This window comes from Liolophura sinensis, chromosome 11 (genome assembly GCF_032854445.1).
Source record: "Liolophura sinensis isolate JHLJ2023 chromosome 11, CUHK_Ljap_v2, whole genome shotgun sequence".
Taxonomy (NCBI): domain Eukaryota; kingdom Metazoa; phylum Mollusca; class Polyplacophora; order Chitonida; family Chitonidae; genus Liolophura; species Liolophura sinensis.
Window position 1 is genome coordinate 3886339 of NC_088305.1, and position 116468 is coordinate 4002806.

Genomic DNA, 116468 nt, shown 5'->3' on the forward strand with positions numbered 1-116468 from the left:
CTTACGTCCCACAAGTTGTATAATAGTTTACCAGGGATATACCTGGTATATTCATTGTCTGCCCGGCATCATTGAAAACTGATGACCGCTTCTCTCTTGTGTGTTACCGGCTTTATTTCTTATTTGTATAATTTCTTACATACCTTTGTCTTTGGGAGTTAGTGTTAAACGTTGTTTTGGAAATGCATCTTGCGATTATCGACTTGGAACGCCCTTTACGGACTACGAATGATATATAAATGTCGGACTTCGACGCTTATATTCAGCTATACATTATGTTATCAATGACCGGAAGTTACCAGGGCTCTACCGCTGTTACCTCTGGTCCTAAAGTTCTGTCCTTTCCGACTGTTTTCACCTCTCTAAATCTCCGCCTGTGTCCATATATTTTATAATTATACAGGCCGTGAGTAAACTGGAGCGATCGTGGTAAACCATCCACATTTGGCCAGTTACTGACGAAGTTTCCGACGAGGGACATACAGATATACGCGCAGTGTTAGAATGTACGAATGGCCATATATAGAGAGCTCTGAGCGCCTTCACCTGGTAATTGTCTCAGAGTCGCCACAAAGAGAGGCTGCGAGGAAATCTACAAATTCCCTGTCCAAAACCGGGGCTGAACCCGAGTCTCATGGGTGTCAGAGCGATTGAAAAACATGTGGGTTATTATTATGTTCCATTGAAAAAATTAATCTGTTCATAGCTTTGCTGTGAATTACCTCCCTTGTTATACGACAGCGACTGTGGCGTAACGCTAGATTAGTTTTTGAGGCGTGAAACTATGAGAGGTGGAACCTCACCTATTAAAACATGTAGCATATAGGCTATGTCAAAAGAGTGACAAATATTTTCTAGAGAACAGAGTTAAAAAAAAACCCATGATATTAGCCATGAGAATTTGATGTTTTTCTGCTTAAGAGTTCGTCGAAGCTGTCTGCCGTCAGCTTCTAAATTTAGCTTGGCACTGTTTACATATGCTGAGTTCAGGGCCTGCTGTCTGCCTCTGCCTTAGAATGTTCCAGAACACGTTCAGTTCGGGGCCTGTTTGTTTACAGCAAGTGTTCAAGAATTTTCTTATTCTAGAAAATCCCACCAGTCTATATAAGACCTATGAAAGCAGGTCGAAGGAGGAGAAAGGAGAATTATTGAGAGTTTTTGGATGCTTTCGCTGTGTGTTACTTTAGTAGGCCTTTTGTGCTGAATTTTGGTGTCTTTATAGCCTCTGGCTTAGTTATATCATATCTCCACCGAGCACTTGTTCAGTCTGAACTTGTATATTTAATTTGTGCTCTTGTGTACACTGTGCTTATTAGTACACGGACCCTGTCTGTGGAATTTTGTGTATATTTCGTCATACACTCAGTTATACTGTGGATTTCCCTCTTATGAATATTGCCTCTGTGCATTTATGCCTGTGTGGTTTTCAGCATTGTGGAATATATGCGTCCGTTTGGACTTGACGCCGTTGTACATGTAAGTACTTTAGTATTTGCATAGATACTGCTATCCTTTCTTGTTTAACTTAAGTACTTTCGTATTTGTAAAAGTCTTGTTATCTGTTCTTGTTAAACCTAATAAATTGTTGTAAAATAAAATCTGCTGGTTTTGGTTACTTTTTTGTGCGGCTAAACTGTCGTGTATTTCGAACAAGCCATCTCTTTATAATACAGACAGTTTGGGTCGTAACATTAACTACGGCCAGGATTTTAAAATTACCTCTGAATCGATTTTAAAATGCATAACGTTTATTCTGGATTTCCAAACAGGTTTACAAAATTAAAATCTGTCTTAAAGCTAGCTCTTCAACTACCTTATGCCGCCATGACTCCGAGACTTGGGATCTGCCATTTACTGAAGTCCGACCTACAGTTTACACCTCAAAACGCACCCTCTAAACGAGAGAGTGACCTCAAGGCAGGTAATTTGCTGCAACCCTAATTTGTTTTCTAACTGATGCTAGAATGTATTATCTTATTAGAACAAAAGAATGTGTCAAATTCAACATAATATTCTGTTAGTCTAATTTTATCGTTATGTTGAATTAACAGAATATGTGTTGTATTTAACTGAATAATCTGCTGCAATAACAGAACACATTTTAACATCACTCAGACAACAGACAATTTGTTAAATTTAACCGATTAATTTTTTGAGTGTACATACGGTTTCTGGGTTCATTAAATCAAGCCAGGCACATGCAGTAGAGTCCATATACATATATAAAAACAAGACACAGTATGAGTGCACTCAAAGGATTAATCTGTTAATTTCAACAGAAAGCCAGTTGTCTGAGTCATGCTAGAATGGATTCTTGCATGGCAACAGATTATTCTGTTAAGTATAACTCACATATTCTATTAATTTAACATTAACATTCTATTATACTAAGCAACCTGTGCATGCTCGTGGGTTTCCCCTGGGCTCTGCCCGGTTTCCTCTCACCATAATGCTGGCCGAGGTCGTATAAGTGAAATATTCTTGAGTACGGCGTAAAACACCAATCAAATAAATAATAAATCTATTAGACTAACACGATATTATGTTCAGTATGACACAATATTATAACATAATACATTCTAGCATCACTCAGACAACAGCCTTTCTGTTAAACTTAACAGATTACTTTTTTCAGTGTGCGTAGACTATAGCATACTCCAGACAGTAACGTTTGATCGAGCTTTTCATGAAATGAGCTTTCTGCATGTCTCACCAAAATGCAACCATATTTCATTCAAAGCTATTATAAAATGGCATTTCCATCTGTTGGACGGTTGAAGAGGGGGCCAAACTACAGTTGGCCTACTGGTGTCTGGCGACGGCATGCTCCAGGTTCCGAATCTGTGAACGTCAGTTGCTTCCACATGCACTTAGTCTAAGCCTACACACAATAACTTACATATTGCAATTGTCCTTAAAGACTATAGCTTGCCTTTCAAAAGCCGGGAAACACGAGGCGTGGGTTCAAAACCAGCACAGGAATTTGTAAATTTCTTCGTTTTCACTGTTTGTAGGCCTATATATGGCTTTGGCGACTACAAGCTGTCGACAACGCTCGTGTGACTGTTTATGCAGTCTTACGATTCCGCCAATATGGTGCATGTAGGCCTATCTGTAGGAAAGTAGTGTCCGTGACTTGCCAAATTGGTCAAAGTTTAAAAAATAGGACAAAACAGGGAGTCACAGGTCTGACTCTAGGCTAACATTCTGACTTAAAGCCGCGGCCAAGACATTGGGCGCTATATCCATGCATGGGCCTATGTCTGGATTTGAACTCACGACTTTAATGGAAAAGGGCCAATTTAATGGGAACCAGTCAAACGCCCGGGAGCAGGAACTTGACGTCATTTTATTGACGTCAAATGTTCCTTTTCCAGCTCATAATGATGACGTCACGTATAAGACAGCATGACGTTAAAATAGAAACTGATACATTGAAACGGTGTAGACGTTACGCTACAATGGGAGACTCGGGGATGAACTACACAGAAGGTCCAAATGACAGCAGAACGCATCCTTTTCCTCTGTGATGTTGGAGCGCGTGTGTACTCCATATATGTTTTATGAGCACGAGTACAACGATAATTGTAACGTAATAAAGGAAAGAACTAAAGAGTTCACAGCTTTGGACCCTCTTTATACAGGCGGGAAGGGGTTTTAGAAATTCCCCATTCATTCTTGACTTAAGAATGGGTCGAGGTACTGCTTCACACTAGTGCTGACTCACGGGATTAAAAAATATGCCGCCCTCACATTCCAAGCGAACACATATCCCAGTGACGCTTTGATTTTAGGTTTACGCACGTCACATTAGCAATATTACGGTTGTATCAGACGAGAACACGCTACATATATACCTCCACGCCTTTGCACAGTTACAATAAGAGGTAATTCTAAAATGACTTACACCAACACTGGTATTAAAAATATGAACAGTTTTAATAACAGTAACACATACATTAACGTGTTTATTCGCTGAGTATGATATTATTTGGTGACACAAAAGATATACATTTGATACAGGGTTTCAAAAGAAAAAAACAACAAAAAAACAATTAAATCATTTAGTTTAAAAATGTACATGAAACATAACATGACTGTGAAACAATAGGCATACATTTATATTTATCTGAAATATGAACAATTTTAAAAGTACAAAAACATGTTTGTTAAAGTTAAACTGTTACTACGCCTGAAAACAAACGTTTGTGAAACCAAATGTTGTTGAACGTCGAGGACGTGACCAGTTTATATTTGACAGCATTTAAATTAGTACAAAACAGTGGGAAAGAACCCATGCATACTCAAATCTGTTGTGAATACAGTATTCCTAACAATACAAAAGAAAAAATACTCGGAACATGAGGTACTAGCTCTAAAGCCTTCTCGACACTCAGAGGGGAGATTCAATTTGAAGGGGGATAACTCCCACTGCTTTGACACTCTGACCATACCTAGGTGTACACATGAACATTAGACCGCGTCTTCATCAGTAAGGTCTTTCCATGTACCTGTACATGTGAGGTGCTTGCTGTGACTCCATGCTTTAATCCCTGGGGGTATGCCCGCTCACTTCCATTACTGTCACCAAAGCCAATTATTCCGCAAATCACACCTTTTTCGTGGCATAGAGTATAATAGTAAAAATATTATGGATAAAAAATTATAACATTTTCTACTGTACTTTTTACAAGAAAGGTGCTCTGGTTGATACTAGCTTTCTTCTGTTTCTTCTGCATACAGACGTACATCAATATCTACAAAGTACAAGTATCATGCAGTATAGCTTGTACACCAATGCTTCTGTTTATTTTGTTACGTGTATATCTCACCAATTGATTGGTTGCCAACTAGATCTGAACTCCCACCTGGATGTAACGTGCCCCATTATACACAAAATGAAACCTCCACAAATTTTATTGAGGTTTAAGGGTGTTCATAAGCAGCTACATAATGTGCAATCTTGTCAGATCTAGTTGCCACTTTTTACATGGATTTGCAGGTTAACTTTACATCTGAAGTAAAACATAGTCCCAGAAATTGACAAGGACAATACACTGCTCTTCAATTTATTGAACATAATGTATCTGTGTTTGGTAACCATTTTTCTGAATGATGATGCATGTATGTATGGACTTCATGATTTAATCCATATGTAAACATACTGAGAATTAGTTTGAATGCGAATTTCAAAATGTGCCCCTGCATAATTCATGTGCATGTCATAGAGAACATCGCCATGGTATTTGTGTGTTTCCACATACATCCTGACATGTCGTGAACACCTTAACAACTTGTTCATTCAGGTTTGTACATTCATATTTTCGAGTCATATCAACATGAACTAGAATATCTCCTGCTTTTTTTCCCAAATAGTGTATCATTTAAGTGGTAAAATAGAACAGGGAATGGCAACTAGATCTGCTATGTTATAATGAGGAAAATGGGCTCAGAAGGTGGGAGAGAGTGAAAGGCTTTCCAGCTCAGTAACAGCTCTAGCTGCCATATTAATTCTAATATTCATAACTCTATGTGTAAGGGAAAAAATCCCAACAACAACCAAATGTACAAGGGTTAATTCATTCTACCGGTTCCTCATATACAGAACAAAGGATAAATTGGAATTCAATAAAAAATAAACAATAACACCTGAATTTATGTACAGAAATCTTCCATGCACCTGAAAACTATTACAGATACTGGTAAACAGGTAATTAATTTGAAACCTCACAATGTAAGAAGTCAAACATAAACATTTTTGTCTTGAGGAAATGTGGTTCGGGTCACACGATCACTGTATAACAGCAAGGGTCACACATGTAACTGCTCATCTTCACTACCAGGGTCAGGGTCCACAATGCGGCCTTTGACTCCAGTCAACAGCTTTCAAGTTCAGTACGCCTATGACGCTTATACATGCACACTGCAATTTATGTCCGAAAACTTCCGAATGGGATACATCAACGGTCTAAAAAATTTGCGGTCAAATTGAATAAAGTTGCCTTATTTTCCAAACTTGTTTTGTGGAATTTCCCTCTGGCAAACCGTCCAGCCATAAAAATACTTGTAACAACTCAACACAGGCCAAATCGAATAATGGGCCATACACTCGAATAGGCCAGAAGAAATGGAAAGAAATGTAAAATTTGAGCTGTCATATGTTGAAGTCACAGTTGCTCACCCTAAATTTGAATTAAGGCTTTACAACATAATTGGCCAGAATATTGAGAACGAAGCAAAATGTTCAGTTTAACACATACATGCAACAACCCAACACTGGCCAAATTGAAACTGGCCATGAACTAGTAAAAGCCATAATTAACAATCACACCAAAAAATGTCAGAGGTCAGGCCATTCTCTTTAAATGCAAAGGACTCCTGTTACATACATGTAATTACAAAAAACAAAAACACTGGCCAAAACTGACAAAAAGGGGATTAGCCACATGCATGTAACTACAGTTGGCCACAACGATATTTGGCCAAAACAAGGAAATGGGCTGCCGTGGTCATAAACTGTGGTAAAGGCCAAAAATTTGGACAGAACTGCAACCGCAGATGCAGGAAAGGATATCACTTTTGCCATGCAGAATGGCCGTGTGTTGTTCAATAGATGTGCATGGTGCACGTTATGCTAAATATACAGATAACAAAACCGTTTGGGAGGATGTTGTTCAGAAAGCTGGTTAAATGCAGCCACCGTGGGGTCTAGTATAAAATGTCCATGAGCTTTGTATAGACTGGTGTCATCACAATTCAGGTCACCTTCCATATACTGAAGGATTTCATCATTTAAACGGGAATATCACAAGTTTTAGCACTTACACAAATTCTGTTAACACATGTACCTTGTCATGCATGTTAAACAGGCTGTGATACAGGCCAGCAGACACAACCGTACAGGAATGCACCTGCTCACTAAAACATCAAAGACAAATTTGAAGCATTCATGGACAAAATCTGTGCCCAGTTTCACAAACATGCTGTAAAAGAACGATAATCACACTTGTAAGACAACGCTATGGTAATAATGACATACAAAATATCGTAAGATAAATATACGATCAAAAAAATGTCGTACGCTGCTTTGTGAAACTGGGCCCTGGAGTTCTTGCAGACAAAAAAATTCACTTCATCCAAAAGTTTCTTGCAATTTCAGTCCATGCTTTCTTGTGCACGTAGTTTTACCCCGACCTTGAGTGAGCGAGACAGCGCTTAGGGTTTAAAATCAGACAATTTCTCACTCTGACCTTAAACACGACCTTGAATTTTCTTTGATGAATTAGTACCAGGCTGGGTATCTTAAAAAAAATATTTACACGCACAATGTACGAAAACATTTATATACAAATATAACTTTATCTGTGTATCTGAACATTTATATGTGCATTGCTCTGTGTGCTACCATCTTGTTTCTTCTAATCACTAAGCTCACCCACTGCAATGATATATGTATATCCAGTGCACAGCAAACACATCGTACACCAACATCCTTTTTGATTGGTTGATCTCAGATTATATCACAGATTAATACTCCCTTAATGGGGTCACTCAGGAACCAAACAAACCACAAGTACACTATATATTACCTGTGCAAATCTTCACACTAAAAATCAAAAATAAACTTGAACATGTTCTGACCTTGCCTGGACTATAAAGAGGTACAATTTATTGTGTAGCTGAATACCTTTGAATGGTAAAATGCAAGCAGCATGTCTGTCACTGTGCAAGCTACAATAAATTGCACCGTAAAAACTCTTCTAACAAGCCCATCTCCATTACCCCTCACAAACCATGACCACAAGGTCCGTCCAGGAATTGGTCCAAAACCCAAGTCTTAGAAACCTGTCTTATGATAAGCATGAACTTGGTCTTAACTTATGACCATATTCTTCATCTTAGGTTTCATCGTAAGCTCTAATTCTCATTCCTGTCTGGCCAGTTTACACATATACTCTTAGCTTTAGTGAAAACACAGATTTCAGATCTTAAGTCTGAAATATGAGCATGCAACTCATAGTTCAGGTGTCAGTGCTATCATTTTGAAAACAATTCAGGTTTGGAAGCAAGATGTTGCAACAGAAAAAATATTGCTACATCAAACAGCGCTTGAATTATAAAGAATCTGTGCTGTGTGTCAGACAGCTTCATAATCCTGGTATCAGTTGTTCAAAACTGTACTCGAGGTCAGCCAGGCTTAAGTCTTAAAAGAAAAGACAATTTACACCAAATGTATATAAACATCCATAAAAAATCCCACAAAAAGAATGCCTTTTTATTTTTGTGATGTTGGATAACTGAGATATCGCAGAAGTAAGAAAACTCATGCACATTGAGAAAATCAAAATTTCAACCACCCAGATGAGATTTATTTCTTTAACCTGAGAATGCACCTGTGCGCCCTGACCTCACATGGACAATGTTTTGCCTTTCAGCCACATGTGCTTTGGGAACAGGTGACACTACATTCTCTCAACGCTAGTCTCAACCTAACACTCAGAAAAGGGCATTTTAGTCTGGACTAGACTTAATACTGGGCTTTAGTTCTAATACACCTTTGAAACAAGTGCGCCCTGAGGCCTGATTTTGTCGGCCTAGTAATGTTACCATAAAGTAGCAACTATGGACACTGTCGACCTCAGTCTTCTTTTCTCTTAGGGGCACAGTTTATTACATAAGATCAGAAAAACTGCTCATTTTTATTTTCACCCACTTACATGTATTTGCCATCCAAACTTTTGACAAATCACACTGAAGCCTAACAGTGTAATTTGCCCTTGTTTACTGAAAGTTATGCTGACCTTTTTTTTCAGCACTAACTCTCTAATAAGACTCCAATATTATCCTCTGAAAGAAAGAAACCCCAAAAGTCCCCTTTCCTAAATGGCATTTATAGCTGAGTGTTCTACAGCTTCTGGTTTATATGTAACGTACATCATGAATTTTAGACCAAACTAACACACCCCACACCTAATACAACCTTCTATTTACTTACTGATCTGATTAGTGATTTGCACTGTACTCGAGAATATTTCATTTATGCGATGACAACCAGTATTATGGTGGGAGGAAACTGGGCAGAGCATGAGAAAAACACTACTACCAGACTAATTCACGCTTCCCCACGGCCCATTTCTACGCCAGGGGCAATTGTCATTCACTGAATGAAATACACACACGCTCACAGCCCTCGACAACATGTACACATGGAAGATCAGCTTAACGGGAGCTGTCTTACACTCCCGTGGCATTATTCCTGAACTTATTTCTGAGATTAAACGTGTCATCAAAAGTACAAAACTCCAAAGTACTGAAACACAAATTTTGAAGATAATTTACTCTACCAACAACCCAGTAAAAAAAATGTCTGGAGGTTAAGACTTTATAAAGTCTACAATAACTTCTTGAAACTTTGAAACTGTCGGCCATACGAGTTGGTTGCCACAACGGGGCATTGCGTGGGAGCATTGCAACTCGAGGCTTTCACACCTGCGCTAGCACTGCCTGGCAAACTGACGCAGGCCTATTTTGAGCATATAACATTCATACAGCTTAAGCTCTAACCATTGCAATGTGATTTTCCTGAGAGTTAAGAATCACAACTGTACAAAATCCCCTGGCCCCAAGATCAAGAAGCTTTCTTATAGATTAAAGTCTGGCATAGCATTAACTTGTGGTATTATTTCTGAACTTAGACTGGACAGTAAAATGCTAATTTTTGATTTTATTGTGCAGGACAAAGACAGCTCTCACTACTGAGGTAAATCACAATTTTAACACATTAAACTGTTTGATGTAAGTTTGACTTAAGTTTATCTTAAAGACAGCTTTGTGGCCCTGGGGCCTGGACTCATTCCCCCACCCCTATAAAAATCAGCCCTAATTACGACCCCCTCCACCCCTTCCTTATATATTCACAGTTTCTGGTGTGGAGTTCTTCCCTAGCACATAAATCAAAAACCATACTACAGCTATCTGATGTCATGCTGTCCACATTCCCAACTCCATTTTCCCCCTTTTGTGTCCTTTTGGTTAAGATACAGAATCTGTTATTTGCTTGCGATGTACATTAAGTCTGGCATAGCCCCTTTGACAACACTCAGATGTTTGGTTCCTCTGCCACAAAAAATATCTCTCAAAACTAGACCACGGGCCTTGCTGTAACAAGGGTACCTGTTGTGAAATTCACAATGCACGGTCCGGGGTCCATTCTGATGATGGCGGGAATGACTAATAATTCATGGCCCATTCACCTTCCACACATTCTACCGGGTCTGTCATTAAAACACTGAGCCCTCGGGGTCTGAACTTTGTCAGTAAAACTCGGAATCAGAGCTTTGGTAAGACTGGTCCTTCCCACTGCCTGTAGACACCTGGTCATCTTTGTCCAGGGTGCGGCTGCTACCTGCTCAAAGTAAACACATCAACAGGTGAGATGGTGGTAACCCTGCGTCCTTTACCATAGCCTTCTTACTAGATATAATCAAAGTTCACAAAATAACATGACATACTTGTCAAGAGTCAGGGTAATGAATGACGGGACAACGCAACAGTACCCAGACTTAACAAAGAGGTCTATAACTGGACAATGACATTTTCCCACATCACTACAATACCTCACCTTACCTCATAACTCTGATCTCAGTACCTAGGCTTAACAAAGACGTCTAAGTGGTAAATGACATTTTCCCACATCACTACAATACCTCACCTTATCTCATAACTCTGATCTCAGTACCTAGGCTTAACAAAGAGGTCTAACTGGACAATGACATTTTCCCACATCACTACAATACCTCACCTTACCTCATAACTCTGATCTCAGTACCTAGGCTTAACAAAGAGGTCTAACTGGACAATGACATTTTCCCACATCACTACAATACCTCACCTTACCTCATAACTCTGATCTCAGTACCCAGGCTTAACAAAGAGGTCTAAGTGGTAAATGACATTTTCCCACATCACTACAATACCTCACCTTACCTCATAACTCTGATCTCAGTACCTAGGCTTAACAAAGAGGTCTAAGTGGTAAATGACATTTTCCCACATCACTACAATACCTCACCTTACCTCACAACTCTGATCTCAGTACCTAGGCTTAACAAAGAGATCTATAACTGGACAATGACATTTTCCCACATCACTACAATACCTCACCTTATCTCATAACTCTGATCTCAGTACCTAGGTTTAACAAAGACGTCTAACCGGACAATGACATTTTCCCACATCACTACAATACCTCACCTTATCTCATAACTCTGATCTCAGTACCTAGGCTTAACAAAGAGGTCTAAGTGGTAAATGACATTTTCCCACATCACTACAATACCTCACCTTACCTCATAACTCTGATCTCAGTACCTAGGCTTAACAAAGAGATCTATAACTGGACAATGACATTTTCCCACATCACTACAATACCTCACCTTACCTCATAACTCTGATCTCAGTACCTAGGTTTAACAAAGACGTCTAACCGGACAATGACATTTTCCCACATCACTACAATACCTCACCTTACCTCATAACTCTGATCTCAGTACCTAGGCTTAACAAAGAGGTCTAAGTGGTAAATGACATTTTCCCACATCACTACAATACCTCACCTTACCTCATAACTCTGATCTCAGTACCTAGGCTTAACAAAGAGGTCTAACTGGACAATGACATTTTCCCACATCACTACAATACCTCACCTTATCTCATAACTCTGATCTCAGTACCTAGGTTTAACAAAGACGTCTAACCGGACAATGACATTTTCCCACATCACTACAATACCTCACCTTACCTCATAACTCTGATCTCAGTACCTAGGCTTAACAAAGAGGTCTAACTGGACAATGACGTTTTCCCACATCACTACAATACCTCACCTTATCTCATAACTCTGATCTCAGTACCTAGGCTTAACAAAGAGGTCTAACTGGACAATGACGTTTTCCCACATCACTACAATACCTCACCTTATCTCATAACTCTGATCTCAGTACCTAGGCTTAACAAAGAGGTCTAACTGGACAATGATGTTTTCCCACATCACTACAATACCTCACCTTACCTTATAACTCTGATCTCAGTACCTAGGCTTAACAAAGAGGTCTAACTGGACAATGATGTTTTCCCACATCACTACAATACCTCACCTTACCTTATAACTCTGATCTCAGTACCTAGGCTTAACAAAGAGGTCTAACTGGACAATGACGTTTTCCCACATCACTACAATACCTCACCTTATCTCATAACTCTGATCTCAGTACCTAGGCTTAACAAAGAGGTCTAACTGGACAATGACGTTTTCCCACATCACTACAATACCTCACCTTATCTCATAACTCTGATCTCAGTACCTAGGCTTAACAAAGAGGTCTAACTGGACAATGACGTTTTCCCACATCACTACAATACCTCACCTTATCTCATAACTCTGATCTCAGTACCTAGGCTTAACAAAGAGGTCTAACTGGACAATGACGTTTTCCCACATCACTACAATACCTCACCTTATCTCATAACTCTGATCTCAGTACCTAGGCTTAACAAAGAGGTCTAACTGGACAATGACATTTTCCCACATCACTACAATACCTCACCTTACCTCATAACTCTGATCTCAGTACCTAGGCTTAACAAAGAGGTCTAACTGGACAATGACATTTTCCCACATCACTACAATACCTCACCTTATCTCATAACTCTGATCTCAGTACCTAGGCTTAACAAAGACGTCTAACCGGACAATGACGTTTTCCCACATCACTACAATACCTCACCTTATCTCATAACTCTGATCTCAGTACCTAGGCTTAACAAAGACGTCTAACCGGACAATGACATTTTCTCACATCACTACAATACCTCACCTTATCTCATAACTCTGATCTCAGTACCTAGGCTTAACAAAGACGTCTAACCGGACAATGACGTTTTCCCACATCACTACAATACTTCACCTTATCTCATAACTCTGATCTCAGTACCTAGGCTTAACAAAGACATCTAACCGGACAATGACATTTTCCCACATCACTACAATACCTCACCTTACCTCATAATTCTGATCTCAGTACCTAGGCTTAACAAAGAGATCTATAACTGGACAATGACATTTAATGATAATGCAAGGTCTGAAAAGCTTATGAACTGTGCATATTCACTCTATTATTAAAATTTATGTTATTTAATTTGTTGGAGTTTTACACCCTACCCAAGAAATATTTTGCTTATATGACGGTGGCCAGCATTAATGCAGGAGGAAATGGGGTAGAGCCTGGGGAAAACCCATGACCATCTGCAGGTTGCTGATAGACCTTCCCACCTTTACCTCACCTTTCCCTCAGCAATGCACCTTCCAAGCAAATCACGTCCATTTTATTTGTGAGTGAACAATTATTGTACTTGGTCATGAGAAAAAGACAATAGTTTAATGATTTAAAACATGACTAAAGTTACTCATTCCATCTGATTCTTACAGCTCTATTCATCTTTTTCAAAAGATACTTCACAGGTTTTTTGTGGAAGATAAGTTGATATTCTACTGGAACAATGAGGGCTTCAGCATCAAAAGTAATATTTTATGACCTTTTTTTTCCAAAAAGATACAATACTGACCAAATCCTAGGTTTGTGCTTTCTGAGCGGTTCCCTCGCAGGATGGAACTGTTTGGGGTCTGAAAAGGTAACATCTGTGACAAGATGAGGGCCAGGCAGTCCGCCACACGGTTGTTAGGGGCGCACGATAAGGCAGGGGTGTGGCCTGAAACAGAAAACAGTTATTAGGGGTGCATGCTAAGGAAGGGTGTGGCCTGAAACAGAACACACAAGGCAGGGGTTTTTACACAGTGCTTAAGAATTTTCACTTATAATACAGCTGCCAGGAAATTTGTGTGCAGAGAGTAAACCACCAACCTGACACCACATTCAGCCTGACTTAACCAACCACCAACCTGACACCATGCAGAGTCTGACTTAACCAACCACCAACCTGACACCATGTACAGCCTGACTTAACCAACCACCAACCTCACACCACATACAGTCTGACTTAACCCACCACCATCCTGACACCACATTCAGCCTGACTTAACCACCACCAACCTGACACCATGTACAGCCTGACTTAACCAACCACCAACCTGACACCACATTCAGCCTGACTTAACCAACCACCAACCTGACACCACATTCAGCCTGACTTAACCAACCACCAACCTGACACCATGTAGAGTCTGACTTAACCAACCACCAACCTGACACCATGTATAGCCTGACTTAACCAACCACCAACCTGACACCACATACAGCCTGACTGAACCAACCACCAACCTGACACCACATACAGCCTGACTTAACCAACCACCAACCTGACACCATGTACAGCCTGACTTATCCAACCACCAACCTTTACCATGTACAGCCTGACTTATCCAACCATCAACCTGACACCACATACAGCCTGACTTAACCAACCATCAACCTGACACCACATACAGCCTGACTGAACCAACCACCAACCTTTACCATGTACAGCCTGACTTATCCAACCACCAACCTTTACCATGTACAGCCTGATTTAATCAGCCACCAACCTGACACCACATACAGCCTGACTTAACCAACCACCAACCTGACACAATGTACATCCTGACAACCAACCACCAACCTGACGCCACTTACATCCTAACTTAACCATCAACCTGACACCACGTACAGCCTAGCTTAACCAACCACCAACCTTTACCATGTACAGTCTGAATTAACCAACCACCAACCTTTACCATGTACAGCCTGACTTATCCAACCACCAACCTTTACCATGTACAGCCTGACTTATCCAACCATCAACCTGACACCATGTACAGCCTGACAACCAACCACCAACCTGACACCACGTACAGCCTAGCTTAACCAACAACCAACCTTACACCAAGTACAGCCTCACTTAATGCCACAGCTGAACACAGTGTGCAAAAGATTTTCCAGCAAAATGTTTTAAAAAAGTAGGCTGTGATCTGCCTATCTGATATTTATAATCAGTTCTCCTGGTCACCACTCACCATTTTCATCTAGGGCGAAAACACTGGCGCCTTTGGAGATGAGGTCCTGTACAATGGGCACCATTCCATTCTTAGCCGCAATGTGCAGAGGCCTGGAGAAAGAGAGAATTGATCACACGGTATAAACCCAAGTTGTCATTACTCACGTATGTCCATGATAACAGCTACAAACGAGGTCAAGTTTTCTTGTTTTAACAACTTGATGCAGCATAAATCGCTATACCTTCTGATCTAGTTCAAGAATTCGATAAAGATTTCTTTCTTTGATTAGTGTTTAACGCCATACTCACGAATACTTCACTTTAATATATGAAAGCATGGTGGAAAAAAAAACAAACGGGCAGAGCCCAGGAGAAAACCCGCAGGTTGCTGTCACAAATTCCCACATAGGGGTATTTCAAATACGAAGTTTGTTGATTTATTTATTTGATTATTATTTTACGCCGAACTCAATTCACTTATATATTTCACTTATGCCATGGCAGCCAGCATTATGGTGGGGGAAAACTGGACAGAGCCAGGGGGGAAAACCCACGACCATCCGCAGGTTGCCGGGAGACCTTCTCAAGTACGCGAAGTTAGCTGATACGCAGACACAATAATTATACCTGAATAAATTAGAGATTCAGATTTACATGCTTTTTCAAAATAATCTTAATCATATAATGAGAGTCAAAAGTTTGAAACCAATATGTCAACCAAAGTTTCCCTTATCTACATGTACTATAGTGAACTAATTAAAAAAAAAAAACATTTCACATCTAGTACATTTTTCATGAAACAGCATTTATACATGTGGACAGCAAATTAGAATTGGGGACTAACGTCTTCAGGTCGTTGCTGGCAAGATTCACAATGTTGGAGTCCTCTATTCTGTCTAGTAACAACAAAGACATATTTTCGTGTTCCTGAAACACCCAAAATAAACAAACATCAAGGTTATTAACGAAACCAAACACTCCAACATTACATTTTCTTAGCCAAGTCTGTTTTATAACTATAATATCTTGCCAAAATCTGAATGAAAAGTCTTATCAATCAGAGGGTCCTGCTATGTTCGGTAAATTGCTTGAAGTCAGTACAGCCAGCGAGGCCAAATGCTCACACCCATGCAGGACGAGGATGAGTGGAAACCGCTAAAACACTATGCTTACATTCCACAAACATCGCCCTGACCCAGCGCCAATCTAAAAGAAACATCGACCCTTTAAAACACGAACAGAGCTCATATCAGGTTTTTTTGTTTGTATTTTCCCACTGTCACGTTGTTTAATACCGATGGTACAGGAGAGCTCCTACATTTTGTGAGGTCATCCTAGACAGCTATAACATGGCAAAATGGCATCACTAAATGAGTGGCTAAGTGCTCTTGATTCTTTGTTACTTATTTTGTTGATAAGCAGTGTAGAATTTTTTAAATACTTTTGGAATATTTCTGGAGCTTATTAATTAATTCAGATTTAGTTGCTGACTTTATGATCACTGAAACATGAACAAAGGTCACCACTAATGGTCACAACATTTTACACACCGAGAGAAGCAATTTTCTGTACATTTTATTGGGCAAATGTAAAATAAATTTAGATTAGAAATACCTAATGAATTTATTTTCACAAACAAAACTTCCACAATATATATATATATGTACAATAACAAGAGAATACTGTCAACAAATTTTGCAAAATTTGAAAGCTTTACAGTTCACCTTTGAGGATTAAAACTTCAAAAAATTATTATTTTACGGATTTTTACCACACACTGAATTCCCCGTCACAAAATATGGAACTTGTTGTTTGCAATATCATAGAAAAGACATGTACACAAACATTCTATAAAATTTATTTATGGACAACCAACGAAACCAAAGACACCGGGCTAACACACTGGGCTAACTCACATGTAAGCAGGCGTGGTGTAAGGCAGTGTACTTTTCTTGGTCCACATGAGTGATGTCAGAGCCATGTTCCAACAGCAGCTCTGAAATGCAACGTGGAAAAAACATTTCACACAATCACTGATAACCAATATACTCCTCACACTCAACACTCTGAAACAAAAAGTCTAAAACATCACCCATAAAGTTTGAAATATATCTGTGTTGTATGGTTCATCAGTCAGTATAAATAAGAGCAAAAATACTTTTCTTACATAGTCTTCTTACATAGAAAAAATTCTTGTGTTACTCCCATTTTAAGAAAGCACGTTTTCTCTCATTTGAAAACAATGAGGAAAGATTTGCAAGAAAAAAACTGTGAAGTTTTAACATTACAATATTAAATAATACAATAGTTTGTCACAACCCCCATTCTGTGACAAAGCTGATGACATAAAAATGGTTGAAAGTACTTTTAGATCATGGAATGTATAGGAGGCAAAAATGTGTTTTCTCAGACATGGTAAGAAAAAACAATCATTCAATTTTGTTTTGGCTTTTTTTTTTACTCTGTGACATAGGGGAGAAAGTTATATGTTACCTCAGCCTGTTCATGACTTAGTTAAGGGAAGACAACTCTATCTTATCTCCTGCCACTACATGACCTTGCATAGTAGCCATGATGTAGGGGAGACCACTATATCTTACCTCCTGTTGGCTCATGACTGCGCACTGCCACCCTAGTGAAGGGAAGACAACTCTATATTACTTCCTGCCAGGACATGGCCATGCACTGCAGCCATGATGAATGGGATGCAACTCTTATCTTACCTCCTGACAGCTAATGACCTTGCATGCCTGCCATGATGAAAAGGGGACAACTCTATCTTACCTCCTGCCAGGACATGGCCGTGCATGGCTGCCATGATGAGAGGAGTTTTGCCCGTGCTGTCTGTGGAGTGGACATCTGCACCGTGGGTCAGTAAAATTTGCATAGATTCACAATGGTCGCTGTAGGCTGCGGCATGTAACGGCGTCCTGAGGATGGGTAATAAAAACACATATAAAAATTACCTTGTTATCCTGTCACACTTTTGCAATGTTTTCATGAATGAATGTGAATTTAGAATAACCAATACATCTCGCAAGAAGTCTTACATCGATTCTTGTTAACAGAATGGCCAAGGTTACAACTGGACACAGAATGTTACGAATGATACGATGTGCATCTATGGTGAGGAAATACTCCCTCCACGATAAACCACACACACACATCAGTACAGGACAGAGAGAATAAAGGCTACCCACCTCTGCTTACAGAACAGATATACTCTAGCAATACATTCTCACCATTTAAACTTAAATACCAAAATAATACAACAGTTCCTAAATCCTTTACTAACACCTGTTAGAGACACTCACCTGTCTTGTATGTCTCTGACATGGACACATTTCTTCCTGAGGTTGTCCACCCGCAATATTTGTTAGAGACACTCACCTGTCTTGTATGTCTCTGACATGGACACATTTCTTCCTGAGGTTGTCCACCCGCAATATCTGTTAGAGATACTCACCTGTCTTGTGTGTCTCTGACATGGACACATTTCTCTGAGAGGGTAACCACCAGTAACACCTGTATGAGACACTCACCTGTCTTGTGTGTCTCTGACATGGATACATTTCTCTGAGAGGGTAACCACCAGTAACACCTGTATGAGACACTCACCTGTCTTGTGTGTCTCTGACATGGACACATTTCTCTGAGAGGGTAACCACCAGTAACACCTGTATGAGACACTCACCTGTCTTGTATGTCTCTGACATGGACACATTTCTTCCTGAGGTTGTCCACCCGCAATATCTGTTAGAGACACTCACCTGTCTTGTATGTCTCTGACATGGACACATTTCTTCCTGAGGTTGTCCACCTGCAATATCTGTTAGAGACACTGACCTGTCTTGTATGTCTCTGACATGGACACATTTCTTCCTGAGGTTGTCCACCCGCAATATCTGTTAGAGACACTCACCTGTCTTGTATGTCTCTGACATGGACACATTTCTTCCTGAGGTTGTCCACCCGCAATATCTGTTAGAGATACTCACCTGTCTTGTATGTCTCTGACATGGACACATTTCTTCCTGAGGTTGTCCACCCGCAATATCTGTTAGAGATACTCACCTGTCTTGTATGTCTCTGACATGGACACATTTCTTCTTGAGGTTGTCCACCCGCAATATCTGTTAGAGACACTCACCTGTCTTGTATGTCTCTGACATGGACACATTTCTTCCTGAGGTTGTCCACCCGCAATATCTGTTAGAGACACTCACCTGTCTTGTATGTCTCTGACATGGACACATTTCTTCCTGAGGTTGTCCACCCGCAATATCTGTTAGAGATACTCACCTGTCTTGTATGTCTCTGACATGGACACATTTCTTCCTGAGGTTGTCCACCCGCAATATCTGTTAGAGACACTCACCTGTCTTGTGCATCTCTGACATGGACACATTTCTTCCTGAGGTTGTCCACCCGCAATATCTGTTAGAGATACTCACCTGTCTTGTATGTCTCTGACATGGACACATTTCTTCCTGAGGTTGTCCACCCGCAATATCTGTTAGAGATACTCACCTGTCTTGTATGTCTCTGACATGGACACATTTCTTCCTGAGGTTGTCCACCTGCAATATCTGTTAGAGATACTCACCTGTCTTGTATGTCTCTGACATGGACACATTTCTCCGAGAGTACAGCCACCAGTAACACCTGTTTGAGACACTCACCTGTCTTGTGCGTCTCTGACATGGACACATTTCTTCCTGAGGTTGTCCACCCGCAATATCTGTTAGAGATACTCACCTGTCTTGTATGTCTCTGACATGGACACATTTCTTCCTGAGGTTGTCCACCCGCAATATCTGTTAGAGATACTCACCTGTCTTGTATGTCTCTGACATACACATGGACATGGACACATTTCTTCCTGAGGTTGTCCACCCGCAATATCTGTTAGAGATACTCACCTGTCTTGTATGTCTCTGATATGGACACATTTCTTCCTGAGGTTGTCCACCCGCAATATCTGTTAGAGACACTCACCTGTCTTGTATGTCTCTGACATGGACACATTTCTTCTTGAGGTTGTCCACCCGCAATATCTGTTAGAGACACTCACCTGTCTTGTATGTCTCTGACATGGACACATTTCTTCCTGAGGTTGTCCACCCGCAATATCTGTTAGAGACACTCACCTGTCTTGTATGTCTCTGACATGGACACATTTCTTCCTGAGGTTGTCCACCTGCAATGCCTGTTTGAGACACTCACCTGTCTTGTATGTCTCTGACATGGACACATTTCTTCCTGAGGTTGTCCACCCGCAATGCCTGTTTGAGACACTCACCTGTTTCATTTGTCTCTGACATGGACACATTTCTCAGAGAGGGTAACCACCAGTAACGCCTGTTTGAGACACTCACCTCTATCGTTTGCCTGTGACATAGACACATTTCTCCCAAAGGTTGTCCACCAGTAACGCCTGTTTGAAACACTCACCTGTCTTGTGTGTCTCTGACATGGACACATTTCTCTGAGAGGGTAACCACCAGTAACACCTGTATGAGACACTCACCTGTCTTGTAGTATGTCTCTGACATGGACACATTTCTCCCCAAGGTTGTCCACCAGCAATACCTGTTTGAGACACCCACCTGTCTCGTTTGTCTCTGACATGGACACATTTCTCCCCGAGGTTGTAAACCTGCAATGCCTGTTTGAGACACTCACCTGTCTCGTTTGTCTATGACATGGACACATTTCTCCCCGAGGTTGTAAACCTGCAATGCCTGCTTGAGACACTCACCTGTCTCGTTTGTCTCTGACATGGACACATTTCTCCCCGAGGTTGTCCACCTGCAATGCCTGTTTGAGACACTCACCTGTCTCGTTTGTCCCTGACATGGACACATTTTTCCCCGAGGTTGTCCACCAGTAACTCCGTACACGTATCATTTCCATTTATCCTGAAAATACACCCGTTGTAATGTTATGTTTAACCACCAGCCTGCAGTATCCAGTATTAAGCAAGTGTGACATAAAACTTATGGATAATCTCTTATTCATTTCAGACTGTTACCTGAAGGTAATCTGGTTGTCTGATGTTACATTGCAGGTGTAACTGTCATTACTTGACGGTAATGAGTAATTCTCCTGCAAAATGATTTGTATAAGAGCAGATCACTGCAACAACGACAACACGAAAGTGGCACAAAATACTCATAAATAACTGTCGTCTACAGCTTACTCGCCCCTCTGCTGTTAAGTGCTTAATCACTGACACATCACTGTGTGAATATTCAGAGCATCTCCCATATCGGCTGATCGAGCCTGAGACAAGCAATCACCACTATCGAACATTATACCGAGAGACTCTTTTGAACATTGAACCGTTAGTCTTCCCATATGTCTTATGCAGGTGTAACATTTTATTGTTAACAAAAATGAAATGCAAGAAGAGTTTCATGGGGTTATTTTTGACTAAGGTATGTGTTGTTGACGATTGATTACAACAACAACAGTCAAATTTCAGTGACCAATTGTCACAGAATTCTGGTATAAAAATGTACTCACTGTTGGCTAGGACTCATAGTTTATGAAACAGGTATATATTGCTGGAGTTTCTATAGTCTTACCTCAGTTAGAAGCCATTTAGCCTTAGCCATTCATGGCTTGTAAAGTCTGTCATGATGTTTAGCATTTCGGATTGGAGGCTTTGGAATCTAGGATTTTGATGATTACGAAAACGGCTCATGTGTTACATTGGTATCGTTAGAAAGAACGGATTTTATAGTATCTGTGTGCAAATTAATATTTAATATAGCACTATTTGATAGAAATGATGGGGTTTCTCTTTATGTTGGCATTGGGAAAATTACCCTATTTTAGCTACATTTGCTTCATCATCATAGTAAATTATAGGCGGGGTGTAGTAAGAGGCAAACGCTGCTCAATGCACGTCAGCCAATCAAAATGTAGGATTTTTGGTGCTTAGCACCAACTACTCTGTCTACACGCTATAAAAGGGCATCGATCATGGCGTCTGACAGATGGTCCTAGAGGACAACGACAGCCAAGATCGAAGACAAAGCCAAGAGCAAAGACAAGCTACAGAAGATTAGTTAGAAAATACCACAGATGAAAATTTACAGTTACTGAAATATACAGATGCAAGACAGCTATACGGTCTCAAAACACAGGCTATACATCGATGAGCATCCCATAGGGAATCAGCATAAAAATTTGCCAGGGATCGCCAATCTTCCCAAGAGGGGCTAATCTTGACTGACAGCGGGCGGAGCTTGTGTATTCGATCCTGCGAAGATTTGCTCGATCTGGCTGAAGATCAGTAATCTTCAGTATATTACGCAGGAAGGATTTAGTGTTATATTGAAGGAACTGTGACTATAAGAGGTAAACAATTACTTCTCTTGCATTAAAATGTACCTAAGGATTATGGTTAGGTAGAAATTCCAGCACACATACCTGTTGTAATATTTTTAAATTGCTAAAGACTGTTCACTCTCTATAGCTGTTTAAACAAGACGCCCAGAGTTATTCCCCCTGAAACTCTCTCGCACATATTGCTGATTCTGAAGGAATATTTGATGATTTGACTGTATGTATGTGAATAAATAGATTTCATTGTTTAGTGTTCGAACTGAAAAACAAATCTTCAGATGTTCTATTATGCTGTTCTTGTTGATTCACTGAAATAAGTCGTAAGAGTTTTCTTCCAAGAGTTATACTGGAACAATACAGACTGGGAATATACCTGCTGTTATAAACAGAATAACAGCATTGAATTAATGATTGGAGTATTGAGAGTAAATCCAAATTTTTGTGGTGGTGTCTCTACATACCCGAAATAAATATCGGTCTCACAAGTTACCAACACATAAAACATACACTTCAGAGTTGACAGCAATTAACTGGTGATAAACAGAGAGCAGAGAAAAGCATATAATCTTAATCTCTAAATGTCACAAGACTGGGTTTTTAAAAAAAAAAAAAAATGGGCTACACAAGAGTTAAAATTCTTGTCAAACGTTGCTGTAAATTCAACTATTATTACATGTAATTTGCACAATGTTCAGCATTTTTCTTTTCACAACTGCGTCCACCACCTTCTATCCGATTAGCATACTTTGGAATACTTTAACATTTTCTGATCTGCTCTGGAAAGAAGTCTTTTTCTCAATTATAAATAAACTTAAGAAAATGTTCAAGAAAACATGTCACTGTGTCTTAAGGTGCTAAGGAGGTTTCAGACTTACACAGCACAGTGCAGTGGACTGAACAAATTTCCAGAGATATGTTTGTGTTCTTCATGCTGTAACAGGATCTCTATGCAACTGTCATGCCCTGGAGAGAGAGAAAAAGAAAAAAGCCACTGAGTGTTAAACAGCTAACATTTTCCTCATTCTACTGACTTTTAGCAAGACTGAAAATTAGGCTTCTGTTGCCATACAACTGATTGACAGGTGCATAACAACCAATTTTTGACATATGTGACAGCTGTCAGATTTTGAGGGGGTGGGCTGGGACTGAAGTTCCCAGTGTTAACTATCAATCTTAGCCTAGAAGCAGATGAACTCTTGGAAATTTGTGATGAACAAGTTGATTTATATATTTATTTGATTGGTGTTTTACGCCGTACTCAAGAATATTTCACTTATACGACGGCGGCCAGCATTATGGTGGGAGGTAATGGGCAACCCACGACAATCCGCAGGTTGATGGCAGACCTTCCCATGCACGGCCGGATAAACGAACTGAGACAATGAATAGTATTTCATCTGTTCACACACTGAAATATGTGGAATTACATTTGGTAGATAGGATACATTAAAGCTCCTCTGTAAGAGGCATATGAATGCAAAACATCAACCCAAGTACTGAGGTCATGAATTTGTTGATTTAAACAAATTAGCATGAACACGTACACTATGTGTCATAGTGTTTTATACGCATGTAAATCTTCACGTCAATACATGCTTTTGAGGTACTTTTTGAGATATCACCCCTACCATTAACTTTAATATTTTGATTCTGTATTTTGTAATTTACAGCATTTAATATGTGCATTGCAAATCAACAATGAAACATTCCTCTCATGTCGTTGGGCTCTACATGTGTGCCAAACCTGAGTTCAGTCCATGCAGTATTAAGTTTTTAAGATACTACTCCTAACAGTTTGTTTAGTATATGTGGGTGTTTTACCGTTGTAAGCTGCCCAGTGAAGGGGAGTGTAGCCCTTGGCATCCTCCAGTGTCTCCAGCAATCCTCCCTGTAAACACAACATCCACTGCTCACATTAAGGTATCCATACCATCACATTAAGGTATCCATTCTATTCACATTAATGTATCCAGACTAATCACATAATTGTATCCAGACTAATCACATTATTGTATTCATACTAATCACATTATTGTATCCATACTAATCACATTATTGTATCCATACTAATCGCATTATTGTATTCATACTAATCACATTATTGTATTCATACTAATCACATTATTGTATTCATACTAATCGCATTATTGTATTCATACTAATCGCATTATTGTATTCATACTAATCACATTATTGTATTCATACTAATCGCATTAATGTATCCAGACTAATCACATTATTGTATTCATACTAATCACATTATTGTATTCATACTAATCGCATTAATGTATCCAGACTAATCACATTATTGTATTCATACTAATCACATTATTGTATCCATACTAATCGCATTATTGTATTCATACTAATCACATTATTGTATTCACACTAATCACATTATTGTATTCATACTAATCGCATTATTGTATTCATACTAATCACATTATTGTATTCATACTAATCGCATTAATGTATCCAGACTAATCACATTATTGTATCCATACTAATCGCATTATTGTATCCAGACTAATCGCATTATTGTATTCATACTAATCACATTATTGTATTCATACTAATCGCATTAATGTATCCAGACTAATCACATTATTGTATCCAGACTAATCGCAATATTGTATTCATACTAATCACATTATTGTATTCATACTAATCACATTATTGTATTCATACTAATCGCATTATTGTATTCATACTAATCACATTATTGTATTCATACTAATCACATTATTGTATTCATACTAATCGCATTAATGTATCCAGACTAATCACATTATTGTATCCATACTAATCGCATTATTGTATCCAGACTAATCGCATTATTGTATTCATACTAATCACATTATTGTATTCATACTAATCGCATTAATGTATCCAGACTAATCACATTATTGTATCCAGACTAATCGCAATATTGTATTCATACTAATCACATTATTGTATCCAGACTAATCGCATTATTGTATTCATACTAATCACATTATTGTATTCATACTAATCACATTATTGTATCCATACTAATCACATTATTGTATTCATACTAATCGCATTATTGTATTCATACTAATCACATTATTGTATTCATACTAATCACATTATTGTATTCATACTAATCGCATTATTGTATTCATACTAATCGCATTATTGTATTCATACTAATCACATTATTGTATTCATACTAATCGCATTAATGTATCCAGACTAATCACATTATTGTATTCATACTAATCGCATTATTGTATTCATACTAATCGCATTAATGTATCCAGACTAATCACATTATTGTATCCAGACTAATCACATTATTGTATTCATACTAATCGCATTATTGTATTCATACTAATCACATTATTGTATTCACATTATTGTATTCATACTAATCACATTATTGTATTCATACTAATCACATTATTGTATTCATACTAATCACATTATTGTATCCAGACTAATCGCAATATTGTATCCATACTAATCACATTATTGTATTCATACTAATCACATTATTGTATTCATACTAATCACATTATTGTATCCAGACTAATCGCAATATTGTATCCAGACTAATCGCAATAACCCCAATGTGTTTCCCTTTATTTGTATACATACAATATAGCACACTGTGAACGATTCCTGTGATGGAAAAAGTGGGGTCATACATGTACCTGTAGGAAGCACATTTTCATGTTCCCTTACCACACATTTCCATGTTTCCTTACCGCACATTTCCATGTTCCCTTACCACACATTTCCATGTTCCCTTACCACACATTTCCATGTTCCCATATTCCCTTACCACACATTTCCATGTTCCCTTACCACACATTTCCATTTTCCCTTGCCGCACATTTCCATGTTTCCTTACCACACATTTCCACGTTCCCTTACCACACATTTCCATGTTCCCTTACCACACATTTCCATGTTCCCTTGCTGCACATTTCCATGTTCCCTTACCACACATTTCCACGTTCCCTTACCACACATTTCCATGTTCCCTTACCACACATTTCCATGTTCCCTTGCCGCACATTTCCATGTTCCCTTACCACACATTTCCACATTCCCTTACCACACATTTCCATGTTCCCTTACCACACATGGAAATGTTTCCTTACCACACATTTCCATGTTCCCTTACCACACATTTCCATGTTCCCTTACTACACATTTCCATGTGTGGTTGAATACTCACAAATATAAGCAGTGACATAATTCCCACATGACCTGACATGGCCGCCATGTGTAAGGGTGATCTCCCTTTGTTGTCCCAGACAGAGATGGAGGCCCCCTGGTGGAGAAGAGCATCAGAGCACTCCTCATAACCATTGGCTGCCTGAAAAGTGAGTCAAGTAGTGTAAGAAATAGATCAATTACATTATGTATCAATTTTTCCAGATTTAAAAATCATAGACAAAAAAGAAAGACACACGTTTACAATATGCTTCATTCATTCATTCTATGAGTCACTGAGTGACAGCTTGGGGTTTAACATTGTACTTAACAATTTTTTAGTCATACGACAACAAGGGAGTCCTTAGAGTGCATGTAATGTGCCTCTTTGTTGCAGGACGGATTTCCACCTACTCTTTTATCTAGTGCTGCTTCAATGAGACGACTTATCAAAGGCAAGTAATCCGCCCCACACGAGCCACTCTACTGATACGGGTCAACCAGTCACTGCACTATCCCTTTAATGCTGAATGCCTAGCGAAGAAGCTAAAACTTCCTCGCAAGGCCTTAGATGTGACCCAACCCAGAAATGACCCTGTATCTACTGCCCCTGATGCATCACTTTGAAGTATCATACCACCCATGCCACTGAAGTATCAGACCAAAGACACCAGACAAGACACCCACCCAGTCACATCCTAATAACACCTGGCCAACAAGTCCTGTTTCTGTGCTCTAATCTGTAAGTGCTAAGTTCCAAGCCAGGCAGTAACAAATATCATTTTCGTGATCCCAGGTCTCCTGACTTCAAGACAGACGTTTTAGCCACAGAAACAGTTAGGGCACCTATAAATCTAGTCTTCTGAAAAGTTGTGAGTGCATTTGTCAAAATGGCGGAGTGTCCTTTACCAAAGCGACAAACAAGTCCACAAAACATTACATCCATGTGTCGCTTATTGTGCTAATGCACGTTCCACCCCTAAACGCCTCTTACCCCACGATGTAACGCTGTCCTGCCCAAATGATCTGCAGCGTTCACGTCTGCGCCGCTCCGCAACAAGTACATCACAGTTTCCATGTGTCCATTCCCCACAGCCAGCATTAAGGGCGTCCTGAGAACAAACAGAGGGGGTTGGTGTTTTAAAGAACAGATTTCAAAGTCTTTGAAACACATGTAGTTCTATTTTCTTGGGGATTTAGAGACCCTTTCAACATTGTTATTCAATTGGGGTAAATGATATAAAAATTCGCCCATGACATTTTGCCTGACTTGGCTAAATCTTAGTCGCTTAACATATACCCTGAATGACCACAAATTTCGTCCATGACTTACTCGACAATCTTTCCTGATTCTGAGAGTTTATTCAGTTTAGACAGCTGGGTTAAGGTTTGCTTCGATCGAAAATAGTATTTTGTGAAATTTATTTGGCGAAATTTTCGGTCATATAAGGTATATCACAGTTGTGTCTCCTTGTACAAGTTACAGTGCTCATATATTTGTAATGCTGCCTCACTGCAATGGCAGGTTGAAGACTCCAGAAATGCTATACACACACAAAAAGGGGCATAACTCTGCTGTTTTACAACGTACGTAGATTTCATTGGATCACACCGCTGTTTGATGCCACACTAGAGAATATTTCATGTATCGGAATAAAATGGTACTAATATTTATGAATGGTGACTGAATGCAAGAAAAGTCCAGTTTAAGAACTTTTATCATTAAATTACATTTAAAGTACTGCTCTGTGCAATGATCAACAAATTCTGTCAATGTTTCAGTGAAGCTCAACACGGCCATCATGTTAGGCTCCTTCAAGCAGAAGACAGACGTCACTTGTTTACAAAGCTCCCAGTACAGTTTTTACAGTCTTTCTGTATGACCTGACATGGGTTTGGTCCCAGTTCTCCCAACATTGGAGAGAGGTATAGATCTCAATCTCTGTTAAGTGTTACACAGGGTAGTCATCACCCTTCTGGATATCTGTTTCAGCTACTTACGTGATTGATGTCACTTATAGGATGGGAGTAAATGGGAAACCCACAACTTTCCCCAGGTTGCTCTCAGACCTTCCCATGTATGACCGGAGGAAACTGTGAGGCTCCTGGGTCATCGCTAGCACAGTAACTATTAGGCCACAGGTCCCTTTCCTCACACCAGTGATACAGTACACCACTCACCTGTCCAATCCATCCCGGCTGTCAAGCAAATTGCTCTCGTCTGCTTTACTTGCCAACAGCTTTAAACAGTCTGTGTGACCATTACTGGCTGCAATATGGAAATATTCTTTTACTCGCTTGTTTATTTACTTAAGTTTTAAATAAAAAGACCGACAAAAATCAGGATTTAAGTTTCTGCTGATTGAATTTATGAATTTTTCATGATTTCTGTAAATTTACTAAATATTAAAAAGTTAACTAAAAAAATATTTCAAAGGTCGCCTAGTTTACACACTTTACCCGATTCTGACAGTTCTATCAATCTTTATGGAAAGGTGTTTCCATGTTTACTTATAAGGTAGGGTTATATTTGAGGTTTGCCTGCAAGTTAAAATGGTATCCTACTGGAAAAATGTTCAGTGCCAAAAATAATATTTGAGATTTTCTTTTTGTGCCTCAGAATTTTTTGGGCAAAAACCTAGATTTCACACATTAGTAAAGTGAACTCATTAAGAACAAGGCATTCAGAGAATCCCACCAGCTCGCCTGCCATGGCAGTCAACTAGACAATGGAATCAGAGTAAAGATAAAAGTTGTAAAGTGTTGTTGTGGTAAAAGCGTCATTGTGGGGAGTTCTTGTACAAAACTGAGGCAGAGGTCTTTGATATGCAAACTGTGAACTGCATGCAGCCATCCGTGGACAATTCCAACACGGCGAAAGGCTGAGCAAATGTTGAGATATGGTAGTAAAAAAACTTCAATGTGGGGTGTTCGAGTACCAACTCGCTGGAGTGGTCTTTTATTTGCAAATCACTTCCCATGACTGGCTATCCGTGTAGCAAGGGTGGCCACTGCAGCCCTCTGATTGGCTGAGCAAACACTCAGCTGACAACAGCCAATGTCTGCGTGGATGGTTTTAACATTCCGTCACAGTATAGGAAGGCACATGCATCGGCCAGTGTCCTAGGCTCCTAGTACTAATACAGATGTGGAAAGCTTTCTACAGGCACTGTGTATACCAGATAAATTGGTATACACCAAGTAGCTAGAGAGACAAAAAGCTTTTCTAGATAAGTGGTTGGATAAGAAACAGTAGCCCTACAAGAAAGCCTTGTAGAGATCCATGTTTACAGGAGAACAAAATGAAGTCAATCTGAATGTATGTCCACAAAACCGGAAAATGCTAAAATCACCAGTGGAACCCAATACCCTTATTGTTCTTCTACATCTATGTGCCTAAAAATTGCTGCCCAACATGAAACTTTTCTTGATTCCAAAAATGGTATATCTGGCAAGTCCATAAATCTCGCAATAAACTCACAGAAGCTCCGTATACTGTTGCCCTGCATGAAGGCTTAATTCGTGTGAACGTGTTTACTACAGAAAACAAACTCAAGTTTACATGACTGGTAAATTTTTGAATTGAAAGTCTATCAATTAAAAAACATTCACAAAGCCTATCAAACTAAAACCAATAAAACAGTTCAACCCTCCATCAGTAGGCCCTTTGTAGATGTATACAGGGGAAAAGGAACATAAAAAGACACACAAACAAAAAACTTTTTATCACTGTATGTTGAAGATCCACGTATGATTGGCATTATACAAGAGTTAAAAATAAGCTTAACCTGCCATCTGAGAATGTGCATTTACACACCACACCATAAACTAGGGAGCAAAAAAAAAAAAGCTTAACCTTCAATCCATGTGTGACAGCCCAATATACAAGAGCTAAAACCCAAAAAACAAAGCTTAACCTGCCATACGAGAATGGGCATTTACACACCACACCTTAGAGGTAAACAAAAATGCTTAACCTTCAATCAATAAATGACAGCCCATTACACATGTAAAGGAAGTAAGAAAAAAAGCTTAACTGGGCATCAACACAAACACCGACACTTTTAACCCCTCTCACAATATCGCTAAAAAACAAGACAGCCACCAAACAAGCAAGGGCTGCTGCGCTAACGACAATTAAGTTAATTCTGTCTTTTTTAACTACCCTAATTCTTCAACCTTTTCAACAAGCAATGTTTTGAAACATCTGAGAGAAGTGTGAGTTGTAGAGAAACAATCTCAACAGTTCTTTGAAGCTTGCATCTTTAGTAAATCATTTGTGTGCCATATTCATAATAATTGTATTATTGGTTGACGATTTACACTATTTGATTCATAAGTATCAGAAGTACATAAACAGAGACAAGTTTGCCACTGCATTACATGGTCGTTTGCATGTCTGTACTCCCCCCACAGGCCTGATAGGTCACAGGGGCAATCTTACCTAAAAACACAATCGAGGGTACATAGGAATTATGGGAAATAATCGGTAGTCTGTACATCACTATCGGCAAACACTGTTAATGTCGACAGCATTCATTGTAAAACACTCGTCTACAAATAGAAATGCCAGATCGATTATTGCTGTGACTGTACGCAGGTCTGTATGTGACTGGTCTAGCCTCCGTAAGACAAATGAGAATACCTGCAGCATGGATAGGAGTCCGCCGGTTGACAGAGTCATGGACTAGGATGGAAGCTCCCTGATTCAACAACAACTCCACACACTCCGTCTGACCCTTGAAACAAGCCAGGTCCAACATCGTCCTCCCTGAAACAGCAAACAATGTATCGCTCAAATTATGCGTCACTGACCAGGCATGGACTGGATCAATTCAACAACGCTTCACTGAAATGTTTTATTTATTTAGTGGCGTTTTACGCCATACTAAGGAATATTTCACATATGACAGCCGCGAGCATTATGGAAGGAGGAAACCCAAACGGTGCCAGAATGAAACCCATGACCATCTGCAGGTTTACTGGATAGGAAGCCAGCAAGAGCCATCACTCAAACAATGCACCAGGCCACCCCCGCATCGCTCAAACAAAGTAGTTCGCTATGTGAGTCAAGATGGTTAAATCAAAAGCTTGACTATAATAATAATAATAATAAAAATAATAATAATAGCAGTATCTTTATTGATTGAAGGTAGCTCGGTCAATTTACAATGAAACTGTTCTTCCCCAAGCTATCACAGAGAAAACAATATATAGGAAACATGTACTTCAGAGTCCAATCAAAAAATACATCAATACGTATAAAATGAGATAAAGAATCATGTAGTTTGAAAAGAGAAACTACATACATTCATACATACAAAAAACAACAACAAAAGCAACAACAAAACCAATAGCACAGTCCCCACAACTGTCCCAACCAGCAGAAGAAGCAGGGTAGTGGGGGACAGCCCATTAGGGACCCCTTCCTACCCCTCTGCTGACGAACTCCCAACACACATGTACAGAGAACAAACCAAGTGAGTGGGAGATGGCCCCTTTCTCATCCCATGTTTCATTTGAACAATGCACATATGTGCAAGAGTATTGCAGGGACCTAGCCCTGTGAAAAAGTTTGCTACAATAATACATCTAAGTATAGAGAAAAACAAAAAATGTATATATATATATACTTTATGACTTCATCTGAGTTGTGGTCAGTTTATTTAACTTTTTCAAGATCTTAAAGCACATAAATTCCACAATGTGGAGATTATGTGCTTAGATTGCTATGATGTGCTTAGATTGCTATGTGCTAAGATTCACCACGCCTAATTCAACAACTTGACTTCATCTGGGTTGTAATCAGTTTGTTTAACTTTTCCAAGATCTTAAAGCACATAATCTCCACAATGTGCCCAAACAAACAAAAGTTCAGCCTTCCAGTTGCTCAAGCAATGCCTCACTCAAACAGTCATTCACTATGAGATTCACCATGCCTAATTCAACAACTTGACTTCATCTGGGTTGCAGTCACATGTGCAATTTTTTTTCTTAAGATGTAAATGAAATATCTGAATCTCTATAACCTATAACGCGTGCCTAAACAAACCAAATTTTATATTTCCAGTTGTAAATCTCTAACTTCCTTTGCACAAAAAAGAAATATGTGATTGACTCCTCTTAACATAAGAAATTACCTTTGGCTACATGTAAATGTATATCTTGTGGGGGTTTGCAACAGTATTCAGGATCAGATTTTCATACACGTACATGGATCTGTTTATTTGATTGGTGTTCTATGCCAAACTCAAGAACATTTCATTTAAACGGCCAGTATTATGATGGGACAAAACACGGCCAGATCTCACCAAAATCCACAGGTTGCTGGCAGATCTTCCCACTTATGATTATTATTTCATTATTTTATTTTGCCATCCACTTCAGGCAATGGTAAAGTAAAATGCTGAAATATTAAGTTAAAATGAAGCTTTCATTTATTTTTTTAGTAATATTACTTGTGTATTATGAGAAAGTTATCAGAGGATATACTGGGTTTTGAGCTCAGTCACTGCACTGTTGAGAGACCCCTTGGTCGTAGTGTCGACCATCCGCAGGCTGCTGACAGACCTTCCCACGTACGACCAAAGAGGAAGCCAGTCTGAGCTGGACTTAAACTCACAGCGACTGCATCAGTGGGAGGCTCCTGGGTCATTGTGCTGTGCTGTCCCCAATACATGTATTTGAAGTAAGTGACGCAGCGGTAGCTGGAATATTAGATATGCAGTTTGTGAAACCTTGCCCATGGCCACGTTAATGATATGAGTTCACATGAGCCAAGGCTTAGTGAGCGAATACTCCATACACTGTAAACTTACTCACCGTTCATATCTCTTATGTCCAGGTTCATGATACAGCTAGTGAGTGAATACTCCATACACTGTAAACTTACTCACCGTTCATATCTCTTATGTCCAGGTTCATGATACAGCTAGTGAGCGAATACTCCATACACTGTAAACTTACTCACCGTTCATATCTCTTATGTCCAGGTTCATGATACAGCTAGTGAGTGAATACTCCATACACTGTAAACTTACTCACCGTTCATATCTCTTGTGTCCAGGTTCATGATACAGCTAGTGAGCGAATACTCCATACACTGTAAAACTTACTCACCGTTCATATCTCTTATGTCCAGGTTCATGATACAGCTAGTGAGCGAATACTCCATACACTGTAAACTTACTTACAGTTCATATCTCTTGTGTCCAGGTTTATGATACAGCTAGTGAGCGAATACTTCATACACTGTAAACTCACTCACCGTTCATATGTCCAGGTTCATGATACAGCTAGTGAGCGAATACTTCATACACTGTAAACTCACTCACCCTTCATCTCTCTTATGTCCAGGTTTATGATACAGCTAGTGAGCGAATACTCCATACACTGTAAACTTACTCACCGTTCATATCTTTTATATCCAGGTTCATGATACAGCTAGTGAGCGAATACTCCATGCACTGTAAACTTACTCACCATTCATATCTCTTATGTCCAGGTTCATGATACAGCTAGAGAGCGATACTTCATACACTGTAAACTTACTCACCGTTCATATCTCTTATGTCCAGGTTCATGATACAGCTAGTGAGCGAATACTTCATACACTGTAAACTTACTCACCGTTCATATCTCTTGTGTCCAGGTTCATGATACAACTAGTGAGCGAATACTTCATACACTGTAAACTTACTCACCGTTCATATCTCTTATGTCCAGGTTCATGATACAGCTAGTGAGCGAATACTTCATACACTGTAAACTTACTCACCGTTCATATCTCTTGTGTCCAGGTTCATGATACAGCTAGTGAGCGAATACTTCATACACTGTAAACTTACTCACCGTTCATATCTCTTGTGTCCAGGTTCATGATACAGCTAGTGAGCGAATACTTCATACACTGTAAACTTACTCACCGTTCATATGTCCAGGTTCATGATACAGCTAGTGAGCGAATACTTCATACACTGTAAACTTACTCACCGTTCATATCTCTTATGTCCAGGTTCATGATACAGCTAGTGAGCGAATACTCCATACACTGTAAACTCACTCACCGTTCGTATGTCCAGGTTCATGATACAGCTAGTGAGCGAATACTTCATACACTGTAAACTTACTCACCGTTCATATCTCTTATGTCCAGGTTCATGATACAGCTAGTGAGCGAATACTCCATACACTGTAAACTTACTCACCGTTCATATCTCTTATGTCCAGGTTCATGATACAGCTAGTGAGCGAATACTCCATACACTGTAAACTTACTCACCGTTCATATCTCTTGTGTCCAGGTTCATGATACAGCTAGTGAGCGAATACTTCATACACTGTAAACTTACTCACCGTTCATATCTCTTATGTCCAGGTTCATGATACAGCTAGTGAGAATCTGCAGAGCTTCTGTATTCCCATTGTACGCCTGTGGGAGAGAACAATCTGGCTTCATCAGTACAGCGATGGACAGCTGTACGAACATGGCATGTTTAGTGCCACAAATAAATCATTTCTGGTGTCATTTTCATAACAAATGTATGCATTAATTTAACTGAAAAAAGTGTTTTAAGATTTACACTTATAATACAAACTGTCAACAGGTTTACAGCCTAAAACGCTGCAGATTAACTTCTGGATTCCAAAATGAAGATATAATGGAAATTACAGCTTCCTATACATTTGTGTAGACGTGCGCATTTGTTAAACCTTTATACCCATCATTAGAAAGAAAGAAAGAAATACATATCACGGCATCAGGCAATCAAAGGGAGGTAACTCACGGCTAGATGTAGCGGCGAGTAGGCTGCTCCAACAGGTAACAAGTCGGTCGGGGCTGCATCCATTAACTGAAACATAACAAGCATACATCACAAGTTAATATTAAATAGCAGTACATATACACATGTGCGTCATGTCTAACATACACCAGAAACCATACGCGGACAGGGAACCTGTAACTTTCCCTGCTCTGACTTTGTCCGGCTTTGCTCAACCAAGTATGTGTGGTTGTTGGCACAGTTAAGTCAAAAAATGCCCTAAGTTGTGACCAAAAGTATATACCAGATGAAAAATCATTAAATACTATCCTGGAAAATAGTTATTTTTTAGAATTACTCTAAGTGAGTAAAATGGTGTTAAAAGATCACCTTTTACAGTGGTCTGTTCTGACCCAGAGGGTACTCTGTCACATCAATACTTTTTGCCTGAAATAATTTGTTTCACGATCAAATCAGCAAATGCATTCATAGATCTGTATGTATATGCAATTTAAATAATGAAATGTGGCAGTCTAATGAGTATGAAGTAGCAAAAACCTTACGTGATGTCACTGGTCCCATTGTGGTCAGAATAGCCCACCACAGAACAATAGTATTACAGAATCTGAAGACTGCCAATATTTCATGACAACCTACAATATGCCTTGTGTATACATGTAAACTGTGGGAACAATTTGAAGAATGTGGTCACCAGATCCACCCTCACCATTTCTAAGGCAAGTTTACAGGTATGGCCGTTGAGGGCTGCATAATGGATGGCGTTGTATCCCTCATTGTCGCGAACGCCAGGGCGAGCATCATGTTTTAAAAACAGTTCCACAACCCTGTGAACAGAAAAGCAGAAAGTTTCGACAGACTGCATAGAATAGAGTTATCAAAAACCCAAAACAGTCCTTGAATATGATCATAAAATTTTAACGCTTTGTAAACGGTCTCAAAATGTGTCATGGATGCCCAGCTGCATTTTTAACCACCTGACATGCCTTTTGAGATACCAGCTGTAACACTTTACGTTCACCTTAACTTTTATTGTTACGTACATCAGAGACTAAAACATGAATTCTGTAACTTACGGGAAGTAACTTTGACACAGGCCATCAATGACAAGCCTAGAAATAGGTTCCTGACATCCCTGACAACCTCTCCCCTCCTTTTGGAGAAAGTGGAGAGATCCATTTTGTCCATGTTACATAACACTGGAGTGGAACCAAGTTTCTTACAGCAGGTTTGTTCCAATATTGTTTAACACAGATGACACAGGGTGGATCACGGGACTGACGGCACTTCCCCAACCACAGTACTAATGTATATTCATATCAAAAGAGAGAGCTGTAAAAAGAACTGACTTAGCTTCCCCATCCGCTGCGGCTGCATAGTGCAATGGTGTACAGCCTCTTTCATCTGTGATGTTCAGGTCGCTCCCGGCAACCATCAGGATCTGAGCACAGTGTTTGTGGCAGTTAGCTGCAGCGTAATGAAGCGGGATCCTGAAACAGGTAATAGACAACAGGTAGATAACAGCGGTTAAAGGAGAAGAGACCTTAAAAACCTGACACTATAGACTGAAAAGAGCACATTTTTTTGTATCTGGTGGTGCCTGTTGCATAATTTTGCGATTTTCCATCGCCATACTAGTAAAGCCTGAAAACGGCAAAGCTGGCATAAATCGCTGAGTCCATCACATCCTCCACCTTCAACACCCTGTAATTTATGCTTGGGGTTTGTTGTCTCTCAGCCAATGACAGTCGTTAAAACTGCCGGCTTGTTCATGTAAACTCGGAACCATACGTCCAACATTCCGGTGTCCCGATCGACAAGCGGAAAAAAACTGTACTGTTCACAACCTTCTGGGAAGGAGAATTCTACCTGAAATGTACGAACTGCACTTCGGTGGTTTCCTACAGCAATTCTGCTCCTAACACAGAAGAGTTCAGGACTAGTTCTTAGGCAAACTGGAGTCGCCCACAGCAGATTTTGGCACTGACTTTATATTTTTATCAACTTGAGGTATATTTTAGAATTTTTTCTCATGGCATGCACCGACGAGGAAATACATACTCTTTTCAATGGAAAATTTAAATTTTCTTCTCCTTTAACTTCTAAAGATAGGGCTTCATCAGGTCTCAGTGCTCAGTCACAATTAGCAAGTTAGGCCAAAGGCAGAGACTGTAAGCACTGCCAAAAACAACTAAGCATAAACTGATATTGCCATTATAAATACATGCAACAAGTAAGTCTCCCACCCCACTTCCCACCCAATGCAAAACAGCTAATGTTATGATCCTTCCAGGGCATGTGCTGCTCCCTCCATTCACCTTACATCACTTCCACCACCAGACTGGTTTGGCTTAGCCTCACCACTAGTGTCCTTTTGCAGGAACTGTTTAATCTGCATTCGTTAATAAAATTGTTTCAAGGGTTGATTAGAATCATATTGTGCATACTTCTGATAGGGAGAATGAAGGTGTATTGTTAGAAACAAAGATTAAGACAAAGTTTTTCTGTTTGATGACATCACTTCCTGCCTCTTCATTGTGACCCCAATGACCTCGGCATTGTTCCAGATTTCTCTACAAATTTTTGCCAGTGGTGGCAACGATATAAAGTGAACATTAGTGAGCTAATGTAGGCATATATGCATCAACAGAGTATCCCACCTAATGTTCCAAAAGTGTATATATTTTTTTTATTCTTGTGAAACCACAAAAATGAACAAAGTTCTGTAGTGGATTACCTCCCCTCCTTGTCCTGAAGTCCAAAGTCAGCTCCTATTGCCAACAACAACTCCACACACTCTACATTTCTGAAACCACATAGGAGAGCATGAAAACCAACCGAATATTCAAGTACACTTTTAGTCGGTTGTGGATATTATTGTGATATTGTGAAATGGGATATTCCAGACAGCTTTTCTCCTCAAATTCAAAGTTTTATTAATTGGATTCTCCGTCTTGATTTGAATGTTTGTTAATACCAGGCTCACTAATTTTAGGCATAAACCACGGACCTTTGGCAAGTCATCTAGCTTTCTCAAGGCAATGATTATCAGAATCAGGGCCCAGTTCCACAAAGATGTCGTACATGTATGATAATTACACATATAGGACAATGGTACGGTAATAATGACACAAAAAATATCATTCCCCAAATGTACGATAAAAAAACTGGGCCCTGGTTAGGATGTCCATATATAATCACAAATAGCTTTCCATTGTACTCCCACATTGCAAGATTGCCCTAAAGTTGTTATCTCCCTTTAATCACCACTTACCCTCCACAGGCAGCTGCATGCAGGCAGCTTCGACCGCTGTCATCAGTTGTGTTCACGCTGAAGTGGGTCATCGACACCAGCAGCCGTTTCACGCAGTCGGCGTAGCCGTTCAGCGCTGCCATGTGCACCGGCATCATGCCATTACAACCTCGTCTGGCAACATCAACATGAGACACTGTGAAACTCTCAGCAGATAAGAAATGGCAGAGTGATCATTTAGATAAAATATATACTGGCAGCACTCCAAACCACATATCTTTTGGATGATTGGCCGATTAACAAAGTAAATGTAGCCTACAGGGTAATTGTACACTTGTAGAAGTCTAATTACACGAACTTTTTGTAAGACCACCTGAATGGTCTTACATCTTGCCAACATCAAGATCTGGAAAACTGTGGCTGTATTTGATTGGCTTAACCCTGTACTCAAGGATATTTCACTTATATAATGGAGGGAGGAAACCCATGACTATCGGCAGGTTGCTGTCAGACCTTCATATGTCGAAAAACTGTGGAGGCAGCTACAAATATTAACCATATGTTGAAGATAAAAAATATCAAAATGGCAAAGTCTAATTCATTCAAAGTGTAACTTTCAACTAAACCCTAATGGTCACATTTTATGATTTTGTTAAATTCTGCGAGCTGCAATGACACTAGGACTGTCCTTGATATGTAAAATCATCTTGTGGGACTAGCTGTAGGACAAGGAACGTATATCTACAGAGGAAGGTCTCATACATTGTGTTCATCAAATGGTCTTAGGCATACAGGATGCAGGAAAAGATACAATAAAGTGAAGGGCATGGTTATAAGGAACACACACACACAAAAAAAAATGTGAAAACACATGAGAAGAAAATTTGACATTTTTTAATAAGCCCTGTATTATGTGCATATTTTCCTTCAACAGTCGCAAATATTCAGGCTCTTCCCCCCCAACAAAGTTTGCAACTGAGAGCTATCACCATCACCACTGCTGGCTACATAATTTGTGCACTGATTGATGGGGCCGTGTGAAAACTGTCAATTAAAGCCATCTTTACGCCCGAAGAAAAAAAGCTGATTGGTACTTTCATATGCTGGAACACATCATACACTATGTATTAAGAAATAAGAAAACAATTGTTTCATGTGTCATGTAATCATCCACAGTCCATACCTGTTGGGATTGGCTCCGTTCTCCAGCAAGGTGGTGATGAGCAACTCATGGCCGTACCTGGCCGCCACATGGAGCGGGGTGTTCCCCATCTTGTCACACGCCTCCACCTCTGCATCTGTCATGTGCAAAAACAAAGTCGCTTAAGTACATTACGACTGATGGATGTTAGCTGAGTTACTTCTACCAGTATTAAAGTTGGATTTCGTTTTGTTGACCATTAGACACCTATACAAGACACAAACTAATCAGCTCTTATCTTAAAACTCACTCAGTGCCCTCTTCTCATGTCTCGGAATTAGTTTTTATATAACTATGAATGTTCAACATACAAAACAACAAATACTGCAACGCTAATGTGACGTTCCAACCACAAGCCTCCACAAAATAATTCCATGTATCAGTTTATCCTTATTAAAACTGTAGGTCTGAACAAGGTCGGTGAAGAAAACATTTGCCATTGTACTGCTGTTTCCTTTTTTAAATATATTTACACCCGAAATCAATGCACTTGATGCAGTTTTAATCTGAAGAGTTATTTCAAGGGAGAGAACTCTAGTAAAATTTCCTTCTAGTGTACCTCACTAACTATAATTTACAGCTTGCTAAACATACACCTGTACAAGAACTTTCATTAAAGCTACTTTAAAATCTATAAAATTTTGTATAAATACATATTTTTTTCTACTGTCACACTCCAGTTTGAAACATGCGGTTAGATATACATGCCCTTGAGAGGACACCTTCCCCCATGCAACTCTCTACTGTGTAAATACTGTAATGAACACGGGTAGCAAAAACCACACAGCAAAATTATAGCAGAGCACAATTCTGGGAGATGTTCTGTGGCAGATTGGGCCGCAAACTAGCGCGCATGCATCCCACACATTCTGGTAGAACAGTGCAATAACATCTTCAGGCTAAACTGCCACATATCCATATCATATCAAGAAGGGCTGTAGCTTTGGATGACTCCCGGGGCAAGGCCTTACTTCGTCACATTTTCTTACATATGATATCTTCTGTTTCTGTTTAATTTGCCACATTTTGTCCCAAGCGATATCTTACACTTTTCAAATGCTGTGTTTGTTTAACTTGTTCTCTTTCGTCATATACAGATATATATATACAGGCCTTGAAAGCCACATGGCATTTTACACTAAACATGTTTAACCAGCTGCCATTCTATGTATTCACATATATAGTTTTAACATAACATCAGGACAAGTTATAATATAATACAATAACTGAACACATAGGAAAGATTTTCTCCAAACAAGGACAACGCTAGCATCACTAAGTGTCAGACGCTGAAAAGTCTTACTAGTATATGGCTCCAGCTGCCCATTTCTGCTCTTACAAATCCTGAAGTTCGGGAAAATCTTACAAAGTTTGCTCACCGCATTTCCATGCAAAACATAAATACTGGACTTCATTACAGCTAAAATCACCTTATTTTGAGATCAGATCCTGCAAACATACAGAAACTGAATGTTTGGGTATTAAAACTGATCAAGGAATGCATCCTCAGCTCTGAAATACTTTACTGTAATTCTTCAAACTTTTCGCATGTTTGCAAGGTTTTTATTCAAGCATATGCGGGAGACGAGATGTTCTTTCATATGTGAAAAGGTTGAGGAATTGAGCTAATATCTCTGTATGCAGGATATATACATGTGTGGTTTGAATCAGAGCTATCAGATCCACCTGCATAAAATCTACACACATCTACTCCACATTTTAACCAACACAACATTATCTTATTGTATTTAATCATTTAAATACATATAAATTCTATCTTCATAATATAATTTTTATAATAAAAAAAATATGGCCCATTGATATACTTGGTACTGTATCTTTTAGCAATATAAGAAACAAAAAGTTTCCAAACTGACATAATGTTATGCAAACTGGAAGAAAAGTTTCATTTTTATACACACTCTGCCTTTACCAAATTTCTTAAGGTACTTTGGTGCCAGTCATTTAAAGTTAATACTTAAAGTGTTTTGAACCATAAAACAGCAGAGGGAAATTCTTAAAAGTCTATTTCTTCCTTCAAATAAGAAAATGAAAACTTCAAACACATTAAACTAAAATTTAGGTTGTATGTAAAATTTACTTGCAATCCAACATGATCGTAGTCAAACTGTCGGTAACAGTCAAAATGTACACAAATTTTGTTGCTAGGTAAAACAGTGATGTTATCAAAGTCTCAGTGCCATGCCACAAAGTGTTCCTTCTAATTTACAATTTTACCCAGCATATCTCAAACTTTCAAGGCGGCATAGAGGTTTTGCATACAAACATTTTACTGATACACATCAGAATGATGTCTTCTGAGAGCCGTTAAGTCAGTGAATGAGAGACAATGAAAACTAATATTTTTATTGGTGAACCATCATATTTTTGTTCAAGTTATTTGTTACTGACATTTAATATAACTTAGTTTGATCACTGAATTTTTTGGGAGCCTGCACTATTTCTGGAACTAAGATGGCTATCATATGGCCCTGGTAGTTGATGTCAAATTTAATACTCGAGTATACTGCCCTTGTGTTACGAAAAAAGAACATGTTGCTTATTAATTGTTGAAAAATAGGCTTCCTCTAACAAGCAATAATGCCAAAACAAGATTCTGAAATGATCTCTGTACACGAGTTGTACATATATGTAGTCGATTCCTCATTTTAAACCTATCATATGGCCTCAATTTTTCATCTTCCCGAGAGCAGCTTGAGTCAACTGTTTCCTGGTTTGAGTATTTGGGCCTAATGCATTTAAATTACCAGTCGCATTAGAGAGCTCTTGTCCATCAACCTCTGACACAAGGCTGCTCCCACAGCTTTCCAAGACACAGAATTTGATAGCATTTTATCTCACATCTCATATTCATTTCCCTTCATCATAAACAACCTACATGTAATTATATGTATGAGTATTTTCGATTCATGTTCACAGCTGCTACTTTTGTTTTCTTTACATCTAAAACATAAAAAGGAAGGATTGTGATTAAGAAAAAACAATATCAGATTTATGTCCCCTACAACTAAGATACCGCAAGGGGGCCATTTTTTTTCTTAAGTTTTCAAACGCAATTACGGGATAAACCTTCGCTAAAAATCAGTATTCTTGTTCCAAAATACAAAAAAAAAAATTTTCTTTCCAATACACAATTTTGTTGTTTATGCACACAGAACTATGGATTTGTTAAAAAAAACACAAAAACTAAAAAATTGATATTCTGAGAATTGGCAGAAAAATCAGATGCCTGATTTAAGATGTTCATGTAACTGAGGCGGAGTTTTGCCCTAGTCTGGTATAAGGTAACATGTAAAACTGAACAGCTCACCATGCTCTGTTAGAGTCTGTGCTCGGGTAAATCTACCATGCAAAGCAGTCATGTGTAGAGGGGTACGCCCATCCTCACACTGAAAAACAAAACCAAGAAAGTAGGACCAAACAAGAAATCACCAAACCTTCCCTGCTGATATTTGGAGATGGCCCCTCACTCTCTCCGCATGCAATGCCCTGTAGAGATGGGTTAAAGGTTTAAATGATTAGATGCATGAAAACGCACTCTGCTTCCTCTACTGCAGACTTCATATACTTGTATAAGTAATGGTGAGGATGATAATATAGGTTAGAGACTTGTTCTGGGCTTCAGAGTCGTTGGCAAACAGTGTCCTTGATTTTTGGATGACCGTACTCAACAAACATTTAGTTATTGCAATAAAGAGATATTTCGTGTCCAAACCAGTTTATCTTAAAAACAAGTGATAAGTGTCGAGATCTAAGTTGTAAAAAAATATTGGACTATATTAAAACCGCTGTCGTTAGTTTTGGAGGATAACATGGTAACAAGTTTCCTTAAGGCATGCCTGGTTTGTCGTCGAGCAAGAACACTTGACGTCCGCCATCGCTGACCTATAACCACAGATGACGTCATCACATACTTAAATTTTAACGCGCATAATGTTGTTCCCGGGCAACTGTCTTCCCCGATGTCATATCTGCCTGATTCGTCATCAGATGAGGAATAGTATCACGTTACAACAGAAAAATTTTACACAAACAGATGAGGGCTCTTCATAAATAGGGATCAAATATTGTAATTCATCGTAAATCTTTTTGAACCGTGGTGAGAGCTGTGTTTTACCTTTCCTTCACATTATTCTAATATTTGCACCTGGTTTCTCTTGGCACTGAATAAGCACTTTAGGCACTAAATCCATCGACTGGAGGTTCTCCCAGAAAATGCTCACTCCACTAAAAACCTACTTGCAGACACAAAGACAGGATGTTCCCTTAAAATTTTGGACAAATATTAGTAGTGGTGAAAGTAGAATATTACATTTCTTTACCAGCCTTTTGGAAAAGTTAAGATATGAGTATGCTGTTCATAAGAGAGTCGAACCATGTGGGAAAAAAACAGAAACTCAATATTCCTGCTAGAGTTACATATATATTGGCTAAAATGAGCAGACCAGGTGTCCCAAATTTTAGAAGAAATAGGGCATGTTAGTCTTTCACACAGAAAATTTTGACGGATGATTCAATCGATCATTACTGTTACAAAAATAACATTGCTAATGTTTGCAAGCTATTCTGAAGTCACAAAAAAGTCTCTCACCAACTTGTACTACAAGGTTATCACATCTGAAAGCACTGAAATCGAGTCTAATGAAATATGATGTTAACACACTTTCTCAGAAAATGCTACGGATGATGTACTTGAGATAAAGGTGGGGGGGCGGGAGGGGAAGGTCAAAGGAAAAAAGACAGATTTTAAGGAGGAGGTATTTCGTCTGAAGCAAACAAATGCAGCTAAAGATATGTCTAAAGAAAGAAACATATCCACCAGAGACGAACTGCATTCATGATTTGACCATTTGCATAAAGGAGCATTCCAGAGTCTAACGTTACATTACAAATGGTGTCAGAAAAAGTCAATACACTACACAACTGACGATACACAAGGACCTGCACAGTGCAGGTGCTGTGGTTTGCTTAGAAACAAATAAAAACTGTATCAACATGAAGAAATAATATATGAAAACAAAAGTGCCTTTATATAAAAAAAATAAACCCTTAAACTAATGGATGCCCGTGCATATATATATATAGGAGAAATCAAAATTGGTAACTTTTGTAGTCATGGGCGGCATATTTCAGTAAATTGTGAACAATTAAAAGCAGGAAAATTTCTTTTTGGATTAAAAGAAATCAGATTCATACTCCTTTAATAACTATCCTCATACTTCTTAGGATTCTCTGCGCATACGTGTCTCTGAAGTGCATTACTGTACACAGATGGCAAATTTCAGGAGGTAAATACTGTATGTAATCAGCACAAGATAACTTTAAATATTATTCTTTTTTTCCATCAAATTTTTCCTTTTATTTATTTTTTTTTTTTTGGACATAAATTTCTAAATCATTACACTGTGTCTATAAATGTACATGTAAAAGGTTTTTCTTGAAAAAGTGGACCATTTATCTCTTTATTGTGAACACCCATTTCTTTTCCGCTGTTTGACACGAATATCAATACCCAGGTGCTAAGTGATGTAATACACGATACTGTAATTCTTCCACCTTTTCGCATGTTTGCAAGTTGTTTATTTCAAGAACATTCTGAAGGCATTATTCAGTATGGACTGATAAAATTATACTTTCTGTGAAGCCCTGAAATTGGCCAATCTATCCAATCTGGTTTTGTCTCCAAAATCAAATTAAAAATGTGCCTACACTGCCCTGAAGGTTGCTCTTTCATATGCGAAGAAAGTAATTAGGGTAGATATAACATGTGTTTGGCTGACATCTGTACCACCACCCGTACAACTGCACAACATGCCCAATGCTCTCATCTCATGACGCGTCAACCGGATATGCACTCACAGACGCCGCGGGCAATACTAACTTGTATACGACACAGTCACAACTTCCGGGTCACTTTTTTCTTCACCCAAATGAAGCATTATATTCACCTACAGTGTTCACAAAATAACACACAAGGGCATTTACATGTACATATATATATACAAATTATATATTATATATACAAACTGAAATGAATTAAAATTTAGGTCACATGAGTTTCAACGCTTACAATGTTCTTTCACTCCAATACATTTGCACACCTTTTTTGCAAAATTCAAAGACATATGTGCACCTAATAACACATTAATATTTAACATACAACATTCGTGAAATAACTCACCTAATTAGTGAAAGTACAGGTGGACAGATAAAAAGGATTATTTTGTGTGAAGAAATGGGTGAACTGATTTACTCATTTGATAAAACCCACAACGACGAAAACCACCACTCACTATAGCATATCTTTGTTTTCTGACAGCAGTTTGAAACCTGTTGTTTCTATCAACCAATACAGCATAACAGTTTGTCAGGCTTCATAGATGGAAAAAACTTGCTACATAAAAAAAATAACTCACTTTTTGCATACATTTAACTGCTGATCTACTTGTACAAGGAAACTGTTACCTGGACTTTTGTTTTGGCTCCTTCGGACACTAACATCTCCAGACAAATTCCCCCATGTGTGGAGGCTGCAGCGTAGTGTAGAGGTGTCTGAAAAAACACAGCCATCAGATATCTTAAAGCTTGTCACAGAAGCATTCAATTGGTTTCATTTACTTATTTTATTTCATTGTTCTACTCAGGAATATTTCACTTATTAGGGCAAAACCACTGACCTTTGGCAAGTTATTGATGAATACAATTGTTCACTACATACTGTACAAGGTTGCACACCTTATTGTGGGATGATTAGTTGTCTTTAATGAGGACACACAAAGCAAGATCAACCATTTATTGTCACCAAGCCCCAACAATCAGTGAAATTTAAACATTTTATGCACAGACAATATTAAACCATACACATTTTAATAAGGCTGGACTAAATTACCTCCCTTAAGGTCACTTTTCCGTTAAATATGTGCATTTTCAGAGTAAGCTGTGGTTGGGAGGGACCTCAGAAAATGGGCAAACGGCAAGCTTCTGAGATAAAGCGGCATAAACTAGTTGAAAACCTTTTTAATTTGCAAACTGATTTGGAAAGCCTAGAAATATTTTTTTAATCTATTTGTAGGTGATTTTAAATCCTGACCCTGCAGAAATACAATAAACAGCGAAATGTTATGCTCAAAAACATATACTTCATTTAAAATCTCTTGATATTTCAGCGACTCTCAAGGGCTGATACAATGTTTTATCACATTCTGTTACCGAAAAAACCTACATACAGCATGCTTTGATAGATGAGGGTCCCACTTCTTGTAGTTTCACGACTTTAAAGCTAGTCTGGCGTTACGTCATAGACACTGTTGTGTAACAAGGAAGGTAATTTAGAGCAGGCCTATAGTACAACATAGTTCATATTTCTTATTCTACACCCTTATTTGAATGTACAAAGACTAACAAATGAAAACATCAGTGCTGAATATTCTTCTAAATTTACAGAGATGAGTCTGGTGAATACCAAAAAATCTGTTCTTGCACAACTAAAAACTCTCAACAAGCTTAAGTTTTTTTTATGTGTTGAATCAGTCCACGGTTGGAATATTGTAACATAATAAGCAAATGCTTGCGGTTTCATGACAATGACGGATTTTCAAAGGAAATTATGCGAACACATTTTTCTATTTAACAAGTCATCTTAAAATGGAACCATTTTGGAAACACTCGGTACAACATCTGGTTTTTGTTTTCACTGCATAAGATATTCACAAGACAAGGAGGCCAAATATCACAGTATAGGTGTTACCAGGCCTTTGTTGTTAACGGCGTTGATGGACGCCCCAAACATGAGCAGCTCCGTGACAACTGTGTCCTGACTGTTGAGACAGGCCACATGAAGTGCGGTGTTCCCGTAACAGTTCACCGCGTCTACCTCCACGCCCAGCTCTAACAGCAGCTTCACTACAGACACCTGACCACTGGTCACACTGGCGTGGAGCGGTGTGTACATCTGAGAAGAGAAAACATCACGGTAAAGTAGAGATACAAGGGCATAACATAATTTACCTATACTCTAGGGCCCCCTAATCGTTTTACGCTTTACATATACGATGAAATATTTCACTTGTATGATGGTTGCCAGCATTATGGTAGGAGCAAACCCCGAAGGAAACCGAGCAGACACCGGAGGAAACTAACCAGACCCCGGAGGAAACTAAGCAGGCCCCGGAGGGAACATGCACTATTCATATATGCACACCTCACCCTAACTGTTTTAAAAATGGGAGTATTAGACACCATATGAAAAACTGTGTGTCTGATTTTGGTTAATTTAAACATGCCTTCACACATTTTCATTTAAGGTATGTAAGTAACTGTAAATTACACATCAAAATCATAGATCAATTGTACATTTTTTCAAGAAATATGCAGTTTTAGTTAAAATTGTTCCCAGTGTGAGCCCATTGGCCCTTTTCCAATATCCGTGGATCTGGGGAGAATGGGGATAGCTGGAAAATCTCACTACCTGTCCATTTTTACAAACAGGGGTAGAAATGTTTATTTAAAACCACCTGTCACAGAGATAGGTAGATTTTTTTTTTTTTTTTTGCACCTGTCACCTACAGGTATATAAATGTTCCCATCAGTCTGAATTTTAGAAAGACTATAATTTGTGAAATAGGCGAAATTATTTTCTGTCAACATCGCCAACCTGGTGAAGCCATATAAGTCTACTGTGTTACAAGAATACTTGGTTTCAGTAGCATTTTCCTTCTTATTCAATATTCTGTCGTGACCGGGACTTCTGCACAGTCAATCATCAAGACGAAACTTATTTTCGGGGGCTCAGTCCGTACTTGTGTACGCATGCGCTTCCCATTCAAGGGAAACTGAAAAAAATCATCTGGTCTGTATGCGTTTAGATTTATGTGCATGAATCTTGAGTTGCTCCCCTTTACACCTGTGCCGTCATGCCTAGTCCTCGAGCGCGAAAAGTTAGCAACGCGGTCCTAAAACTGTACACTTTTGGGCAATAGGAAGAGGCCAGAACAATTAATTTCATATTTTATTATTTATTCCTTTGACTGGTGTTTCACGCTGTACTCAAGAAGATTTGATCTATATGACGATGGCCAGTAACTTGTACTAACTATAGATGTGATGGCGAGAGACTCCTGAGTCATTTGTGACACTTCAATTTTTGATTGATTCACAGCTCTGCATTGACTGTTCTCTAGTTCAGTCTGACTGTCGTTGTTCGTTTCATCATAACTGTGGATTCTGGCAAAAAAGTGTCAGGAAAAGTATTTTTGCAGATCTAATTTTGCCGATAATTGAAGCGGGTCCTTCAACGTTGAAGATACGTTTGGTCTCGGAATTGAAAGCGTAAATACAATAGGTCCATTGACGACGTCCTTGTGAACTAAATGACGTCCTAACAGTGATGACTTGTTCGGGCAGAAAATGACGAAGTCTTAAGACAACATTTTGATTATGGGAACGCCAAGTAAATCTACAGACTTCACAATCATAGACATGCAAGGATATTGACTTCACATGATTGTAAACTTATTGGGCCTACTTGTCGCTGTGACAGGTGAATTTTTTTGTGACCTGTTGCCAGGCAGACAGGCGTTATCAATACTACATCTAAGTTTAGTAGCTTCTTTACTGGTCCATATAAAGTGATATTTAACTTGAAGCACATCAAGTATCAAGTGCAAAATAACCTCTATTATTTCAAGAGTTTTAAAAATCAGGAAAACCCTTCACCAAAAGTCAAATACTGACAAGGTCAAGGACTGCTAAGATCAAAGGGAAGCTGTACTTGCCCTAGGGAAATATGTAGACTTTAAAGGCCACCACATGTATCAAAAACCACTTCTTACCGATCCAAGTCTAATTTTTAAGCAATGGACAGGTACCTGTTTGTCACGACAGTTCAGTTCAGCTCCATGCTCTACCAGCGTCCGCACCACGTCTTGATGACCCATAAAGGCCGCCCAATGTATAGCCCGACGATCTTTCTTGTCAAAGGCGTTTATACTGGCACCTTTCTCCAACAACAACTCAACCATCTGCAAAAAGATATCACAACGTTTTTCACGAAATGTTCCTAATGTGTATTACAAGTAAGTCAGAGGGTATAAAAATAAAAAATAAAACTTGAATATCTTTTAATTTACTATATGATCGAAAATTCATAAAAAACCTCAAGACTGAAATGTGACGGCCAGATAGGCCACAAGAGCATTGGACTGAATAAAATCTTGCAAACTTCCCATCTTAAGCTGAACTGATTGATCGCATAATTGATGGGAGCACTTACAATGTACTCCTAGCCCTGTTATCAGCCCACATTTTCATGTTGTAGGTCACTGATAAGCTTCAGACACTGCATAGTATGGAGAGGACAAGAAACTATCACATATCAACTATAGGCAGAGTTATCTCCCCTGTCTGTAGGAGCCCCCATACCTCTCTGTGACCGTTAAAGGCAGCGTGATGTAAACTTGTCCTTCCCGCCCGGTCAGACACATTAACGTTCGTCAGCAGTGGGATGATAAATTCTGCGCATTTTACAGAGTTGTTGGCTGCTGCCACATGCAGTGGCGTCTGCCAGTTCTTGTCACGCGCGTTCACATCTGCCTGATGTTGCAGCAGTGTCTCCACAGTTTCCTAATAAGATAAAATCGTAAAAGCACATTATTAGATTTTAAAGGGTCACAGACATGAAACAGGATACATTTGTGTTTTAAGGGCATTATTTTGTGTAAACTGGTAAAGTTATACTTTGCTCGAAGCCCTGAAATTGGTTAATCCAACAAACGTAGTTTTGTCTCTAAAATCAAATTAACAGCATGCATAAATTGCACTGAAATAGATAATTCAAGATCATCCGAAGCGTGATCAATATGTAAAAACTGTACCAAGCAAATTGGTATTATGCTTAGCTGAAGGATGTCTAAGAACAAGAACTATTTGGTGCAGAGAAATAATCAGCACTTTTTTATGCAAGTATTTTTGGAATCTTTAATGACGCAGAGAAATCATATTTTTGGGGTCGTTTTCACAAAAAAATAATAATGAAAGGAAGTGCTTAAGAGGTGGAAAAGGTTGAAGATTTATAGTACTTTTCCAGCTACATCACCATGGGAGTCCCCTTCAAAGCAAGGTAGAATGCTCCAAAATCCATCATGCTGACTGTGCAAGACTGGACATAAACTAGAGGTAAACAACAGTGTCTGGCGCAAAATAGTATTTTGATAGGGGGTAACTGTTAGGAACAAAAGGAATTAGGAATTCTTAACAATGTGGACAGACGGAAAATTTGAGTTATGTTCCGTAAACAGAACAGTTAGCCCATGTCAGAATACTTTTTTGTGCCAGTCATTGTTGTTAACCTATAGCTTATTCAAGCAGTGTTGCCTCAATGAAGCACTTTTATTAGTTATACTCAACAGATATATTTTTAAGGTTGGTCACCTGACTCCTGGAACAGCAGGCTCTGTGTAGCGGTGTCACCCATTTGTTGTCCTTTGTGTTCACGCGTGCCCCACTCATGATCAAGAGGTCCGCAATCTCTGCTTCACCACAGTAGGCTGCGGCATGCAAGGGGCTTCGCTTCTCTGTGTCCTGTTTAAACATCAAAACTTTTTTTCCCAACAAAGTAAACTAAAATTTTTTACACGTACTTCAGCAAGATGACCAATATGTGGGCAATAATATTGCTTTGAACATTCATATACATGTATGTCACAGTGTAAGGGGTCCTTCCCAAACAGTGTATACTAAAACATATTACCTCACCAGACGAAGGTCTTCCAGCAACCTCCAGATAGTCATGGGTTTCCCTCCGGGCTCTGCTTGGTTTCCTCCAACCATAATGCCTGTCACTGTCATATAAGTGAAATATTCTTACGGCACAATACGCCAATCAAATGAATAAATAATAAATAAACGTCTGTAGTAATGCATGGTTTCAGCTCAGACTGTATTACATGTATTTACAGGAGAATTTCAGGATTTAGGCACCAATTATATTTAGTGTTTACGGTTGAGTTGACACAAAGAAATCCAAAAAAAGAATAAAAATGAAATAGCAGACTTTGTATCGAACATTTGTTAATTAAGAGAGTGTTATCTGTCGTAATTAACAAAAAAACCCCACTTTACTTCATTCATTTATTTATTTGATAGGTGTTTTACGGCGTACTCAAGAATATTTCACGTATACGACGACTGCCAGCATTATGGTGGGTGGAAACCGGGCAGAGCCCAGGGGATGGCCATGACCATCCACTGCTTTCTGGCAGACCTTCCCACAAATGGCCCGAGAAGAAGTCAGCAAGAGCTGGACTTGAACTCATAGCCGTCACATTGGTGGGCGGTTCATGGGTCATTTGGCAATGTTGGCGTGCTACGTGCTAGCCCCCTCGGCCATGGGGGGGGGGAACCACTTTACCTGAAGCCCTGATGTTTGCTAATTCAGCAAATGTATATGTAATTTCAGTTCCACATTCCATCTTTGGGTGGTGAATGCACTTGATGTTGCTATTTAATATGTCAACAAGGGGATTAGAATTCAGGACAGACATGTAGAGGTAGATAGAGGAACAGGCCAGAGCCCAAGAACAACTGTAGACATTCGCCATGTTCGCATCTGACACGTCTTGTGTGTAGATTAAATGCATGTGCCCACACATACAGATACAACGAAATATAACACACATATACATGTACCTGGTAGTTGACATCTTCCTTTTTGTACAACAAAGCCCTCACTTCATTAGAGTCGCCATGGAAACACGCTTGGACAAGTGGGGGCTAAACAAAACAAAAAATGTAGAGACAATAGTAAACAATACATGTTAATTGCCTATGCTGTGTTACAAAGCTTGCACTTTACACTGACATGTTCACACGTCACAGCTGTGGGTCATAGGTGTAGTTTATCGACAGTTCTCAATCAAAGAACAGCAAACATATATTTTTATATTTTGATACATCCATCATTGAGCACTGTACGTGTTTGTAACTACATGTAGGTAATGATAACAACAAAATCCAGACCCGTGTCTGCATGGACTGTCCATAGACACATACCGACCTTAAAACCTCACCAAAAACACAGCCTTTACAGAGACAAAATATAAAGCCATATACATGTAAAACTACTTTTGTTGCTGAAATATCCTACAGTTTTTCATGTAGGATATCATACCATACTTTCGAAAAAAAGAGCAACTTATTTGTCCTTTGTTCAATGCCATACTCTAGCATTTCACACTGACACACTCATTGTTGTTTCCATGGTTAGAAAAATTGGAACGTCTGGCATAAACCACTGACATTTGGGAAGTCACTGGCGAACTCTCCTACAAGCCATACCGATGGACTGTATCAACGGCCACAACAGTGTCTTGCAACGCTTACATGAATAGAGTATTGTTACTAACGTCCCACAAGCAGTGAAAGCGGGGGAATCTACAAATTCCTCACCCAACATGCCCAAGGCCGGATTTGAACCCACACCAACCTGAACCTGCCAACTGAAAGACAAGCGCCTTCAATCACTAGACCATGGCCCGCTCCCTACAAAGCTAAAAACTCATTTCTAAAATACATTTAACTAGAATTCTCAGATTCTCAGGCAAAATGAAAAAGTGAAAATTTATATGTTATAAATTTATATTTCAGCCATTTGATCAGGAGTCATTACGTGCATGTGGGTATACTGTGTCTTCTTGTTGCAGGATGAGTCCATGCTGCCAAAGTGCCGCTGTCACTGAAATATCGTGCCAAAAGACACCAGACATGCCACTCCACCTAGTCACATTATATTGACATCAGGCCAACCAGTCCTGTTTCCTTGCTCTAATTTTTCAGTGCTGAATGCTGAGCGCCTAGTGAGGCAATAACAAGTACTATTTTTAAAGACTTTGTTATGACCCAACCCAGATTTGATCCCGGGTCTCCCGCTTTTGACGAGAACAATCTAACCATTACACCAACGAAGCGGTTCATGCAAACTAGTCAAGGACAAAACTTTACATGTAGGTCAAATACAGTAGTAAACTGAGGCCTGTTGCTTGCTAGCTATTTTTCTGTTAAAAACTTGCATTTATAAACATAACAGGACAAAATTATCTGCATTCTTTAATATTTCACCATGAACATATAAGCCCACTTGCACATAGAGATTGTAAACCCTACAATCAATTTTAAATATAAGTTTGTGCCACTTGAACAAAGGAAATGTAAGGTGATAGTAACTTTTCTGAATTAAGATCGTGATCTACACCAAAAATTTGACTTCATTTTGAAAATCTTGTTTGTATGTATGCTTGGACTTTTACATGTACATTGTGCTTAACACCCATATGAAGACAGAGTCATTAGGTGTGTGTACATATTCTGTGTTTTCTTGTGGAAGGGTCACCAAGTACTGCCCCCACTGAATTATCATGCCAAAGACACCAGATTTGACACCCCTGACCTACATGCAATCACAATATAGTGATACTTCGCACCTAGCAAGGCAGCAACAAGTGCTATTTTTAAAGTCTCTGATATGACCAGACCCAGTTTGATACTGGGCCTCCTGACTCCGAGGTGAACCCTCGAACTATTGTTCAGCTAAGCAGTCCATTTTCTAAAGAGATCTACATCATAATAATTTAGCTGTCAACAGTAACATGTTAAAAGATATTTTGTATGTACTCAAATGACATTTCCACAGACGCTGATTAGTTGATGTAGGCGACAACAAGCTCACAAGATTTAGATTGCCCGCAGACGAGCGAAATCTTGTTTGTTTTCTGCATTTTTGTTGCTGAATCTTTGGATCAAGTGTTTGCGACTCAGGATTTCTTGTTGTGGTTACCTGCACACAAGTAAATTTTGAGGATTTTTTGTTGTCTGGATCAAGAAATCTTGTTTTCAACGACAAATGTTGTCCACGTGCACTGGGCTTAAAGTTTACAATCCCTTTATGCAAGGGGCCCCAGATTTTCATATCCTGCGCCAGTAGCTGCAAATGAGCTTTATACATATATATGTATGTTAAATACAAGTTTGTAAGGCTGCCTTTCAGTATACCTTCACAAAAATACACCTACACTGATTCAATACCATGTAACCACACCTTGTTTGTACTTTATTTCATTGATACTACACTTTCCTTATATACACAGCACAAGTTGTACATGTACAAGATTAGGGAAGCATCTAGTAATGAGAGGCATTCTACAAAATTCGGACAGTGACATGCATGTAGAAAAAATTACACGTAAAATGTCAGGCTAATGGATCATTTGACCTCCTAGCTGCCTGCTTGTGCATGTACCTGTGCTTAATTTAGGAAAAGTTGACCTTCAAAAGCATAGCAGTATAACTCACTGTTGAACACGTATTGAGGTGATTCCATAAGCAGTCTGAGTGACAATCATGTAGAGCAATAATACAGCGTTAGAAGTTACGAACCGCAATCTCATTGGCATGCTACCAGCCACACACCCCATTGTGCCCCAATGTGCATGCATTCACAGTTTCAAGCACCTGGGAAACTATGCAAGGAGCAGGAGGTGATAAATAACTTGGAACTAAATGAGCTAAATGAGCCAAATGCTGACTTTTGCAGATTCTTGTACTACAGTACAAAGAAACCATCACATCTGAAAACTAGATACATTCTAAATACTTTTCCAGAAAGAAAGAAAGAATAAAAGCTGTACTTTTTCATTGTTTATGCTAAACTTGTCTTCAATGACTACCTCTCCTGGGTTAAGTTGGCTTTGTTTTAACCTCCAGTACTCTAGTCACATGATGAAAGAGTGTGCTGATGATTGGCTCAGAGCACCTATGACATCACTACACAACTACATATATGAATATGCATGAATACGCTGAGTACATAAACAACATTCTTCTTCGCTCAAAATGGGCCAATGTTAGCTAAATTAAAATCCAAAACAAAACTCTTTTTGCCTAACTTTGGAGGCGAAGCATCTAGTACAATGAACTCTGACTTTAATAACCTGTCTGCATCCTCTGACAACGCACTGAAACAATAACGATGGGTGATATTCTAAGACCAATGGCTGCGAATAACCAAAACATTTACACTTTTGACAGTATGTAACTTGTAAACATCAACAAAACATATTTTGGACTTATGGTGGAGTAATTCTGCAACCTTTTTGGCAAGGTGTTTGTTCAGGCATATTCTGAAGGCAATACTGGGTGTAGACTGAAAAAATTATACTTTTTGTGAAGCCCTGAAGTTGGCTAATCCAAGCAAAATCAAAAATGTGTTTAAATTGCACTGAAATGTTCTCCTTCATATGCGAAAAGGTTGAGGAATTTGGGTATGTACGTGAACTTCTATTGCCCGAGACATGTTAGAGTCTAGCATATAGGGAGATTAAATTGCCAGATATGTACATAAAATTAACTTACAGTACAAAAGATTGTTCTTGCAGATGTTTTTAATACCTACATGTAGACGTGTGCGTCTGGAGAATTTTACACAGAAGTGCCCCTGTAAACACATCTCTCGTTAGTCGTCCTGCATGAATTAATCAGCCTCTATATGTCCTGAGGACTTAATATATTCCTAAAGAAATTAGATGAGGTACTTGTACTATGACAACTCTTTAGTAATGGATACATATATACATGTACAGTATACATTAAAGCTGACCCACAGGTATTAATTTGATTAATCTGTCATCCATGAGTGGCTGACTTAATTCATACCGTATGTAATCAATTATGTATGTACATGTATAGTCAGTTCTGAGGCTAGGAGTCTGAGCCCACCCCTCAGTCAAACAGTTGAAGCTGAGGTCACCTATTTCATTTATTTGATAGATGTTTAACGCCATACTCAAGGTTTAGTGTTCAGGCACTATTAAATACTAATATTTTATTTCAATGATCCATTAAAATATCATTGCTGGGTGGATCCTGAACGCTCCTCCAAAAAAAAGGACCTACTGTAAAGTTTTTATTGGGATTTTTTCTGCATGTTATTTTTCACAAAATCATCATCTCTTTTATTAGCCCCTCCTCCCCTTCAGAATTAAGATCTATACCAACAAACACTATTTTTCATGACAAAATGCCAAACAATGGATTTTGACAATTAGAATAGGTACAGTAAGACCATGTACTACATATACATGCAGACTGAAAACATCTATTACGTAACAACTTTGATCTGTTTGCTTCTGAATCACACACGATCAAGGTACTTGTTCATGTATTTACATATAAGTTTACAGCAGAAGAAAACTTACAACAATGACACTACAGGCTGAAAAGAGCACATTTTTTTCTATCTGGTGGTGCCTGCTGCATAATTTTGCGATTTTTCCTCGCCATACACATAAAGTCTGAAAACGGCAAAGCTGGCATAAATCACTGAGTTCATCGTGTCCTCCATCTAAAAGACCCTGTAATTTATGCTGGGGGTGTGTTGCCTCTCAGCCAATGGGAGTTGTTAAAACCGCTGGCTTGTTCATGTAAGCTCGTCCAACATTCCAGTTTCCTGATCGTCAAGAGGAAAAACGAACTGTACTGTTCACTACCTTCTGGGAAGAAGAGTCCTATCGGAAATGTATGAACAGCACTTCAGCGGTTTCCGATGGAAATTCTCCTCCTAACACAGAAGACTTCAGGACTAGTTCTTAGGCAAAATGGAGTCACCCACAGCAGATTTTGGTGCTTACTTTATTTATAATTTATCAACTTGAGGTATATATTAGAATTTTTTTATCGCACATACATCTCAACTATCGCACATACATCTCAACTATCGCACATACATCTCAGCTATCGTACATACATCTCAGCTTTCTCTGCTACATCTCAACTATCGTACATACATCTCAACTATGGCACATACATCTCAACTATGGCACATACATCTCAACTATCGCACATACATCTCAACTATGGCACATACATCTCAACTATGGCACATACATCTCAACTATCGCACATACATCTCAGCTATCTCGGATACATCTCAACTATCGTATATACATCTCAACTATCGCACATACATCTCAACTATCGCACATACATCTCAACTATCGCGGCTACATCTCAACTATCGCACATACATCTCAACTATCGTACATACATCTCAACTATCGTACATACATCTCAGCTATCTCGGCTACATCTCAACTATCGCACATACATCTCAACTGTCTCAGCTACATCAACTATCTCTACTTCGTCTCACACTAATGAGGTATGTATGTATACATGTACACATATATATATGTAAGCAGTGAAAAATCTGAATTATTTTAAAGAATAAGACTGCAGCCCTTGATTTATGTTTTTTTTCCAATATGCTAAGACAGATTACTATCCAAAGCAAACATACACTGTATAACTGACATTTTCAAAATTATTTTCCTGCAAATCTAGGAATGCCAGAGGACAGTACTTGATACACCTAAGAACATGTACCATCGTCAGTTATTTTTGTGCTTGAAATACATGTATAACCCTGCAGAAGCATGTTTTCAGTTTTGAGTTTTCCAATAATAAGTACCAAGAAAAAAAATTCAGGCCTGCAATACTGCATACCAGAAATATATCTGCTGATATATGTGTCTGCGTAAAGCGGGTAATTTTCTGAAAAATATAAGTGGATTGAATTTTAAAATACCAAAAAAATAAAAAAGTGGTCTTAGGCACACTTGACTGTAAAGGTCATCAGCATGTACATGAACTGTACATGTACATGGTGTACAGGATAACCCTTGTCACACAAGGATACCTCAATAACACATGACGCTGACCTTTTAGCTGACAGCAAGAGGGTTAATGTAACATTTGTGACTTTTGTTGCAAATTCTGACAACTTTCTATTTTGAATTCTCTATGCGAAGGGTTTTTCACACTAATCAATAATCGTGCAGCTGGTAGTAGTGTACCTATGCCTATAGCAAATGACCTAAAATATTGCCCAGTCTATCAAGTTGCACATTTTGCCTTTTAAAATCCACCAGCCCTATTGATCTATGTGAGCATCTGTTTTGGAGGGTGTGTGTAGGAGAATATTTTATGTAATTTATAAAATTTTCAGCACCAATGAAATATTTTATGACTTTTATATGCCTCTAAATGTAATTATTTCAGGCAAAATTTTAGGTGATTTACCTGACCATGAACTGCCAAGGTTATATGTGAGAGAAAGCTGAGGCATACCTCACCATACAAATCTGCAAGCAAATGAGCTTTAGTGCTCAATAACAAATATCACATGCCATGATTGACTTAACTGCATATGCACCATTTAGGTAATGTTCACAACAATGAAGAAAGCCAGAAACTAGGCTAACACCATGATGTACAAGCCCAAAAGCATGATATCCACCACACGAAACTGTCTTTTTGTCCAAAACATAACAGAAATGAAAATCTTGTGAAAAAAAGGCGCGTGAGTGTCTGATGTAATTTATGTTTATATGTAATGTTATGGCACAAGTCTTCTGCCAATCAAATTTCTGGCTGTGACACTTTGAAATAACAGCAAAACCAGGTGGCAATACATATTTATTTGATAAAAACATTAACATCAAGGAAACAAGGGTTTATACACGGCTTGGACTTTGGCAGTTTCTTCCAATGGCTGAACAAATTTATGTCAAAACTAACATCAGAGCAACCTAAAGACTAGATAGGAGTGCCAGCTCACTGACTGTGGTGAGGAAAATGCTTTTAGCTGACTAAGCATTTCTTATCTTCTTACATGTATATATAGCTCTCCAGCTAAACCTACATCGGATTTTATCTCCTCAGGATTTAAAGTCACTTTTCAAATTAATTTTGGTTATGCCACCTTGATGCATTATTATAGTAGGATGGTTGCCAGTTTGAGTTAATGAAGATATGCGGAAAGTGTGAATTTGTACATTTGAAAGCAATCTGCTTGTAACAACCCACAAAACTGGATATGCGAAACAGTTCAGATGTGTCACTCTATCACTGAGACATTAATGGTTCCACTGATCTATTTGTCACAAGAGGTTTCTGTGCAAGGTGGTCAATGCGAAAGAATTATCCAGAAGATCAGAACTGAAAATGACCCAGCTATAAATGTACAATAAATGTACATGGTACACCATGACAGTGAGTGATATGAGAGTGATGGGAGAGTGAAATTCTGATTCAGTGCTTGATCTGCTAATGAATGTTTTCTCTTGTCTCTTATCTTCTGTTGTCTGGGATGAGAAGATATCTTACATTTCTAATTAACAACATGCCCACAAGGCACAAACGAGCCCACTTTACCATTTGATCAAAACTTATAAAAGATAACAAACTACATGAATTACAAATCATGAGTGTGTATTTTGTACTGTAGGCCTATATTTTATTTGTGGTGCAGAGGATATTTGTGTCATTAACATCTTGTCATCGGGGAAAAGGTACTGTGTAAGTGTGCACATCAAATTGTTAGAAATGCACATGTAGGTCTACGCTAGTTTTCTGAAGTCTTGTCTTCATTGGTCCAATGGCTACACCAGATAAGTGTTAGTGACAACTATTTCTTTTGATTGTCTTAGCCAACTGTCATCTCCACAGTTAACAAATCGTATCCAACAACAACACTAACATATAGAGAAATTACAAAAGCTTTGGAGGACTTGACATATATCCGTTTTCAGAACATGTAGTGATATGAAATGTACGAAGGTGTGAGGCCTGCACCAACAAGTACACGTGTTCTAAAACTAGCAACAAAACAACTGCCTCCACTTAATCTGGTCTTACCTCGTCAGCAAGCTGTTGGCAAACCATGGCAAGTTTCATCCGCGCCACCATCAACTTGATTTTATCTTTACGTCACGGTTTTTACATGGAGTAAACTTTTTCCTAGACAGGAAGGTTTTCTCTAGTTACCGCCATGACAGTGTTCACTTGAGCCTTGATTGGCCCGGGATTGTCACGTGACGTATTTCGACTTCCTGTTTAACCATACTCCCCGCTCAGCTGTGCTTGCTGCTCTCCCTATAACCTCGTCCTACACAACTGGACAGAAATCATGAACGTCGATAAAACTCAAGAGAGCGCCTAACCTGACCAAGAAATGTACTTGTTTACCTCTCCTACTTCAACAATCAGGCTATAAATGACGTCGAGGTCAACCTCTGGTCTCAGCCATGCAAAACGAGCGCAGAGGGAATGGAGTATCCGCTGTCGGGAGTATGCTTCTCTTTGACCTCGGCGACCTTTGATCGGATTATCTCGGGTCACGTTTCGCTTCGCTAGATGCGACGACCGTGCATCCGTCCAGCACCGGAGCAAAGGATAATTTTCGTCACATGTAATTGTGTCATTTACTATTACTTCTCCCCAGAATGACATGCATCCTGTCTGAAAAAGAGTGGTTCGTGTCGCTCTGATTTGCTCAGATCCACATGTGTATAGGCAATATGAGAATCAAGATCTAATATTACAGAAGTGGAACATGCAGGGGTCTACTACTTGTAGGCTGTACTAGGCCTAGACCGTCAGGTTTTTAGACATTTCATGGCCTTTGTTAACATGTGCCTGTAAGTGCTAGTTACCCAAGCTAAATGTATTTAGTGCAGACCTTTCCTAATCTCTGCAAGGCCGTCTGCGTTTTTGTTGTGTCATTATGATATTGCAGCTGCATTCGAAAGGCCAGTGACACGTTATGCCTCGTTTCCAAGGCACAGAATTTAGCAAAATTGGGGAAACAAGTCAGTCCTATAATTTCTGGCTCAGAAATGAAATATTGGATTCCGATACTTGGGTTAAAATATGGAACAGGTCATGAATTGGGTGACCGTGTGAATTGTCTTCGAATACATACACGGTAGCCATCTTTGCTTTGGCAGTTTGTCAAGCTTGTTCCCCCATGGTTAAATTTACGCAAGTCTTTGGTGTAAAAAAGTTTTGGTCTTAGAGTGAGAACTGCATGTACATTGGCTACATCTACATTCATGATAATACACACTTAACTTATGCAATTAAATTAATTTATTGTGTAAGAGAGACACACAAGACAGTTTCATTCTTCAATCAACGCTCTTATGTATGCGATCACAAGAATGCTAGTGGTGAACTAGGGGAATGCCAGAAGCCTGCCACAAGTGTGCTAGTAGTGAACTGGTTGAATACCAGAAGCCTACCACAAGTGTGCTAGTGGTGAATGAGTGGAATGCCAGAAGTCAGCCACAAGTGTACTAGTGGTGAACTAGTGGAATGCCAGAAGCCTGTCACAAGTGTGCTAGTGGTGAACTAGGGGAATGCCAGAAGCCTGTCACAAGTATGCTAGTGGTGAACTGGTGGAATGCCAGAAGCCTACTAGTGAAACGCTAGAAGTGTGCTAGTGGTGAATTGGTGAAATTCTAGAAGCCTGCCAGATGTGCACTAGAGGTTTAATTGAGTGGAATGCTAGAAGCATGCTACAAGTACACTAGCTAGTGGTGCAGTAATGGCTAACCACAGGGAATGTTAAACCAGGATTTCTACTGTACATGTATGTTATAGCACAATGTTGATTTCCTGTCGTTTGCTTCAGAATACCTGGGAGTTCTTTAGACGCCTCGAGTGGGACAAGGCCTTGGTACAGCTGAAATCCGCAGAGCCAAAATGACAGAATCACCAAGGAAAGCAATAGCTATAATACTAATTTGTAACATGAACTATTAATTGTTTAGGTCACACCTGGTGCTCATAATCCATCCAGGGGTAAGAAATGGCAAAGGAAACTAGGATGTTTCGAACAGGCCTTTTGGTTCTTACTAAACCTCTTGCCGTGATTCAGAATGGAATCCCATCAGTTCTGGAAAAGGCATCAGAGCGAGTGCAGAACACATTGTACATACACCTTGTTCCCAGGGACCCCAAGAAGCTACCTAACTTACAGACATCTTTGTTAGTCAACCCTTTCATAACAGTGCCCGCAAATCCCTCCATTAGGAACGTGATCATTGAACTGTATCGTACGAGCGCAAGGGTCTGCCGTCATCTGGATGTTCGTGTGTTGTTGTCGCACATGACTGGTTCTTATCGCAGGAATTCGGACCAGCTCAGCAGGCAGCGTTATTCCTTCAGGAGTAAATTTGAGGTGGTTTTAATTGATGAATGTTGTGACAACGAATCTGTGATATTGCAGGAATTGTCAAAGACATTTACTTTTGATAATGGTGCTGGCATTTTAACAATACATTCAGACTCAAAACATGAAAGTGAAACTAAAAGTGATTCTGAAAGTGAAACATTGACTTCTGAGCAGTCGATGATGGTTAATGGAGCAGACACCTGCCTGGAGGCTTACCAGCATGGTGTCATGGGCGGTACCTTTGACAGACTCCATGTGGGACACAAGATACTGCTGAGTGATGCCTGTCTGAGGTGCAGCGAGAGTGTCACTGTTGGTGTGACGGATGGACAGATGAACAAGAGTAGGTTACAGTGGTTTACAATGCTTTTTTACCTTGGTATCCCACCTTATGTTACCATCACATAACCCATTTTAATGGCATTGCCATCATTTTCATCGACCCAACATGCATTCACGACCCAGTTTCTCCATCGAGAAAACCAACCACTACACACTGTGTATAGTTTGTGTGGCCATATCATTTGTGTGGCTTGGGTGTCGTGTTTGGTGTCTTCAGCCTAGTGTTCCTCTGAGGCAGCACTGGAAACTTTGGCATGGGATCCGGTTTGTCCTGATATTGCCATGACATGCATGAAATAATATTGAAAGCTCGGTTACACATGTACACAGTAGCTCTACATTGCTCTATTGCTTTGTTAACACTATAGTAGAGCGATACAAGGTTCTGCCGCCTCACACAAATATGTGCGCTACAATAACCCTGGCCTCGCCTTCATTCCTTAGGAGATTGTCGACCTCAAAAAGGTCGCCGAAATTGTAGCGCGCATATCTGTGCACGCTGTTCTTTCCCAGGAGACACAAGATAAGTGCCTAAGGTGCGAGGCGGCAGAACTCAGGCACTGTCTCAAGAGAATCAAGAAGCTTGTTCATTTATATAGCTCTACCACACTGTAGAGATAGGTTACACCTCTATCAAACACACAAGCAATAGTCTTGCTGAAGATGGACTTGTTTTCACATTTATGCAACATTGTCAAAAATGTTAGGCAACTTTCCTTGACAATAATTTACTGAATACCTGTCTCGCTGTGTTTTGTAGCCACAAATATAAACAACCTTTTCCCTTTGGGAACTACTGAAGTTTACAAATGTTCAGCTCCTTGGCTTTCTCAGTCATTTGTGTATTCTAAGTAACCTTTGTGATTTGGAATACATGAAATGAGGGAAGAACTGAATTTAACCTGATTTCGCTGCAAATTTGATCCATTTTGCTATTAACATTTAATGGAGTCTACCCTGTAACAAGGCCTGTATTCAATCCCAGACTTAAACAGGGAATAATGTGAGACTGCCTGTTTGAAATCATGTTTAAATTTGTGTACTTTCAGAAAAAACTTTATGCGAGCTTATCCTTCCGATTGAGACAAGAATTAACGATGTGAAGACTTTCATGCAGGAAGTGAAACCCCGGCTGAGGTATACGGTGGTTCCCATCAATGACCCGTTTGGACCCTCCACTCAGGACCCTCAGCTACAGTGCATTGTGGTGAGCCAAGAAACCCTCCGCGGCGGACATAAGGTCAATGAGGAGAGGGCTAAGAAGGTAGGAACCAAGATTTACATGGGAGCGTTGGTATTCTTTACTGCTTACTGTATTTCAACTAAAGTTTGGCATGAAAATGCAGTTCCAAAGGCACATAAATGCCTTAAAAGGATATTTTTTATGTTAACAATTAGGGTTTTCTGATGAAAAATCATTCAGACTCAATAGAAAAGTTTTAAGAGGCCCTATTAGAAGGATGAATTATTCAGTTTCTGTCACTTGTCACACCTGCCATACCATACCACCCCGTACAGTGTAATACAGCGCAGAAGGCTGATGTATGCATGGATCGCTTCAGTGTCATTGTTTCCACATCCAAGCGAAGGGAGATAACCTAATCAACGGATGCATATGGTACTGGCTGCAGGATGCGGGAATATACATGTCACCATGTGACTGTTGCTGTCTGATAAAAAGCGAAGTATTTTGTCAGATGCAGGATAAATGAACATTCCAGCCCATATCAAAAATAGACTGATTTGCCCCATCTAGCCCTATAGCGACAATGTCACAGAAGCATCACCTTACTTTCTGCTGAACAAACTCTCATTCACACGTGTGAAAACTTGATTTATCTCATCAGGGACTAAACCATCTGGACATCCATGTCATTGACCTGATAGAAGACTTGCACCACTCTCCTGAAGAGGAGGTCAAAATCAGCAGCTCATCTGCCAGAAAGAGGCTCCTAGGAACTCTCATTAAAGATCCAGAGGTAAACATTCAAACCGATATGTGAAACTACAACACCTCTTTGTAAGTTACAATCTTAAAAGGGCAGTAAGTTTTAGGGGGCTTTTATCAGCTAGTTTACCTGTTCAGACTAAATTTTTGTTTTGCAGTACAAGTCATTTAAAAGTAGAATTACTCCAAAGTGACACAGCGAATTTGCATGCTATTGCCATGTTAATTACCTGTACAAAACTTCGCCCTGCCTTTGGGCTCTCAGTTGAGGAGACTCAAAGTACAGATACGTTTGTACAGTACATGTAATAATGATTATTTTGTGATTTTGACTGAAATTTAGAAATACTTGTACCCAAGGTGACAGTTTAACCCTACACAGCTATGGCGGCAGGCCATTCTTGTAAATTCCTGACAAAAACGTGGTGTGCCGAAAGATTGTTGCAATATAAATGTATGGATGCATGGATGCTATAGCAGTTTTTGTTGAAATTTGTTATTCTTTAATTTTTCTGTTATTATACATTCCTCAATTCATTCACAGTCGCAATGAAATAACTCAATAAATATTGCAGTTTGTTCATATTTATTCTGTCCTAGATAATATGCTGTCATCTGGAAGTAATATCTGTGTTATGATAGTTTCAGTCCAAACCCGGGATTTGCCTCAAACCTTACAGGATTGGATTGACAGGAGGGATTGCCAGTGGGAAGTCTTCAGTGTGTAAGAGGCTGCAGAAGCTTGGGGCCGCCATCATTGATTGTGATAAATTGGGTATGTGGACGACCAAATTTATCAGCTTGTAACAATTACAAGCTGAAATAACAATTTGGTTGAAATAATGATTTAAATAATTGAAATACCTGTTATCTTGATAATTTTTGATTGATATTTGATTCAATTTTATTTGATTGATATGATAATTTAATATTATTAAAAATTTTTGACATACTGTGACTTTATTTTTGTGTGGAGCTAATTTTTCTCTGTGAAAAATATCCAATATTGAGCCATATGCTACAGGTAGTGTTAAAAATGAAGTTAAATTTTTGCCAGGCTGACGGGAGTTGTGCTGAGAAAGCCCAACGCGCCAGCTTAGTTTTTTAACAGCAGGGAAGGAAAATTATTGTTTAAATTTTGGCAAACTCTGGTGCTAAGGCTTGGTGGGCATAAAACAAAGTGGGAGTTAATTCGTCTTTATTTTGATTAGTCTTCACTATGTGGGTAAAGTGAAAGAAAAGTACATACCAGCACGTCCTGGTTTCTAATGAACGTTTGTCTGATACGCGCTATTTCATTGGCTGTTTCTCTCCTGTGGTTTAATGAGCGAGCTTCTAACAAACTATGATGTGTGTACAACAACACAATGGCCGTTTGACAGCTACGGCAATGCAGTTTCTGACCGGATACAGAAGACGATTAAAACCGGATACAGTTCAAAACTTACATGTTGCTTAATAAAGAATGAGTGACTGGTGCCGATAATGGTGAATTCATGCATTTTGTGTTGAATTGCTCAAAAGGTGACAGGTCACTTTGCAAGGTGTTTAAAAGTACTTATCAATGGTTCGAGAAGAAGTGACACCTCTTTAAGTACTGCTCACGGTAGGTGCGAAGGTAATCTTCTTACGTAGTGCTAATCCATCCCCGATTGTTTTAATCTCTGATCAGTATCACAAGGATTAGCTATGTGACAGTGCTGATGCACCCATGATGATACCTGTTTGACGTGCTTGAATGATTTTGGCCATATCATATCTTGGAAAATTTTAAGATTTTTTCCCGCGAACATAGTTTTCTAATAGTAAGCCCAATTGATCAGCTGTCACATAAATGAAAGTAGCCATTATACAGCATAAAACATTGTTTAAATACACAAATACGCAAATACACTACGCAGTTGGTGTCCTGGAGAGTTGGTGGCAGTCATTGGTTGACAACCCTCATGTGGCCGCTTGCACTCTTCTAAGGTTCATGGAAGACCACTTGTCTTACACCAGTATGCTGTGCAGATCTGTATGTGGCATGTGGGAAAGTTTGTCGGTGGTGTTTTACTCACGGCACTTTTGTTTCCTCCAGACAGAATGCTGACCGCCGTCAGATAAATAAAAAATTCTTGAGTATGACGTTTCGTTTAACACACATACAAACAAATAAATAAATGAATTTCACACCATTTTTAGATATGATCAAATCAGAATCAAATATGTAAATAAACATTGATTCGAGTCTCCATGTTATGAAGGTCATCAGGTGTACAGGAAAGGCACAGAGTGTTTCCAGCGACTGGTCTCAGAGTTTGGGACGGAGATTGTCGGAGAGGATGGGGAAGTCCATCGACGAGCTCTGGGAGCCATTGTTTTTTCTGATAAGGTGAGTAAATGTGTAACACTAATTTTGTGACTAATATGGACGTATGTATGCTTGAATTTTACATCAGAACCATTCTTAGCTCGCCTGTGTAAAGGTGTAGCTTATGTCTTGCCCTGAGCGTCAGCATCCAATAATAGAGTAAGCAGTGTTAAACAAAATGTTAGGGGTGATGTCTGAAAAAGTACTGCAGGTATTGAGCTCAAGGTTTGCACACATGTAGAGTACAAAAGCATGAGAGGGATATATCATTGTGTATTGGATGTGTGTATATTAAGTACCGTAAATTACGGAATTCCTGACTAAGTTTATTGTGGACAGGGTTGGAAATTACCATTAACTTATCCAACATGTCCATCCAAAAAATAGTCCGTCAAAATTTATGTGCAGCATGTGCGATTGAGTATTTGGCGTTGAAAATTTGCACATACTTGAAATTTTTCTGCATCGATCAGTTTCCCAAACTGGCGTTCGAGCGGATTCATAGCGGCGCATTTTATTCGTAAGACAACGTCAAATTACTTCAAAACATCGCTTTGTGTGAAAGACGCGTTTCCATAAAATGAACCAGACTTCCTGTCTGACAGTTTCTTTGCTATGAAAATAGATTGCCCTGTTACCATGGCTTTTCATTGAGCAAAGAGATGCATGGCGCATATTGCAACTGGAAGGTCACAGGAACAGGAGTACAACTCTAGGAATATGGTAGTCGTTGGTATAAGACAATATGTCATGGAAGATGTATTGCTGCACGTGTGAAAATTACGGTGACCACAAATAACCCCCCCCTGGTCAGTTGTTAAAACAGATACATGTCAAAACTAAGTACACAGTGCATTTAATCATACATCTGCCAACAGGTCAGTGCGGAGAAATATTGTCTTGTAAGTTACAAAAATGTCTTATAACTTTTAGGGATCCGTCCAGCAACAAGGAGGCACATTACATGCAATCTAAGGGTTCCTTCGTTGTCATGACTGAAAAATTGTTAAGTACGACGTCAAACCCCAAGCACTCACTCGCTCAAAAAATAGAGCTGAATAGCACAGGGGGTTATTTCATCGTTGATTCGGTGTGTACATATTAGGCGCCGTAAATTCCTGACTAAGTGTATTGTCTATAAGAATCATTGTTGAACAGAATATTAGAGTTTGTATCTTAAAAAATATTGTATGTATTGACCTGAAGTTTTGCGTGCATATAAAGCACAATGGTGTAAGAGGGATGTTCCATCGCCGATGCTCTGTGAGCATATTAATTACTGCAAATTACCAAATTCACAATTTCAGTTTTTTATGCATTGAGCTGAAGTTTTGCATTTATGTCTCATACAGGCAAGCTCTTTGGTAGCCATGCTACCAATTCTATGTTCAGTCATATGATGACATGGATTCATTTGGTGTATGTATACATACTGAAGTATCAGGCCGAGGACACCAGACATGACACCCAACCCAGTCATATTATACTGACACGGGTTCAACCAGTCCTGTTTCCTTGCTCTAACCTCAGACTGCTGAGCCCGAAGCATGGCGACATCAAGTACCATTTTTAAAGTCTTTGGTATGGCTTGACCTGGGTTTGATCCCAGGTCTCCCAACATCAAAGTGGATGCTCTAAACATTAGGCCACCAGAGCAGTCTTCTGTTAATAAGATCCAACGGGAAGTCATGACTGTGTCGTACAGCTTATCCATTGGTCTCACTACAGCTGATCAGACAGTGCCTAATGAGGTTCCAGACAGGGAGCCAACTTTACTTGGGTAAACTGCGACTTTAAACCGGGATGTTCATCAGGACACTGCATAGTAAGAAAGGTTTAACTCCACTACACACTCCAGTTTCCTCCACCCATTAACCCGTATGACAGTCGGTTTGAGAGGAAAAGTTCTCCCAGTGCATCGTTAGACACCAATCAAACAAATACATTTAGGTCAAGAAGAAATGTAAAAAGTGATAAATGTTGTATAATAATGTTGGAGATATAGGAGAACTTGGCAATCTAGGACATGACTCATTATTAATTGACCCTGTGTTCTTGAAATATTCGACTACGAACTGAAAAGACACAGAGAAAAGATTTATTACATAATTTTTTACTTTTATTTTTTTTTTGCACATTTTTACACATGGAACATTTGAATCACCAGGTATTATGTTGTTGGTTTTTCAATTATTTTTTTTTTGTTTTATATTTTTGATTACATTTTCATTATATTGTTGTAATGTTAGCCAAAAAATGGTGAACATTTTCACCAGCATTTAACTTTGACAATTTGTACACAAGAAAGGTGAAGAATCCTGGAAATTCACCACACATTAAGCTTTTATTGTTTCATTTATTGTGTTCTAATTTTATTATCACATTTTCATTATATTTCCATCCTAGGTCAGATCAGGTAATATTAACTTCAGTAACTTAATTTTTGTCATGGGTTGTTGTTGGATTTTTTCCTTTCAGAATAAATTATCAAAACTGAACGAGATTGTCTGGCCGGAAATTGCTAATCTGGCTGAGGGTGAAATACGGGACTATGCTTCAGGTAAGTAATGGTAAGTAATAGTATATATGCAGGTTCTATATGACATCTCCCTCATTGTAGCCTGTGGCTCAACACAGTTTGGTCACAAATGCTTTTTCCAAGATACAAACACAAATTTGATTTTTTGACCTTTTTGCACATAGTATCAAATGGTTTGACAAAGAAAATCTTTAGGTTTTGTGCCTTGTTTTGTGGTAGATTGGTGCACAGTTAACAACTTCCTTGGAATTAGAACAGGGCTTGGAAAAGCCTGGAATTTAAAAGTAACTTTTCCAGGCCTTGAAAAAATCTGGAATTTTTTTGTAGTTGGGCCGGAAAAGTTTTGATATTCAGTTCACAGATCCAGTAGGGGCCTGGAAAAGCCTTGACATTAACGTCTATGTAGTCACTCTGGACCTGGAAAAGCCTTGGCATTAACATCTATGGAGCCAGTCTGGGCCTGGAAAAGCCTTGGCATTAACGTCTATGGAGCCAGTCTGGGCCTGGAAAAGCCTTGACATAAAGTCTATGGAGCCAGTCTGGGCCTGGAAAAGCCTTGACATTAACGTCTATGTAGTCACTCTGGGCCTGGAAAAGCCTTGGCATTAACATCTATGGAGCCAGTCTGGGCCTGGAAAAGCCTTGGCATTAACGTCTATGGAGCCAGTCTGGGCCTGGAAAAGCCTTGACATAAAGTCTATGGAGTCAGTCTGGGCCTGGAAAAGCCTTGGCATTAACGTCTATGGAGCCAGTCTGGGCCTGGAAAAGCCTTGGCATTAAAATCTGCAGACCCAGTCTGGGCCTGGAAAAGCCTTGGCATTAAAATCTGCAGACCCAGTCTGGGCCTGGAAAAGCCTTGGCATTAAAATCTGCAGACCCAGTCTGGGCCTGGAAAAGTCTTGACATGAAAGTTTGGAGACGCAGTCTGGGCCCGGAAAAGTCTTGGCATTAACGTCTATGGAGCCAGTCTGGGCCTGGAAAAGCCTTGGCATTAACATCTATGGAGCCAGTCTGGGCCTGGAAAAGCCTTGGTATTAACATCTATGGAGCCAGTCTGGGCCTGGAAAAGCCTTGGTATTAACATCTATGGAGCCAGTCTGGGCCTGGAAAAGTCTTGGCATTAACGTCTATGGAGCCAGTCTGGGCCTGGAAAAGCCTTGGCATTAACATCTATGGAGCCAGTCTGGGCCTGGAAAAGCCTTGGCATTAACATCTATGGAGCCAGTCTGGGCCTGGAAAAGCCTTGGTATTAACATCTATGGAGCCAGTCTGGGCCTGGAAAAGTCTTGACATGAAAGTTTGGAGACGCAGTCTGGGCCCGGAAAAGTCTTGACATTAACTTCTATGGAGCCAGTCTGGGCCTGGAAAAGCCTTGACATTAACGTCTATGGAGCCAGTCTGGGCCTGGAAAAGCCTTGGCATTAACATCTATGGAGCCAGTCTGGGCCTGGAAAAGCCTTGACATTAACTTCTATGGAGCCAGTCTGGGACTTGAAAAGCCTGGGCAAGAAAGTCTGCAGACCCAGTCTGGGCCTGGAAAAGCCTTAACATTTAAGTCTGCTTAGCCAGTCGGGGCCTGGAAAAACCTGGAGAATTAAAAGTGCACAAACAGTGTAAAATTGGATAGTAAATGAACAAGTTTTGTTGTTTTACAGCTGGTAGGTCTGTGGTAGTCTTGGACGCAGCCGTGCTGTTAGAGGCAGGTTGGGATAACATGGTGCATGAGGTCTGGGCAGTTGTTGTTCCTACAACAGAGGTGAGTGGGGGAACCCAAATAATTTTGACTCTAAGTTAGTTTCTGTTTATCATATTCATGATTTTGCAAAAAAAAAAAAAAATTGGAGGTTTTGAGTGATGGTACACAAAGCACAGTATTATTCCAAATACTTAAAAGGAATGCTTTTCCTTGAGCTCTTCTTTTTGTGGAGGTAACATTGTGTATCCTTCTGAATGCTTTGAGTATTCACCCTGCCAGTCACTGGTTCCGTCCCCTTGACACCAAGTATCTTGAGCCATTTGGGATAAAGTCATTGGTCATGAATAATTTTGGGTCGTACCTTGTTTTCTACATAGAATTCTAGTGGAAACGGGAGCAGGTAGCTGCCTAATTTGACCAGTGGCCCTATTTTGCTTCATTTAATTTTGTGTCCAGTAGCTGAGGGGTAGCACAAAAAGATAATGAAACACTTGCAGTGGTCACAGCTATTATTCTTCACCTGTTAGTAGGAGATTCCTATGTGAAATAACCAAAGACTGCAACACCTTGTCAGAATTCAGTTTTGTACCTATTTGTTTTTTCAAACAGGCAGTTAAGAGACTTCAGGATCGCAATAGTCTGTCAGAAGAAGAAGCTTTGAAGAGAATCAGCTCACAGATGACGTCAGAGGAGAGAGTTGAAAGGTCAAATGTTATCCTGTCAACACTCTGGGAATACGAAGTCACTCAGAAACAGGTGAGATCAAGTGAATGTATAATCCCTTATACCATGTACATGTACTTGTATACAGACTTCTTCGTTTACAAGTTTTGCCTTGGCAGTTATAAGCCAAAAAAAATAAAATAAAGCTGTTGATGCAACCTTTTTCCCCCTCAGTGAAGAAGAGCCAGTAAATATGATGAGCATTCAAGCAGATAAGGGAGTTAAATTTGATGTCAAAACAATGTGCATTAGATGTGCCATGAAGAAATGTGTACTTAAGTACACCTGTGAGTGTGCTGTCAGAAAACTATACAGTCGTATTTTGATAAGAACCAGTTGTTTAGTACGGGACAAAACCATCATGTAAATAACATTGTAACTTTTATATTAATGTGGGTTATGTGGAAAATTTGACGATCCTGTAAGCCACAAAATTCTCGTAATTTCGAGGTTTGATGGATATGGTGGGCAATTGATTTTCCACCGACTACACAGAGAAGGATAAGGAATGCAGGGCATTTATCATATATATTCTTAATCTGTGTTTTATTTCGTCACTGTAGGTGGAGAAGGCTTGGAAGTTGTTGAATGAGAGGATCAACGTTGACAAAGCCCAGCTTTAAAACACTGCTTTATGTGGTGAGCTCTGATGAAATCTGCATACTTATACCCCAAGATGATCATGGAGACATGGCAATACTGGAGCACATATTCTCACAATTTATTATACAAGCCCTAATTGAAATTGTCTTTTACATGATTCAGGGCATAATTGTCAAGGGGGATAATTGTCAAGCTTGGTACCTCCCTGACTTGGCACCCACTTGACTTGGCACCCACCTGATTTTGCACCCCCGACTTGGCACCTCAGTGGCTTGGCACCTCTCTCACTCAGCACCTGCCTCAGAAGAAGGGCATAGGCCAAGTACTGGCTGACTCGGTGTCAGTACAGTGTAATTATATGGGGTGTCATATCAGGTGCCTTTGGCTTAGTACTCCAGTAACGCAGCATCATAAATATGAGATCATTTAAACAGGCCTGGTACAAGGTGTTACTGTGATGATGAATTGGCTGAAATAATATTGAAAAGGGATGATAAACCTGAACAATCATTAATCAGGGGTCACACAACAGTGATAGTACATGTAAATTATCTTTATATCAATATCATATGATTACATGTAAATGAATGAGAAAATAGCATGAGAAATAAGGAGCAGCTGAATTCTAACAATCCTTACACGACCTGCGCCAGTGTTATAAATTTACAGGTAAATTTTACTTTAATAAATAATTTTGTTCCCGTCATATAAACGTAATATATTCTTGAGAGCAATATGAGCCCAAAGTAAAATAAATAAATAAGTAAATTAAGATGATATACATGATCATATTGAAGCGATGATAGCAGTTTAAGTTTGATTTCACATATACATAATCAGTTGTAAGGTACAGTTTGCCAGGCACTTGTATCTGCACACTGTGGTGGTATTCCTTATGTTCAGACCAGTTTCTTCGACTAGACACCCAAGTCATTGTTACGTGCATGTATAACTACAGTCGAATGTCCTTGGAATCAAACAAATGTCTACTTTCGCCAATGATTTAGTTACTCATTTTGCTTAATTGCAAGAGTTCGTTTATCTTAGAAAGGTTATTTAAGAAGGTAGGATGATATCCTACTGGGAAAATGTAGATGTAAGTATTAAAAGTAAGTATTTGCCTCAGGAAATACACTCTTTTTGGGCAAATTTTTAGGTCAAGTGAAACACATGTTGTCCCTTGTTCTGCATATTCTGCACAATAACATTTCCAAAACATTTATCGCCACCATGTCGGTGAAATGTTGCCAAAGTGGAGTTAAGACATTCATTCATTCATTCAATACGTTTATAAGAAACTTAGGTGTTACAGGGTGTGTTGATTGCTTTCAAAAATTGGAAAACCACGGTAACCATTAGTTTAGTTGCATAGTGTTTTCTGGTTGCACCAGTATTGCTGTTCTTTATTATTGGCAAATAATGGAGCAAAAACGATTGTTTTATCAATTTTGTGGTGAACTTAAGAGAAAAACTTTCTAGAAGACGACCCTCCATTCGTGACAATAATGGTGTTAATACGATGTTGATGGTATTAAGACGACGTTTGAAAGATGTCTATGAGGTGTTGTAAAATAATGTTATTTTACAGCGACAAACATCAGCAAGACTGAGATGGCGTTAAACAGTAATGAAATAAATAAATTAAAAAAGCAAGACCAAGAAACAAACTGAGAATATTGACAAAACACTGAGATTTCATGTAGTCTGACACGAAGTTCTGAAGATGAAAGCTAGCCCTGCTATATTATACACGAAACGCATCTCAATCATGCATGTCGGCGACAAAATATTTTCATAAATCATAAATGACGGGAAAATCTGTTATGCCAAATGTACAATTGGTCCACAGTTGTGCTTTGTATATACGACCTTGGTCTGTGATTGGCATGGTTAATGTTAATAATGAGATCAATTAATTTAATTTGCGTGTATTAGCTTGAATTGTAATAGAGTATTTCCGAAAAGGACAGTCGTCTGCCTTGTATGTCCTCTCATTATAGCACTGTCAAGTTGATACATCATGATTTGTATATAGATGCACATGTATGTATATTCGGACTACATTTACAATAAGACCTAGAAGCAGTAAACCGGATCCGAGTGGTTAAGTAACTTTAATTGGAAGAAGCCTGGAAACTTGAAATATTTGACTCGTGTAAGTGAACAGTATGCGATGTCCAACAATATCGGGGTGTTAGCAGATTTTCCTCTCACTAAAGGGGGCGCTGGTGTGACCCAAGACGTTCCAATTCTGACTTCTGCAGTTACCCCATTAGTCTGTAATTTATATCGGAGAGGAATAAAGTTTTGTCATAATTATACAAGCGCAGTGATTCACGATTTCCTTGTGTTTTCTGTCCTTGACATTAGAGACTTTGCAGTTTGTGAGGGAAATGAAGTTGGGGTTATGCTGCACAAAACAATAACAAGATTAACTACTCGGGTAACAGATGTGTTGCCATGGTTGTTAATATTAACTTCGCCTACGATTGTTTTCTGGACACAGCCCGGATCGGTCTCATACAGGTGCTTACATTCGGTTTCTTCACATTAGGGCCCAGTTTCATAAAGATCGCACATATAGAACAATGGCACAGTAATAGTGACGTGTAAAATATCGTACGACAAATGTACGATTAAAAAATGTACGCCGCTGTCACAAAGCTTCGTAAATCAATTTTTCGTAAGTTTTCTCGCAAATGACGTCGACTGATAGCACTATAACTTAGACGACGTCTTTTACGGAAAAAAATGTACGAGAAATATTACCTACAAGGTTTTGTTAAAGTGGCTCCAGGTCTCGTAAAAATGCACTGGGCCCAGTTGTTCGAAATTGTAGTAGCTAATAGTGGTATTAAATCCTATTTTACATTAGCCAAACTCAGCAGTCAATGCAATTGTCCAAAGACAATGTATAACAACAGCAGTTTTAGTTCATATTTAATGTACTGGTACACAGTTTCTTTTAGACTGAGTTCAAAAACTGAAGACTTGTTTTAAAGTTAAATTTGGTGTTTTAAACCAGTTTTGAACAACGGGGCCCTGGTTCCTATCTATGTTGAGAAGCCTCGAGGATTATCATTTGTGGCTGTTTCCGGGAAATACCTTACGTCAGTTCTTTGCCATAGTCTTTAGGATTGGCACTTCTGTCTCCCCAGGCAACTTATATCAATGTTTCTGACTGGCTATTGTGAAAGATAGGCTAGTCCAGGCTATGTCTTACCTAAGCTGAGTTTGAGGTATGGTTCACCTCCTCAAGCGTGCCCAAGGCTGCAAAATTTAACCCAGGGAACACTATCTTCACTCTCGTCCAATCAGCGTGGATTATGTAGGCCTTTAAGGTTTGACAATTGTGGCTTATCCTGAGATAAACCGTTCACTAGTGGCAATATTCGTCGCTCAGCATTAGGGAAGAGAGGAGGTGTTCCTATATTTCGACTGTGTTGGGCTGTCTTTGTTCTCTAGTGTGGCAGAGCGTTCGCTTCGAGGGCGGTATAGATCCAGGGTCAGTCCTGGGCATTCGGCATTAAGGGGATAGTGCAACCACTGATTGACCAGTATCGCTATAATGGTTCGGGCGGGGCAACTTATTTACCTGCAGTAAGTCGTCTCAGCGATGCAGCACTAGATAAAAGAGCAGTTAAACTCCGTCCTATGGAAGGGGATATCCGCCAAAACTGTATGCGTGTAACTTTAAACGTTGCGAGTTCTACACTGCTATGTAAGTCTACAGCTTCTGCTATGTGTCTACCGACATTTGGCTATGCGGCTACCGAAATGTGGGTGAGGTACGTAATCTGATGACGCACGTCACCACGTGGGTGAACCACTTTCGAAGTGACACATCAAGTGTTACATAACCGTATGCTTCCAGGTTATAAACTTATTTTTTACCTATATGTTGCCTAACACGTTTCTGTGGTCATATTCTCTAGATTTGATGCCTTTTTAAATGTAAAATTGAATAAATCAATAATTATTGGACATCATAGATAGCGCTGTAGGGATAATCTATGCCGACTTGCCATAATCCTTGCCAGGTATTCACCCACCGCTATTCGCTTCTCACTTATGATAAGGTATGACTGCCGATACCAACAGATAATTATGTGAAATTATAAGCTATTCTGTAAGACAACCCAGAAGCTAGAAACACGTGATTTCCCTGGTTGCAAACAGGGTGGGTGAAGAAATTCGTCCCGCAAACAAAAATATTACATAGGAATATCTTGTCAAATCGATGCTTCATCTCGACCGGCGATCCTCACGTTGATGGATGATGGCTTACCTCAATACCATCAGCGAGACCAGTAGCGCCTGTCTCACCGAACGTTATGCGTACATTCTGGGGAAATTAGACCTCGGCAGGCCCTGGCAGTAGAGGGTTAGCAGAAGCGGATCGTTTCATACTGACAGCGTAGCGTCTCTCTCTAGGTGAACGTGCTCCGGCGTTGTCTAGGCAAGTAGGGGAGCCGGTGTAGCTTGCTCTCTTCGCACGCCTTTTTATCCCATCCGCGCGGGCGTCAATGAAATTCTGGTGCCAACACCGCGCGGTCACCCACTGGCCAGTTTTTGTCACGAATGGAGGTCACCCATTGGTCAGTTTTAGCGCGAATGGAGCTCACCCATTGGTCAGTTTTGGCGCGAAATGGAGCTGAAGGAGCTGCTTAACCCAACTTTACAACCGACGTTTTCGCTCTCCTGTGGCTCGTTGGTCTGTCACACACCTCGCTCGCTCATGGGTTGCGTAGGACGTCAACGAAATTCACGCGCTAAGACCGCGTGGTCACCCATTGGTCCGTTGGCTCATGGGTCCGTCACGCTTCTCGTTCATGGGTTCCGCGCGGTCACCCATTGGTCAGTTTTGTCGCGAAATGGAGCTTACCCATTGATCAATTTGGCGCCAATGGCGCGCCTCGCTTGACGTGCGAAGTCACACTCATGCGCCTCGCACATGGGAGCGCGGACTCAACGACACACCCTCACCGGCTCCTCCGCAAGCTCCTCCGCAATCCGACACGAAATCTCCCAACTATACTACTGGCGCTATAAGTTAAACTAAGCACGAACTGTTAGCAGAACTCCATCAAACCACGACATCATCACGATAAGGCCTATTGTTCTACTGGGGATAGGCCTACTACACATTGTTTTGCGACTGTGTGAAATGAGTTTCTCAAGGGGATTTCTTTTCGTGGAAGTGATTTTCGACGTCAAACGTGTGAAATACAATGAATGCGGATTGTCGTGGGTTTTTCCGGGCAGATTTCATCCCACAATAATGCTGGCCGCCGTCGTATATAAATGAAATATTCCTGAGTACTGCTTAAAACACAAATCAAATAAATAACAATAACAAAATTAACATCCTGATATGCATATGAAAGTAAATCACCATGGTGTCATCACTTGTGAGAATAATATTATATGGCCTCATAGCGCAAATATATTCCCGGGAAATGTAATTTAATAAACAGATTTACTAAATGGCATTTACAGGTGCATGAAATAAAACAAAGATTGTATTAAAATACAGAATGTAAAATAAGTGGTATATTTACCTCCACAAATAAGGGCAATATGCATAAGAATGTCAGTAGTATATAAAAAAAACACTTGCAGGTAACGATTTTAAGTACCAGTATATTTTTCTTTTAGACTGATTGTGTGTTTAAAATTACCGTCGTTTATTGTGTCAAGAGAAAACCAGAGCCTGCAAACTACCGACGTGAACTAGTACATATTATACTATCCGATAGGAGACGTTTTGATATCAATCACGGGAGTTTTGGATTCCCCATGCGTAGTGGATTTCTGACAAACCACAAACCCACGAGCCGCCTACATAGATTTCAGCTCGTTGATGCACTGACGAACACATAAATTTACCAGTAAAGTTCTACGGCCCGTTCATGTACCAAGAGTCATGAGAGTACCAGCCAACAGTGAACACGAGAATACACACAAATAATTGTCTCGGGGCATTAAAATTTAAAACATAAAGTCTAATAAATTTATCTTTCACCAAAAGAAAATATTTCTTATGAAGTAAGAAACAAAAGAGCACACAACTACGTCCGAACATGGGAAACCAGCTGAAATGAAATGTCGTAATTCTTGACTCGGGAGGGGTTGTTATTTCAGTTTACTATTGACGGAACCGCCCGCTGTTGTCATAACGGGGCATCGAGTGCTCATCTGTGGTGATGCACCCCTATGACACCAGGGGGGCGCTAATTCCTCCCTTGAAATTTCAACGCGCTTACAGGCTTTCTCGTTGGAAAGATAGAACCTGCGGCATCACAATTTGCAATGTTCAGATTACATACCATACCCATATTTCGGTAGCCACATAGCCGAATGTCGGTAGACACATAGCAGAAGCTGCCGACTTATATAACAGTGTAGAACTTGCAACGTTCAAAGTTACACGCATACAGTTATGGCGGATGTTCCCTTCCATAACGTCCTGCAAAAGGAGGCACATTACACGCACAATGAAGACTCCTTGGTCGTCATATGGCTGAAAAAGTGGGTAAGTACGACGTTAAACCCTATAAGCACTCACTCACTCCAGTGAGCTGCTGAAAGAAATTAAGATGTTTAAAGTGATCGATATTAAAGCTCCAGGTAAAAAGAGGACAAAAAAAAAGGATTTACTTACAGGTCACATTTGCAAAATTCGCTGTTTACTCAGCATTGCCTTGCTTATTTTGCGCATTATATATCGGCCTGGTTTCTTTGCTAGGTGTGTAACATGCACCATGCCCCGTAATGCTTACCTTTTCCATGCCTTATCGGACCTATGACTGCTATTAGGGTGACCGCAGTCGTTAGTCACATTTCTCGTAACTTTTTTGTACATGATGTTGGCTATAGGTTCTATCGTCACAAGGCGACGTAACGTGTGGGAAAAAAATCACGAAAAACTTGAACATTGTTTTATTAGGTTTTATGTAGCGTTTTGCCTGGTAACCTATCTTTTGGGCGTGCACATTCTAAATTTTGATTTGGGAGATTTTTCATGCGGTGTGTTGCCTTTAGTGGTGAGGATTGGTATACGAATATGTTCTGACCGTTGTGGTATTGTCTACCTTCGAAGCCTACATACGTATTCTACAGGACGACGTGCACTCGTATAAATGCATATACCTAGACTATACAGAGTATTCTCCCGTTAGCCAGATTCTTATTACCGTTCGCTGCCGAAATGATTTTTCCTCGCACTATCAATTATAAAGCATTTCTTCATGCATGCAGAAAATAGGCTTATTAAACTGTGGTATTTACAAAAAGATCTAAAGTAACACAATTTGATGAAGTAGACGGTTTATCTATGAACCCAAATATTTGGCATAGAACTCGAGCTTTGTGAACAGGAGACGATTTTTGGTAAGTATATAATCCCATAACAATTGTTAATTAACTACTTTGATTGGTGGTGTAGATGAGATGATCGATGCCACGTGATCTATACGCCTGGCTGAAAACGCTGCTAGACAGTCCATTGGAGGAAAAATAACGTGAGGAAGTGTTGCATGCTGCGAGACTACGTAACGGCAAACCTTTTGAGGCAACAGGTTGTAAACACGTATGAACCACTTGGTCAGTTCTCAAGCTCATCAGCGCCACGAAAGAGAAATAAGATCCTTCTCCCTTTTAAAATCAAGTACATGTAGGTTACCAGTCTGTCCTCAGATTTTGGTATGGGTAAATACTGCAAGGTGTAGAAGTGAAAACGACAAACTATACACTTCGGAACAAAACTGAGACGCGTGCATATTAGCGTGCTGGGATGAAAATACGGCATTATTTTCTATTGAAATTGTTTTTGTTTGTTTTGTTTCATTCAAACCGGTAACTTTTGATAATTATGTTCATTTGGGAGGGGGGGGGGAGGGGATAAATCTGTTCGTTTTTCATAGAAAGGCTGCTGTTGTTAAGGTAAAAATGACAAACAATGCGGTTCTGGACCAAATTGTGACACATAATACCGTGTTCAGGATTACCAATGCATCATCATGCTCTCTTGAAAATTCTTTTTTTTAGCTTGATTTTTATTTTTATTCCGCGGGAAATATAAATCTTTTAGTTTTAATAAAGTTTGCTGCCTGAGTGATTGTAGAATGTATTCTGTTATTATGATAATAACATATTTATATTCATATTCAACACAATATAAATATCAGTCTAATACAGTGTTTATGTGAATAAAATGTAATTCTAACATCACCTAGACAGAGACTTCAGTAATTCAGTAGTTCAGTAATATGTCGTTTGAATCTTCGTTAATTAAATTAAAGCAGACATTACGAACATGGTTTCGCTGTACGCATTTATATCACTCCGGGTTCTGGGAGCGTAACTGACACTCATCGTTATCCAATCACATATTCACCTGCTCAAATGCGCGGGGAATTTATGCTAATATAAGCGATCCAATGAAATGCACGTGGGACCAAGGCGATCGAAAGAAGTATTCTGAAATCACGCCAATATGACGGACAGCCAATCGCAGCTGCTCTTGCTGTTTGCACCATTTTAGATCAGAAGTACGTTAAGTCTCCACTTATACAACAGTGGAAAGTGCCAAATTTTACGTAAATGTGGACAGCCTGCATTACCAAGTTGATATTATTATAAGTATTATTGCGGCGATAGGTCCGGGAGTTTGTCAGTTACCGAACGAAGTGCGACGCATTCCTCACCCGACCGTTACCTAACGAGGTGCGGCGTGGCGCATTCCTCACCCGACAGTTACCTAACGAGGTGCGGCGTGGCGCATTCCTCACCCGACAAACCAGGTCACTTTCATGCACGTGATTTCCGATTTCCATCACCTATAACCTTGACCTCCCTTATGTAAGTGAAATGTACGTTTAGTATGACGTCAGCAACGAAACAAATGAATAATTTAATAAATTATGTTCGCCACGCATGATCAGCAAACGCTTGGCTCGCGGTATTTTCGTTTACATGGATGAAAAAGGACATGATTTTAATTCATTCTTTATTTACTTGGTGTTTTACGTCGGACTGAAGAATATTTCACTGACACGAGGGCGGTCAACATTATGCTGGGAGTAAACCGTTCTGAGCTCGAGAGAAGGCATGTTTGTTTCATGGACGGTAAATATGACTGGTATCGGTCATATGGTAAAAGTAGTCTAATCTGTCCACGTCAGTGTGATGAGTCTAGCCTGCTCTTGCAGGATACGGAATTGTCACTATGAACTTCAAGGAGAGCAAGCTATGGTTAATGATGATTCTGTCCGGGATTCCACCTAAGTCGTCAGAGACGTCACAATAAGGATTAAAGGCTTCGGTTCGGTAAATGTCCATTTCTGTGTGTATCTTGCGCTGAAGTGTAATCAGTGGTTCATCATAGCTTAACACACGTCTCATTAATGCCAAAGACTATGCGTTGTTGTTCGACATTCCGCTGTGTTTTCGACCATTTTCATGCAAATGTCAGTGGTATGTAATTAGTGAAGGGATATGTCGACCAATTGTTGAAATATCGAAAGACATAAATCAGGATAGATATACGACGACGATTTTTCCTTCAGCGAAGATGGTAGAAGAGCAGAAAAATAAAATTTCTTGTATTAATACAACCACGTTGTTAAAATTTATGACTGGCTCGTGTAGACATTATAACTTCACTGGTGTAACAACAGTCTATCTAATGAAAACTGGTGAATGCCCAGAACAGTTTTTGCTTTTCCAAGTCCGATTTGAATCCATGGAAGACAATCTTTGATCAAACCTCAATTTCGCATGGAGACAAAACCTCCGTTTTCGGGAGCGAATGTAATTCTCGGTATTTTAGGGTTTAGTCTTTTTTGGCGGCAAGCCGGCCATATTTGGTGTATGTGAATGCTTGGTGCCAGAATAATGACTGTCTTCCTCTCCAATACCAAAGAATGTTTGAGACTGAGTCACGACCACTAAATGTTGACATTGTCGCTTATGGAAAATTATTGAGACATGAGTTATCATATCAAGAATTTGAACGACCGACGGACAGACACACAGACAGACAGAGTTACTTGTAGAGCTTCTTGACGGAGTTAAGTTGTAAAAGTTAGGGATATTTTTGTGCTTGATTAAACAAGACCCTTCGACTCACGTTTATCAGATATCATGTTTTGACGCTGCGACGATGCTCTTAACCGGCTTCCGTACATACAGAATTACCAATCAGTGCTCACGATATATGACGGCAGGAGGCGGACCATGGTCTGTGGGCTAGAGGGGCTAGCCTTCCACTCGCTAAGGCACATGAAGTGCGGGTTCAATCCCAGCCTTGCACGTGCCCCCTCTCTCTGTATGGGGAACTTCAATGACAGTAGGTTCTTGACGTTTGCGCAGTCTAACGTTCGTTGATGCCCACTTGTTTCCTACCAATTTGGTGTTCAATTCTGTAGGTCACACATCTGGGAAAGTTCGTCAGTAACTTGCCTCAAAGCGGTGGTTTTATAACGGGCACCCCGCTTTCCTCCAACCATACAACTGATCGCCATGGCATGTCAAAAATTCTCGAGTATGACTTTAAGCAACAATGTACTAAATGAATAAATAAATATATGACGCCAAGTTTACCCTGTATATATGACGTCACGCACAGCTAGGTGTAAACTGATGAAACCATCATAATGTCATTAACGTATTTAATAAGGTATACTGCATAAGTACCAAAGAAAACAAAAGAAAAATCCAGTAATAACACGACAACCATCTCCTAAATGTGTATTTAAAATATGGAATATATATATATATACCAGATATAAAACGTTATACAATTTAACTTCCGGCAGATACCGGGCATGTGAGAAATAATGTGTTGATTTCTTCAATTATGTAAAAACCGGTACTTCGTACATTACATACTGTTACACAAGTACACATTATATACTGTTACACAAGAATCATACAGCATAATTTTAAATCAATTTTTTTCATTATCCATCACAGTTTTAAAGAAGATTATTGGCGTCTAACAGTTACTTTGTGCTTTCCTCTGGTTCGCTTTGAAGTGGATGGGAACATACAGAACAAGGTAGTTATGACTTATTGAAAACAAATAATGGTGGGGATCAGAGATTTACTATGGTTTACATCCTAATTACAAAGACATACAAATGTTCCAAAGGATTAAAACAAGATGTGGAGTCCTCCCTTAAATGCATACGATGATCTGAAAATTAGTTGGCTAAGTTCAAGACACTACGGAACCGCGGGAGACACTTCTTTTTTATTGACTATTGAACAAGACAATAAACTTTTTTGCTAACGCGAAGGGTGGGGGGGGGGGGGGGGGGTGGCGAAGGGGGAGATTATTCACTCCCGACTTAGGCAACCAATTAGAATGGTGATATCTGGACTAATGGATTTTCATTGGCTGCCCAGACCGGGAAACGTAATTTATAGTCATTATTCTCTGTTTTGTCTCCTGGAAAAAAGAGAATTTATTCATTTACAAAAATGTTCAGAGGAGGGAATTATTTTCACAGGTTAATTTAATTTCCCCCGACTTAGTAGTAAATGAGAAGTTAATATTTCAAGTATTGCCATTTGCTAATTCGGGGGAAAGTATTTTCACCTGTAAACAGTGTTTTGTACAAAAATTCTCATTTTTTTAAAACACAAAAAGAGAATAAAGAACATTCCGCATTCACGCGAGAAATTAATTTTCCCAGATTTATTAGGCAATGAGATACTTATTTCAGTTATCACCATTTTCACCGGTTGGCTAATTGGCAGGTAAATAGTTTTCCCTTCGTTAATAGAATACTTTTCTGCATTCTCTTTTTTCAATGACCAGTAGAAAATGTGTCATTTGCGCGACTCCGTACCAAGGTTAACTATCAATGTCTTCTGAACTTATGTATGTTCGCCTGTAGTTTTTCCTTTCACATTCAAAACCTGATTTCTTAAAACGGCGCAAGGCATAAACTTTGCCAAGGTCTCGATCACAGAGTGTAGTATGATTACGCCCTATTTAGCGCGTGGTACCAGGGAGACGCGGCGGTGTTACTATTTAATATGATCACGTGCTGGTTATTATGCTTTAAGAATTCTCACCCAGAATTCCACATCCGGTATAAGGCATCTCAGCAACTCAGGTCAAGTTTTCGTCTTGGCCCTCGGACCAATCCATATGGGTTGCCGACTTCCGTATGTTGTCACCACAAACTTTCGGAATATTGTGCGAAATTTGTTCACTGTCATGCCTATCAGTTGTATGACCAGCGAAAAGCTGTAGATGCCGCAAAGGACGAAGCCAAAGACGTGATTGTCCGGCGGTAACAGCATGTACATTACACTAAGAAACGCCAGCCAGAATAGATTGGCTAACATCATACAGGCTAAACTTCGGTTACGGACAATTTTCAGTTGCCTGCGCAGAGTGACGTCATCTGCTCCCAGGTTGACGTCACGGCCGAGAAGTTTCATGCGTAGGTCTTCCCAGAACTTGTGTTCCTGTTTCTGCTCTTCCGGTCCACAGTCCAAGCTGGGTATTTGCTCAGCAGACGGAATGAAAGACTTTCCACCAGCCTCGGGAATGCCTTTAAAATAGAAAATGAAAAGAGTATTACCCTTGGTCGCTTCACTTTTCTAAGAGCCATCAGGTGTAATTTTGATAGTGGTCAGTTTCACGATTGGAAATAACAAGCGTGCTGTGAGTACACCGCCGCTGCCTGCCCTCTGGTATTTGAAAATTCTCCTGACTGAAAACCGCAGCCAATCCAGCAAGAGCAGGGTTCGAGCCTTCGATGTTACTGCTCAGCGACTGAACAGCTGCGTGACGAACAACGCTTTTTGTGAATGATCCGGAATGAGCCGAGATGGGTACCGAAATAGTCATTGTCTAAAGTAATTCGAAGTCGAGGTGTGTAGACTCCGCATCATTCCTGCCCTTGTCAAGACGTTTTATGGTCAAACTTTTTAAGCAGTGCCCATGCTATTGTGAGACAACAATTGCGAATTCAAGTTGAACTAGAGTCACCGTTGTGCGATTGACAACAGGTTTTATTTATTTATTTGATAGGTGTTTTAGGCCGTAGTTAAAACTATTTCACCAAAACGATGGCCGCCAGCATTATGGCGGGAGGAAACAAGCAGAGCCCGGGGAAACATTTACAACAAGTCATGTAGCTGTTGTATGTGCGGTATTCAAATTGAGAATCTATTTATACTAGCATGCGCGAAACTCACCTCCTTCCTTACTTTCAGCTGTCTTCTCCACCGTCTGAAAGAAAAAGAAGTGTTGTCGCAGATGAATGCATGCTAGGCAAATTGTATCGGTGGTATAAGCATGGAAATGATTTAACCTGGATCTGCGGAGAAGCAAATCCATTGTTTCTCTAAAAAATGCTAACAAAAGTTTTAACCGCTCTTCTCACTAAAATTGATGACATAAATGTGAACTTCTTTTCTGTGGTGGGGCGTTTCGATGTCATTTTTTTTAGTATCTCACTGTTTTAAACTTTGTGGCATTTCTCAGCCTCAGTTACTCCTGGACAACTGTATAACACTGCGCGGTTGCGGCATGCGTACAGTAATACTACGTGGTTCACAACCACAAAGGCAGCCACAAAGTGCGGATATATCTCCGGCGACAGGTTCATTTCTATGGAGCCTTATTCTAAAAGTAAAACTCTTCCAAAATTGTGGTACTAAAATCTATGCGTCGAAACAGACATTCGCGTACCAGCCGACAACCAAAATGGACGTTCCGGGGAAATAACCGCAACGCCAATTCCCAAAACGACGTTTAACACAAACCACTGAAGAACTCTAAGAAAGTATATCAAGTGTAAAATCACGACAGAATCACGCAAAGAGAAGCCATCACAAGTTTTCAGTGATGTTAGAAAGACACAAGGAATGTTCTAGGTTAATGAGTGTAATCAGTATCAAAACCCAAAGAACAACGTACACTAGATAAAATTATTATTCCTTATATAATAAACTTGAACAAGGGAATTTGCAAACTGACCTGATCACGTGTTCCCCAGGACTGATCGACAATGTTCGCAACGGCATAGAAAGGCAGCAGTATGTACATGGCAGGGAAAGCAAGAAGGAAGACAACTCCGTACAGGATGTTCCAGGCATCTCCGATGTGAATGAAGGCTGCGTAAATCACCGCTAGGAGGAGCACAAAGATGAGGTAGTATTGCTTGAAACTGATGTAACCGTCCTTAAGATCTGCAAGTACACAAACATGTCCATGACCAGTGACGTATGAGCTACCTGTAACTTGTTTACGGATTTACATTTATATATTTATTGATTTGTTCTTATATTTTCTTATTTATTTGTTTATTTTTTTATTTAATTGTTCTTTAACGCCATATTTAATATGTTTACACATACACAACGACGGTCAGATTTACGGGTGGAGGAAACCGGAGTGTGCGGGGTAAACCCTCGATGTATTGAATAAGGCTTGAGCGGCAGTTGCTTTCTAACGATGACATTTTTTACACAAAGTTTCATTGCCCTTGAATATTGCATTCTCTCATTATGAAAATGTGCTATGTCTTTAGCACTTATGGGCTGTGTCATGTACTGCCTCGGGTGTTTCTGTGTCTTATACTCCGTGGCGGAAGACATTAATAATATATTCAACATTTTTACAAGGTGGGGTTATGATTCAAGGGAATGTTTGAAGACGAGAGATTCTATGGACAAAAACAAAACCCATTTGACATCGAAAAGTTTCTGATTCACACCAGGGATCCGTTTTTCAAATCTGTTTCAATGTTGTGTCATTCGCATTTACAATGGTGACGCATGTCTTCTGCATGTATGATCATGAAAGGTTAACACTACTTTCATTTACTTATTTATTTGATACGCCGTACTCAAGAATATTTCACTTTACAGAGCATTATGGTGGGAAGAAACCCTGGCTATATTGCTGAGCGACCTTCCTATGCACTTATGACCGGAGAAAAGCCAGCATGAGCTAGGCTTGAACTCACAGCGACCACAATGGTGAGGGTCTCTTGGGTCATTACGCTGCACTAGCGCACTAACCACAAAGCCACGATGGTCTACGAGAAAACAAAGACGGCCGTAAGCGGTTTTTAGTTTCACCAGCCTCACCTTCCTGTGTGTCGGTGATCATATACCACATAAAACCTGCACTGATGGTCAGCATGACGAGGCCCAGGAATACGGTAGCCACCAGGGTCACCTTGGCCTGGAACTCGATGGGTTTGGTGGAACAGATCACCATGTAGATGACGAGGAGGATGAAGGCAATGGGCGTGGTAATCTCAAACGTCACGCCGAAGATGATGTCAAGTGCTGCAGTCATCATCATTATGGAGAAGGAAGGGGAGAGAACTACCAACATGAACATCTGCAGGATGTAGGCCATGTAGACGATGGAAAAGCTGGCGTTCTTCTGCGCCATCAGGCGAAGGTTCTTGAACACCAGGAGAAGGTTGGACATCTCGGAGAGCACCCAGCGGCGCCGCTGTTTGAGGAATTCCAGGAAAGTGTCTGGGCAGTACGTGGAGTTGTCCGAGTAGGAGGTGTACTCCAGCTTCCAGCCGCTCAGCATCATCAGTGTACACATCCAACGATCTTCTCCTGCATACATTTACACATGCGCATGCGCAACATTAGTAATAGTTTACTAGATCCAATCATGTTAAACATTTTTTTATAACCTGAATGATGTTTTAAAGAGGCTAGGCCTGAGATTTTTGGCAAAAAATCGATCAGGGCAAATCAAATTGAATTTGTTGCTATTAATTTAGGATAGCCCAAATAATTATATCATTACACAACACGGTTTCTCCCAGTATAATGGAGGAACCCGTCCTATAAAGGAAATATTCGAAAGTACAGCGTAAAGCTCAGACGAAATAAATAAATAAATAAATAAATTTCAGAAGACTCCAGCCTCTTCTGATCAAGTGATTTCGTGGCAGAATCGGTAACAGAGTTCCAAAAAGTTATTTAAGATACTGTAAGCTCTTTTAACACTATTTGTACTATAGATACAAGTCTGATATTTACTAAAAAGCAATTATGTGAGCTATTCTCGGAAAATACAGGAAACTTGATTTGATTATGGAATATAAATTTCTTTTTCATCGAATATCTCCGGCATATCCTCTTTAAGGCTGCCTCCAGGAATGATCCACTTACACAACGACGGTCAGGGGTCGATAGCACAAGGCAAATTTTAACCAATGTCAAAGGTCAAAATTGAAGGGGGCCTCCGTGGCTCAGTCGGTCAGCGCGCTAGCGCAGCGTAATGACCCAGAAGCCTCTCACCAATGCGGTCGCTGTGAGTTCGAGACCAGCCCATGCTGCCTTCCTCTCCGACCGTACGTGGGAAGGTTTGCCAGCAACCTGCGGATGGTTGTGGGTTTCCCCCGGGCTGTGCCCGGTTTCCACCCACCATAATGCTGGCCGCCGTCGTATAAGTGAAATATTCTTGAATACGGCATAAAACACCAATCAAAAAAAAAAAAAAAATCAAAATTGAAGCCTCAGATGGCTACTTCAATTCCTCTCTTTATATTTGGCTAGTGGAGTCTCGTAGCCACAGGGGGAACTAATGGTAAACCATTCACGCTAAACCATTATGTCCGATAAATCCTTTCTAAACAATGGCTGCCTTCCAAAAGTGGTATAAACTTTAGGCTCTTAGCTCAGCTCGCCCGCACACGCTACATCCCAGGTATATTCCATTCGGTAATGGCACACTAGCCCCATATTCACAACACGGCGGACCATTCATTTACATTTCTAATGGCGGACATTAGACTCGTCTTTTCAGGTTTAACGGGCATGCGCCATCTAGGAGCGATAACTTTTTCAAGACCCATAACTGTGGCAAAGGCAAAATGCCTGCTGCTTTAGTGATGACTGCGAGATGAGTTTGGGTTTCGTGTGTGGAATATATGTGAGATGTTACGTGTGCGGGCGAGCTGAGAAGTAAGAGCTAAAGATGCCACCACTTTTGGATTGCAGCCATCGTTTAGAAAGGACATATCAGACTTGCCGTGAATCGGTGTATGGTTTGCCATGGGTTCCCATTGTGGTTACGAGCTGGACTAGCCACCTTAATGCTAATGTCGCCATAATGCAGTCTTCGGTACCAGGAGTTGACCATTGTGAACCCTTTCGTAAGGATGTATTGATAATTTCTGTGGTCTTCCCTGAAGTATTATACTTGCCGTTATCTTTGATGAAGACGTCAAACGGCGAGTTGGTGGGTTGACTGTAGGAATGCATGACGTCGCGAACTGCGGCCGCGCGGTAGAGACTGAAACATCCGGGGCAACACATTACACAGCCTATGACGTTTTGCGCAGTCTTGATCATCCAGAAATCTGAAACGAAAAGCAAGCAAGTTAGACCTCCTCCCGATCATATCAACTGACCACAACCAGCTTTCTAATGAATGAATCTTTGGTAGACACTCATATACCACCGGTCAATCAAAATGGACGCCATGTCAATTTTAACAACGTATAACACAAACCAACGAAGAGCTATGACAGCATACAAAGAACGGTATTAAAACGGAATCGTCCAAAGTGAAGCAGTCAAAACTTTTCGATTATGTATCACATCGGTATACATAACAATTACGGTGCTAGTATATAAGTTGCCGACAATCAAAATATGTATTTCAGAAAGTTAAAAGAGCGCGGAAAAGGATCACCACACCTCACCAGATATCTGACAAACCCACTGGCATATAGCTACAACCGATCAAGCCGAAACTGGATTGAAACACATATCACCATTATCAGTGGCTATGCTTTAGTGTTTCTCCCCATTATCATTTTTTCACTTTTTTAGAGTTAATGTGATGTCTTACCATCCACAACGGTGTTTCCTTTGTGTGGCGTAGGATATACATATACTGTACATTAGAGAGCAAACTCGTAGTTTTCCGGAGAGTTTTAACCAGACAGAACATAAAGTAAAAGTAATACATTTTGTTTATTGGATTTTGAATGCCCGTTACAATCTGGTAATGATTGAAAGGATATTAAGCCGCGTTCACACAATGCGATTTGTCAAACCGACTCGTCAGATACGACATTAGGAATGAAAGTCGCGTTCACATGGAATAGCGTCATATTTTAACAGTGTACGGTTTTAACAAAAAGCTACCCCAGTCGCACACAGGATCTGTGCATATATGTGAGCACAAATCAGTCATCATCTTTTTGCTGACCCTGACTTACTAAACCTCATTCAAAATCAGACGGAAGTTTGCAATACCTCGCACCAATATCCTGCAAATCAAGCAGAAGTTTGCAATACTTCATACTAATATCCCGCAAATCAAGCAGAATTTTGCTATACCTCGCACCAATATCTCGCAAATCAAGCAGAAATTTGAAATACCTCGCGCCAATATCCCGCAAATCAAGCAGATGTTTGCAATCCCTCTTGCCAATATCCCGCAAATCAAGCAGAAGTTTGAAATACCTCGAGCCAATATCCCGCAGAAAGTAAATGTGAACTAGCCCTTTGTTAGGTGAATAAAAAAAAAACAGGTTCAAAGGTAGCATGTAAAAATGTAACCGGCACATAGAAAGATTTACAGTTGCAGTTTACCGTTTACAGTTACAGGTGAGTTTGACCAGATGGCATTGAGTTTGACCAGATGGAGGTGAGTTGAACACACAGCGAAAAGTTTGACGAGACAACGGTGAGTTTGACCACAGAATGGTGAGTCCGATCAGAGAGTGGTGAGATTGATCAGACAACGGTGAATTAGACCAGACAACGGTGTTTTACCAGAAAACAGTGAGTTTGACTAGACAACGGTGAGTTTTACCAGGTAATCGTGAGTTTTGACTAGGCAACGGTGAGTTTAACCCAACAACGGTGAGTTTGATCAGATAACGGTGAGTTTTACAAGACAAAGCCTTCAGTGTACCGATTCCCACAAAACGTAAACGAAGATCGATGCCTCGCGATCAAATTTATATATCTTCTAAATGACTAAGATGCTCTATACGTTGGCAGTTCTGTCCGCCGGTCGGATTATTGGTCATTTTTTTTCTTGTCCTTTAATACGGGCCTCGTATATATAATATTGGTCATTCACTTAACAACTATGGGTCTGAGTTCAAGACGATACGAAAAATACTATAATGAGGATATCGCGGCTGTGCGGTTGCCGCGAGTTGAAGTGCAACTCATGCTGGGAATGTCTGGCAGCAACCTGCGGAACTCGTGGATTTCCCACGAGTTCTGTCTGGTTTCCTCCCGTCGTATTGCTGGCCGTCATCATATTAATGAAATATTTTTGAATACGGCGCAAACACCAATCAGATAAATAAATAAAGATGTGCATGGAGACCTAGTTTACATGGTAGTGGCTGGCTGTACTCTGTACACGATATGGTTATCGTTGTTGGCGAACTTACCTTTGGCGTACTCGAATTTCTGGTACCATACGATTGGTCGGGTCGTCTGTCCAATAGGATGTGTACGGCCACAGGCACCTCCGACGATTTTATTTTGGTTGCAGATATTCAAAACATGGCGTACACTGGATTCATCAAATTCCATGTCGGCGTCCGTGGCCAGAATAAACGTGTGGTCATCGTAGTACTGTTGCTGTGGCGAACGTTGGGGTAGGTCTGGTAGTGTGGCGTAGTCGTTGTGTTCTCCTATGGTGTAGAGCCCTATACCTGACAAGTCCTCGCTAGGCGATCTAAAGGAATCGTTTTCTTCTCCCCAGTCTTCCAGTAGATTTGCCCTCGATACTGAAGCCCTGGCTTTTGCTGGCAAATGCATCGGTGGAAGCACGATTGGCTTTATCTTTCTCTGAACCGGTTTCAAGTTGTAGCTAGTGGTGTTTCCGATGAATCCTAAATTATTAATTCCAACTTTCCCATGAAAGTGGTCGCCATCTTGCCTATTTCTGTAAGCCAGGCGAGATAGAGGGGTTCGGGTGTATTTTTCACATTCCCCGTTAAAACTGACAAATGCGGAAGAGCCCGCGGAAAGGTCAGTGTCAGAATCAAAGATGTCGTCTGCCTCTTCCGAACTTTCACGTGACACCGTGTACGCGTCAGAATTTTCCGTGACGTCGTCGGTAGTTGAGTCTTCGCTCAAGGATTCCATGTCGACCGGGTAGGCATTGCTGAACTTTTGGAGCGTTGTCCGAATGTCGTCGGAGCGCAGGACACGAATCAGTTTCGATACGGATAACGAAATTGCGTGCGTATTCCAGTCTTTCGTGTTAGACTTGTCCCGATCTTTTAACAGTCTCGCAAGTTGAATTAGTTCTTTCTCCACATCCTTATGCGCGCCTAATCCCGACGTCCGCCCAGGAGAATCAGGTGTCCTTAAACCATTGGCGTGTTTAAAATGTGATGATACACTGTCAGCAAACTGCTCTCTATATTCGGGTGACGACTTGGACAACATTTCCAACTCGTGTACAATCTTGCATCGGTAATCTAGAATGTAGTTCATATACATCACTTGCGACCAACGCTTTTTCGGTTTGAACTTGTTGGAGTCTTTTAAATGCATGAACAAAGGAACACCGCCTGGAAGCATCCACCGTATCTGCAGGCCGTACGGTGTCTTGTATCCTGCACCGTGGTTCGGGTCCACACCAACAGTCTCCAGCAGCAGCCTGTTCAAACGCTGAGCGGAAGCCGTCATGGTCGTACCCTCGGAGCCATTGTCCAGGAATATGTGCGCTTCGATGTAGATATTTTGCAGCTTTTGTGAGCAGGAAACCCTACATAAGCTGAGCAAATATCGCCTCATTTCGAAATCCGCCTCTCGATACATCGTGGTGCATACGAAGATTTTGTTCTTGGAGAAACTAGACTCCTTGGCGTATGTGTTCCCGTTTGACGTAAATCCTTGCGGTGAATAGTTCAACAGAACGTGCTGCTCAAGATAAATGTTACTCCAGTATAACTGGATGAACATTTGATGGAAAGGTTTCAGCAGCACTGCGCACGGCTTAGATAAACTGGCTCCGCAGCAAATGAACGGGAAAATCCAGATGACTACAGACATTGCCAAGAAGCACCAAGCTGGTGCGCCGTCACCTAAAACGCACACAGCTGCGGGTACGCCATATCCAAAGTAACAGACAAGCGTTAAGGCGCCAATAGAGAGAGGTGTCGACACCAAGGCCGGCAGGAATAATCCGCTGGTTGACAGCCCCAAAGTCGAGGCTATGAAAGCCATGAGCATGGTCAACAGACCAGCGACGATGTTGCCCATCAACGGCAACAAGACATCCAAACGTCCCAGTTCAAGGAAACCCCTGTACAAAAAGTCATTGAGGTACGGTCCACGCAAGTCATGGAAGCGATAAATTAAAATCAAGTACACAATCACGGGCGAGATCACCAGTTTCATAGCTGAGTACAGTCCCGTGGATTTCCATCGGCCCTCGAAAGTCCCATTGGAAGACCTAATGGCGTCGGTTTGAATCTGAGGCATCCAGATGAGGGACAGAAAAAATAGCATCAGTGGTAGGAGTATAGCCTGTGCAAGCTGGAGATGCTGGGGCACGAACCAGTACAAAACGTAGGAGCCGATAGACGCTAATACCAACATGCTAGAACCCACGATGAACTTTAATATTACTCGGGATTTCCTTTCCTTCAGTTTCAACTTTTCCAGACCGTCCCCATTGCTTGATTGCCAATAAACGTTACACGATTGATTCTGATAAAATGAAAAAGAGGACATGATACATACAATTTGATAAATTGCGATAATTTCCAATCGATTTTTTTTTTGGCTGGTGTGAGGCAGACTTCTAATATTTCACATTTAACTGCTGTTAACACTAATAAAGCTTCCAGTTCTGTATTACGACCCCCCCCCCCCCCAACACCACCAAAAACAGCCTTATTGGACGGCAGCAAGCATAGCCCGGGCAGAACCCACGACCACCCATAGATTGTTGTCAGGCCGTCTAGGTACGGCTGGAGAGTAAGCCAGCATGGGCTGGACTTGAACTCAGAGCCACCTCATTGGTGGGAGGCTCCTGGGTCATTGCGCCGAGCTAACGTGCTCATCCCCTCGGCCACAGAGGAACCCCTTTACAATCATATGTCTATACTGTAGTCATATTTTCATCAAACAGAATGGAGGCCTAGTGGATGATGTTCTTTACGTATTAGCGTAACATGCCATTCCAATGACGTAATTTGCAAATGTGATCGGTCGCAAGACTTGAATTTGGCCATACATGTCGTAGTTTACGGATGTGGTCACAGCGTCCAGTGGAACTTTGGAGTTCTTTGGAGTCCGTGCCACGCACGTAGACCAGTTTAAATCTAGCCTCATCACTGCGCGTAACTATTTATTCAGCATTCAACTATAAAATTGTTTCAAGCGTTGTTTAGGATCATGCTGTACATACAACAGAGTACCTGTGTATAAAGTATTATTAGAAACAAGGTTGAGACAGCGCTTTTGTGATTTCTGATATCACTTCCTGCCTCATCACCATGATCCTAGTGACAAGATTTCTGTACATCATTTGCTTAGGGGTCAGTGGGGGTAAATCGAACGTATAATGCGGCGCATGCGCTGTAAGGATTACAACGCTTTGATTTCATTGAGCCCACACAAGCCTGTCTACTCAGTACAGTCGACGTCGGGCTTGACAGTCTGAATTGATTGTGGAGGGAAAAGACGCTTAAGTCAATTTGAATGAGGGTTTGCACTTACGTGGTATTTCTTGAAGACGTGGTACAAAATTGGGACAACATAAATGGTGTTCATAACCGGAAGTACGCTGTTAGGCGGTAGTCCTGGTGCCACCTCGAATATGAACAAAGCCGTCGCTCCCATTTCCAAGACGCTGGAGAGTAGACCCTGTGGGTGGCAATAGTTAGAAATTCCTCAGTATGGTCCGAATGTTTATGGCGTCAAAAGCCAAGGTCAGATCTTATAGCAACAGGTTAATACCTGTTATCGTTCTGGCCCTAAGCTGTAAGTTTCCAAGTCATAATATAAATGGTAATATTCATCCGGCATAAGTATGTGTGTCCTTGCATTTATAGGGATACTAGATGACCGCTAGAGATGATATGTTGTTAGAACGTCTAGGTAGTTCTATAATGTCTGTCATCGACAGTCATAAAACAACGTTTAAATCTTCCGTCTCTATCAATAATGTACACGTAAGCACGTCGTCTTTAAGAGACACCCATGCTTTTGTTTTTCTCAAACGCCCAAAAAACTTTGCCCATCTCAGCTGAATATTAGTAAGGCGATCTTACGGGAAATGGTGTATGTTTTTGTTTTGGAATTATCAGGGGGTTTCAGAGAAGACAGTATTTCCGAACAATTGGAAGGCTTTATGTAGGAAAACTACTCTCAGTATCACAAAATAGTGTTATATCATCTAGTAACAGCCCGTAACTTACAGCTGATAGGGCTGCATTATGCTGAAATCTCTTTCAGTTTAGACTTCCGATTTTCAATAATGTATACTTACCAATAGCATGTTAGGAGCTTTCGGCCATTTCGTCCAATGGGTAACGGCTATGAAAGAGGTTGTCCAGAATATGTGGAGTAATGTGAAGACGGTTGGTGCCATCATTAGAATGGTGATGGAAATGTACCTGGTGGGAGAAAAATTGGCGTTACTCCAAAAACGCTAAGGGGAGTCACTCTGTTAGGACGCAAATATTCGAATGTCAAGAACACTCTAAATGTTGAAATTTTACAACGTGCTAAATGGTTTAAAATATGATTGCCATTACCTCGAAATGTTACGGCGCGTAATGATTGTTTGGAATTTGTAACGAGCTGTTACCATATAGAATTACTTATAACATTTATAATGCAAAAAATAAAATAAAATAAAATCAAAAGGTGTTAATTATAGATAACGTTAAGTTATATCCATGATGAATTTCTCACACTTCCTTAACACAAATTCGTAACCTAATATTATAAATTCTACCACTGCCAAACAGTTGGATTTAACACTATTATGGTCATAAATAATATACTAAAACGTGTAAACAATTTCAAATAAGGCAGTGTCAGAAACAGGGTTTACACTAAACACGATAGCTGTTTAGGCAATTGGCGTCGCCCACCGTCAAAACATGTTCAATTCTGCCCCGTGTCCAGCAAGCCACTGGTTTTTGAACAGTTTTGACGTCACTCGAGGCAATGGGTTCCTGCCGTCGAAACCGAGCTTATGGACTTATGGATGCATGATACTATGTTAAATATATGACACAGTATTGTGTTATTGTGTTCTTACTGGTACACATCCATCAGACAGAACACCGGAGTGTTGACGGATACTCACCATGTTGCAGAGCTGATCTGTTCTGTGGTGTGAAGCCACATGAGCCAGGCTAGGGAGATCTTACTGGTGCACAAAGCGACAAGCGTGAGGCAAAACACCGGTGTGTTGACGGATACTCACCATGTTGCAGAGCTGATCTGTTCTGTAGTGTGAAGCCACATGGGTCAGACTGGGGAGATCTTACTGGTGCACAAAGCGACAGGCGTGAGGCAGAACACCGGAGTTGACGGATACTCACCATGTTGCAGAGCTGATCTGTTCTGTAGTGTGAAGCCACATGAGTCAGACTGGGGAGATCTTACTGGTGCACAAAGCGACAGGCGTGAGGCAGAACACCGGTGTGTTGACGGATACTCACCATGTTGCAGAGCTGATCTGTTCTGTAGTGTGAAGCCACATGAGTCAGATAAGGGAGATCTTACTGGTGCACAAATCGACAAGCGTGAGGCAGAACACCGGAGTTGACGGATACTCACCATGTTGCAGAGGTGATCTGTTCTGTAGTGTGAAGCCACATGAGTCAGACAAGGGAGATCTTACTGGTGCACAAAGCGACAAGCGTGAGGCAAAACACCGGTGTGTTGACGGATACTCACCATGTTGCAGAGCTGATCTGTTCTGTAGTGTGAAGCCACATGGGTCAGACTGGGGAGATCTTACTGGTGCACAAAGCGACAGGCGTGAGGCAGAACACCGGTGTGTTGACGGATACTCACCATGTTGCAGGGCTGATCTGTTCTGTAGTGTGAAGCCACATGAGTCAGACAAGGGGGATCTTACTGGTGCACAAAGCGACAGGCGTGAGGCAGAACACCGGTGTGTTGACGGATACTCACCATGTTGCAGAGCTGATCTGTTCTGTAGTGTGAAGCCACATGAGCCAGACAAGGGAGATCTTACTGGTGCACAAGCGACAAGCATGAGACAGAACACCGGTGTGTTGACGGATACTCACCATGTTGCAGAGCTGATCTGTTCTGTAGTGTGAAGCCACATGAGCCAGACAAGGGAGATCTTACTGGTGCACAAAGCGACAAGCATGAGACAGAACACCAAAAAGGCTATCACCGACTGGAAGAGACGAAATGAATGGAAAATGCACCATTAAAACCGTATATACGTATGTTCAAATAAAGTTGAAAGGTTATATCATATAACTTGTGTTGAACAGGTGTAAATTATTTCTCCATTTTTATGTTTTAAAAGCAAAAGGCATTTCATAGCATTTCTGAGGTATTGGCTACTGCCAGTGGTCAGTCGGCTGATTCGTCATGTCAGAGAATAAATATTTGTTGTAAAAGCCTCCATTATGAAACTTCTAAACAGTTATACTTTAAAGATTCTTGATAGCGTGATTCGACATTTCCACCTTGCTAAAACCGAAACATTTCTGTATTTATTTTGGTGTTAAAAATGTACTTTCAGGCAAGGTCTCCAATGATATACCACTTTTTTATTTGACTGTACCAAGTGATGATATCGGCAATACTTACCCGGTACCGTTTCTTTCGGATGTGCTTGTCCGCCATTGTGCAAAATATGTATAAGAACACTGATTAGACCGTCTCAATTGCCATGGCGATGAGAGCTACCTGGAAAACAAAGGACTTTTGATGAACAAGTGGAACATACGAGAGATGAAAAAAGAAAATAAATATAGACAGGGAAAACAGGAGAAAAAGTGCAGGAAAGCACGCAAACAAAAGGAATACTACAGTTCCTGGACTGGAACTGTGTAATTTATTAACACGTGGCAGGTATGCGGAGTCACATTTGTTGATGGTTAAGGTTTGTTCATGTATTTGATAAAATTAAGAAATAATGTTAGAGCTACGAATCTCTAGTGACAGTTTTGTAGTCAATAAAGTGGACGAGGTTATTTGTTTTTAGGTCGAAAGTAACAACAATATACCGTATTATAAATAGACTAGTCCGTCCCATGTACGTCATCCAGCGAGCCCTTTACACGGGCAAAACGGAGTTTAACATAAGATTTATCGTCTTTGATCGCCTTCTTTTTATGTAATACCAAAACTATCGGAGGGTATAGAATAAAGGATGTGCCTCCTACTCAGGAACATGTTACGATTAGAGTGATTCATGGATTTAGTGTCTTCTTTTACAGCTTGGTTGATGAAGAAGCCACCCCCCTTCCAAGCTTAAGACAAACTAATTGGGGATGGGAAGAGAGAATCGTCGGACTACGTTATCAGTATCTCAATGGGCATCTATGTAGTGGCGACGTTAAGTCAGTTCCACCTTTTTGCTAATTTGTCATATCGCAAAGTTTCACCCGACACACTTTACCTGTGCTGGATGTTAATATCGCCATCCTCCACATAAGCTTCACGTGGCGAGATTTTCAGTTAATTGTCCCGTGTTCTTCGCGCTCGAATCCGCTTTCAGCTGGTTAATGTGGAGCTATTGATTAATATTTAGATTAGTCCAATCTGCCAGCTAACATACTAAGGCACAGCAGCAAACCTTCTTCATGCTATGGTTGTATTCCAGCCCGTTACCTTACATAAGAAATTAGAGATAACTTTCTTCGTCCGTGGGCGTTCCAACGCCATTCGTGCGTGAAATGCTTAGACCTCAGACGTATAGCTGTATTGATTAGGCGGATAACCGGCAGAAAAGTATCGTGCGATTTTGACATCCGGGCAACCTTGAGTAAAAGGACTCTGGGCTTCCGGGATGTGGTTGAGAAGGGTGGTCAAGATCCCTGTTGGTGTTTGACCCCAGACGTCTCGGGAGTGGGATCAATGTTTTGTGACCTTGTCTGCCGGTTAAGCTTTACGGTGTGTCCTGTTGAAGACCAACAGCGGTCGTATATACTGATGACCTCTTTTCTGTCCCCGCATATATAATAATAAAACAACGATGAAAAAGGGTGGAAGAGAAGGGTAGAAAATAAATGCAATGCATTGGGAAGGTCACTGGGTATCTATGCGTCGAAATAGACATTTGTATACAAGCGGTCAACTTATATGGACGTTCCAGGTCAATAATCTCAAGGCCAATTTCCAAAACAATGTTTATACAAGCCACCAAAAAACTAAGAAAGTATACACAGTACGAAATAAGACTGGAATCCTGCAAAGTGAAGAAGTCAACGGTTTTCAGTGATGTTGAAAAGTCGCAAGGTATGTTCAAAGCGAATGAATGAAATCAGTTTTGAAATCACGTACCATGCTGGTGTAAAGTTGTCGATAATAATATATGTATCTCAGCTGCGCCTTGATTGCCACTGCTAATATGTCCAGCGTGGGGATCTAATTCAACATGATGACTATACAGTTCCTAGCCCCAGAATCAAACACACTCATCGAGGAGAGCGTCAAGATCCTGGACGTTCTGTCCATATTTACTTACAAGAGAACTGTATTTGTTGTAAAACTTAAATAACTTGGACTGAAGGTGTTTGATTGAATAACCTTGACACATTAGAGTTTGTAGTAATAAGTTGATTGAAATCGTCACATAACACAAGATCTAACAAACGCTACAAAGCGAAATATATACACACCATGTAACAAAATCGAAACTATCCCTCTTGTCGTAAAGTCGTAGAGAGGAAACTGGTTTGGGTCTTTGTTCAAATATAAATCTATACAAGTTAAATGTTAAATGTCTTTCACAGCCTTTGCTATATGTGGATTGTTTAAAGCTACCACATGATCAATATAGCGTTTGGTGAATGAGAAAGATCGGATCTGGTAATGATTACTCCTTAATAGATTCTGCATACAGTCGTGATTAGGAATAAGTCAGCCAAAAGTGGGGCACATTCTTTACCCCATCGTAATACCTAGACAATGTTGATATATGTCCCTTTCTTGAATCTATACACATTTAGTATCGAATGGTTTGAAATATGGTAGAAGTTATTTGTAAGAAAATGTATAATTTATAAAGAACTTTAGTTAGAAGTTACAGGTAACTTCAAACCAGAATGAATTGATCTATTATAGTTTGAAGATACAAGTTGCTGGTTAAGTTGTAACTTCTAACTAAAGTTCTCTAATATAACACTTTTGGTTTACCGGAAATGTTTCTTTATTCATCGCCTTCCACTTAAATGTTATTTCCGAAAGGTTATGGGCGACCATTTCTATTAACGTCCCAGCGCTTAACGTACCTTATATTGTTTTATAATGAAAACCTAAGGCAACAGGATATAATATTAGCCTATTTCCCTGCATAAAAACACACATTCATTACAAGAACTTCTTTTTTTAATGATCGATATAATATTACATAACGCGTTAGACGTAGTTTTGGGGCATAAGTTTGATATATTTTCTAAGGTGTGTTCTGATTATATACTTATGTACTCGTAGAGTTTCGTGGAGTTAGGAAATCCCAAAGGGAAACCAGTTCGTTATTTCAATGCCCTTTGAAGATCAAATTTATAAACAGCCTTATACGCTGCGTTAATTGGTTATCGCTCTAAAGCGCAACAGATTAGACGTGGTAGCGACGCGGTAGGCTACACACCGCTGCTGCTTGTTATATTGACGTGGTAGTCTACATACCGTTGTTGTGTTAGTTACATTGACATGATAGATAACATAGCGCTGCTGTTTGTTAAACTGATGTGGTAGATTACACACCGCTGCTGTTTTCTTTTATACTGACACAGTAGACTACATACCGCTGCTGCTTGTTATATTGAGGTGGTAGACTACACACCGCTGCTGTGTTTGTCATATTGAGGTGGTAGACTACATACCGCTGCTGCTTCTTATACTGAGGTGGTAGACTACACACCGCTGCTGCTTCTTATACTGAGGTGGTAGACTACACACCGCTTCTGCTTCTTATATTGAGGTGGTAGACTACACACCGTTGCTGTGTTTGTTATGTTGACATGATAGACGACATAGCGCTGCTGTTTGTTAAAGTGACGTGGTAGATTACACACCGCTGCTGTTTTCGTTTATAGTGACACAGTAGACTACATACCGCTGCTGCTGGTTATATTGAGGTGGTAGACTACATACCGTGGCTGTGTTTGTTATATTGACATGGTAGACTACTTATAGCTGTTGTTTGTTATAATTATGTGGTAGGTCTCATACCGCTGCTGTTTCTTATGGTGACATGGTAGACTACATACTGTAGTTGTTTGCTATATTAACATGGCACCACTACTGTTTGTTATAGTGACGTGGTAGACTACATACTTCACTTGTTTGTTATAGTGACGTGGTAGACTACATACCGCTGCTGTTTGTTATAGAGACGTGATAGACCACATTTCCCTGCCGTTTCCTATCGTGAGTTGGCATACTGCTTACCCCTGCTGCTTCTCGTTGTGGAAGGCGTGTCCGATATACAGGCTGGTCAGTTGACAATCACACTGGACTCTTAAGTTGCCGGATTTCAAATTTGAGAAATACGAATAAATCCTATAAATACATCCTTGTTTCATTTAGTTTAACATTTTTCTTTACAATTGACTTTCTACAGCTTTATGGTAATACCATCAATGTTGCAATCGTGCTGTAGATGTCTGGTGAGAAAATCATCAGGTTAAATATGGTTACAGTTAACATATGCAGAACAGCTGCATTACGAGGTCTACGTTCCCCATCCATTCTTGTATGCACTGATGGTCAGGATGTTATGGCGGATATCCCGATGGCGCTTTCTACAAACTTTTCCTCTCGAAGACAAACAGATTCATGAATGAGTGAAGCGGTGGGTGGGCACAGCGCCCTCGGGGGTTACGGAACTCACCTCCGGTAGCTCCAAGCTCGTGCTCTTACGCCGGTCGCCTCATATCGCTCTCTATACATGACGCATGGGCTATAGTCCAAAAACAACGTGGAGCAAGAATGACTGGCAGGTAAGAGAGAAGGAGGGGGAAGGAGGAGGGGGTGCGTGGACAGAAAAAGAATTCCAATGAGCCGTTATGGGGTGACGGCTTGAACTTGTGGTTACCAGGGTCAGAATCGAGAAAGGCAGACAAACATGGCTGAACGGCTCATCTCCTGTTCCCCTGCTTGGCAGTTTGGTGTTAAATCCCCGTATTAAGATACAAAGCCAACAGTGATTACGTCACATGGAAACACACGGAAGATGAGTCACGGGTGGGTCATGTCTTTCCCCGCTGTACCGTCAGCATGGGCTAAACATGCTAAATAGCGTTTCTGCCCTGTGCGTTAAGAAGATGATCTGTAATTGAGACTTGAGACAACCTCACAGCTGTTTGTCAATGAAGTGGAGCTAAAACCGTTGTGGTTTATCTATTCCTAACCATTGAGTCAGTCTAAGGTTTACAGGGTTACTGTCGCGACCCAGTGCGTCAAATATTCCATTGAAAGAATGTTTAAGCGCATTGGTTTATACGAGTGTACAGCAGGGTCCATATGTTATCAAACTATTCTCAGTTCGGCTTTTTAAGCCCTTGTAATTTACGACTTTAATCTGAAATTCCTTGATAAATACAGACCCGGGCATTAGGACCACCAAGCTGACTTAAACTTCCGTCTCACTGAGGATTTAACAGTTTGCTGCGTTAAAACTGTGACTTGTCTAAGGAGTTTTTATATTAAGTCTGACGGTTGCCTTAGACTTTCATAATAAAATTTAGGCAATTTTAAGCGCAGGAATTAAACCAAAAGTTAAGACTAAGATTGACGTAAGTATTGACGGTATCCTGGGGCATGGGCGTCTGAGTCTTACTGACGCATTCTTACAATCGCAGTATTTACAGCCCTAAAAAGCACATTTTGGCCTTGTTTTTACAATGTCGGAAGTGTCAGTGCAGGCTTTTCTTTTATAACTGTTATGCAGTTTTTCACAGTGATATGAAACTATGCATCGAACCAGACATTCGTATACAAGCTCTCAACAAAAATGGACGTTCCTTGTCAATAATCGCCAGGTCAATTCCCAAATCGACGTTTGACACAAACAACCAAACAACTAAGAAAGTGTATGAAATAATAAATTGGAAAGGAGTCATGCAAACTCGTTAGTTTTCAATGGTGTCGGAAAGTATCGAATCGGCTTCTAATCAGGAAGCCACAAGCATCAATAAACACAAAGACAAATATTGATTTTCGACTGATCGTGATTGGTTTCGATCATTGTACTTTCAAAAAATGAATTTACCGATAAATCGTTATGGACGGTGTTGATGAATGCCGAACGAACAAGAAGAAAAATAACAGGAACATATTAATATCCACCTATACCAAGATGAATCGAATACCCTAGTCTTACTTTTATCAATGGAAAGAAAACCTTATTTAAAATACCTTTAACGTTAGCTGAACGCTTTGAGATACAAACGGTCCTGATAACCACGTAATGAACCCTTGGTATAGAGTTAATGGAAGAGGATCATCCGAGTTCAGTGAGATTCTTGGTCATGAACCTATCTTCACGCGATTGTTTGGATGTGGCATGTCATTTGACAGATGCATATATACAGTGTACCCTCTGGCTTTTGGAAGTTTACACTTAGCGCCTTGCCCTTCAGCCCATAGAACATATGAGCGCAGTGCACGGGTTTGAACTCAGAAATGGAAGACACAGTTATACTGCCAATCTATTCCTTGTCTTGACTGCTTCAGATTGAAGTCTGCATTTAGACATGAAAGGTTTTTTGGTCTCATGGACCACTGTTTTACGCAACAAGCTGTTGGAAAAAAGTTAAATGTATCTACATTAAAAGTGTAAGTAATGGTGATAATAGTAGAAGTGGTTTGTACTTTTTAAATGCTGATGTGTTCTTGAGACGTACAAATTAACAGAACGCACAGTCAAATGTTTGAAATAACATTAAACTGTTCATTTTGAACATTTGAAATAAGCCTCGGTCACTGTTCATCTCATATCTTGTTTTCTGTATTTACCCTGTCTTAAAAATTAAGCGTTAAAAATAGAAATGAAATAAATAAATGAAAACAAAGAAGTATCTCCTTTAAAATTGTTAAAAGTTACTAAAGTAACGCTCATAAGGCCTAGGTCTGGTGATTTGTAAGGTATCTGGCAAATAAACTTTTGCGACTTTTATAGAAATTAGAATAAATTTTCCAAGAACATTTTATCTTAACGTTGTCTTAATACAAGCGCTTTCATTCTGTATTTTGAGAACTAAGTACACATCAACACAGCAACTAATATCAAAAAGAAAATGGGCATTTTACAGAAAAAAATTTCAATAAGTCATGAATAGGGGTTCGGCTAAAGCGAAGAGTTTCACCCTTTTAATTTCATATTCATGGTGCATCCTTTCCACGGATAAAAATGGCAAGAATGTATCAACTATGGGTGTACACTGAATATATACACATATATACCTGCAAATACGAAGAGCTATGAAAAGAAAACAGGTAACACGACATAAATCCAAAGTTAAAATAAGGCAACGTCGAAATATACTATATTTATTGATTTCGCAGCTGCAAAAAATCTATACTGAACGAGACAATGACGGGTAAAGGCGATTTAAAAATTACTGCAGATAAGAGGATATGGAGCCAACAAAACTGAACGCTCAAAAAAGTTAATCGTAAAACAAAAGCCCATGTCAGTGTAACTGACAACACACGCATGCGTGTAACTTGCCCATGTTGACATCGTGAAGAAAGGGTGTGTATGCAATTTTCATTCTGCAAACAGTTGTTGAGTTGAAACAAACGACATGGCGTCAGAAAAGAGACATTATCAGCATATTCTATGCAGGAAGACTCCAAAAACTATGGTGTTAATTTAACATTTAACCATGAAATCCTCACCGTAACTGGAATTTAACATCTCAGTGATGACAGAACAGATGAGGTTATTGCAAGATAATATGAGATTTTCCCTGTGATAGAATAATAGACGAGGTTTTTGCAAGATAATATTATGTTTTCTGAGTGATGACAGAACAGATGAGGTTATTGCAAGATAATATGAGATTTTCCCTGTGATAGCATAACAGATGAGGTTATTGCAAGATAATATTATGTTTTTTTCTGAGCGATGACAGAACAGATGAGGTTATTGCAAGACAATATTATGTTTTCTGAGTGATGACAGAATAGATGACGTTATTGCAAGATAATATTATGTTTTCTGAGTGATGACAGAACAGATGAGGTTATTGCAAGACAATATTATGTTTTCTGAGTGATGACAGAATAGACGAGGTTATTGCAAGACAATATGAGATTTTCTGAGTGATGACAGAATAGACGAGGTTATTGCAAGACAATATTATGTTTTCTGAGTGATGACAGAACAGATGAGGTTATTGCAAGATAATATTATGTTTTCTGAGCGATGACCGAATACATGTAGATGAGGTTATTCCTACAGAATATTATGTTATGGACAACACAATATATTAAAGTTGGAAAACCGAGCTACTGTCGTTAATAATATCATAGTTTGCAGCATGGGCATAAAATATTCTGCAGTCACTAAGAAAACATAGTCTTCTGCTAATTCAGCAGGTTATTCTTTGTAGTGTAGATAAAGAATATAAGATAAAGAAAATAATTAATAAATATTATTAAAGAAAAATAAACGTTTAACTTACGTGTAGAACAAATTGATGACTGTATCAGAACCTTTGACGCGCGAAGACAATAGGAAGATCTGATAACAATTAAACATCAAAAGTAAGCAAAGAAGTCCGTTTAAAAATCCCAGCTGAGAAACAAAGTTTCTGCGGGACCAGGTTGAGCTAGTGAGTCGGTTTTGACCACTTGTTTTATAATTACCACTAGCGTTTAGCCCTTTCGACGTGGTCGGATCCAATCCCCGCATCTAACTCTCTGTTTTTTTCTCCTTTCGCCGCATCCTATTGCATTATACAGCGTTTTACTTCCCCACCCAACATCTTTAACGAGGGTCCCTGTATGAAAGATCCCCGGGAATTCAAGCTGGCATTCTTCTCTAGATATATGTGACTTTGGCGTTATAAGCTGAACTATTCCGGGACAGTCCCGTTTGACTTGGACACATCAAATCTCCCCAAAATGTTGTTTTGTAAACATGGTTTGTTTGCCAACAAGTGTCAGAGGGCGCTTTGATTTGGTTTCGTGTGTTTTCCTCACGTCTCTACGCTCGTCTCTCGAGGCCAAGCCGCCAGGCTAAGAGAACCGCGTCACCCAGTCATAGTGTCCGTGCTTAGTAGGGATATCTGGCAACAAGGCGACGAAAAATTAAGAACAATTACTTCTCAGTGAAACAAAGAGAAATTTGAAACATTTAACAAGGCCTGGCAACAGTGCGGGAGCTTCCCAAGTATAATCGGTGTGCCCCAGGAATTCCGAAGTAGGCCCTAACATGCCCACAAACCTTTTACGCACAAGTTTTCATGACCATATACCATTGACGATTATTTGTTTGTAGTTCACGCATGCGTGTTACGTCGAGCGGAAGCTTCGGCTTGGCGATAACACGTTTAACCGCCATGCTCAACCACTAAACATATGTCAGTTTGGTCAAAGTTGCTGATGGAAGAAAAGAAAAAATATTTCGGCTACTTTGCAAAAACGTGTTTTGGGGCAAACCGCACTGCTGTAAGTAAATGATGTTTCGGTAGTTCAGACGTAACCATTACATGTTGTTACATTTGAGCAGACAAGGTAATGAGATGTAACAACGTGTAGCTTATAAAAACACCCCACAGGCCAAGTTTAACCGCTTCAATCTTGTACATGACTTTTATTTTATATACATTCTGTCCTATTTACCGACTGGTTTTGACTAAGTACATTCTACATTCAATCTCACTGAGCTCCCTAGATGACCAATCTTTTGTTGATTCTTCTAAGCAGGTTTTTGTTTAAGTATCCGACAGACTGAACCTTTTCTTTTCTGGTTAGAAACCAAGTATTAAAAAAACTGCATGTAACTACATGTACACTGCAAATATTAACGACGCATGACATGTTCTTTTACAAACCCACGCATTAATGTGCAAACGCCTAGCTCGCTGTTATTATTTGAACGCAGATTCTTATCCATAAACGCGCTACATGTATATGGTCGGACTATACACGCATAGGTTGGTCGGACTATACACACATAGGTTGGTCGGACTATACACGCGTAGGTTTTTTGTTAAAACATAAGCTGGCATTCTTTTACCGCGTTGTCTCCAAAACATTGGTGAGTGAGTGCATAGGGTTTAACATCGTACTTAACAATATCTCCAAAACATTGGTGAGTAACGTCGTACTTAACAATATCTCCAAAACATTGGTGAATAAGTGTTCAGGGTTTAACGTCGTACTTAACAGTTTTCCAGTCATATGACGACGACCACAGCATTGGTGTTTTATAGAAAACATATGACATGCCTTCCAGAGTGATCAGTTAGCCGTTTTCATATTAACATATATATACCTACCAGTTTTTGCTGTGTATATATCTGGTATTGACTGCGGTTTGTCCGCACCTCACACAAGCAAAATATTCGTACCCAGTAAAAATGTGAGAGATGGTTTAAGAGAGGATGAAAGGGGACATAGGGTTACCAACGGATCGTCCTTTTCTGAACAGAAATAAAAGATTCAATCTACCCGACACCTAAAAAACTGTGCTTAGAAAAATCAACAAAAGATTGTTCATTCTGTTTACCATCGAGGCAGTTCAGTTTTGAATGAGATTGTTTGTGTCTTCTTGATATAATGCCCTTTGTCAACTTTCTGAACCCCTTGTAAATATTTTACACACTTGGATGGTATTATAAACCTACATTATTAAAGTTGCACAGCATAGAAAGTGAAACCAGAGCAGCGACGACAGTGTGATAGACGTATAGCATAGAGAGTGAAACCAGAGCAGCGACGACAGTGTGATAGACGTACAGCATAGAGAGTGAAACCAGAGCAGCCACGACAGCGTAATAGACGTACAGCTTACAGAGTGAAACCAGAGCAGCGACGACAGTGTGATAGACGTACAGCATAGAGAGTGAAACCAGAGCAGCGACGACACTGTGATAGACATACAGCATAGAGAGTGAAACCAGAGCAGCGACGACAGTGTGATAGACATACAGCATAGAGAGTGAAACCAGAGCAGCGACGACAGTGTGATAGACGTACAGCATAGAGAGTGAAACCAGAGCAGTGACGACACTGTGATAGACATACAGCATAGAGAGTGAAACCAGAGCAGCGACGACAGTGTGATAGACATACAGCATAGAGAGTGAAACCAGAGCAGCGACGACAGCGTAATAGACGTACAGCATAGGGAGTGAAACCAGAGCAGCGACGACAGTGTAATAGACGTACAGCATAGAGAGTGAAACCAGAGCAGCGACGACAGTGTAATAGACGTACAGCATAGAGAGTGAAACCAGAGCAGCGACGACAGCGTAATAGACGTACAGCATAGAGAGTGAAACCGGAGCAGCGACGACAGTGTGATAGACATACAGCATAGAGAGTAAAACCAGAGCAGTGACGACAGTGTGATAGACATACAGCATAGAGAGTGAAACCAGAGCAGCGACGACAGTGTAATAGACATACAGCATAGAGAGTGAAAGCAGAGCGGCGACGACAGCGTGACAGACGTACAGCATAGAGAGTGAAACCAGAGCAGCGACGACAGTGTAATAGACATACAGCATAGAGAGTGAAACCAGAGCAGCGACGACAGTGTGATAGACATACAGCATAGAGAGTGAAACCAGAGCAGCGACGACAGTGTGATAGACATACAGCATAGAGAGTGAAACCAGAGCAGCGACGACAGCGTAATAGACGTACAGCTTACAGAGTGAAACCAGAGCAGCGACGACAGTGTGATAGACATATAGCATAGAGAGTGAAACCAGAGCAGCGACGACAGCGTAATAGACGTACAGCTTACAGAGTGAAACCAGAGCAGCGGCGACAGTGTAATAGACGTACAGCATAGAGAGTGAAACCAGGGCAGCGACGACAGTGTAATAGACGTACAGCTTACAGAGTGAAACCAGAGCAGCGGCGACAGTGTAATAGACGTACAGCATAGAGAGTAAAACCAGAGCAGCGACGACGACAGTGTGATAGAGAGTGAAAGTATCATGGAGAGTGAAAAGTAGACCAGCGACGACAGTGTAATAGACGTACAGCATAGAGCATTACACTTACAGTGTAATAGACGTACAGCATAGAGAGTAAAACCAGAGCAGCGACGACAGTGTGATAGACATACAGCATAGGGAGTGAAGGTAGACCAGCGAAGAAAGTGTGACAGAATTACAACATAGGAAGTGAAAGCAGACCATCGACGACCGTGTGAAAGAATTACATCAGAGGGAATGAAACCAGAGCAGCGACGACAGTGTAATAGACGTACAGCATAGAGAGTAAAACCAGAGCAGCGACGACAGTGTGATAGACATACAGCATAGACAGTGAAAGTAGACCAGTGACGACAGTGTAATAGACGTACAGCATAGAGAGTAAAACCAGAGCAGCGACGACAGTGTGATAGACATACAGCATAGGGAGTGAAAGTAGACCAGCGACGACAGTGTAATAGACGTACAGCATAGAGAATGAAATCAGAGCAGCGACGACAGTGTCATAGACGTACAGCATAGAGAGTAAACCAAAGCAGCGACGACGACAGTGTGATAGACGTACAGCATAGAGAGTGAAACCAGAGCAGCGACGACAGTGTAATAGACGTACAGCATAGAGAGTAAAACCAGAGCAGCGACGACCATGTGCTAGACACACAGCATAGAGAGTGAAAGCAGAGCAGGGACGACAGTGTAATAGACATACAGCATAGATAGTGAAACCAGAGCAGCGACGACAGTGTGCTATACATACAGCATAGACAGTGAAACCAGAGCAGCGACGACCATGTGCTAGACATACAGCATAGAGAGTGAAACCAGAGCAGCGACGACAGTGTGATAGACATATAGCATAGGGAGTGAAAGCAGAGCGGCGACGACAGTGTGATAGACATACAACATAGAGAGTGAAAGCAGAGGAGTGACGATAGTGTAATACCTGGCAAATGGTCACAGGTAACTGGTTAAATACGCCCAGTTATCCATTCACCTCAGTCAGGGTTTTATTGTAACTGTTCATGTAAATGCATAAACAGATTGCAATTTACACGCTTATCCCATTTTTATGCCACATTATTGGACTCTTGAACATACGTACTGTTTACTGTTATCTGACGATATGTGTACTATTCCCAAGCCAGCCTACACAGTTTTCTTGAAATCATCATGTAAAGTGTATCAATCAGTCCCCATGCTTTCCCTTCTAGTCAACGATCCCAGAGATCATCATAGGAAGCCGGGAATAGAAGGCTATGGATCGAAAAATGAGAGCATTTTCGTGATTGTTCATGGGCCAAAGTGAAGGTGTATGTACTTTGAGCCAACATTATCGATCACTGATCACTTACTTCGTGCTCTCTCATACTACAAAGTTACGATCGCTGTAAACTGTTCAACACACTGCTCTCCAAGCACCCACCCTACTCTACTGGTTTTCCATTAATTACTATACTTAAAGTTTATCTGTCAAGAATTAGTTGGTTTGCGTATGGCATATGTTTATTTCATTTGTGTTTTACCCCGTACGCAAGAATTATATATGTCAAACAGAGGCGCAATAAACAATTAGACAATTATATGTATTTCAGATTAATCCTTCTGTAAATTGAACAATATCCAAAACAGTAAAAATTGGTTACCACTTTGGGTTTCGAACCAGAAACCTCGAATCGTCAAGCACCTACTAGTATGAATGATAATAAAAGCTATGCAAGTCAACCTTCTGGACCATGTAGCTAACAGTTCTCGCCATGGCCGGAAGACAGGCATTACCAATCATAAAATCCCTGCTATGACCGGAAGACAGGCATTACCAATCATAAAATCCCTGCTATGACCGGTAGACAGGCATTACCAATCATGAAATCCCTGCTATGACCGGAAGACAGGCATTACCAATCATGAAATCCCTGCTATGACCGGAAGACAGGTATTACCAATCATAAAATCCCTGCCATGACCGGAAGACAGGTATTACCAATCATAAAATCCCTGCTATGACCGGAAGACAGGCATTACCAATCATAAAATCCTCACTGTAACCGAAAGACAGGCATTACCAATCAGAAAATCGGAATCGCCATAGTTACCATAGCTGAACATATCAGATTTGTGGTTGGGAGTTACGTATGTCTGGTAGTTGGAATCCAATTAAGTGACTGAACACAACGCAGCATTGACTGTCTTGGCTAGACTGGCTGTAACCTGATGCATTCCAGCTCCGAGAAGAACTGTTTCCCCTACACTACAAAACATCCTCGATGTTGGCTGTCTTTCAAAACGATTTGAATGACCGTTCATTTGCTTCTCTCTGCCTGATTCTAATTTCATACTTTATATACATCTTAGTTCTTTAGTGATTGGTGTTTTAGGCATTGGCCCTGCGATTATTGATTCGGAACGTCCATTTTCATTCACGACTGGTATATATTGGAGTAAATGTGTTTCCACGCATCGATTTAATAGGTTTGTTATTGCCGTTTGTTAAACTCAACATATATCTTGCTGTCTCCATACGATGCTGGTTTTAGGCACTGGGTATGAACTACCCAATGAGACAACAAGGCAAATGTGCTAAATCAAGTAAAAAATACATTCTCTTGCTTACACTTAAACAAGTGTGGACTAATCTTCTGAAGAACATTCCATTTGGCTCATGCGGATTAAATTTCACTCCAAACCAACTAATGTATGTACAAAAACATCAGTTCCGCTGGAATCTATTTGGCTTTTTTAAGTTTGGACCTGATGAGTTAAACAACTTCCCAATCAGACAGTTTCGGGTTAGGAACATCTCATTTTAAAGCCAGCTGTTTAACTGGATTATTCGTCTTCTATAGGCATCATGTGGCATCGAGTCTGTGTCCCGTAAAATGAACTGGGAATCAAGTTGGCGATCGACTCGGTTTAGAGTTGTTGTGACATCTGATAGGGGTATCAGGCAGTGAATAGAATATTCTTAGAATGAGAGATCACGACTGAGGAATCCTAACGCCTTTTTGTTAATCAGATAATCAGATAGACTGCTATCGCGTAAAGTTAAGCGATGTCTTGATTAACTACTTTGGCCAATTGGTAATGTCCAGTCTAGCCAGTTAAGCTACGAACAAGAGATATATTTCACCGCTGCACGATCAATCAACAGGAAAGCTTTCACAGCAGAATTTGCCTTTGTAGGCGCTAGGTTTCCAGAGTTAAGTGATAAGCAATTGCGACATGAATTACCAACGAATGAAATGGTTTGCTTATTTCAGCTTCGAATATTGTATATATATATATTGAGGTACGGGGAGAAGAAATAAGAGCAGATATTCAAGTCAGGAACGGCAGTAAAATCGGGAGCAACGGTACAAATCAGGAACAGCGGTACAAATCAGGAACAACTGTACAATTCAGGGTCAGCGGAAAACATCGGGAACAGCGGTACAAAGTAGGAGCATGGGAAGAAATGGAGAGTAGCTGTGTAAAGTAAGACCAGCGGTACAAATCAGGAGCAACGGTACAAGTCAGGAGCAAAGGTACAAGTCATTAACAGCCAAACAAATCGGGAACAGCGGTATAAAGTACATGTAGGAGCAGCGTTACAAATCGGGTACAGCGGTACAAACCAGGAGGAGGGTTACAAATCGGGAGCAAAGGTAGAAGTCAGGAACAGCGGTACAAATCAGGAAATATGTCAGCGAAATATGTCAGGAACAGCGGTCCAAGCCAGGGACAGCGCTACAAACCAGAAACCATAGTAGAAATCAGGAGCAATGGGGTTATTCTGGAACAGGACTACAAATCAACAGCTTTGGTACAATCAGGAACAGCTGTACGAATTAGGAGCATTGGTACAAATCGAGAACATTAGTACACATCAGGAACAGCGCCAAAATCGGGAGCGGCGGTACAAATCGGGAGCAGCGGAACAAATCGGCGAAAGTGGCGAAATCAGGACCAGTGGTATAAATTAGAAGCAGCTGTATAAATCAGGAAATGACGAATAAATAAAGAGCGCTGGTATAAGTCTGGAACAGTTGTTCAAGTCTCTAGCACCGGCACAAACTATCAGGAAATCAGGAAATGACGAATAAATAAAGAGCGCTGGTATAAATCTGGAACAGTTGTTCTAGGTCTCTAGCACCGGCACAAACACCACATACATCATTCAGCGCCATGAACACCGAGGTCATTGGACAGAAACGGCCATAATCGATGATACATGCATTTCCTAGACATTAGCATGACTTTCAACAGGGCTGTCACCAAACTGTGATGACCAAGCGGTAGACTGTCCGCCTCGGCCCGCCTTTCATGGCCGTGGTCAAGTACTTCTCGGCAGGTTGTGAGCAAATTGTGACAGGTTAGCGCATCATGCCGGCAGAGGCCCCGTGAGTCTGCTGTCTAAGTTTTCCTTTCGACTGCCTAAGAATGGACATTGCCATTAGTCAAACATTTCTCGATGAATGTTTGTCAAAGGCGTCAGGATTCATCAGTCGTGGTATACAATCTCTCATCCTGACAAGATTCATCTGCTGCCGGTTTCATCATCGGAGTTGTGACAATAACTCTAAACCGAGCCGATAGGCATAAATGATCCCATGTTCAATTTAAACACAGACACTCGATACCACACAAGCTTGTGCGCCGAACCAGACATTCCTATATAGGCCATCAATCAAAATGGTCCTTCTCGGTCAGCATCAGTGACGCCTACACCATTTATTTATTTATTTATTTATTCATTCGATTTGTGTTTTTTTCACTTATATATTTCACTTATACGACGGCGACCAGCATTATGGTCGGGCATAAGCGGGCATAGATCGGGTGGAAACCCACGACCATCCCCAAGTTCCCGTGAGATCTTGCTACGTACGGCCGGAAAGGAAACCGGCATGAGCTGGACTTAAACTCACATCGACCACCTTGGTGAGATGCTCCTGGGTGATGCCTATGCTATACTAGAAAACAATCATGACTGTTAAGTACGTGTTTCAGGCTTAAAATTATCCCTGAATTTCAAATAAAGTGAATTATTTGGAGTCTTTTGGCATTGGAATTTAACCTGCCAAAGTCGAATGGAATGCTACTGGGAATATTATACCTCAGAGAGTTGGTATGGTATACCTACAGAGATTCTTGATTTCTATGGCCATTACACGATCACATGATTTTGCAAGATATGATGTACAACAATAACGCGCTCAAAAAAGCCACACTTACAAGGTAATATACAACTTCCAAGAGGCAATAGTCAGCGATCTCGATCGTTCTACTGCAGTTATTTCATTTTGCGTGTTATCTTGCGTCTGCTTGATTTTAAAGTAATCAACCGGATGATGGTTTGCTCCCCTATCGACGCACAAGGCCGGCAAATTAAAGTACTCAGATCTTGAAAAGTGGTGTTCAATTCGTGCTTTGCGCCCGTTGAATATCCTCACTTTCCATTGACACTTATTGATCTGATGTCCCATCCAACAGCCTGCACTGTCTGTATTTTAGTTCAAATTCATTTAAAAGTGAGCGAATCTGATTCCTTATTTTCCTTTGTCTGCCTGTTTATAACAGTGAGAAGTAAAATAGTCTTTGCCAGAAACCAGCACAGTGTCAAAATTTGCTCATAATAGGCTGAAGTTTATCATCAACAACAAAATTATTTCAAGTCATCAGGAAAGCTTGCCTGAATACCTCCTTATACCCCTTATACATGTATTAATATACATGGTGTGTTCCTCCAATCGGCACGTCCCTACGTAGGTCCGCTTCCGCTTTTTTCCGAGGTTGGTTTCTCATCCATCAAACGATACACTGAGTGAGAGAGTGAGTGCTTGGGGTTTAAGGTCGTACTTAATAATTTTTGCAGTCATATGACGACGAAAAAATCCTTAGAGTGCATGTAATGTGCCTCCTTGCTGCAGGACGGATTTCCACCGCTCATATATTTAGTGCTGCTTCACTGAGACGCCTTACCGAAGGCATGTAATCCGCACCGCCCGAGCCATTATACTGATA

At 40.1% G+C, this 116468-nt stretch overlaps 3 protein-coding genes across 5 annotated transcripts; 1 reads left to right on the forward strand and 2 right to left on the reverse strand.

The window, feature by feature from the left end:
* Positions 1-9429: 9429 nt before the first annotated feature.
* Positions 9430-60774, reverse strand: LOC135478076 (serine/threonine-protein phosphatase 6 regulatory ankyrin repeat subunit A-like). 2 transcript variants are annotated; one of them, XM_064758347.1, is made up of 28 exons: positions 60587-60774; positions 52529-52612; positions 51272-51421; positions 50264-50464; positions 49711-49863; positions 47592-47795; positions 46310-46396; positions 43155-43233; positions 39806-39920; positions 38644-38796; positions 38107-38175; positions 36719-36859; positions 36079-36196; positions 35376-35441; positions 34945-35020; positions 31235-31360; positions 28771-28858; positions 27584-27701; positions 26612-26752; positions 24226-24292; positions 23280-23367; positions 20886-20969; positions 17833-17978; positions 16965-17044; positions 15893-15975; positions 15068-15159; positions 13624-13767; positions 9430-10405 (listed from the first exon to the last, which is right to left on the reverse strand). In XM_064758347.1, the coding sequence occupies exons 1-28, from the start codon at positions 60635-60637 to the stop codon at positions 10314-10316; spliced, it is 3096 nt and encodes a 1031-aa protein (XP_064614417.1). In that variant the 5' UTR covers positions 60638-60774; the 3' UTR covers positions 9430-10313. The 2 variants fall into 2 exon arrangements, with proteins under 2 accessions (XP_064614417.1, XP_064614416.1); XM_064758346.1 differs by having other exon boundaries at positions 24226-24310.
* Positions 60775-61116: 342 nt separating this feature from the next.
* Positions 61117-74386, forward strand: LOC135477501 (bifunctional coenzyme A synthase-like). 2 transcript variants are annotated; one of them, XM_064757623.1, is made up of 10 exons: positions 61117-61368; positions 62364-63249; positions 64298-64512; positions 65096-65227; positions 65839-65971; positions 67443-67570; positions 70028-70109; positions 71744-71844; positions 72394-72540; positions 73071-74386. In XM_064757623.1, the coding sequence occupies exons 2-10, from the start codon at positions 62541-62543 to the stop codon at positions 73128-73130; spliced, it is 1707 nt and encodes a 568-aa protein (XP_064613693.1). In that variant the 5' UTR covers positions 61117-61368; positions 62364-62540; the 3' UTR covers positions 73131-74386. The 2 variants fall into 2 exon arrangements, with proteins under 2 accessions (XP_064613693.1, XP_064613694.1); XM_064757624.1 differs by lacking the exons at positions 72394-72540; positions 73071-74386 and having other exon boundaries at positions 70028-70119; positions 71744-71845.
* A 9552-nt stretch (positions 74387-83938) lies between these two features.
* Positions 83939-98961, reverse strand: LOC135477767 (uncharacterized). Its single transcript, XM_064757970.1, has 10 exons — positions 98926-98961; positions 98388-98503; positions 96605-96731; positions 95833-95979; positions 92541-94818; positions 90324-90479; positions 88231-88722; positions 87116-87327; positions 86332-86365; positions 83939-85682 (listed from the first exon to the last, which is right to left on the reverse strand). Exons 1-10 carry the CDS (start codon positions 98959-98961, stop codon positions 85240-85242), a joined length of 4041 nt encoding a protein of 1346 aa, XP_064614040.1. The 3' UTR covers positions 83939-85239.
* Positions 98962-116468: the final 17507 nt, after the last annotated feature.

What these genes read in the sequence shown, in the direction of transcription:
- LOC135478076 (XM_064758346.1), bottom strand. Translation starts at nt 60,637, where the DNA reads ATGGTGGCGCGGATGAAACTTGCCATGGTTTGCCAACAGCTTGCTGAC. An exon ending in CCTGCTGTTCCAGGAGTCAG is followed by an intron (nt 50,465 to 51,271) that starts GTGACCAACCTT and finishes TTATCTTATTAG; the next exon opens with GAAACTGTGGAGACACTGCT. An exon ending in GCAGCGGATGGGGAAGCTAA is followed by an intron (nt 36,197 to 36,718) that starts GTCAGTTCTTTT and finishes TTCTGTTCACAG; the next exon opens with GGTTGTGGAACTGTTTTTAA.
- LOC135477501 (XM_064757623.1), top strand. Translation starts at nt 62,541, where the DNA reads ATGGCAAAGGAAACTAGGATGTTTCGAACAGGCCTTTTGGTTCTTACT. An exon ending in CTCTCATTAAAGATCCAGAG is followed by an intron (nt 65,228 to 65,838) that starts GTAAACATTCAA and finishes GTGTTATGATAG; the next exon opens with TTTCAGTCCAAACCCGGGAT. An exon ending in AATACGGGACTATGCTTCAG is followed by an intron (nt 70,110 to 71,743) that starts GTAAGTAATGGT and finishes GTTGTTTTACAG; the next exon opens with CTGGTAGGTCTGTGGTAGTC.
- LOC135477767 (XM_064757970.1), bottom strand. Translation starts at nt 98,961, where the DNA reads ATGGCGGACAAGCACATCCGAAAGAAACGGTACCGG. An exon ending in CAGATCAGCTCTGCAACATG is followed by an intron (nt 96,732 to 98,387) that starts GTGAGTATCCGT and finishes TTCTCCCACCAG; the next exon opens with GTACATTTCCATCACCATTC. An exon ending in GAAATTCGAGTACGCCAAAG is followed by an intron (nt 90,480 to 92,540) that starts GTAAGTTCGCCA and finishes TTTTCGTTTCAG; the next exon opens with ATTTCTGGATGATCAAGACT.